A 144,179-nucleotide genomic window follows, 5' to 3' on the forward strand; every position below is an offset into this window, starting at 1 on the left:
CTGCTGGCAGCACAAGTACTCCGACAGGCGGCGCCGCTCACCTGCATGCGGCTAACGTCGGGAGATCAGCGGCTTGGCCCGCTGATCTCCGGAGGGCAAGTGTGAACGGAGGACCGGGGAGCTGCACCGCCGCTCGGGATGCTTCTGCTGCGAGCAGCCGGTCATCTCCCGGCTTCTCACAGCGGAAGTAGCCGCACAGGTAGCGCCGCTCCCCGGACCTCACTAATACGACGCTGATTGGTCGCGGTCGACACCCGCGACCAATCAGCGATATGGGCGGCAAATTTAAACCACGCTCTGCTGATTGGTCGCAGTCGCCGGCCGCGACCAATCAGCATTATTGGCGCCAAATTTAAACCACGCTCTGCTGATTGGTCGCGGTGGCCGGCCGCGACCAATCAGCGATTTTCGTGCCAAATTTAAACACCGCTCTGCTGATTGGTCGCGGTGGCCGGCCGCGACCAATCAGCAGTATTGGCGCCAAATTTAAACCCCACTCTGCTGATTGGTCGCGGCCGCCAGCCATGACCAATCAGCGAGATTTGCGCCAAATTTAAACAACGCTCTGATGATTGGTCGCGTTTGCAGGCAGCGACCAATCAGCATTATTGCCGCCAAATTTAAACACCGCTTTGCTGATTGGTCGCGGTCGCGACTAATCAGCAATTTTGGCGCCAAATTTAAACACGCTATCCAGTCCTCACTAACACGGTTCGCTGATTGGTCGCGGCCGCCGCCCGCGACCAATCACCGATATTGCCGCCAAATTTAAACACCGCTTTGCTGATTGGTCGCGGTTGCCGGCCGCGACCAATCAGCAATTTTGGCGCCAATTTTAAACACCGCTCTGCTAATGCACCCGGTCGGCCGCATACATATTCTAGAATACCCGATGCATTAGAATTGGGCCACCATCTAGTTTTGAATAAATCCCCAACAGTGTCACCAGCAAAGCACCCCCACACCATCACACCTCCTCCTCCATGCTTCACGGTGGGAACCAGGCATGTAGAGTCCATCCGTTCACCTTTTCTGCGTTGCACAAAGACACAGTGGTTGGAACCAAAGATCTCAAATTTGGACTCATCAGACCAAAGCACAGATTTCCACTGGTCTAATGTCCATTCCTTGTGTTCTTTAGCCCAAACAAGTCTCTTTTGCTTGTTGCCTGTCCTTAGCAGTGGTTTCCTAGCAGCTATTTTACCATGAAGGCCTGCTGCACAAAGTCTCCTCTTAACAGTTGTTGTAGAGATGTGTCTGCTGCTAGAACTCCGTGTGGCATTGACCTGGTCTCTAATCTGAGCTGCTGTTAACCTGCGATTTCTGAGGCTGGTGACTCGGATAAACTTATCCTCAGAAGCAGAGGTGACTCTTGGTCTTCCTTTCCTGGGGCGGTCCTCATGTGAGCCAGTTTCTTTGTAGCGCTTGATGGTTTTTGCAACTGCACTTGGACACTTTCAAAGTTTGCACAATTTTTCGGGCTGACTGACCTTCATTTCTTAAAGTAATGATGGCCACTCGTTTTTCTTTACTTAGCTGCTTTTTTCTTGCCATAATACAAATTCTAACAGTCTATTCAGTAGGACTATCAGCTGTGTATCCACCAGACTTCTGCACAACACAACTGATGGTCCCAACCCCATTTATAAGGCAAGAAATCCCACTTATTAAACCTAACAGGGCACACCTGTGAAGTGAAAACCATTTCCGGTGACTACCTCTTGAAGCTCATCAAGAGAATGCCAAGAGTGTGCAAAGCAGTCATCAAAGCAAAAGGTGGCTACTTTGAAGAACCTAGAATATAAGACATTTTTTCAGTTGTTTCACACTTTTTTGTTAAGTATATAATTCCACATGTGTTAATTCATAGTTTTGATGCCTTCAGTGTGAATGTACAATTGTCATAGTCATGAAAATACAGAAAAATCTTTAAATGAGGTGTGTCCAAACTTTTGGTCTGTACTGTATATACCAGGATGGGGGGTATATATATACCGGGATGGGGGGATATATATACCAGGATGGGGCCCAGGATAAGGTACATATATACCAGGATGGGGGGATATATATGTGGAACCCCAGGGGTCTGGTTTTCCACAGTAATGTAATGTTATGTCTGAGAGCAGGTGGGAGGTCCTTTGGTCAGGGATCCTGTGCATGCCACACCTCCTGCCCAGTCTTGGGAGGGGAAGAACTTCCCCTGTATAAACCCTGGGCTGAGGCAGGGTTAGTCAGTCAAGGAGAGTAGAGACAAGAAACAGTCATAGGAAGAAACAGCAGAAGCTCAGCAGAAGCAATACTACTACGAGTCAGGGGCTGGCAGCTGCAGAGCTCGCCCTGACTGAGAAGCTTTCTTACCGGACCCGGCGTCCGAGGCTGTGGGGACTAACTCTTACCCAGCAGCAGAAGCCGACCGGCAGGGGATTTCAGGTCCTCAGGCCCAGAAACCCGAAGGCACGGTCACACGCGTGGGACCAGCACCGCCATCGTGGAGCGGAAGCCATTAGAAGGCCCCGAGTCACCGGCCATACGGGTGAGCACCACACGGTACACTCAGGGACGTGGGCTACTTATATCCGCTTCTAGCAAGGTAGCCAGAAGAGTACAGTCAGTTTGGGAGGCCTACAACTCCGCCTGGCCAGGGGAGATCCCATCTGCTCAAGGACTGACCAGGCCCCGTTCACTAGCAAGTACTCCGGGAGGGTCTATCGTTGTTACCAGTAAAGACCCTGAATTACACCGCACCGTCTCTGAGTGGTTCCTGCTACCCCCATCATCCACATCTGCTGCCCTGAGGCCATACCCCTCCCGTTGGGGGTTATACCATCTACGCTGCACCATCCATCCACCGGCCTCAGCGGACTGTCCTGCAGCGGCAGCTCCATAGCTGCATTCAACGGGTGGCGTAGTCGTCCTGCATCTACCGCTGTTACATCGCCGCTCAGTTTGACTCCCTGGGCACGGACCGGGTCACCGCCACGAGACTACAACCCTCAAGAGATCCGGCTCCGGGTAAGCTCCCGCGTGCGCAACGCAGCGCGACACAGGCCCAGGGGCGCGTCAACTTTGGCGTAGTCGGCAGGATTTCGTGCCCGCAACCACCGGGTACTGCGTGCCTGAAAAAGAGACTTTTAAAACTTACCATCCGTGAAGTTTTCCCGCCATCGGTGAAGATTCCCGCCATCCGGCGCCATTTTCAGCTTTCTTCCCGCCATCTGTGAAGATTCCCGCCATCCGGCGCCATCTTCAGCCTTCTTCCCGCCATCCGTGGAGTTTCCCCGCCGTTGGACGCCATCTTGAGGACGCCGCGCGGGAAGAAGAGGGGCGTGGACTCCGAAAGCGCGCGAGAACTGAAGCCCCGCCTCACGTCCGGACGTTGCGTAAGGTCCTGGAAGGAGCCCAGCAGACGCCGACGTCACAGGAGCGCGACGGAAGGTCCTCAACCCTGACGATCCACTGCGGAGCCGCGGCCTACGGAACAGGATCATCGCAAGGTAGGCCACGGTCCACTAGGGGGGAGGAAGATGTCGGATACGGAGGAGAGCTTCACTGCCTCAACCCCCGCCAGCGCTACCGCTGCTGCAGTTATGCCCTTCACCATGCCCTATATCCCGGGAGCAGCTTGGCTACCCCAGTACTCAGGGGAGTCACATACCCTGCATGACTTTAGAGAAAAGCTGGATAGCCTCTTCCAGGTGTACCCCCTCACAGAAGAGCAAAAAGTGAGCATCCTGGTGGCCCAACTAACCGGGGCAGCCAAAAGGGAAGTAAAATCCTGGCCACCTGGGAGGAAGACTGTCGCAGGGATACTAACCCGGCTGAAGGACACCTTTGATACCCGCACCTCAGCCGAGATTAAGCTTAGATTCTACGGGTGCAAGCAGCGAGCGCATGAGAGTATAAGGGACTATGCACTAAACCTACAAGAGGCCCTGAGGGCCATTAAGCAGACCGACCCTGATGGAGTGGGAAACGAGGACAGGCTGTTGACCGAACAGTTTATAGAGGGACTGTATTGTAATACCCACCGAACCCAGTTGCGGGCAATGGCCTTACAGGATCCCCATCTGGGCTTTGCACAGTTCAAGGACAGAGCCATCCGGGTGCTCCGAGAACCGGCACCGGGTGGCGTTGTGACCCACAGGCGCCCAGCTAGCACTTACCACCAGGAGGCGGCGCCCTTGTCGGCAGGGCCTGTGGGAGCTGATGCGCAGGCTTTGGACAATGACCCGGCTCCAGACCTACACCAGCAGGTCCAAGAGCTAGCTAAGAGCGTTGCTGCGCTAACCCGAACTGTGCAGTCTTTACAGGTTTCCACCCCAGGGAAGATCCAGCTGGCATCCGGACCGGAGGACATCCCGTGGCGTCGACCAAGGAGGACCCCACCGGCCAGAGGAAGACCCAGTGACCGATACAGCGAGGACGGACGACCCATCTGCCGCCGCTGCAATCAACCTGGACATATGGCAAGGTACTGTTCTTTAAACGGGCACAACCTGGGGTAGAGGGCCAACCCCCAGGAAAAAGATCACCAGGCCCATCGAACTGGCGCGACAGATATGTGGGAGGACGTCCAGTCTTGCCTGTGGTACTGGATGGCATTCCCATGAGTGCCCTACTGGACACCGGGTCACAGGTCACCACCATCCCGTACGTGCTCTTTAAGCATTACTGGAATGACTCGGATATTACCCGCTACCCTGACGACGACCTGAGTATCATCGCCAGCAATGGCCAGCCCGTGCCACAGATCGGATTTAAAGAGGTGACCATCAAAATCGGTAGAGTCGAACTGGCAGCACAGGGACTGATCATTGTAGATATTGACAAACATGAGAGTCACCCAAAAATAACTCTAGGAACTAATGTAATTGAAAATTGTCTTGCAGAGGTGATTTTCCTTTTACAGCAGGTTGCCAAGAACGCCAGCTCCGGCGAGCAGCGGGTGCTCCAGAAAGAGATCCGGGCACTGATGCGACGGCAACAGGTGGAACTCTCCGGCGGTGAGATTGGTAGCGTAAGAATGTGTGACCCTTTTCCTATTGCCATGCCCCCAAAAAGTGAAATGATGATTTGGTGCCGGGCAGCTATTGGTCTGAGAGGTAGAGATTACCAGGCAATGGTAGAACCAGTTTACTCGGACAGTAGGCCCACCATTTTGACAGCACGGGGGGTGGTTGATGTACGCCATGGGAGGGTGCCCGTTCGCATAATAAATATCGGGGAGAGGGAAGTGTACCTGCCCCGGTATGCTACGCTAGCCAAATTATATACCATTAACCAAAATTCTATACAATCTGTGGAACCCTTGCCTCCATCTCACCCGGAGGAAGGTAACGGCTCTAAGAAAAACATGGAGGACTGGTGTCAGCAACTACATCTGGGTACTGACTCCACTCCCGCACACCAGAAACAAGGAGTCTATCGGGTGGTTCAGGAGTACGAGAGAGTGTTCAGTAAACACCCGTTAGACTTCGGGCGAGTCAAGGGGGTAGAACACCACATCCCCACGGGAGACCATCCTCCTATAAAAGAGAGGTATCGACCCGTACCCCCTGCCCACTACCAACACGCCAAGGGGATGCTTAGAGACATGAAGGAGGCTGGGGTGATCAGGGATAGCTGTAGCCCCTGGGCAGCTCCACTAGTCTTAGTCCGAAAGAAAGACAACACCATGAGGATGTGTGTAGATTACCGGAAAATCAATCGTATCACACACAAGGATGCGTACCCCTTACCAAGGATAGAGGAGTCATTGGCTGCTTTAAGATCTGCTAACTTCTTCTCTACCTTGGATCTCACTAGCGGGTACTGGCAGGTTCCTGTAGCAGAGGCGGACCGGGAGAAGACCGCATTCACCACCCCGATGGGACTTAGCGAGTTCACCTGCATGCCGTTCGGACTCTGCAACGCACCGGGAACCTTCCAACGACTAATGGAGTGTTGTCTGGGCCACAGAAACTTCGAGACGGTCCTGTTGTACCTGGACGATGTCATCGTATATTCCAAGACGTATGAGGACCACCTGAAACACCTGGCGGAAGTGTTCGAAGCTCTGGCAAGTTACGGCCTAAAGGTGAAACCCTCCAAGTGTCACCTCCTGAAACCAAAGGTGCAGTACCTGGGACACGTGGTGAGCGCTGACGGAGTGGCTCCCGACCCTGATAAGATCACCGCAATTAAGGAATGGCCAAGCCCCTCCAGCGTAAAAGAAGTGCGGCAGTTCCTCGGGTTGGTAGGCTACTACCGAAGGTTTATTCCCGGTTTCACCAAAAAGGCAGCACCTATGCAGGACCTCCTGATAGGCCAGTCCCGGAAGGCCAAGAACCAGAAGCCGCCCTTCAAATGGGAGGAGCTGGAAGAAGAGTCCTTCCGCCAGCTGAAGATGGCCCTCACGGGGGACGAAATCCTGGCGTACCCGGATTATAGCCAGCCCTTTATCCTCTACACCGACGCCAGTAACATCGGGCTAGGAGCCGTACTGTCCCAGATCCAGCAGGGGAAGGAACGAGTAATCGCCTACGCCAGCCGAAAACTGCGACCCACCGAAAGGAACCCCGAGAATTACAGCTCATTTAAGTTAGAGTTCCTGGCCGTAGTATGGGCAGTCACCGAGCGCTTTAAGCATTACCTCGCTTCTTCCCGGTTCACCGTGTACACGGATAACAACCCGTTGACACACCTGGACACGGCAAGACTCGGTGCCCTGGAGCAGAGGTGGATGGCCCGTCTGTCCAACTACGAGTTCACAATCAAATACCGGGCAGGACGCTCCAATACCAACACGGACGCCCTGTCCAGGATGCCCAACCTGCCGGACGGAGGAGAAGATCCGGAGGGACTGGAAGAAGTTGAACTCCCTGCGTTCCACCGTCATGGGACTATCCAGTATTCCCACCGGGTAAGGAGTAAGCAGGCTGCTACGTTGAACCCCTTACCCCACTACAACTGGGCGGAAACGCAAGACAGCGACCCTGCCGTCCGACTGGTGAAGGAGATGCTGACTCGGCCGGAGGCTCGCCTTGAACCAGACGCTCCGGAGGAAGCCAAACAACTATGGGCAGAGAAGAGTCGACTGTTCCTTTACAAAGGGAAGTTGTGCCGCAGAATGGTTAACTCCCGGACGCATGAATTACTCTGGCAAGTAGTGGTGCCACGAAGAGACGCAGCCATGGTGATGGAGGCATACCACGACGGAGCTGGACACTTCGGGTGGAAGAAGCTGGAGTTCCTGCTGCGCGAGCGGTTCCACTGGGTAGGCATGAGGGGAACCATCGAGAAGTGGTGCAGAGACTGTGGCCCGTGCAACCTGAGAAGGAAGGACCGTGCCAGCCAGAAGACTCCCCTGCAGTCCATCGTCACCCGGCAACCGTTGGAACTGGTAGCCTTGGATCATGTAAAACTGACCCCAAGCAGAAGTGGCTACGTCTACGCGTTAACCATCGTGGATCATTACTCCCGGTTTCTGGTTGTCGTCCCCGTCAAGGACTTAACGGCTCAAACAGCAGCTAGAGCCTTCCAGCAGCACTTTTGCCGTCCACACGGGTACCCGGACCAAGTGCTGACGGACCAGGGACCTGCCTTTGAAGCGGAGGTCTTCCAGGAATTCTGCAATCTGTATGGCTGCCGGAAGATAAGGACGACACCCTACCATCCGCAAACTAATGGACTTTGTGAGAAAATGAACCAGGTGGTAATGGATCTTCTAAAAACGTTGCCCCTGGAAGAACGCAGTCTGTGGCCTGAGAAGTTGCCCGATCTGGTGGACCTATACAACCACATCCCGGTAGGTTCCACCAACTGTACCCCGGCTTACCTAATGAGGGCAAGACCTGGTAAGTTACCTGTTGACCTGGAAATGGGAGTCCTGACACCCGAGGACACTTCACCAGAAACAGACTGGGACACAGAGAGGCAGCAGCAGTACCGGAGAGTACAGGAGAGCGTGGAGCGAAGTCTCTGTCAGGCTAGGGAAAGACAAGAGAAAACTTACAACCAGTATGCTCCCGCTGTTCCCCTGGTACCCGGAGAGCAGGTCTTGAAGAGGAAGAGACGGCTCCACAAGTTGGATGACCAGTGGGAGAAGGACCCGTACACCATACTGCCCTCAAGCCACGAGAACCCGAAGGTTTGTACCATCAGTAAAGACGGAGGGGAAACCACAGCCATTGTATCCCGGGACCACCTGAAGAAGTGTCCCGAACAACTGAGGAACCCTGAAGAGGAACAAGAAGACCATCGACCCGTAGAGGAAAGGGAAGATATGGTTAGTACTGTGCTCGGGGACTTCCCTCGGTCTTGGACTCAAGTCAATGGTGCAGTTGTGGTACCCGTACTCACCTTCCTCCAACCATCATCCCAAGCACCTACGGAGCAACAGGTAGAGCTGGAAGAACAGCCGGTCCAGGAGGCAGAAGACTCCACACAAGCAGAACAGGAGGATCAACCCTCTGCTTATAGTGAACCTGCCATGCCTCTAGTGAGACAAAGAGCCGGTAGACAGCTGCCCAGTTTACCCTTGACAGCTCCTACACCCTGTAGTTCAGGGCTAGACAGTCAGCTCCGTAGGTCCACTAGGGCCACTAGAGGCCAGTTACCCGCACGCTGGAGGATTTGAAGTGTATAAATTGTTTTATTTATGTTTATCTGTGTATTGTTGCTTGTGTATAATTTTGTGTTTCCAGTTATTTTTAGGAATCCTTGGTGGATTTACCGGGAATCCTTGTACATAGTTGGAGCGTAACCCAGGATGGACTAGAGACTGTTAAGGACTCGGGGTAGGACAGACCCCTACCTGGTTACGTCTCCCTGTTTTGGTGAAATGGACACCTTGCTTTCTTCAAAGACTGCACCCGGTTACGGACACGCCGTGACCAGCTTTATGTGTTTCCTTATTGTAATGTTATTGTTTATACTTTGTTATGTTACAAAAATATGTTTAGTCCCGGAGTACTAAATTTCACTAGGGGGGAATGTGGCACCCCAGGGGTCTGGTTTTCCACAGTAATGTAATGTTATGTCTGAGAGCAGGTCCTTTGGTCAGGGATCCTGTGCATGCCACACCTCCTGCCCAGTCTTGGGAGGGGAAGAACTTCCCCTGTATAAACCCTGGGCTGAGGCAGGGTTAGTCAGTCAAGGAGAGTAGAGACAAGAAACAGTCATAGGAAGAAACAGCAGAAGCTCAGCAGAAGCAATACTACTACGAGTCAGGGGCTGGCAGCTGCAGAGCTCGCCCTGACTGAGAAGCTTTCTTACCGGACCCGGCGTCCGAGGCTGTGGGGACTAACTCTTACCCAGCAGCAGAAGCCGACCGGCAGGGGATTTCAGGTCCTCAGGCCCAGAAACCCGAAGGCACGGTCACACGCGTGGGACCAGCACCGCCATCGTGGAGCGGAAGCCATTAGAAGGCCCCGAGTCACCGGCCATACGGGTGAGCACCACACGGTACACTCAGGGACGTGGGCTACTTATATCCGCTTCTAGCAAGGTAGCCAGAAGAGTACAGTCAGTTTGGGAGGCCTACAACTCCGCCTGGCCAGGGGAGATCCCATCTGCTCAAGGACTGACCAGGCCCCGTTCACTAGCAAGTACTCCGGGAGGGTCTATCGTTGTTACCAGTAAAGACCCTGAATTACACCGCACCGTCTCTGAGTGGTTCCTGCTACCCCCATCATCCACATCTGCTGCCCTGAGGCCATACCCCTCCCGTTGGGGGTTATACCATCTACGCTGCACCATCCATCCACCGGCCTCAGCGGACTGTCCTGCAGCGGCAGCTCCATAGCTGCATTCAACGGGTGGCGTAGTCGTCCTGCATCTACCGCTGTTACATCGCCGCTCAGTTTGACTCCCTGGGCACGGACCGGGTCACCGCCACGAGACTACAACCCTCAAGAGATCCGGCTCCGGGTAAGCTCCCGCGTGCGCAACGCAGCGCGACACAGGCCCAGGGGCGCGTCATATATACCAGGATGGGGGACATATATACCAGGATAGGAGACATATACACCAGGATTGGCCCACGATGAGAACATATATACTAGGAAGGGTCCAGGGATGGGGGACATAAAAACAAGGAAGGGTGACATATATACCAGGATGTGTCCAGGGTGCAGGACATTACTACATAATGGGAGGGGGGGGTCGACACGTAGGTGCTTATAAGATTTAGAACACTACAAGGGACCATACAGACATCTGAGGGTCGGATCGCACTCAGCCATGGGAGCAAAGAAAATAAATCGGACCACGCTCGGATGACATCACAGACTGTCAGAACGGAGAAGGTGGAGATTTTTTTAATTTCTCCACATAGGAGAAAATTGAATGATACTCGGATGGCACTGATCAGAATATGCCAAAAAAATCAGACGCCAGATCCATGTCTGACACACAGGAATGTTCGCTTCTTTTTGCTGACAAGTCATGTTGGGAGTTGTAGTCTCACAGATTAATGGCCACAGCTTTAGGATTTCTATCTGCAGAACTACAAGTCTCAGCAGTGCTCATAGCCAGCATTTTGCAGAGCAGCAGGGAGAGGAGAAGCGTGTGCAGCATGAATGAGGCTCCAGCTGACCCTCAGCCCAGATACCCGCCCCCTACTCTCCTCCTCCCCCCCAGGACCGTCGGGGGCGCGCACGTCAGCGTGTCTCACAGCGCGTCCCCGCACAGCCCATCGCGTGGTCTTCCTTGGCTTCCATATTGCAGCGGTAACCTCGGGATTCCGCCCGGTGATCAGGCGCCCGGTGTGCGGCCATCTCCTCCACTCATCCTTACGTGACCGGTGCGGAGCGATAACCCCGGCTGGTCCGATCTCTGATCCCCGCCCGGGTGGTGGTGGTAGGGGGCAAGGGACATGGCGACTCAGGTAGAAGCTCCACTCATGCCACCGCCGCCCCTGCAGCAGCAACCGCCGCCACCGGACACGGAGGTGGAGGAGAGACGATCGGAGGGGGGCAAACCGGAGCAGGACGGCGAGGATGGGCTGGGTCGCAAGGAGTTTGTGGAAGCTCCTCCGCCCAAGGTGAACCCCTGGATCAAAGGAAGTGGGGGCCCCGGGGGCCCGGTGAATGGCCAGATCTCCGCAGGTGGGTGCAGATCTGCTGTGCAGGGGCATGCTGTGTGTGTTGTGGGGTGAAGCTGTGCCATGCTGAGATCTCTGGGAGTGTCTGACCATGTGCTTGTCACGATCTGCTCGTTTTTTAGGGGGGGGGGGGGGCTGATCACTTTTTGTATTGATTATTGAGGTTCTTATAAGGTCACCTGCTCACCCACCCCCCTTACTAGTCGGCTTGTGACACGGGAGATATGGGGGGCGGTGACTTGGATTGGGGGAGGAGGTGGGGTGTCCATTACACCCTTTGATGACACTGCAGTCTGGCCTGGGTGGAGGATAGCTGGCTCTGTACCAGCACCCAGACATTCGGTGGGTCCCCAGTGATGCGGGGAGGAGATCGTGCCCTCCCCCAGCGATCGCTTTTGCAGTCGATCGTCCCGTGTTGGAGGATTCTTCACCTTTTCTACTGTTCCATTCAGAGCGTTCAGAGTCCAACGTTCCATTTTAGAACGTTCACGGTCCAACGTTCTAAAGGCCCCGCCTACCGCTGCTACCCAGCATTCCACTGCAGACAGGCAACGTGGGTCTCTCTCCCTAGGCCTGAGCGCCTGTCCGCACCGTGTGCACGGTTACAGGGCCTCATTTCCCGCATGATCGTGCTTTCTGCGTGTAACAGATCCACGTCCCCTCCCACTTTGCCTTTTCCTAACCGATGGCACAGGGGAAGGGGTGTGATTGCCTTCTAGGCATCTCTGTCTCCTATTTGGGGATCATGGTTGACTGACTGCGCCTTGGCGAGACTCCCTTGCTTCGCTGGCACTCTGCTCTGTGCTGGTATAAATAGCCCAGGCTATAAGTGGCAATTAGTGGGCATAAATCGTCAGCTACACGAGGGGCAGTGGGGAAGATCTGCTGCCTGTGGGGAGGAGGGAGCATGTGCTAATTAATATTGGCACCTCCTTGTCACAGCCTCCATGTGCAGCCTGACTGTACAGACATTACACTGTACCATAGACCTGCAAAACATGGCAGCTCTTAGGCTGCGTTCACACAGCCAGTAGTTATTGCTGTTTATTTGTGTCCATTCTGGAAATAAAATGTCCCGTCCTGGATCCATTCATTAGAATTGGAGCTGAAGGATCCACAAATGTAGCTTCTTTTTCTAGTTGGAACAAAAGTTGTGGGTAGAACTATTTTTGGGGGTGATTTACGTATTAAAGGGGTTGTCTGGGACTTTAACACAGATGGTCTAACCTTAGGATAGATCATCAATATCTGATCGGTGGGGTGCTGACGATCAGTTGTTTCTGTTTCTGGTGTCCGCAGCTGGCGGACCAGCACAGCTCCATCAACTGTATAGTGGCCGTGATCAGGTATTCCTTTTAAAATAAATGGTGGGTGGATGTGCAGTACCTGACCACGGCCACTACTCGGTTGACTGAGCTACTGCGGCTGCTACCGGGAACAGCTGATAAGCGGGTGTGAGGGTGTCACACCCCCACCGATCAGACATTGATGACCTGTCTTAAAGGAAGAGTCGGATGGGGATCGCAACGTAATGTTCGAACTGACCCGAGCTTGACAGCTGTGTAGAAATGCATGCTGTCACGCTCGGGTCAGGAGAGCATTTTGTTACCATCCCTGACAAGTTATACGGCCATCTGACTCTCCCCTAAGGATAGGCCATCAATGTTGACGTCCCGGACAACCCCTTTAAAATGTAACCTGTCAATAGGATCAACCCTCCTAAGCCGTCTATATGGGAATGTAGGTCACAGGAAGCTGAGTAACATGGTATCTTCATTTTGTTTTATTCCTGGGGAAATCCACATTTTTCTTATATGTAAATGAGCTGTTTAAGATCTATGGGCCGGACATAGATCTCTTGGGGAATCTGCCTCCTGAGCTTGTTTTAAAGGGAAACAGACAGGTTCCCACATGATCTCCAAGCCACCAGCACGTGTATATAAATATTAAGCCTAGCTACTATTTTTAAATTCCGTTTTCAATATGCAAATAAGTTTCAGACTAGTCGATGGGGCGTTGGTTTCCCAAAACTAGTCGTCCCACTCACTTTATCAAGCCCCTGTGGGCTCGATGCCAACTCTTTGCAAATCATGTTGTCATCGTCGTGTCTCTTCAAATCTCGCATGTGCGCGATTTCCTTTCTTACACTTCAGTGTGCCCCTAAAACTGGGTGTCCGCTTCCTGGGTTCAGAGGCGCGTAGCGGAGTTAAAAAAAAAAAAAAAAAAAAATTTTTCCACTAATGGTAATGAGATATACATGTAAAGCGCCATGGAATAAATGGCGCTGTAATAATAATATACAGGAGGCAGGGGATTTATATATGAATGTACACATGCTGGTGGTTTGGAGGTCACGGGTGACCTGTCAGGTTCCCTTTAAATGAATATGACATGTAACTAACACAGAACTTGGTCTGGTAACAAACTGCTATAGCTCTCACAGCTCTGCTGTATTGTACCAATAATGCTGCTCTGTGACACAAACACTGAAACATTGAGAGACATCTTCAGATGTGTCAGGTATAATAACACAACTCTGCAGTGAGATCAGGAGTCTCTGGACGGAGATTCTCAGGGGGGGATTTCTGTCCCGCCCATAGATCTTAACAGCTCATTTACATATTAAGAAAAACATGGATTTCTCTGGAATAAAACAATGGATTCCAGGTATCAAAGTATCATTTTATTCAGCTCCCTTTAGACTGCTTAGATTGTTTTAATCACAGTGTGCGCAACTTTTTTAGGTTTGGCCAAAAAAACTTATTCAAACCTGATCAGTTATTTCTGTTTATGACAAAGGTATCTGTTATGCAATCAGTTAATGGGTCTATTAATAAATATATATATATATATTTAGTGGGTACGCTTTTTGGTTCCTCACAAATTCTTAATTTAAAAAAAAAAAAAAAAAATCGGATCCATTTTTAACCACTAAAAACCAGATGTCGAAAGTGTCCATTTTTTTTTTTACAGATTCGGGTTAAAATAAAAGCAAATCAGTTTTTAAAAGGTGTCCGGTTTTCTTCTGTTTTAAACGGATGATTAATGGACATGTGAACTCTTAGGCCCTGTTCACACTGCATTTTTTTTGCAGCCTGTTCCCATACCCTCATAGACTTCAGTGAACTCCATTTGCATTTTTTTTTCTGAACATGCCCATTTGTTCAGATGGGTACAGAAAGGTAGTCCTCGGCGGGGGTCTGTCTCTATCCAAGTACCCATCCCCCCCCCCCTACAAACCAGATGCAATCACCCCAAACCACTGCAGAAAACAGTGTGAACAGGGCCCTGGGCATCATGTAGGCACTTTCTGTTCCATTTTTAGGATCCACTATATCAGGCAGAGTGCTTCAATGATGGGGTTTGTTTTTTTAGAGGGGGAGGGAAAGTCTTGCTTGACAAAGTTTTTTTGTTTTTCATTCTAAAATATGGTACCCAGACAAACCCTATAATCATTTTGGGGGCCCCTCTGCTTCAGTTTTAATTACTAGAAAAACTGGCCCAGCCAAATGCCGCCTTCGGTGGCTGGATGTGATGATCGGCTTCACTTGGCGCCTGGCAGACAGTATCTGAAAAGTGTCCGGTCAGCAGGATCCCAGCGGGTCGGACATTGATGGCATATTCTAGCAAAATGATGTTAATTTGACATTTTTGAAACCAGTGTTTTTACTTGGTTATAAGCAATTTTCTTTTTTTTTTGTTTTGGTGGAATTTTTTTTATTTTTTTTTCCCTAAAGGAGCTGCAAGAGTAGCCATTTTGGCTGTCACTTTTAAGTTTCGTTTCTTGATAAGTTGTCACTTTGTTATTGAACAAATGTGGTGACAAATTGACTTTTTGACAAGTGAAATAGAAAGTGACTACCGGATGTTCCTGTTTTTCTTGCAAACATGGCTGCCCATCAGCACAGAAAAATGCTATAATTTCTAGGAAAACGGTGGAAATTTAAGGGGTTGTCCACTACTCGGACAACCCTCTTCTGTCTGTTTTCCCCTTGTAAAATAACACCAGCATCGGTACTGTTCCAGCGGTGTTAACGCTTGCTGTCCCAGGGATCGCATGACATAATCTCACGCAATCCCGGTGACCGATCAGTGCTGGCTTTACTCTCCAGCAACAACTTTCACTTCCTCCGGATGTATGTGATTCATGTGAAGCCAGTGCTGATTGGCCACAGGGATTGCGTGACAGCAAGTGTCAGCACCGGAAGTGAAGTATCTGTGGCTTTATTTTACAAGGCGGAAACATAGGGTTTGAGAAGGGGACAGCAAGTGCCGGCACTAACTTGGACAACGCCCTTCTCAATCTCTATGTTTCCGCCTTTTAAAATAAGACCACCTATACTTCACGTCTGGTGTCAGCATTTGCTGTCCTGGGGATCACCTGACATGTCACACGATCCCTGTAGCCAATCGGCCACAAGCCGTGGACAACCCCCTTTAGGGTAGTCATAAAGAGGATAACCATTTATGGCTCCGTGTTCCGGGCAGAAACCATATGATGCATTTGTATGGCACTTTGTTCTTGCTGGGCCGTGCAATCACTGTGGTGGGAAAAAGTCACTTGCGCAAATTTGTCACTAAGTCCTTGTTCACTCTTAGCTTTTCATGCAGAAAAAAAAAAAAAGCGGTCTGTCGCTGGAAAACTACAACAAAAATTAATCTGCAGCAAGTCAATTCTTTCAGCATTTTTGCTGCAGATTTCACTCATTAATGCGTTTTTCCTGCCAAAAATTGCAAAAATTTCTGTACCAAATATTTAATGAGTGCATTTATCCAAAAACTTCTAATGTGGAAAAGCTGCAGTGTGAACAAGACCTTAGACAATGTTCACGTGTTGCTTTCCCAATGCCATTTTTTGCCATAATTAAAAAAAAAAAAAACGTAAAACTGCTTTTGCGCCAACTTTTGTATCGATATCTTATAATCCAGAGCTGTACTCCCAATTCTGCTGATCATTGCTAGAAACATAGAACACATTTGCAGGAGCCAAGTTCTCATATTACCATAAGTTTATAGTTTTAAAATGGAAAGTTTACTGTCCAGTGTCTGTGAAGGCAACACCTCTCAGAATGTGAGTCAGCAGAGAATCCTGGGAGACTTCCTGCTGAATTGTAAATACAGCTCTAAGGCAAGCAGTAAGTCAGGACTAGTACTGAATACATGCAGTGACTTCATTGGCACAATAGTGAGTGCAGCTCTGGAGTATAATACAGGATGTAACTCAGGATCAGTAATGTATGTACACAGTGACTGCACCAGCAGAATAGTAAGTGCAGCTCTGGAGTATAATACAGGATGTAGCTCAGGATCAGTACAAGATCAGTAATGTAATGTATATACACAGTGACTGCACCAGCAGAATGGTGAGTGCAGCTCTGGAGTATAATACAGGATGTAACTCGGGATCAGTAATGTATATACACAGTGACTGCACCAGCAGAATAGTGAGTGCAGCTCTGGAGTATAATACAGGATGTAACTCAGGATCAGTAATGTATATACACAGTGACTGCACCAGCAGAATAGTGAGTGCAGCTCTGGAGTATAATACAGGATGTAACTCAGGATCTGTAATGTATATACACAGTGACTGCACCAGCAGAATAGTGAGTGCAGCTCTGGAGTATAATACAGGATGTAACTCAGGATCTGTAATGTATATACACAGTGACTGCACCAGCAGAATAGTGAGTGCAGCTCTGGAGTATAATACAGGATGTAACTCAGGATCTGTAATGTATATACACAGTGACTGCACCAGGAGAATAGTTGTTTGCAATATTTTGTGATTGTCTGAGGTCAGATAAAGGGTTCCCCCACCCCTAGGAACCTTAGACGCAGAGAACTATTGGGTATTTTGGATTTAAGCAGGTCCTCTGGAGATAAGGCACTTTTTCTCCCTTTGGGGGCCTTTACTTTTATTGTAGTTGGGGTAGGGGGATTCTTTTATCTCTATGGCCTCAGTCAGTTTTGGGTCCTTAAGCCTCAGGCAATACTCCTCACTTGCCAAAGGAAATAGCGGGCCTGTGCAAGCAGCCATGCCTGAGGGGGCCTTTGTGTTTGCTCTGCAGGTGAGGTGAGCGTGTTTGCACATATATAGCATTTTATTTAGAGTTGCTGGTAACATTAACATTTTCACATGGGTCAAGGCTATTTGCATGCCTTCTTTTATGGCGTCGCCCCCACCCCCTTAAAAAAAAAAAAAGCCCAATTAATGGCTCAAACTCCTGAAAGCTTCTTCCTATTGTAAATCCGCTTTGCTGGTCAAATCTTTTTTTATTTTATTTTTTTTAGCATCACTCCCCCATCTTTAGGGTTTAAAAATACGCTCCAAACTAGGCACTTTCCAATTATAAGGCAGCAAAAACTCAGGAGGTGAAAAAAACTTCTCAAAGAAGGAGCTTTCCTCCTCCTCCTGCTCCGTATGCGCGTTCCCTTATATAATTAACATTGTATTACAAAGGAATTGTTACAAAGAGTCAATTGTATTTACTTTATCCTCCTTTTACACCTTTTTTGAATTCCCATACCAGCTCCATTCTCAGTGGGAGTCTTGATGCTGGCTCTATACAAAAGGTAAACCCATACCTCTATGCCCCCCATTCCTTTTTGGTGAGGCAGCATGCAGGTGGAGATCAATGGATGGGTGGTGTAGGTCTCGCTCCGTTCACTTCTATGTTAAAGAGCAAAAGTGTCCAGTTTTTGCTTTTGTGTTATTCCCGCTGTTCCCCTGAGTATTCCATTTTTTATTTTTCGAATATCCGCCATACGTTTGCAGAGATATGAGCCTTTTTGTTAAGTGCTGCTTCTTCGTGGTCTTTCCGCGGGGGCGGTGCTCCCACGGTAATTTATGCAGAACAAGCTAAAGATACGCCCCCAGAGAATTCTGCGGCAACGTCCTCTTGATCTATGCGGTAAAATTTAGGACTGAATAAAAAGGCTCATATCTCTGGGACCATATGGCGGATTTAAAAATAAATAAACGGAATACTCGGGAGCGGTGAGAATAAAATAATAGGAAAAACTGAGCACTTTTGAGCTAGTGACAAGTCCCCTTTAAGCCTACCATACACAACGAAAGCTTCACCGATTTTGGCGGGCTTGGCCGACCATATGTACAGTACAGACCAAAAGTTTGGACACACCTTCTCATTTAAAGATTTTTCTGTATTTTCACGACTATGAAAATTGTACATTCACACTGAAGGCATCAAAACTATGAATTAACACATGTGGAATTATATACTTAACAAAAAAGTGTGAAACAACTGAAAATATGTCTTATATTCTAGGTTCTTCAAAGTAGCCACCTTTTGCTTTGATGACTGCTTTGCACACTCTTGGCATTCTCTTGATGAGCTTCCGTTATCGGAAATGCTCTTCCAACAATCTTGAAGGAGTTCCCAGAGATGCTTAGCACTTGTTGGCCCTTTTGCCTTCACTCTGCGGTCCAGCTCACCCCAAACCATCTCGATTAGGTTCAGGTCTGGTGACTGTGGAGGCCAGGTCATCTGGCGTAGCACCCCATCACTCTCCTTCTTGGTCAAATAGCCCTTACACAGCCTCGAGGTGTGTTGTTGTAGAGATTGTCTGCTGCTAGAACTCTGTGTGGCATTGACCTGGTCTCTAATCTGAGCTGCTGTTAACCTGCGATTTCTGAGGCTGGTGACTCGGATAAACTTATCCTCAGAAGCAGAGGTGACTCTTGGTCTTCCTTTCCTGGGGCGGTCCTCATGTGAGCCAGTTTCTTTGTAGCGCTTGATGGTTTTTGCAACTGCACTTGCGGACACTTTCAAAGTTTGCCCAATTTTTCGCACTGACTGACCTTCATTTCTTAAAGTAATGATAGCCACTCGTTTTTCTTAACTTAGCTGCTTTTTTCTTGCAATAATACAAATTGTAATAGTCTATTCAGTAGGACTATCAGCTGTGTATCCACCTGACTTCTGCACAACACAACTGATGGTCCCAACCCCATTTATAAGACAAGAAATCCCACTTATTAAACCTGACAGGGCACACCTGTGAAGTGAAAACCATTTCCGGTGACTACCTCTTGAAGCTCATCAAGAGAATGCCAAAAGTGTGCAAAGCAGTCATCAAAGCAAAAGGTGGCTACTTTGAAGAACCTAGAATATAAGACATATTTTCAGTTGTTTCACACTTTTTGTTACATATATAATTCCACATGTGTTAATTCATAGTTTTGATGCCTTCAGTGTGAATGTACAATTTTCATAGTCATGAAAATACAGAAAAATCTTTAAATGAGAAGGTGTCCAAACTTTTTGTCTGTACTGTATTTGGGGGCCTTACAACTGCCCCCCCGCCAGGAGATAAGCCACTATTAGCGGTTCACAGAGGTCTCAGGAACAGTCTGCCAAAAATTTTTCTAGACTCAGACTGCAATACCTTATTGTTCCTATGAGACAAATAGTTCAGAGCAGGGATAGCAGCGGATAGTCGGGAAATTGGGGTCTGTATATGGACCATTAAATCTGGTCTAACTATACTACTTTCTTATATCCCCGTAGAACCCATCGGATGCCAGAAATGAACCTAGCTCCTCGACCCAATGAATGGGTCTGTCTGTGACTAAAACATTGAGTACCTGTCTTTACCTCTAAGTCGAATCCGTAAAGGTCCGACACCCCTGTCGATCATCTTGACCATAAGGGTGATGTCCACTCCATTGATGCGTCACTGTATACTTTTGGTTACACCAGTTCAGTCTCATTGACTTGAATAGGCTTGACCTATAGTTGGGTTAAGTAATGGGCACAGTCACTATCGAAACTACAGAGCTGTGTCTGGTTCACCGGAAAGTGGGCTTGGTCTTCATTCGACAAGAGACTTGTTACCTGTCGTTCCAGACGTTGATGGCCTATCTCAAAGCGATTATTCTGCGCCTCCCCTCACCGCAATACACATGTAGGCTCAGCCGCCGAGCTTAAAATGTTCTTGCTATTATTTTAATCCTGAGTATTCTGGATTTTGTTATTTTGGAGTCCACCAAACAGTTCCAGAGATATGGGCCTTGTTTTTATTTAGTGATAATTTTTCTGGTCTTAAGAAGATCGTTCTCGCAGGCTCCTCAGGGGCGTGTCTAAGGCGGCTCTGCCTCATGAGCAACGCCCCCTTGGAAAGAGCGCAAAATATTATCATTAACCCCTTCCCGACCCGTGTCACACCGTTTGTGACATGGAAAACAGTTCGTTCCCGACCCATGTCACAGCGTCTGTGACATGGAGGGAAAGAGCCCCTGCAGCGCCTGCGAGCGGGGTCACTCAGGTGTCACAGTTGCTGATGCAACTAGACAACCTGAAGTTGACCCCAGGGGGGGTGGATTAACCCCCCCCCCGTGCCTGGGACCCCTCCGATTGGTAGTTTCATTTTCACTTTTAGTGAAACTGCCAATCGGAATGAATGAAACATTTCACCAATGAAAATTGGTGAAATATTTCAATCTGGGCATAGCCTGATGCTTACAGCATCAGCCATTGGCTGGGGGGAGTGTCACCTCTGTCCCCCCCCCCCCCCCCCCCCAGATCTGATTGGGGCTAGTGTCCATGTGACGCTAGCCCTCCAATCAGATGTGGAGGAGGAAATTTAAATGGCTAACCAAATTCCTCAGCTTCTATCCTGTCCGTGGATGCTGAGGAGATTGGTTAGCCGCCGCCGACGTCGACCCCAGACCCGCCAGAGACCCGCCAGCGACCCCCGCTTCCTGCGATCCGCTGCCGCCCGCGATCCCCTGCCGCCCCACATTGCTGCCGCCGGTAATTGTTTCTCCCCTTGTCTCACTCCAGCCCCCACTTAGCCCACGACCCCCCCCCTCCATCCCCTACCACCCCCCACCCCTCCACCCCAGCCCAATTTCCTACCGCTCCCTCCGCTCTCTCCCACGTCTTCATCCACCGTCTGCTGCTCTCCTTCTGACAGCCGGTGGTCTCCTGCGCCTGTGATCACAACACCATCCCCCAGTCCCAGGGATCACAACACCATCCCCCAGTCCCAGGGATCTCCCCCCCCCCCCCCCCCAGGGATCTCACACCCCCCCCCCCCCCCAGGGATCTCACACACACCCCCCCCCCCCCAGGGATCTCACCCCCCCCCCCAGGGATCTCTCACCCCCCCCCCCCAGGGATCTCTCACCCCCCCCCGGGATCTCACCCCCCCCCAGTGATCTCACCCCCCCCAGTGATCTCACCCCCCCCCAGTGATCTCACCCCCCCAGTGATCTCACCCCCTCAGTGATCACCAGCCCCCCCCCCCGCCATCCGAGTGATCACCCCCCCTGCTGCCTGCCGGCTCCTACCCCCCTTTCTGCCCAGTGATCACTGCTGGCTCTTCCATCTCCTCAACCCCCTCCTGCGCCCCGTGCGCCTGAGCGCGCCCCCTCCTGCGCCCCGTGCGCCTGAGCGCGCCCCCTCCTGCGCCCCGTGCGCCTGAGCGCGCCCCCTCCTGCGCCCCGTGCGCCTGAGCGCGCCCCCTCCTGCGCCCCGTGCGCCTGAGCGCGCCCCCTCCTGCGCCCCGTGCGCCTGACTGCGCCCCCTCCTGCGCCCCGTGCGCCTGACTGCGCCCCCTCCTGCGCCCCGTGCGCCTGACTGCGCCCCCTCCTGCGCCCCGTGCGCCTGACTGCGCCCCCTCCTGCGCCCCGTGCGCCTGACTGCGCCCCCTCCTGCGCCCCGTGCGCCTGACTGCGCCCCCTCCTGCGCCCCGTGCGCCTGACTGCGCCCCCTCCTGCGCCCCGTGCGCCTGACTGCGCCCCCTCCTGCGCCCCGTGCGCCTGACTGCGCCCCCTCCTGCGCCCCGTGCGCCTGACTGCGCCCCCTCCTGCGCCCCGTGCGCCTGACTGCGCCCCCTCCTGCGCCCCGTGCGCCTGACTGCGCCCCCTCCTGCGCCCCGTGCGCCTGACTGCGCCCCCTCCTGCGCCCCGTGCGCCTGACTGCGCCCCCTCCTGCGCCCCGTGCGCCTGACTGCGCCCCCTCCTGCGCCCCGTGCGCCTGACTGCGCCCCCTCCTGCGCCTGACTGCGCCCCCTCCTGCGCCTGACTGCGCCCCCTCCTGCGCCTGACTGCGCCCCCTCCTGCGCCTGACTGCGCCCCCTCCTGCGCCTGACTGCGCCCCCTCCTGCGCCTGACTGCGCCCCCTCCTGCGCCTGACTGCGCCCCCTCCTGCGCCCCTGACTGCGCCCCCTCTTGCGCCCCCTCCTGCGCCTGACTGCGCCCCGTGCACCTGACTGCGCCCCCTGACTGCGCCCCCTGACTGCGCCCCCTGACTGCGCCCCGTGCGCCTGACCGCCCCCCCTCCTGCGCCCCGTGCGCCTGACCGCCCCCACACGTGATTTACACCAAGCACTCACACATACACACGTACACTCATACTAATAATAAAGTTTAGATTTTTTTTTTCCCCACAGCACACAAAATGTCCCGCCCTAGGGCGTACTCAGCTGAGGAGGCATATTCATTTATTGCCTCCGAAGCTGATAGTGAGGGAGAGGACCCCACGTTTCTCTATTCCTCTCATTCTTCCTCCTCCAGTGACACCGAGCCGGCACCAAGACTACGTCAGAGGTCAAGGCATCGTCCGGAGGCCGTGGAAGAAGACCCACAGCCATCTGTAAGTAACCCTCAACCTGGTGCTAGTCACGCCCAACCTAGCACCAGTGCCCCGGTGTGGACCCCCGTCCCTGAAAATTACGCTCCGCGGATTCCTGATTTTCCTTCCCCAATCAGGAATCCAGTTTGAGACCGCAAACCTCAGGGAAATAGACTTTTTCAAAGTCTATTTCTCTGAGGCCATTGTCAGTCTCATGGTGGAGCAGACTAACATTTACGCCCAACAATTTTTGTCTGCAAACCCAAATTCAATGTTTTCTACTTGGAGTCCCGTTGACTCAGTAGAAATGTTAAAATATTGGGGACTGGTACTTCACATGGGGATTGTGAAGAAACCAGAAATCCGTCAATACTGGAGTACCGATATTTTATATCAAACTCCAGTGTTCGGAATGGTGATGACCCGCAAAAGATTTGAGGTCATTCACAAATTTTTACATTTCAGGGATAACACGGACAGCCTTCCCCGCGATGACCCGAATTTTGACAGACTGTTCAAAATTCGTCCGGTCATAGAACACTTCAGCAAGAAGTTTGCTGAAGTGTACGTTCCCCAAAGGGAAATTTCTGTGGATGAATCCCTCATCCACTTCAAAGGGAGGCTTCAATTCCGACAATACCTGCCCTGTAAGAGGGCCAGGTACGGAATAAAGCTCTACAAGCTGTGCGAGAGTGCCTCAGGGTACACTCACAGCTTTAGAGTTTACGAAGGAAAGGATTCAGCCCCCAGAATGTCCACCTGCTCTGATGGTAAGTGGGAAAATAGGGTGGGATTTGATCCGCCCACTGCTTGATAAAGGTTACCATCTATACGTTGATAACTTTTATACAAGCATTCCCCTATTTCAGTCCCTCTCTGCCAGAGCTACCGCCGCTTGCGGTACTGTGCGCAGAACCCAGAGGGGTCTCCCTTTGACGCTAATTGAGCAGGTTTTCCCAAAGGATGAGAGCCGAGCTCAATGTAGCGGCAACATGGTTGTGGTGAAGTACAAAGACAAAAGGGACGTCTTTTTCTTGACCACAATCCATGGTCCCGGCACCACGGCCACCAACGTTAGAGGTACCCCAGCACCGGTCCGCAAACCGGACTGTGCCCTGGGGTACAACAAGCACATGGGGGGAGTTGATCTTTCTGATCAAGTCCTCCAGCCCTACAGTGCGATGAGGAAGGCGAAAGTCTGGTATAAAAAACTGGCCGTGCACATCGTTCAAATGGCACTGTATAACGCATACGTGCTGTCACGATGTGCAGGCCAGACCACCAACACCTTCCTCAACTTCCAGGAGGCGGTGATAAAGGCCCTGATTTTTAGAAGCGAAGAAGAAGTGGGCCCCAGCACCCCTGGAACTCGAGTCTCCCGTGTGGTACCAGGGCAACATTTTCCTGGTGAGGTCACGGTAAGAAAAAGGTGCTGGGTCTGCCATAAAATGGGGATAAGAAAGGTCACCCGTTTCCAATGTGAAACGTGTCCTGATAAACCGGGACTGTGTTTGAATGAATGTTTCAAAATTCATCACATGTCCCCGGACTAAACACATCCTGACCTTCCCTACAGAACTCACCCACACTAGCATGACATACAAAACATCACGCACACACACAACAACCTCACGTACACTACAACACACACCAACCTATGTCAGGTTGGTGTGTGTGTTGTAGTGTATGTGAGGTTGTTTGTGTGTGTGTGAGGTGTATACACCACACCACACACCAAACTCACATACACTACATCTAGATAAGTTCCCTGGGGAGTCTAGTTTCCAAAATAGGGTCACTTGTGGGGGAGCTTCAATGTTTACACACAGGGGCTCTCCAAACGCAACATGGTTCCAATTTGTTAGCGGACACCATGTCGTGTTTGGACAGCCCCTGTGTGCCGAAACATTGGAGCTCCCCCACAAGTCACCCCATTTTGGAAACTAGGTTCCTTGGGGGTTCTATCTAGATGCATAGTGAGCACTTGGAACCCCCAAGTGCTTCACAAATTGATTCGTAAAAATGAAAATGTATTTTTTTTCCACTTTTTCATTTTTACGAATCAATTTGTGAAGCACCTGGGGGTTCCAACTGCTCACTATGCATCTAGATAGGTGCCTTGGGGGATCTAGTTTCCAAAATGGGGTCACTTATGGGGGAGCTCCAATGTTTACACACACAGGGGCTCTCCAAACGCAACATGGTTCCAATTTGTTAGCGGACACATGTCGTGTTTGGACAGCCCCTGTGTGCCGAAACATTGGAGCTCCCCCACAAGTGACCCCATTTTGGAAACTAGACCCCCCAAGGCACCTATCTAGATGCATTGTGAGCACTTGGAACCCCCAGGTGCTACACAAATTAATCCGTAAAAATGAAAAAGTATTTTTTTTTTCCACTTTTTCATTTTTACGAATCAATTTGTGAAGCTCCTGGGGGTTCCAAGTGCTCACTATGCATCTAGATAGGTGCCTTGGGGGATCTAGTTTCCAAAATGGGGTCACTTATGGGGGAGCTCCAATGTTTAGGCACACAGGAGCTCTTTAAACGCAACATGGTGTACGCTAACAATTTTGGCTCAAATTGTTAGCGGACACCATGTTGCGTTTGGAGAGGCCCTGTGTGCCTAAACATTGGAGCTCCCCCACAAGTGACCCCATTTTGGAAACTAGACCCCCCAAGGCACCTATCTAGATGCATAGTGAGCACTTGGAACCCCCAGGTGCTTCACAAATTAATCCGTAAAAATTAAAAATACTTTTTTTTTTTTTTTTAATTTTCACATAGGTAACAGGATAAAATGCATCCTAAAATTTGTTGGGCAATTTCTCCTGAGTACAACGATACCTCATATGTGGTCATAAACCACTGTTTGGGCGCATGGCAGGGCTCAGAAGGGAAGGAGCGCAATTTGACTTTTGGAGCTAATTTTCCAATCAAAAAGTGAAATGGCGCTCCTTCCCTTCTGAGCCCTGTCGTGTGCCCAAACAGTGGTTTATGACCACATATGAGGTATTGGTTTACTCAGGAGAAAATGCCCAACAAATTTTAGGATGCAATTTACCCTGTTACCCATGTGAAAATTAAAAAATTTAGGCTAGAAAAAAAATTTTGTTCGAAAAATTAAAATGTTCATTTTTTTCTTCCATGTTGCTTTAGTTCCTGTGATGCACCTGAAGGGTTAATAATCTTCATGAATGTAGTTTTGAGTAGCTTGAGGGGTGCAGTTTTTGGAATGGTGTCACTTTTGGGTGTTTTCTGTCATGTACACCCCTCAAAGGCACTTCAAATGTGATGTGGTCACTAAAAAAAATGGCTTTGCAAATTTTGCTGGAAAAAAGAAAATTTGCTGATGAACTTTGAACCCTTCTAACTTCCTACCAAAAATTTTTTTTTTTCCAAAATTGTGCTGATGTAAAGTAGACATGTGGGAAATGTTATTTATTAACTATTTTGTGTCACATTACTCTCTAGTTTAGCAGAATAAAAATTCAAAATTTGAAAATTGCAAAATTTTCAAAATTTTTCCCATATTTTTGATTTTTTCACAAATAAACGCAAATATTATCTACCTAAATTTAATACTAACATGAAGCCCAATATGTCACGAAAAAACAATCTCAGAATCGCTAGGATCCGTTGAAGTGTTCCAGAGTTTTTACTTCGTAAAGGGACACTGGTCAGAATTGACAAAAATGCCAAGGTCTTTAGGGTCAAAATAGGCTGGGTCCTGAAGGGGTTAAATTAAAAAGGCCCATAGCTCTGGAACCATATGGCGGATTAGAAAAAAACGAAATACTCCTAAAAGCTTTGGGAATTTTAACTTGGTGTAAGGTTAACAATATGTCACAAATAAAATAGTATAAAAACAAGTCCACATGATTTACATAAGAGCAGGTTCTGTTCATTTTGCAAGTGTTGGCATTCCATCCTGACAGGTGCTTCACATAGAAGGAACCACGATTATGTGTATTTCGTTAATCACTTAATCTCCTCCATTCCAACTAAATACGTCTGCTGTATACCCGTGGCTCAGCACTGATCAGATGCCGTTGGCATATGTTAGTTTTGCCGTCATACTCGGGGGGGAAATCTGCTTTTTTTTTTTTTTTTTTCATGTCCAATTTAATTAAAATTGTGCAAAAAATGAATGAAAACTCCTTTCTTCTAACCTTTTATATAGTGTGTGGGGGTGAGCTTGTACATGCAAAATTTTCTGCCGTGGATCGTGAAAAACGCGTACTTTTTTATGCATTCAATTGGGTAAAAAACACAGAAAAAAACGTTGAAAAGTAACATGGTGCGGTTTAAATAACCCGCAACTATCAAAATCGTGTTTTATTTCGCTTTATTTTTCTTCCTGAGCGATTCTGTCCCAGGCAGGTCAACTGTCCCCCAACACCTTCTGTAATTTCAGTGTAGGGTGTACATAAAGGCATCTCTATCAGCGTCCACATTCCCTTTAATGTTTTTTTTTTTTTTTTTTTAGCTCTTTTTTAATTCCGAGCAGATCAGTGGGGGTCCAGATCCTGAGACTTCCACCGATCATTCAAAAGACCTCTTAGAGGGGCGCCCGGGCTCCTTCGCGGTTCGGATGCAATAAAGACTTTCTACTACATGCGTGCTCTGTTGTGAGTGTGCACACTCAGACAGGAGCTTTTTCTCTCCTTTCTTCTAAGCTGGGCAGTTCTAAGTGGTCTCTTGACCGATCATTAGGGGTCTCAGCACCTGAAACCTCACAGATAAGTTCAGAAGTAAAGGGCGCAAGGCATAAAAAAATTATTACGCACTGACCATTTTTAATCCCTGCTTATTCTTGGCTCAGAAGTCCAGTGGGTGGTCCTAATCAGTGATTTTCAGCTGTAGATGTATGCATGCTCACACAGGGCAGGCTGTCAGTCTTTCAAGGGAACGCCCACTGGATCTGTGCGCCAAGAGAAAAAAAAATACAGGTTATACTTCGCTCCCCTTGCTCTGGAACAGGAGATGAGATTGCTTCTTTAATGTGACAGGTTCCCTTAAAGCACATCACGGAAGATCTACTTATAATTTGCCTTACATTGCTGAAGGCAAGAATGGCAAGATTCCAGCAGTGACAGCACAGAAGTGAGGCCGTTAACAGTGGTGAAAATCCCTTTCAAATTAAAGGGTTTGTCTCCTTTCAAAGACTATTGCTCCAAAGGCTCAAGGAGGTAAAAAAAAAAAAAATTAAAAGCTCAAACTGAAATTTTATTTTCCCCTTCTGTGTCCAGCGCTGCCCTTCGCCTACCGCTGCTCTGTTCTTTGTTGATGGGCTGCAGCAGCTACATCGTGATGACAGCACTGCAGCCAATCACCGAGCTTTGCAGCCCCTCTGATGTTAACGGTATAAGTTTCTTCATTTAATGATTGGCTGCAACACTGTCGACTGGGTGACACCGCTGCAGCTGATCAACAAAGCGTCGCTGCGAGAGTTTTATGCTCCAGTCAGTGCTGTAGTAAGTCGCACCAAATTCATTAAGAAAAATACACCTCTTTAATGAATGTGGCGCATATTTCAGCTGTGGCGGGCCTCTGCCTGGGATGGGGGCCACTGCCTGGGATGGTGTAAATTTCAACGTAAATCAACGCCACCTTGTATCTTAAACTGATAAATTTGTAGGGTGCGCTTGGTCACGCCGCGTACCACTTATTTTACTAAAGTCAATGGAACTGGTCAGGACTGGTGTAAAAATTGCAAATCGTTGTGCAAAAATTTGGTGATATTTCAAGCCGTCTTTACTCCAGAATTCTTGATGTATCAAGCTCTAAGGATAGATTTTTAGATGGAGTCCATGTGTCCCTCTCCAACAACCCCATTGAGATGAAGCTTTTACGCGGACCAAGGATCATGAATGGTCTTTTGACCAAGAAGTGGTCCTTGTCATGCGGATTCCTTTCAGACTAGAGGACTTTACGTGTTTGTCAGAAATCTAGGTTTAATGGTTTTTTTTTTACCCCAGATGGTGACAAAGGGATTAAAGCAGCTTTCTCCAAATTTTAAAATACCGTAATAATCAAAAACTTGAGGTCCTTGCTTAAGAATTATAGATCTGTATTCTGTGCCGCCATATGGTGCCTTCACGAGACTCCATGCACTAATATTAGAAAAGAAGACTTTTTTTTTTTTTTAATACTGATTAGTGATAAATTTGTGAAAATAAAATCTAAAAATGGAGATGCATACTGGTATAGTATGGACCTATAGTTGCTGTATAGAAGAATTGTCGCTCTACCTCCCTGGGCCAGTGGGAAAGGCTGAACCTTCGGGTTTGTGTAGCACCTTGGTAACGACTGTCTGACTCCCATGTTTTGTTTATTGATCCCTATGACACCTCGTGTTGAGGATCCTGAGGGTTGTAGTAACGATAATCCTGTTTGTGTACCCAGCGGCCTCTATAGCTGCTGTTGGTGCCATATGAAGCAGTACATGTGCTGATGGATGTTGGCAGGGGTGTATGGTGGCTTTCACAATATGTATGTGCTCATTGTACAGGTGTGGAGTAGGGGAGACCTGTTTATCCAGCCCTGCTCAGAAAAAGGTCAGCATCATAGTGGTTTGTTTCATCTTAGCCCTTTCTCTAAAAAAAAAAAAAAAAAAAAAAAAAAAAAAAAAAATTCTCATTGAAGAACATGGCCGAAAATGTTTAGAATCTCGTGTGAGATGGTGATTTGGCAAAGCCTCTTCACGCGGCATCCAAGCCCAATGATTTACGGTCTTGTGGTAAACAGAGGAGCGGTTGTTCCTTACTCTTTCTGTATCGGAGCATAGGCCCATGTATATGATTTGGCAGAGACTGCCAACAAGTGGAGGCAAGTTTAGAAATGCCAGTGGTAGATGGTGAACAAGGGATTTACTATTGCTCTCCTCACATTGGATGTATGAATAGTGTGAAGGTACACGCTTGAGGCAAGAGGCCCTTGTGCGCGCTGGTGGGTTGAGGCGGCCACAGGTCTGGAGGCCCCCCCCTGCGCGTGTCGTTGAGGTGGGGCGAGGCGGCCACGGGTCGGGAGGCCCCCCCTGCGCGTGTCGTTGAGGTGGGGCGAGGCGGCCATGGGTCGGGTGGCCCCCCCCCCCCCCCCCCCTGCGCGTGTCGTTGAGGTGGGGCGAGGCGGCCACGGGTCGGGAGGGCCCCCCCCCCTGCGCGTGTCGTTGAGGTGGGGCGAGGCGGCCACGGGTCGGGAGGGCCCCCCCCCCTGCGCGTGTCGATGAGGTGGAGCGAGGCGGCCACGGGTCGGGAGGCCCCCCTGCGCGTGTCTATGAGGTGGAGCGAGGCGGCCACGGGTCGGGAGGCCCCCCCTGCGCGTGTCGTTGAGGTGGAGCGAGGCGGCCACGGGTCGGGAGGCCCCCCCTGCGCGTGTCGTTGAGGTGGAGCGAGGCGGCCACGGGTCGGGAGGCCCCCCCCCTGCGCGTGTCGTTGAGGTGGAGCGAGGCGGCCACGGGTCGGGAGGCCCCCCCCCTGCGCGTGTCGTTGAGGTGGAGCGAGGCGGCCACGGGTCGGGAGGCCCCCCCCTGCGCGTGTCGTTGAGGTGGAGCGAGGCGGCCACGGGTCGGGAGGCCCCCCCCCCCGGCCGTGTCGTTGAGGTGGAGCGAGGCGGCCATGGGTCGGGAGCCCCCCCCCTGCGCGTGTCGTTGAGGTGGGGCGAGGCGGCCATGGGTCGGGAGCCCCCCCCCCCTGCGCGTGTCGTTGAGGTGGGGCGAGGCGGCCACGGGTCGGGAGCCCCCCCCCCCTGCGCGTGTCGTTGAGGTGGAGCGAGGCGGCCACGGGTCGGGAGGCCCCCCCCCTGCGCGTGTCGTTGAGGTGGAGCGAGGCGGCCACGGGTCGGGAGGCCCCCCCCCCGGCCGTGTCGTTGAGGTGGAGCGAGGCGGCCACGGGTCGGGAGCCCCCCCCCCCCCCCCTGCGCGTGTCGATGAGGTGGAGCGAGGCGGCCACGGGTCGGGAGCCCCCCCCCCTGCGCGTGTCGTTGAGGTGGGGCGAGGCGGCCACGGGTCGGGAGCCCCCCCCCTGCGCGTGTCGTTGAGGTGGAGCGAGGCGGCCACGGGTCGGGAGGCCCCCCCCCCCTGCGCGTGTCGTTGAGGTGGAGCGAGGCGGCCACGGGTCGGGAGGCCCCCCCCCCTGCGCGTGTCGTTGAGGTGGAGCGAGGCGGCCACGGGTCGGGAGGCCCCCCCCCCGGCCGTGTCGTTGAGGTGGAGCGAGGCGGCCACGGGTCGGGAGCCCCCCCCCCCCCCCCTGCGCGTGTCGTTGAGGTGGGGCGAGGCGGCCACGGGTCGGGAGGCCCCCCCGCTGCGCGTGTCGTTGAGGTGGAGCGAGGCGGCCACGGGTCGGGAGGCCCCCCCCTGCGCGTGTCGTTGAGGTGGAGCGAGGCGGCCACGGGTCGGGAGGCCCCCCCCCCCCGGCCGTGTCGTTGAGGTGGAGCGAGGCGGCCACGGGTCGGGAGGCCCCCCCCCCCCCGGCCGTGTCGTTGAGGTGGGGCGAGGCGCGTATTGAGGGATGAGGCGGCAAGATTCTTGGCCTTGGAGAATATTAGTGGTATAATTAATGGTATGCAAAAAAAAAAAAGCCCTTGGCTACCACAAAAGGCAAGTGTGGCGGCCTAGCCATGATGGCATCGGGTTACAAGTCACACAATTACATGGTACGTTGCTATGGAGTACATGGCTAAAGCCATTTGTATGGTCCCATGACTGGTGGACATGGCCACCACCGTTCTGTATCTGCCCTTGATCGGGGCAGAATTTATTGCTTATTGTTATTTAGACGTTCAACCATTTTGTTGCTTCTCTAAAAAAAAAACATGTCCTCTAGAATAGGAGACTGAGACATAAGTGCTGTTGCTATGGTATGGGTATGCGAGAAGGGGGCTGCTTTATGAAACATAAAAGGTCCCCTAAGATCTGAGGGGGCGTCCGAGCTCATGGCCTCCATATCGATGGCCTATAATGGCTCATTATTGTAAGAGAAGTAATGGGGATTGGAGATCACCTCTTTATATAGCACCAGTCACTTTTGCCCTTTACGGTCTATGAAGAGCCAGAATATTAGAACTGTAGATGTAGATATAGATATATATATGTGTATATATATATGTATATATATATATATATATATATATATATATATATATATATATATATATATATATATATATATATATATATATATATATATATATATATATATATATATATATATATATATATTCGTCTTATCCCGTCTGTCTGTCCAGGAAATCCCGCTTCGCTCATTGGTCCGGCGGCGGCCGATCAGCGCCACAGGATTTCTGATGAAAGATGGCGGCCGTTAGCGGCTCATCTGCGGGACGGTGCTCAGCGGCGATGCAGCCGGGAGATGACCAGCGCGAGGCGCTCATCTCCCGACTGCTGCCGACGCTTACCTCCATGCGGCTAGGGTGTCAAGGGAGGACCGGGGAGCGGCGCTGCGGGTCGGGATACTTCAGCTGCGAACGCCCGCTCATGTCCCGGGTTCTCGCAGCGGAAGTAGCCGCACAGGCAGCGGCGCTCCCCGGTCCTCACCAATAAGATTCCGCTCCCCGGTCCTCACCAATACGATTCGATGATTGGTCGCGGCGAGTGATCGCGACCAATCGCTGATCTTGGCCCAAAAGTTAAACACCGCTGTGCTGATTGGTCGTGGGCAGCGGTTTGGGTGCCACATTTAAATAGCGCCCACGACCAATAATCGATCTTGCAGACACATTTAAACACTGCTGTGATTGGTCGCGGATGCTGCCCGCAACCAATCAACAATTTGGGCGCCACATTTAAACACCGCTGTGCTGATTGGTCGCGGACGCTATTTAAATGTGGCGCCCAAATCAGTGATTGGTCGCGGGCAGCGTCGGCGACCAATCAGCACAGCGGTGTTTAAATGTCTCTGCAAGATCGGTGATTGGTCGCGGCCGCTATTTAAATGTGGCGCACAAATCGGTGATTGGTCGCGGCCGAAGATCGCGACCAATCACTGATCTTGCCGCAAAAGTTAAACACCGCTGTGCTGATTGGTTGCGGACGCTGCCCGCGACCAATCACCGATTTGGGCGCCACATTTAAATAGCGCCCGCGACCAATCACCGATCTTGCAGACACATTTAAAACCGCTGTCCTGATTGGTCGCGGACGCTATTTAAATGTGGCGCCCAAATCGGTGATTGGTCGCGGGCAGCGCCCGCGACCAATCAGCGATTTTGAACACAAATGTCCGGACCTTAGTAACACCATGCGGCTACTGTCGGGAGATCAGCGGCTAGGGTGTGAAGGGAGGACCGGGGAGCGGCGCTGCGGGTCGGGATACTTCTGCTGCGATCAGTCGCTCATGTCCCGGCTTCTCGCAGCAGAAGTAGCCGCACAGGCAGCGGCGCTCCCCGGTCCTCACCAATACGATTCCGCTCCCCGGTCCTCACCAATACGATTCGCTGATTGGTCGGGTGCGGAGACTGCGATCTTGGCGCAAAATTTAAACACCGCTGTGCTGATTGGTCGCGGCCGCTATCCGCGACCAATCACCGATTTGGGCGCCACATTTAAATAGCGGCCGCGACCAATCAGCGATTTTGGCGCCACATTTAAACACTGCTGTGCTGATTGGTAGCGGACGCTGCCCGCGACCAATCAGCAGTATTGGCACCAAATTTAAACCTCGCTCTGCTGATTAGTCGCAACCACCGGCCTTGACCAATCAGCGATATTGGCGACAAATTTAAACACCGCTCTGCTGATTGGTCGCGGCCGCAACCAATCAGCATTATTGGCGCCAAATTTAAACACCGCTCTGCTGATTGCGCCCGGTCGGCCGCATACATATTCTAGAATACCCGATGCGTTAGAATCGGGCCACCATCTAGTCTATATATATATATATAATTGTCTTATCCTGTCTGTCTGGGAAATCCCGCATCGCTCATTGGTCCGGCCGAGGCCAATCAGCGATGTGGGATTTCAGAAAAAAGCTGGCGGCTATTAGCGGCTGATCTGCCGGACGGAGGTCAGCGGCGATGCAGCAGGGAGATGACCGGCGATACCCCAACAGGCGGCACCGCTCACCTCCATGCGGCTAACGTCGGGAGATCAGCGGCTTGGCCCGCTGATCTCCGGAGGGAAAGTGTGAACGGAGGACCAGGGAGTAGCTCTGCCGGTCAGGATGCTACTGCGGTGAGTAGCCGCTCATCTCCCGGCTTCTCGCAGCGGAAGTAGCCGCACAAGCAGCGCTTCTCCCCGGTCCTCACTAATACGACGCTGATTGGTCGCGGTCGATGCCCGCAATCAATCAGCGAGATTGGCGCCAAATTTAAACAACGCTCTGCTGATTGGTCGCGGCCGCCAGCCGACCGTGACCAATCAGCGAGATTGGCGCCAAATTTAAACAGCGATCCGCTGATTGGTCGCAGCTGGCGGCCGGGAACAATCAGCGAGATTGGCACCAAATTTAAACAACGCTCTGCTGACTGTTCGTGGCCGCAACTAATCTGCATTATTGGCACCAAATTTAAACCCCGCTCTGCTGATTGGTCGCGGCCTGCGCCAAATTTAAACACCGTTTTGCTGATCGGTCGCGACTAATCAGCTATTTTATCGCCAAATTTAAACAAGCACTCCCGTCCTCACTAACACAGTTCGCTGATTGGTCGCGGCCGCCACCCGCGACCAATCACCGATATTGCCGCCAAATTTAAACACCGTTTTGTTGCTTGGTCACGGTTGCCGGCCGCGAGCAATCAGCGATTTTGGCGGCAAATTTAAACAACGTTCTGCTGATTGCGCCTGGTCCTCCGCATACATATTCTAGAATACCCGATGCGTTGGGCCACCATCTAGTTGTATATAACCATCTTAATTTAGTTTTTTTGGCTGTTCCATATGCCTCATTTTTGCGCCATTTATGGCATGGGTATCCATAAAATTGGTGGTCAAACTTGTACGTCCACGTGCCAGCTATTCTGCTCGTCCGTGCTTCTTCCACCTCATTCTACTTTACAGATGCTGCAGTATAAGGGCGGTAGAAATTTCAATAATTTCAAGGTTTTGCTGCAATTTTTCAATGCAATTTTTGTAATTTTAATAGTGAAACTCGTAAAATAATATCTGTTAAAGAAAAAAAAAATGCAACTCCTTCGAAAATGCAGCAAAGACACATGCGGTTTTATCCATACAGTATATTTAAGGCTTGTTCAAACATCGCATTTTTTGGGTGCATTAATTCAGTACAGGGGAAAAAAAAATGTTTACAGTAACGGCAAAATGAATGTGACTTTAAAATCTCATTCACACTGTACGGGTTTTTTCCTTGTATTTTTAGACCTGTTAAATGCAGCATGTCAATTCTGAGTTTTTTTTTCTGCAGTTTTTTCTCCCACTGCAAAATAAAACCCGTCAAAGCAACAAAAACACGTATTTTTTTTTTCCCTGGCCAAGCCTGCAATTTTCGTGCATTAAAAAAAAAAAAAAAAAAGCTAGGTGTGAACATACTTTTCAGGCTATAGGGTGGCACATGTCACTGTTTTAGACCTAGGAGCCCTTTGGTTTTGGTGACCTCATGGTTGGACTAGTGCCAGACTTCCTGGTCGGGAGGTGGAACAGTAGAATGGCATTGTGAAATCTGCGATAACCAAAGCTGCAGGGCAGAATTATAGAGCGCTGCTGGGGCTGGATTAACCAGTCGTGCACCAGAGTGCAGAAATACTGATGCAACAGTTAGAGCGGAGAAGTTAGAGCTCTCAAAGGCTGGCCCGGTCTGCCAAGTATTTAGCAAACTGTGATACTGCCTCGTTTCTGTGTTCAGCTGTATATGTGAATTTTTTTTTCCAAGAAGTCGGAGTACATGGCAGCGTAACCAATGGGTGGGGGTAATGGAGGGGTGGAGCGAACCCTTCCCAGCTGCTGGATACAGTCTCTTCTATCTAGGGTTGAGCTGAGCTGGAGATCCCGGTGTTGGGGCATTGATGATCTTGTGCTGTTGGTCATGGTAGGGTGGGGTACGTAGAGGTGGGGCTTTAATCTCCTGAAGGAGAGGGGCTACAGTAGATATTATTTTTTGTTGCGTCTAAAAATAACCCGAAACTGTGAATGTTGGCTTCGCTATCAGATACTGTTACGATGTTCTGCATGTTTTTTTGCTTTTTCTCTAACGTATTATTTGCATGCTCGAAGTAGCGTTGGTAATTAACGTGGGTATAAAAAATATCCTTACGGAACAGATGTGATAATTAAACCAATATTTTGTATCCCGGAGGGGTGACCTCACTAGTTCCTGTCCCAGAGAGTTCGGGGTCCTCCTCCATATTTGATTGTGATACAACGTCAATTTTAAGTCTTCTCACTCGGACACATATGGATTGTGATGGTTCTTCTGGAACGATGTTGTGCCATTGCTTTGTTATGGGTGTACTCAAGAATGTCGCAGTTTTCGTGGCTTTGTATATGTATACTTTTATGTTTGCTTTTCTGCCTCATGACTATTGGTAACCCTTTAGTGAGTTACTCAAGGCTGGCATTGTGCTGCTTGTATCTGAAGGACCTGAAGATCATGGAAGATATAATAGAAGTGCGTAGTTTCCATTGCGCTCGTTCCCAGGAGTCCAGTAATTTTCACTGCAGAGTCCAGTGGGCTTTATACCTTTTTTTATGCAATCAGTGGGACCATATGGGAATACCGATGCCAGCCTTCAATGTGTTTAAAGGGGTATTTCCATTTTAGGCCGGGTTCAGACAGCTACATTGAAGATCGGACCAGGCGGTACCGCAAATTGTGGACCTGATTGGCTCCATATGCTCATCCGCACTGCGACCTTTCATTACATGCTTTATTCTGGTCCGTAAAATGGACCAAAGTAGTTCATGCTGCAATTTTAATTAAAAAAAAAAAAAATTTAAATGTAAAAAAAAAACTTTCCACCATGCAAGACCATTGGTCCTCGTGAACGATCAGCCATTTGCACTGGCACGCTGGCTATCTGACGTGCTCTCTGTGGTTCACACGGATCGATTAGACGCTTGTCTGAACAAGCATTAGTGAAGTCCAACTGCTATCCTGAGGATGAAGGGACCACATCTTTGTGCCCTCTTCACTGGTTTTTCCTCGATAGATGTTGGGGGACAGAATGAATCCATCATGTCCGATTTCGGACTGACTATTCTTTTTTTCTTTAAGACGTAAGCTGCCACCAAAGGGGTCTGTGAACGGCTCTCTCATGGAGAACACCGGTGCCCTCCTCTGTATGGAGAAGTCGGGCGATATGGCTGTCAGGTGAAGGATTGTTGAGCAGACGTCTAAGGGTTTTGGGGGGACACAGGACTAGATCAATGGGGGCACCAAGGTTGGATCCACCAGAAAAATGTTTTGCTCATTCATCGGTTCTTGGAGGCGCATGGTCCTGTGTTAACAAGACTCGCGCTACCAAGAACTATGGCTGCCTATGCTCTCTGAACGTTCTAGTATAGATCTCTGTGCTCTTCGTTTGCTTTGGTCAGACAGTCAAATGACCATTCATGACTAAATCAGTGGGGCCACCAAGTTTGGATCCCACCAGGAAAAAAAAAAAAAACTTTTTGCTCGTTCATCGGTTCTTGGCGGTACATGGTTCTGTGTTAGCAGGATTCGTGCTACTGAGAACTATGGCAGCCTATATGCTCACTGAACAATCTAGTATAAATCTGTGCTCGTAGTTTGCTTTGGTCAGGCATTCAAATGACGGTTGGAAAGTTTACCGATCGGCGGTCATGTTCTGGCACCGGTTGGTTTGACTAAACTTTTGATTCTCATGCACTGTATAATGGGGGTTGAGCAACCCAGCATAGTCACCATTTACATAGTGCAGTAGGGTTTTCACAGAATATCTGCGACTTATTTATACTGGGGCCACGTAGACCAGTCCACAAGCCAAATTGACTTCTCAAGTTGCCAGGGCATAGAAGCCTTCACGAATAGTGGGACAAAATGATGTAAGAAGTTTGGTCACAGCAAACTTTTAGATGTTCTGTAGCACACACACTATACAGATGAAGCCATACGGTGTGACGTTAAGGTTCCTAAAGGTTGTGACTGGTCATTGACCCTCGCTATGGAATGGTTGGGATGGCTTGAACCACGTCCATACTATTGCCATGCTTGCTTGTGTTGATGCTGTTCTACTGCAATCTCGCGAGCAAGGACTAAGCTTATCGGATGTGAGTGCAGAGTATGAGCTGTCTCGGAGCGATTGGCTTGGCAATCTGCGAGCAGGCTGTACCTCCCATCCTATAGGGATTTGCTGTTCCTCCCAGAGGTCGTCATGTGGAGCCTCCAGCAGAAGTAAATATATGGCTTTGTGTGATTCATATCCTTTATATTTGGGTTATGCAAATACTCAGATTTGCCGCTCAAAGTGAAGAATATCATAGAATTTTTATTTAACAGATTCTGGAAATTTTATATATATATTTTATAGCAAACGTCCAGGAAATTGATGATCCAGCAATTTAGACAGGTATGCTGTCACAGATAAGTATTTTATTTGATATTCTGGCGTTTGAGCTCTTCGGGGGCTGGATTCGTTCTAACTGATGATTACTGGACATGTGAACATAGCTTAAGAGGAGGCATATGTGCGTTGAGATGTCACACGTGCAAGTTTTACTCATGGCCATACTGTTTGTTTATTGCCTACAGCTTTGGACACCACTTTCAGGAAGCAGAACTTTGCTTTCAAAACTTTAAGATAGTTTGGGCACAGCTTTTCATCGGTCAGAAATGGTGACCTTTTCAGTGTTGAATAATCAAGCTACCACCAAAACTTTTGAAAAAATCAGCGATGCACTATTCATGGTCTAGGAAAAAATTGTTGGTTTTGGACCTTGGTGGTCGTCTTCGATATTGTCCTAAAATTCAGTCACCTCATGCAGAGATTAGTGTTCTCATAAAAACAATGGAAGCTTTGGTGGAGGAACTAGATGGACACTTACGGAGGAGCCAAATCTTAAAGGGTTGACCACTTTCTCTCGTTAATTCAGCTTTCCTCACAAACAAGAGAACGTGGCCAACGTCTTTAAGACTACTCAACAGTTGACCAAAAATCGCCAATTTTGTAAGCTGCCAGGACATACAGTTCACAAGAAATCGAAACCTGCTTGATTTCTTCCAACTTGTCTGTTGTGGTCGCACCATCTTGTCGGTTGCGATGTTATACTGAGTCTTTAGCCGCGTGTTGCCGAAGCCTAAAGCTGGTAGTTTGCATTAGATAATGGTCAAATGACTATTTCTCGCGAATCCCCCATACGGAAGAAAGCTCCGCTCGCCCTAACATTGTTAAGTTTTGTGTGAGAGTGTTTCTGGTGGTTGAATTCCAGCTGTCCGATCCTGATTTCTGGCTATCATTTGCTGGAGGACAATTGGGAGGTCTCCCATACACATCAGGTGGTCACCCGATCTCGTCAAAATGCTAAGGTTCAGCCAACGTTTATCTAATGTGTATATGGGCCAACTAATGCTGCCATATTTTGTCTGTATTATGACCGCAATTCTCTTTCGGCCAGGCGCCCCTGTGTTCTCTACGAGAAAGCCGCCAATTGGCACATTGGTCGGTGGCTCGTCTCCGGGAGAACGATGCAGTTACCAATCCAGAATCTGATATACTTCATCAACATCTCCCTCGACCATCATTCGGCCGGCACCCCCATACAGATGAGACAGTTGACCAAACTTTTCGATATCGGCGGGTTTGGCGCACACAAGTCTACCGTGTATGATCAGCCTTGGGGGTATTTCCAACAGAAAAATTTGCTGCTAATACTGATGTGTTGGCGAGCACATTTTTAATGTGTTTTTTTTCGGATTTATTAAAATGGGTGAAAAATGCTAAAAGAATCAACATGTTCCGAATTTGAAACTGCTCCACATCTGCAATTAAAAAAATAAGCAGCATGTGCACTGTAGGAGATTTCCGAAATCTCATTCACTTTGCTGCTGTAAAACGCTGCATTATTTTTTTTTTCATGCAACATGTGAACATACCCTAAGGAGGTTTTGAAAAATACCGGGGAGGGGAGGGAGTGCATGTCACTTCTTGGATCTTTGTGGAATCCACTCCAAACTAAACTGTCAGATCCAAAGAAATACTTTAAGGCAAAACCGCATCAAAAAATAAAAAAAACTTCAAAAAAATGAACATTTCCTGAAGCAATTTCCACTTGAAAAATTTCTCGTTTTTGAGCGCTCCAAAAGATTTCCAAGTGGAGACAGTTTCAGGAAACGCTCCTCTTTTAAAGGGTTTTTGGAGGAGTTTTTCCTTCCTTGAAGTTCGATTTTCCTCCCTCACTTCAAAACCTTTTGGGGGGGTAAGAAAAAAAAAAATGGTCAAGACCTCACATGAACAGCAAAGTGTTTTTAGAACAGATCTGCTCCAAAAATAATTCCTTAAAGAAAAAATTGTGTGAACATGGTCTTTCCTTTTCTAACGGGAGATGAGCGGACGTCACATATTTCTACTGCTGCTGATCTCCCTCTACACAAATTCTGTGCAGTAAAGTGGAGATCACTTAATTGCGGTTCTCTGTCGGCTTCTGATAAATCGGGCGCTTGCTACTTATCAGATGTACGTAGCGTGCGCCCGGTCCTCGGAGAGTCCTGCTGCCTTGTGGCGCTGGGATGTCGCATCTCTCCAAGGTTTCAGTTGCTGTTTATAAGTAACCTGCTTTCTCAGGAGAAGCTGCGAGTGTTGGGGGCAGGGCGGCATCTGTACCATGAAATTCCATTAATCTCTTCTTAAATATAGCTTAGACCTTGGCCAAAGTCGCCTCAAGAACGCGTTCACTTAATAAAACCTAATCCATTTTTTTCCTCCTCTTCTGTTCCTAAAGCTGAGGGGATCTCGTATTGACTCAGGTGCCTGTTCTCATGGCCGCTGTCACTTTTCCATCTTAAAATAGCTTTCCCCTTGAAACGCGTTTCGGTCTGCGCTGCGTCCAATGTGTGTGAGACACGTCTCCCTTGATATCGGTGACTCATGCCTGTTTCTGGCCGGTCAGGTGTAAACTCCGATGAAAGGACACATTACGGCTTGTTAATATTTTATCTCTTAATTATGGAGTCATGATAAGCCTCTGCGCCGCGGGTAAACAAAATGGAGTTATTACAACTTCCTCACTACATGTGAGGAGGATTGGAGATCTGCTCAAAGATTTTGGTTGCCTTTTGGAGAGGTTCTGGCAGCCATTTTTGAAACCCTTAAAGTGGACATTGCTATCCTCTCGTAGGAGCAAATGAGTGAAGGAGATTATCTATCTCAAGGAAAAATATGACCGGACATGACAAGTTGTAGGTTATTGTATTGGCCATGTTGGTTGTCCCTCTGCTCTCCAGACGCGTTTTGGTGTAAAAGCTGAAGAGAATTTTTACCAATTTGACAAAATAAGGACACCCTGAGGGCCTGACGAGACTGTCCCCAAAATCCTTCATAACTTATATGGATAAGGGATGACCGAACTGGGGTGTCTTATTTTGAGGCGATCAAAAATGAATTTTTAAAGCAGAAACCACCTCAGGAAACACTTTTTTTTTCTGTTGGTTAAGTTAAATTGTTTTCTGTAATCGTTTTGTAAACGTTTTTTACGCATTTGTTTTATTTTTGTAAGTGATTTTCTCATATTTTTCTAATCCTTAAGCAACGACTAAAACACCTAACGTTTTATGAGCCGAAAACGCCTCAAAAAAGACACCTAGACATCTTTTGTGGTGTTCTTGTAGCCTTCCAGTTGACTTTTCTTAGGGTATGTTGACAGTGCGTCTTTCTCCGCCAGGTTAAAAAAAAATAAAATAGAAAACACTCCAAAGAACGGTCCAGTTATTTTAAATGGAAAAAAAAATGACTTTTTGGAAGGTTTTAAATTTTTTCAGGCTTTCAAAAACACTGAGAAGTGACGGCCATTCTTCTGGCGTTTTCCAATAGAAAGACGCTCAGTACTCAGCGTTTTCTTAGCGCTCTTTCAGGAATTTTTCAGGGCATATCTGCTCCAAAAACGCTTGAATAAAAAAAAAAAAAATTGAACATTCAATGCTTGTATATAAAATGGATTAAATAAGCGTGTATTATATAGGCCGAAAGACGAGCGACAGTCTGATCCGCGTTCACTTTGTGCGATCTTGTTCTGTCAGGCTCTCTCCACCTCCATGTTTTAGCTGCGGGGCATAGAAGAAGCGAGCGTGTAGGAGATCACATGGGCGCTGAGAGCGTGTAGGAGATCACATGGGCGCTGAGAGCGTGTAGGAGATCACATGGGCGCTGATCCTGCTTTGCTCATCCCCCTCCCCGGCTGGATTTTTTCCTTATGTAAATGGACAATCTTTACTTCGTCTTAGGAGAGGGAACACTTGATCCTTAACCGCTTGTGTTCTGTGTGAGCGTGGCTTGTTTGTGTATGGGGTTAATCCTGTGGCGCTCGCAGCAGTACGGTGCCCGGCAGCCATGTGTGCTCCAGACACGCCCTGGGCACTGTCGCGGTGTCTGCGGGCCACGTCACTCTTAAGTACTTGTTCCATATGTTTTCTGAAGGACACCTTATCGCTCATTGAATGCCTGTGGTTATGGTGTGGCCCCTGATACTGACCAGGCCGTAAGCTCGAGAAAAGGCGAGATAAATGTACGGATCTACCCTACTTGTCCATATCTAGACCAAGAACATGAGAAGAATATGGCCAGCCGCAACGATAGATCATTTACGCTATTACCCAAAGTTGTCCGAAAGTCCTGAATGCCAAATATGCCTGGTAGCAGACGCAACATTTATATGGCTTTTTTTTTCCCCTGATGATTTTCAATACTGCTTTGGTACCGAACATGTCACTTTTTTAAAGCGGAATTTTCCTAAAAACCGCGAGGGCTGTGTGGAGGATTAACGGTGCGTTGATGAGCCCCATTGACCTGCTGTAGATATCTGAGGAAATAGCTCAGATTTCGAACATTTAAGATTTTTCTGATGTGTATTTACTCCATTTTTTTTCTTTTTTTGTAGCTTTTCCGTTTGTTTTTTTCCCCATTGAAGTCGAATGTAGTTTTTTTTTAAAAAAAAAAACTTTTTTTTTAAAAAAAAAAACTTTTTTTTTTTCTTGTTTTCCTCTTACAAATTACCACTGTTTTGTTTTTTGTTGCATATGATATTCCAAATCATGTGATTCCAAGAGGAATCGTGAAGTCCCATGATCTATGAATCAGATAGACAGCATGGTGGCTCAGTGGTTAGCACTGTTGCTTTGCTGGGGTCCTGGGTTCAAATCCCACCAAGGGCAATATCTGCAAGGAGTTTGTATGTTCTCCCCGTGTTTGAGTGGGTTTCCTCCAGGTTCTCCGGTTTCCTCCCGCACTCCAAAGACATACTGATAGGGGATGTAGATTGTGAGCCCCAATGGGGACAGCCATGATAATGTCTGTAAAATGCTGCAGAATATGATGTTTTCTGCCATTATTTTCTCATAGACTTCTATTGTGGAGTTTTTTTCTGTTTTTCCTTTTGCTTGTTTTTTTTTCTTTCTAATTTTATTTTTTTTTAATGTTGGGTGATTCTAAGAGGAATCATAAAATAATTTTTTATATAAAAATAAATAAAATTACAGTAGCTTTCTCCCAAAGAATATATTAACGAAGACATGTAGAACTTATATATGTTGGGATATTCTTAGGTATCTATATCATAGTCAGGATTTGGCTGCTTTCCTGTTTCTTTACTATGTTTTGGGCTGAAGTTGGCTGGTTTTGGCCAACTCTGGTTCATCTTTGCTGTCCCCGTGTTGTTAACCGCCATTCTTCACACTTTTTGCTCGATGACACTTGCTGAAAAAATTTTTTTTTTACAGGCCTAGGAAAAAAAAATGTCTGCTTTCTCCCCAAAACTGTCCTTGGGTTGTTGGTATCGGCACGTCCCGGACTTGCTTAAATTCATTTTAGCTTGCCTGCAATGCCAGACACAACCTATGGGCAGGAGTGGCGCTATTTCCAGAAGAAAGCAGCCATGTTTTTTTTTTTTTTTTTTTTTTACCCTGAGCTACCTATTTAAAGTGACAGGCGCACCAGGACAGTTATACCATAATGTTAGTTAGCAATGCTGTTCTGCCGACTTTTATAGTCGAGGCATTCCTGATTTTAAAGGGAGAGGATACATAGTAGTGGCTTGATTTTTTTTTTTTTTTTTTTTTTTGCGAATTGAGTACTGCTCAGTTATTGCTGTCAGCGCTTGTCCTAATAACTTGTCGTTCTTTTTGCAGATCCTCCGGTGCCAGCCAAGGTGGTGAAAGCGGGTGCCAATCGGCCGAGGCGAGGCAGCAAGGTAACAGGATTTTTTTTGCTGCTGATTGTTTATTGTGAGTGCCGTCAGACTGTGCGCAGACAAACCCATGTGCTGCTTTTACTGACAGCTACCACGGAGGAGTAGTTGTCGGTAATAAAGTCAGAGCTGTCAATCAAGGAAGAAGTAATTCAGAGAACTTTTCCCTCCCCCGACAGTTAAAATGTTTTACTCCTGATTCTTCTGTTTCCAGCGGAGGCGCAAAATGATTGTGTCGTGAAGTCTCGCAACTCGGACCCCCCAACAGGACTGTTATATAGTGTGTGCCCCTTTAAAGGGGTGATATCATTTGTCAAATCGAGAATGACTCTACTGCGTGACCCAAACCTTTTTAGTCCCAACTTTTTGAGTACTTTTTCCTTTTATCCATGGCGGTTCTAATAGTTCGGCCTCTAAAAAATAGTTTCTCAAATATTCCGAGCCTACAGTTTTTGCCTAGTAAGGAAGTCGCGCCTGCATGTTTTCAGCAACGTTCAGGCTGTGTGCCCACGTAGCATTTTTCAAGCGTATATGCTGCGGAATTTCCGCAGCGTAAACGCTTGAAAAACGCATGTATATCCGCACCCCATGGTCCCCAATGGGATTCCGCAAGTTCTATGCACATGCTGCGGATATTTCCGCAGCGTTTATGCCGCGTTCAAAAATCCGCAGCATGTCATTTAATTTTGCGTTTCCGCAAGCGGAATTGCCTTTGTCCAATGCATAAAAAACGCACGGCAATTCCACATGTGGAAAACGCGCGAAAAATGCGCGATAAACGCGTGCGGAATTCCGCATGCGTTTTTCCAGCAGAGGACTTGCATTTATGCAGCAGAAATTTTCTGCTTCATAAATGCAACGTGGGCACATAGCCTTACTGGTCCGTTTCTTGTAGGAAAAGGTCACTATGTTGTCATGGTGCGCAAACATCTAAAAATGGTGCCACACTGTGCTACTCGAGCTCTTAGCTGTCCACCTGCTGCCTCGTAACTTCTGCACTTTGACCCCCTCAGTGCTGCTGTGGCGAGTTCTGTCCGCTCCACTTGTTTTTCTTGAGGGGGCTGTGACTTTAAGACTGGGGCAACAAGGCGACCGCATGTCCACCACTAGCCGCTGTAAAAAAAAAAAAAGATTTTTCATCACCTTTGCATCACAACACATGTAGTCATTACACAATCCGATCAAAGTCACCGTCTTGCCTTAATCTTAATTTGTGTCTGTTAGCACAAAATGACTTTTCAAACCAAGCACAAGTGCTCGGTGTACACCAGGTGTGACCAAACAGTTCAGTTCTTATTTTTTATCCATCTCCAACCTTAGTAAGGCCAAAGCTGTCAAACAAAGAAGAAGACTGCAGCGAATGTGGATAACAAGTAGGTGGGAAGGTGCATTGAAGTGTTTGGCCACACCAAGGGTGCACCAAGTGCATGTGCTTGGTTTGAACAGTTAGACTGCAGGTTCAAATGGACGTTTTTCGTATTTTATATACGCCCAGCAATGCCCGACATTGGTCAATATGCAAGTACCTAAAATTACTTCTTTTTTTCCCCATTTTTTGCAGGTTGGAGACTTTGGTGATGCCACCAATTGGCCGACGCCTGGAGAGATTGCCCATAAGAGCACACCGGTAAGAAGCTGCCGTATGTGCCACCTCGCAACATGCATCTTTGCTTGGTGGTTTTACAATTGGGTTGGAGCTATGTTGCAGATGAATACTAACTTGTTTGGTGGCAAATTTTTTTTCTGGAAGAAGTTTATTGCAGTATGTTAAGCTGGTCTGACTTGCATAAAAAGCCAAAAACTTATAGTAAGTGTAGGCCTCCCCGGTGGTTTCTGATGGGAAGAGATGGCCATCCTTTTTAGGCACCTGACTGCAGAGACCTGTATCTTGATTGATGCGGCAGGTGACCGAATAATAGAATGTCATTACTTCTTCATCCAGCAGAGACCACCAGGGGGTGACAAGAACACATATTAAAGGGAATCTATCAGCAGGTTTTTGCCATTTAATCTGAAAGCAGCATAATGTAGGGGTTGAGATCCTGATTCCAGCAATTTGTCGCTTGCTATTGTTTCAATGCAATCAGTGTTTTATCAGCAGGAGATTATCACTGCAGGACTAGGTGCACAGCAGACCAGCTAATCTGTGTAACCTGACCCCCACCTCTGATTGGCAGCTTGCTGACAACATACAGAGGAGGCTGCGAATCAGGAGTGTGGGCGGGGTTGTACACTGCTGGGCATTCTGAGCACTGCTACAGCAGAGAAAACAGGGATTTTATCAAAACTGCACCAAGCAGCCCAGTAAGTGATATATCGCTGGAATCAGGGTCTCAGCCCCTACATCATGCTGTTCTCAGAATACATAGTAACACCTGCTGAAAGATTCCCTTTAAAGAAATCCTACATTGTCAGGATAGAGACATGGCGACCAAAATGTGACTGCAAATGCGTCGACTTCTATGATGAGCCAAGATGAGTTGCAGAACAATAAGCAGTACCTTTTTAAATGTGAGTTTCTCAGTGCACGGAGCCCCACATGACACTGGAGGTCCGTTCAGTAGGAGGGTTTTTCTGACACCGTATCGTGTGACAGTGCAGCGCTATTCGTCGTCCATCACCCCCCCCTACTTTGATGTGGAATGTGTGTTGAATGGCAGCGATCGCCCCCCTGTCCAGCAGTTGCATTACAAGCGAGGAGCTTGGACGTGGCCGTGCCACACCAGGAATAGCACACACCGGTCCCCCCGAGCACGATTTCCATTTAGGGGGATGCCCTCCTTCCAAGTCCTCCCACCAGGTCCGCCGCTGGCCGTCTCTATTCTGGGACTGGAAGCCTCCGGTGCAGTATGCACCGCTCTTTGGGTGAAGGCTTCAATCCCAAATATATTTTTAGGATCCGGGGTAGAGTAACTTGGCTTGGGAGCATGTGGAGGTTTCGGGTTTCATTAGCTCTTTGAGGACACAGGTAAGGGACATCTGCGGTCACTTGTTTGGGAAGAGAAAATGTTTTTTTTTATATTGCCGGGAGGACGATTAGATTGGGTTTAGAATAGAAATGTCGCAGCTTCGTGCGGTAACGATGCCAACAATTTGGGCTCTGCTACAACTAGACACCGCATTGCATTACTTAATCTATTGTCATCTCTTACTTAAGCGGTCATAACCTAAAGCTTTGATGACACTGCCTTTTTTATCCCCTGGTTAATCTGCAGATTATGCCTCCTCTCACCTCCCTGGCTGGAGGATTACTGGCCTAGGCTGCACTCCGGATTCTTGTACTTTTAGGAAAGAGTTAATCTGTGTCGGTATGCCCAGCGCCTAATGTTTTGTTAGTCCTGCGCCCCTAGTGGGCACGTACGGCTTCAATCGGTTTGCAAGCTTATGGCTTTTTGTCTGTGAGAGTGAGGCTCTGAAGCTTCTTGAGGGGCTCTGAAGCTTCTTGAGGGGCTCTGTGGCTTCTTGAGGGGTTCTGGAGCTCTTGAGGAAAAGCAAACCTAGGCCCCTTAAGGTCCAAAGAGTATCCTTTTGGCCTCAGTCTGGCTGGTACAGTTACGTGACTGTATAGGAAAGTGCCTGTTGCCAGATCAATTTATATTGATGGTGGACAGAGTCCAAGGCATCCATTGAGACTGTGCCCACTGTCGGAGGTGTACCTCATGAACATATATGCCCGACTATAGGTGCAAATGCAACGTGCACTTGGCCTGAGGACACTTTCACGTGTCTGACTTCCATGGTCTAATTCGAGACCGCCCGCGGGTTTCCTAACCTGAACCCCTCTTTATATATGAAGCTGTGGAGTTCAGGTCAGTAGACCCCCTTCTGGTCTGTACTCTTGACTGTGAATGTCGGACTTGAGAGACCAATCTAAGGCCTGGATTTTCTATCCTTCATGGTCCTTTTTTATATGCAAGCAGTGTGACAACCCATTTTATAAGCCGTGTAATGATGGGTGACAGACTAGGATAATTTGGGACCTTCTCTTTGCTGATTTCTCTGCATCATGAGTTTTCATAGCTGGAGACAATCAGCAATTGTGAGTGTGTCCAATATAAAATAAGGGTGACTGGTCAGATGATTGGACATTGGCATCACCTGATGCAAAGTCTGATAACCAATTCCTGGTATTAATGGTTAAATAAGCAAGTGTTATCCATTTCTGCAGATAAAGGGGTTTCAGAAGTTTTTCCTTTAGTAGATTAAAAAAAAAAAACTTCTTTACTCACCCTCCCTGGGTCCAGCACAGAGTCTCTCCTACTTCTCCCTTTGATCTCCAGTTGACGACATGAGCCGGCTGAGCTCACTGTTTGGCTGCAGCGCTGTTGATTTAGCGTCAACTCTGCAAACAGACACCAGGAGCAGCAGTGGAGATTCATTGCTGGACCTGAGGAGAGTGAGTAAAGTATTTTTTTACTAGTAGAGTTTATAGGAAAAACTTCTGCCTTTGATTTACTACCTGCATTGACTCCGATATATGCAAGATCCATGAAAGGAGTATTATCTGGCGGTGTGGTGCGGAGCCATCCCTAGGACGGACCTTACAATATCGAGATCGCATGGGCGTTTTGATGACCGGCTCATTTGGACCTTTCCCCAAGAGCCAATAGAAGAGCTTGGCCAGTAAAGAAAATTGGGGTGTACCACCTAAAACAACAAGTTATGAAGGTTGCCTACACTACTTTATATTATGATGTGTAAGAGTTATGAATTTTTTTTTTTTTATCTTTCTTATAGCCTCCTCAGAAACTACAGCCGGCCCGGAAGTCATTTGGTAAGAAGGAGATGAAAGAAGAGAGTGCAGACGGGAAGGAGAACCAAAGAGTGAAATCCGATGAGTCCAGTGAGGAGAAGAATGGAGATGACGATGGTCAAAGATCATCTCAGAAAAAGAAAGGTGCCCTTATATTGTCTCAATGTTTTTTGGACCCTCCCCCAATCTGTGTGACAGTCGCTCAACCCCTTCTATGAGCTGGATATTGTAAAGAGGGGGGTTCTCATCTTGGACTTATGACCCTACAGGGGAAATGTCTAGCAGATCTTGCTTTTGTAAGAAAAAGTCTGATTCTAATAAGATTTGCTGTTTTCATCTTTGTGAGATTGCGGGTTTTTTTTACTTTGTATGTGGCGTTTTTTATTTTTTAATATAATTTATACTTAACAGGAAATAAGCACAAGTGGGTCCCCCTGCAGATCGAAATGAAACCCGAGGGACCTCGAGAGAAAACTGCTTCGAGGAACAATCGTCAAAATGAGCAGCCGCGTCCTGCCCTCAACAGGAGCGACCCAAAAGGTACCATTGCCTACCCCTCCTATACCTGGCATTATTGACACCGCAACAGGTTACAGTTTTATGGGTGGTGACTTCAGACAGGATAAGCCACTGTCACATTCACCATTTATATTGTTTTAATTGCTTCACCAAATATTGATTTGCTTTCCTTTTTTTTTTTTTTATTTCCCCTCAAGATATGTACGGTTAATAGGATGTGGCTTCTTTCCCAGGTGTCATTAAAATGCTTTGAAATTTTAATGTAGCTAATGCCAGTCTATGTGAAGGTTAAAATATCCAAAATGATCAACTACTCATTTGGTTTAATGAGGGATGAGTTGACACCTAAACTCATTGAAATCCATAAGTGGATTTATTTTTTGGTATCAGTTTCACATTTGGTGGCAGATGCGGGCACAGTCATAACTGGAGATACTTTTTATCTTTTTTTTATCACAATAAATGGGCACTGAATCATATCCTTTTAAAGTGCATGAGCGTCAACAAGATATAGGGGCTTCCAAAATATAAAAAAAATTTGAAATAAGGCACATAAAGGGAAGCGTAAATGGATGCTACAAGCAGATAACTGATTGCATTTCTATTTAAAGGCTAATTGGAGCCATAGCAAAGGGAGTGTTACTATTATGCGTTGCCCAAGGAGTCCCGACACGTCCAAACCTGTCTACAGGATCTGAGGTTTTTTCTTTCCATAGACAGCGCTACTCTGTGGGCGGCTTCTGCTATTGCGGCACGTCCACTTTCAAGTGATTGAGGCTAAACTGCAGTAGCAAATGCATTACATGAACACAGGGGACAAGTTTCCGAAATAGTTTTTTTTGCCGATGATCGGCCGAACCAGCCTTCATTCTCGCTCATTGCACCATTTAAACATCAAATCATTGGCAGCCCATCCCTTCTTGTAAACTGGGATTGTGCTGCCAATAATATGGGAACGAACAATCATTTGGCTGCACAAAGAGAAGTTGACTGTATCTTTGCATTGTGTGTGCTACACTAAGCATGGAGAACAGAAAGAGGAGAAGAGCACTGTCTGAGGACTTGAGAACCAAAATTGTTGAACAATATCAAGGTTACAAGTCCATCTAATTGCAATAATTTTCTGGCAGAAATACTTCATCTTCTGGAACAATTTCAAGGGTGTCAACACTTTCAGCTAAGACTGTAAGAGACAGTTATTGGGGGCTCCTTTCTGATGGCCACTGGACATCTCAACCGATCAGTTCATTTTATTGTCAAATTTTCCGGCGTAAATCTGCCTTCACACTGTGATTCTTCTTTCAAGACGTTTTCACGCTTTGAAGTGGAATATTTCTTAAAGTTGTGACTTCATTATTTTCTCAAATTTTTCAGGGCTGAAAATTTATATGGTTTAAAAATGAGATTATAGTCTTGTAATCAGTTTTTTTTTTTTCCCTCCTCCCCTTCCTATAGCTTGGTATCCTGATAACAAGCAGGAGAGGGACTGGCCTGATTATGACGACTCTTCCAGTGTGAAAAGTGAAGGTACAGTCCGAGGTGGCTTCAGAGGAAGGGGCCGTGGACGGGGAAGAGGGAGAGGACGTGGTGGACGTGGGGGCACTCGGTGTAAGTCCTATTTTCATGTTTTGACTTACCACCAAAAGATTGTATACTGACCCTACAAGCATGTACAAGTCCCTGTAACTTATTGGTATTGTGTGCACTCTAATGGTGATGGCTGCTCTTTTAAAGACCCCCTTTTCTCTCCACAGCTCATTTTGACTACCAGTATGGGTACAGGAAATTTGAAGGTACCGACGGGCCCCGTGGTCCGAAATATTCCAGTAATATCACTTACTACTATGACAATATGAGCAGTTCAGAGCTGTACAGTGTCGACCAAGAGTTGCTGAAGGATTACATCAAGCGACAGATGTAAGTCGAATCTTCGGATAAATTTCTTCTTGGTTGAGCCTATATCAGTCTCTTTAATACAGGCGTTTTTTGGCACGATGCTACATATGTCTGACTTCGGTGCATTTGGTGGGGAGAGGGCGGTTGTTTACGAGGCAGGTGCCAGCCCTGTTATACAGCTAGCATCTGCCTCTGACCGTAACAATCGGAGCTAGCTACGAACGCCACTGCTTAGTCATTTACATGCTGCTGTCAGTCTGAGAATTTATTTAAGTCACTAAAATATTGAAAAAAAAAAACTATAAAAGTTTGACACAGCCGTCATCGTACTGATCTGAAGAATCGTGATGCCAAATGAATGGTGTCAAAACTGCAACACATTTTGCAAAAAAGTCCTCAATACAGCTCTGTTTACTGAAAAATAAGTGTTCTTTGGAAAACAATTTGATATATCCTTTCTGCGCTTTCTGTTTTTTAGAGAATATTACTTCAGTGTGGACAATCTACAGCGAGATTTCTTCCTGCGCAGAAAGATGGATTCTGAAGGGTTCTTGCCTATTGGGTTAATAGCGAGCTTTCATAGGGTGCAGGCTCTCACCACAGACATTGGGCTCATAATGAAGGTAGGACAGTTACTTTTCCTGTCGCCTGTGCGTGCCCCTCCCTCTTTCTCCCCGCTGTCGCCTGTGCGTGCCCCTCCCTCTTTCTCCCCGCTGTCGCCTGTGCGTGCCCCTCCCTCTTTCTCCCCGCTGTCGCCTGTGCGTGCCCCTCCCTCTTTCTCCCCGCTGTCGCCTGTGCGTGCCCCTCCCTCTTTCTCCCCGCTGTCGCCTGTGCGAGCCCCTCCCTCTTTCTCCCCGCTGTCGCCTGTGCGAGCCCCTCCCTCTTTCTCCCCGCTGTCGCCTGTGCGTGCCCCTCCCTCTTTCTCCCCGCTGTCGCCTGTGCGTGCCCCTCCCTCTTTCTCCCCGCTGTCGCCTGTGCGAGCCCCTCCCTCTTTCTCCCCGCTGTCGCCTGTGCGTGCCCCTCCCTCTTTCTCCCCGCTGTCGCCTGTGCGTGCCCCTCCCTCTTTCTCCCCGCTGTCGCCTGTGCGTGCCCCTCCCTCTTTCTCCCCGCTGTCGCCTGTGCGTGCCCCTCCCTCTTTCTCCCTGCTGTCGCCTGTGCGTGCCCCTCCCTCTTTCTCCCCGCTGTCGCCTGTGCGAGCCCCTCCCTCTTTCTCCCCGCTGTCGCCTGTGCGAGCCCCTCCCTCTTTCTCCCCGCTGTCGCCTGTGCGTGCCCCTCCCTCTTTCTCCCCGCTGTCGCCTGTGCGTGCCCCTCCCTCTTTCTCCCCGCTGTCGCCTGTGCGTGCCCCTCCCTCTTTCCCCCCCGCTGTCGCCTGTGTGCGCCCCTCTTTCCCCCCCGCTGTCGCCTGTGTGCGCCCCTCTTTCCCCCCCGCTGTCGCCTGTGTGCGCGCCCCTCTTCCCCCCCCCGCTGTCGCCTGTGTGCGCCCCTCTTCCCCCCCCCCCGCTGTCGCCTGTGTGCGCCCCTCTTCCCCCCCCCCCGCTGTCGCCTGTGTGCGCCCCTCTTCCCCCCCCCCGCTGTCGCCTGTGTGCGCCCCTCTTTCCCCCTCTTCCCCCCCCCCGCTGTCGCCTGTGTGCGCCCCTCTTCCCCCCCCCCCGCTGTCGCCTGTGCGCGCCCCTCTTTCTCTCCCCTCCGCTGTCGCCTGTGCGCGACCTTTCCGACCTTTGTCATGCATATCTTGATTGTTTTTTTAGGCGCTCAAAGACAGTAAAATCGTCGAAATAATTGACGAGAAAATCAGGCGAAAAGAGGATCCCATTGCTTGGCCTCTGCCTGGTCCTTCCCCGGCCGATGCTTCACAGACGGACTTCACCCAGCTCATCAACTGCCCGGAGTTTGTCCCCAGGCAGGGATACCAGAAGGAGACTGGTGAGCGGCCCTGAGTGCACATTAGGCCTCATCTATCTCATCTCATCTTTGTTGCCCATAGAAACCAATCAGCATTCAGCTTTCATTTCTAAAACTGCTCTGGAAGGATAAAAGCTGCACCGTGATTGGTTGCTATAGGCAACGAAGCCGCCTTAGACCGGTACGATAAATGAGGCCTGTATTAAATTATGAAGGTGCATCTCTATGAATTAAAGCTCTACATGACCCCATTTCTGTTTGCAGAATCTGCACCTGGCTCTCCCCGCACCTCCAGCCCCACTATGGCTACCAAAACCGAGGAAGTAAGTAACTTAAAGACTATGCCAAAGGGGCTTTCTGCCAGTTTACCAGACCTGGACTCTGAGAGCTGGATAGAGGTGAAGAAGAGGCCTCGGCCATCACCCGCCAGAGCAAAGGTTAGAAATTCAGGGGGAAAAAAAAACAAAAAAACGTCCCCTGGTACTGTAGATCATCACATTGATGTTTAGGTTGGTGGTACTACAACTCCAAGCATGCCCTAAAATGGTTGTGGACTACGGCTTTTAGGGATCTGTTCACACCCGCACTGATATTTTTGTTGAACCGCTTCGTTATAGAAAATGGTGGCGCTGGATCAGACTTGTGACTGATACCGGGTGGGAATCCCGTTAACTTTAATGGGGTCAATCATTTTACCAGACCGGCAGGTTTTGGGGCCTCGGTTTATCAAATCCCCTGCTAGTCCCTACTGTTCTGTTTACTGTAGCAGCTACATTCTGAACATCAATGTGACCGCTGCAGACGATCACACACAATTTATTATTTATGCCCGACACATTCCTTGTCTGTGGGGTTGTGTTCTTTCTGTTACCCAATTCTTTTTTCTCATTGACCCAGAAGCCAGAGGACGTGAAGCAGTCCCCCGCACCGCAGACGTCTCCCGCCCCAGTGACCACCCCAAAACCACCCAAAGAGCAAGACGAGCCCGAAGAGCTGGACTTCATGTTTGACGAGGAGATGGAACAGATGGACGGCAGGAAGAACACCTTCACCGACTGGTCGGACGAGGACTCTGATTATGAGATCGACGATCGGGATGTGAACAAAATCCTAATAGTAACCCAGACCCCACCGTCATTGCGCAAACATCCCGGGGGAGACCGCACCGGCAACCACACGTCCCGGGCAAAGATGAGCTCCGAATGGGCGAAGGTGATCAACGACGGTCTGTTCTACTACGAGCAGGACCTGTGGACGGAACAGTTCGAGCCGGAGTATTCACAGATCAAGGTGAGTGAGGGGGGCACCATCCAAATACCGAGGGTCTCCTTGAAGATTATTTAGTACAAAGCTTGCCATATTATAGTGTTTTTTTTTTTTGTTCATTCAGAAGACACTAAAAAAACTAAAAAGGTTGTGCAAGGCTTCTTCTACATTGGTTTGTTCCACACATAGCCTATACTTACGTGCATGTTATCTGGCGGCTATCTAATGGTTCCCTTTGCATCCGTCCAATCTAGGACATTTATGGCAAATATACAGCACCCACATCTGTCTTGAGAAAAGGGACCCCGTCTTGCTCTACCAGCAATGAAGCCAAGGCTGCCCCTTGCAAGTAAATGGAAAGGGCCCTAGGTCTAAAGGGGTATTCCCATCTACACAATCCTATCCCAATGTTTAGTATGTGTAAATAGTAATAATATTAGCAAATACCTGCAATTAGAAATGTAGTATAGTTCTCCTGATTCGCTATGTCACTTACCTCATGTGCAGGGCATTTCAGTAGGTTAGGTATCCTTGGTTACGATCACGCCATATAGTATTTTATTTATTTTACTCCCTTATATAGCGCCACAGCTCTTTACAGACATAATCTAGTTGTGATAGTTAGTTGCTAGTGGTCGTAACCATGGATATCTAACCTACTGCAATGCCCTGCACATGAGGTAAGTGACGTAGCGAATCAGAAGAACTATACTACATTTCTAATGGGAAGTATTTGCTAATATTATTATTACATATTGGGAATAGGGTCTTGGAGATGGGGAAAACCCCTTTTAAGTAGCAATCGCATAACCTGTCGCCAGACATAGTGTGTAGCAGAACAAGACTTCTAATTCCCCACAGAGCAGTCGTCGAACTACTGGAATTAGTATTTAAGCAATTTTCTATTCCGTTTTTGGGTACCTGCTCCAGGGTTGGAGTTTTACTTTCAAAGCCCAGGGCTAGTAGCTATTTGCTATGGCCAGTAAGCGGTGTAGCAGAGCTGTGATCGCTGTGTGAAGCGTTCTTGTCGTCGGTCACATGCGCTCAGCACTTTCTAGCTCCGTGGCCGTGTGACTTGTCAATGGGCACATTCTAGTCCTATTCAGCAGGATGTGACTAGTGGGCATGATCAGTTGGCACACGCTACATGGTCCTCGGTTCAGGAAGACTTTCCGGGGCACTTTTCACATATAATGTGTCCGGGCTTCAGTGGAAATCCTCTTAGCGGTGTTGGTCTCGTCACTAGATCTCGGACATCCTGAAGGTACTGCTAGATTTCTCCCACTTCTTATTAATGACGTGCTCCACTCCTTTTTTCTTTTGCCTTATGTTCCCATCTAATGTTCCTTTTGGAGAATGGCTGACGTTTTAGCGGTTCGGAAGTTAGGACCACCCTTCATTTGGGCTCGAAAAATGCTGCAATATATTTTCCTATACTATGGAATAGTCACAGCTCGTGCGTTGGGATGAATGGGAGCGATGTAGACCTGAAAGTCATGGCTCCTGTAGGTTATATAAGACCTCGGAAATTTAATTGGGGCCGGCCGCGGTCCGCTTGTGGGGATCCCTACAAAGTGCAATCTCCTTGATACAGTACACCCCACTCTGTGCCCCCAGTATAAACCTACATCTTTTCTCATTGCAGCAAGAGGTGGAGAACTTCAAAAAGGTGAATATGATCAGTCGGGAGCAGTTCGACACGTTAACCCCAGAACCCCCTGTCGATCCAAATCAGGAAGTTCCACCTGGCCCTCCAAGATTCCAGCAAGGTATTCATTAACCCATTGCTAAAAGTATGAAGTGTTTTTTGTCCCTTATTTATGGACCCCTTACAACTTATTTAGCTAAAACTTCATGTAGTGCATTTCTCTATCGTCTCCACTAGAGGGCATCAGACTTATATAATTTTGTCCTGCAATGCTGGTAATGGCCAGTAGGTGGGGTGGGGGCTATATATATTTTTTTTTTTTACTTTTAAATAGTAAAGTGAATTATTTAAAGGGGAACGTCGACATTTTATTTTTTTTTGCTTTTGTTATTAACCTACAGTTCCCACAGATGCCTTGGCTAACAAGCTGTTTGGTGTACCCGAACCCTCCACAATTGCCCGTTCCCTACCGACCACAGTCCCTGAATCTCCGAATTACCGCAACGCCCGGACGCCACGCACCCCACGGACGCCCCGGTTGAAAGATCCCACACTTACTCCTCGGTTTTACCCGGTTGTGAAGGAGGGCAGGACGATCGATGCCAAGGTGAGATTTTAGGAACTTTGAATCATTGCTGTGTTTTTCCTAGACTGAACTTTCCCCTTTTATTAAGAGTGAATCCCATTTATCACCTATCCGTAGGTAATAAATGTAAAATTGCTGGGATCCCAAGAACAGGAATCCTGTGTTTCCTATGTGAATTAAGTGGTCATGTGCATCTGTGGGGGGGGTCCCAACAGTTCATCCTGAGAGATCACACATTTATCACCCATCTATAGATGATAAATGTTCATGGATCATTCCTTTAAGGGCCACGTTCACTTTTCTCCTTGCGCCATTTAATTTTTCACAGTAAGTAGTTGAAGGCACCCTGCAACAGCTAGAGACCTCTGTGGTCACTTGAAACCTAGTGGCATGGGGCAGAGGAGATTTTAAAGGGGGGGTCTTCCTTATGGGAGTCATGATAAATGGTGATCATATTCTAGCATAAGTGGGGGACACCCTAATATGACGATTGTCCGTTAATACTTCTGAAAATGTTTTTAGACGCCACGGAAGAGAAAAACGCGCCACAGCTCTAACCCACCCATGGAATGCCATGTTGGGTGGGTGATGGATTCAAGGGAACATCGACCACGAACTGCCTCTGTCAGGTAAGCTACGATCTTATAGGAGACCCCAGCAGGTGCTTGGGGTGGGGGGCTGCCATGTTTGGAGGTCTGTCTATACATTAATCTCACATGTGACTTCTTTTTTTGTTCTTTCCCTCCTGTAGCTCCAACGCCAGTCCCTCTGAGGTTGCTCCAGCTTTGGGCAACTACGGATGTACACCTCAGTCTTTGCCAAAGTTCCAGCATCCTTCTCACGAGCTGTTGAAAGAGAACGGCTTCACACAACACGTTTACCACAAGTACCGCCGACGTTGCCTTAATGGTGAGGAGGGAGCCATCAAAATTGAGATGTCTCTATTAGGGATGAGCGGAACAGTGGAAGTTTGGGTTCAGTCGAACTTTAGTCCAAAAATCTGCTCGGGTACCAGAACTTAACCCCAAACTCCCTTTAAGTCAATGGGAACCCAAACTTTGGTGTTGTAAAATGGTCGTAGTAATGGCTAGGGGGCTGCAAAAGGAAGCAACATGAGGGTAACAGCAGTACATTTGCCCTGCAAACAAATGTGGATAGGGAAATGACTTAAAATAACAGAGAATAAAAAAAAATATATTAATTTTGAACCAGGAGGCGGAGGTCCAAGTGGAGCAGTTTGTTGCGTGCGTAGTTTACTGTACTTGTTAATAAATTAAAAAAATGACATGGAGTCCCCTCTACTTTTAATAGCCAGCCAAGGGAAAGCAGACAGCTGTGAGGGAGCCTTGTGATGCTGGGAAGGGGCCAATATCCATGGCCCTTCCCAGCCTTTTATTATCAGCCCATTTGCCTTAGCTGGTTATTAAAAATAGGGGGAGACCAACATAATTTTTTTTTCCAGGTCCACCCATTTTTAATAAACCAAACAGCTAGGGCCTGATATTAATAGGCTGGAAGGTCCATGGATATAAGCCCAGCTCACAACTGTCTGCTTTCCCTTGGCTGGTTATTTGAAATATGAGGGAATCCACTTTATTTTTTATTTATTGTATACTGTCCCTACGCTAATCACAGCACAATGGCGGCACAACCCGTGATCCGGCGTTTATGCAAGCCGGGTCACGTGTTGCGCTGGGCAATCACAGCCATGCCAATACTTGGCATGGTTGTGATGGCTCCTGAAGTGCCCACAGCTTAAAAGCTTGTTGATTGGCTGTGCTGTAGCCTTTCAACAAACTTTATTCGGCATTGAACATTAAAAGGGTCCTGTACAAACCCCGAGCTTTACCATTCTGGTATGCTCATGCTTAATCTCTATAAATTTTTGGATTGTGAACTTCTGGGGACAATTTTTATTTATTTATTTTTTTTTAACTTAAGTGCATGTATTTGAGGCTAAAAATCATTTTTGCAATTGGGTTTCTTTAAAAATTTTGCACCATTTGACTTTCCCTGCAAAGCAATCAACTGAGACAGATAAAAGATCTCCCAACTCTCCCACAAAACGGAATGAGCTCGCTGATGGATTCTCGGTTAACTCATTCTTCAGCCAACAATAACTGTACAAAATTTTTATTGAAACCCATGTACAAAAATTATTTTTTTAGTACATGCATTTAAGTGAAAAATAAAGAAAATTGTCCTGAAGGACATACTTTATAACCATCTGCCATTTTAGAATTTTTTTTTTTTTATTTTATTTTTTTCCTCATTTTTTTTTTTAACTTTTTCTCCCAGAGAGGAAACGGCTAGGCATTGGCCAGTCCCAAGAGATGAACACGCTCTTCCGTTTCTGGTCTTTCTTCCTTCGGGATCACTTCAACAAGAAGATGTATGAAGAATTCCGGCAGCTTGCTGTGGAGGATGGAAAGGAAGGCTACAGGTCAGAGGCGGCTTCTTGGGCGCAGTTTTCGCAGTTTTTTGGGCTGTGGGCCATTCCCGCATTAACCTTTTTTTTTTCTCTGCGTTCAGGTATGGCTTGGAGTGCCTTTTCCGATATTATAGCTATGGCCTGGAGAAGAAGTTCCGAGTGGACATATTCCGGGACTTCCAGGAAGAGACCAGGAGGGACTATGAGACCGGTGCGTAATATGATGTATACTGCTGCTGTCACCTTTATCTTGGTCCTGGGGTAATCTGTTGTTTTTTTTTTTCCTCTTTAAAGGTCAACTGTATGGACTTGAGAAATTTTGGGCCTTTTTGAAATATTCCAAAGCCAAAAACCTGGATATCGATCCAAAGTTGCAGGAATACCTGAGCAAATTCCGCCGGCTAGAGGATTTCCGAGTAGATGTAAGTCATTCTGGCTGTAAGACTAGATTGATTTTTAAGGGTATAGTAGAACAGAGCCGGCAGTAGAACAGAGCCGGCAGTAACCAGAGCTAGCTTTGATTTCTGCTGTTTAACGACTTAAATAGTGCTGTTCATCTCTTAACTGCAACATAAAGTGGAGCTATTGCGTTACGTGACTGTTATGGTGCCTACCAGGACACAATGGTGGGGTGCGGATGGCAACCAAAATCTTTGTCCTCCCTTAAAAAGCAAAACATTTTACGTACCCTTAAATTGTATCGCTAAAAGCTGCAAATCCCAACACAAAAAACAAGCCCCCACACAGGTCCAAAAAAAGGAGAATAAAAAATGTACCGCTCTTAGTAAATGGCAACACAGGTTGGTAAGTTGCTTTTGTTTTTCAGTCATTAAAGTAATAAAAAAAAAAAACAAGTTTGGTATCGCCGTAATCGTACGTCCTTTTACCACATGAGGAATGCTGAAAATATGTAACCCAAAAACAATGGCGGAAATACAATCTTTCTATATTCATCATTTCACCACACTTGGATTTTTTTTCCCTTTTTTCAGAACATTATATGTAGTAAAGTGAATGGTGTCAATTAAACTACAACTTGTCTTGTAAAAATTAAAGAAAATATGTCAGCAGGTTTTATGTAATCTGAGATTATGTAGGGGAAGAGAGCCTGATTCCAGCAGTGTCGCTTAGTAAGCTGTGTGTTTTTGTTTCATTAACATCAGTGTTTTATCAGCAGAAGATTATCACTACAGGACTAGGTGGCTCATGCCTCCTAGTCAGCTGCTCTGTGTAACCCCACCTCCCCCTTTGATTGGCACTTTTTTGTCAATGTACAGTGTACGCAGCCAATCGGTGATGTGGACGGGTTTATACATGACTCTGTTAGTTCTGCATTAGAAAAACTCTATCAAAATGACAGCAAGCTGTGATACATCGCTGGAATCGGGGTCTCTGCTACTACAACATGCTGCTCTTAGATTACATATCAAAAACTTGCTGGCAGATTCCCTTTTTAAGCTCTCATATTACATAGCAAAAACTTGCTGGCAGATTCCCTTTTAAGCTCTCATATTACATAGCAAAAACTTGCTGGCAGATTCCCTTTTAAGCTCTCATATTACATAGCAAAAACTTGCTGGCAGATTCCCTTTTAAGCTCTCATATTACTTAGCAAAAACTTGCTGGCAGATTCCCTTTTAAGCTCTCATATTACTTAGCAAAAACTTGCTGGCAGATTCCCTTTTAAGCTCTCATATTACATAGCAAAAACTTGCTGGCAGATTCCCTTTTAAGCTTTCATATTACATAGCAAAAACTTGCTGGCAGATTCCCTTTTAAGCTCTCATATTACATAGCAAAAACTTGCTGGCAGATTCCCTTTTAAGCTCTCATATTACTTAGCAAAAACTTGCTGGCAGATTCCCTTTTAAGCTTTCGTATTAAAAAAAAAAATAGTTCTTAGAAGAAGGGGAGAATAAAACGAAAATTGGTTGTAAGGGGTTACATTTTATCATAATCCTTGTCTAATGTGATTTTTCACCCATTTATTTTCAGCCACCAATGGGAGAGGATGCGGGCTCCAGGAGACGCCCCTCGCTGTCAGCAGGTGAAGGTAGGAGAAGGTATCCCTCACAGTCTTCCAGCAAAGGATCAGGTCACCAGTCATCCAATAACACAACCCGGGAGGACGCCAAAGGCCAAAGCCAACCCTCATCCGCCACCATGGATTCCGGCACGTCAGGAGGAGGAAATTAGGAAAGAAGCTCGGAAAGAATGATGGGTTTTTTTGAGGGGTGGGGTTGAACATGTGGGAGATTCCCTGGCGGTGGGTGGGAATGTATGGGCCTCCACTTCCTACAATAATCAGAGACTCCATGTTTTGGAGAAAACAGACTGATAACCGTGGCTTTCCTGCAAGGGTGGCGGATGCTTATCCCAAAAGAAGAAAATTTTTAGTTTGCTTAGGGATATAAAATTTTTAGTTTTTTTTTTTTCTTTTCTTTTTCTTTAAAAAGCAGGAACCTGGAAGAAGGGGCTTGTGTTGGGAGGGAAAGAATTTTTTTTTTTTTTCTTCTAAATTATTGAAACGCTGCCCTCCCTCTGAACAGGGGACTGCCTGGGTGGCAAAACAAGTGCAGGCCTCATCTCTGCTCTTGATTGCTAAATGGGCTACCAGAAGTTTGCTGTTACGGGCTTCAAAAAGGACAAGAGAAAAAAAAAACGTTGCTTTGAAGCCCACCTATTGACGCGGAGGATCTAACATACATCCTCCAGGTGATGCTGTATCTCTTGGCTTCATTTCATCCTACAGCAAAAATCATCAAAAAAATATATATATATGAAAAATCATCTGCACACAGCTCATCGCTTTCACGACAGCCCTGCTTTTTCTTTTTTTTTTTTTCTTTTCAAAGATATATATATATTTTTATTTGTTCTTTTTTGTTTTTGTTTTATTGTTACTTCAGACTGTGAAAGAGAAAAAAAAAACTACAAAAAACTTTACTAGCAAATGGCTGCATAAGAAAAAAAGGAAAAAAAAACTTAAAAAAAACTTTACAAAACAAAAAAAAAAAACTGCCTTCACTTTTCCCTTTTAAAAAAAATAATTTTAAGCGATTTGATTAAACGGAGTAAAAAAAAAAAAAAAAGTTGCCTTATTGTAACCTTGAAACTGGCAGTGAGCTGCCTTTTTTTTTTTTGGTCCCACCACCACCTCCTCCTCCTCCGCAAGATTGGTCCCACCACCTCCTCCTCCTCCGCAAGAATTGAAGCAAAGACTGCAGAGTGGTTTGACGACGCGTGGCAACTATTTCACCCCATCTTCTCATCACTGCCGCCTGTCCACCCTAAACGTACCCACAGAATTGTTAGTGGGTATTTTTTACGGGACTGTTTGTCACTCAGTGCAGAGAATGACTGTCGCCCCTTCCTCCCCTTCCTGGCAAGTATTGTATTATGGTAATTGGCGTGTGTACATACGTGTGTATATCATTTCCTATATACCCATGTATACATGCATACGCACTACGAGGGCTGGCTGTTGTGCATCTGCTGTGTCTTTTAGGCTTATGATTCTACCAAATGTTGGGAAAAAAGTCCTGGTCCTCCAGGTCTACGATGATCCTTAAGCAAAAAAAAAAATAATAATTTTTTTTTACCATATCACTGCCGCATCGTCATCATCTTGGCTTTCTTAGATTTCTTGGTTCCTCAAATTTGACGGCTGCTTCTCGAAAAAAGGGGTTGTCGTAGCGCAGCCCCAAAATGGTGCAGAATCTCCTTTTTGTATATTTTAGGCTCGGGCCGAAAACTGCCGTTCCAAACAATGTGAACTGACATTTCATGCAATATGGGGTCCGGTGGGGGGTCGGTCGTGGCAAGCAATCAGGGCAACCTTAAGAAAAAGGCCACCTGACAAAAGGCGACAACGTGGTCCTCGCATTACTGTATCCGCATGTGGCACATCACTCAATGGTCCTGTGCATTTATCTTTGATCCCGATCAGGATGGGGGGTGGGTGGTAAGCAATTTTTTGTGGGTTTAATCGTTGACCCGACCTTGGTGGTTTTTTTGGGGTATTCATTGCTGCTCATTTATGGATTTCGGCCCGCCGTCCCCCTTCCACTTCCTTTCCAATTCAGTATCGCATTGAGAGGTCATCATTTCCTTAACTTAATTTTTTTTTTGGTACTCCCCACCGAGTTTCTCGCTGCACACTGTCTATAATTATGCAATAGGGTTTCATTGCATAAAATAATTTTAGGGCTGGATCCTTAAGGAAATATGTAATTGCTGGTGACTTAAAAGGAAGTGAATGGTTCCCATTGTATAACCTGGAAAAAAAATAACCTTTGCTGGTGTCTGGGTACCAGCATTTCCCTACTTTTCTAGTAGAGTGGTCTTCTCTTTTCTTTTGTAGAGTATGGGTGACCCCCTTGAAGACATCTTGATGGTGCTTTAAGACAACTTCTCAATACCTCCTCCTCCTTTTCATATTTATGCTACGGATAGGGGAAATTGTAGCCCAATTTCTTTTTTTTTTTTGGGAGGGTGGAGGGGTTACAGAGGAGGGGGTATTTGTGTGCTAAAAAAAAAAACCTATATCTTCTATTATGTATAGATATATTATATACAATTATCAGTCATGACTACATGGTTACATCCTTACCTGACCTACAGTTTTATAGTTGACTAGATGTCCAGGTTTTGTTTTTTTTCCGGGATGGTGAGGGGGTTGTTAAGTTTGTTTTTTTTCCTGTTGTTAAAATTATTTACTATTCAAGAAACTTAAAAGAAAACACAATTTCCAAATTTGTCGCACCTTATGCAAGTTAATTGATTATTCTAGTACCGGTTGAAGTTTACCGGTAGCGAGCTACCTAGTGCCAGCACAGGGAAGTCTTTTATAACCATGGCCCACTTTTGAGCTGCTTCCACAAAGCACCAATTGGTGCATTATTAGTATTCTTGTGGCATTTTTGGCTTCACCCCCCCCCCCCCCCCCCCCCCCCAATTTAGGTTTTTTTTTAGGGAGCACACACTACTGTGTTCTAGATTTCACAACTTTTCCTTAAGGCATCAATCACTTGACTTTCCAGAACCTATAATCAGGTTAAGGCATGGTCATAATCTCCCAATTACCTTTTCCTCCATCCACCCCACCCCTGTGCAATCATATGCCCACCTCCCAAAATTCCAGAACACATTTTGCAAAGATTTGACTTAACTCCATGCAAGCTGCTTTCCCCTCAACATGGAATGCTACAAGTACATAATCTTGCCCTCCCCTCCCCCACCCACCCGTTATACTCCAATAAATCATTAAAGAACAGACAAATTAAAACTAAAAAATACACACAAAGTAAAAAAAAATTGTAAAATACTTGAATGAGCGCTTGTATTATAACATTAATATTATTCAGAGTATCCATTCTTATTGCGTTTATGATTTGCTTATAGCTGTGCTTTAGTCATGGTAATTTGTGGTAATTCTTTTTCCTTTTTAATACAAAAAAAAATGTATAAAAATAAAAACCTTTAAAAGACCAAATAATGAGTGTTAATTATTTTTGCCTTTTTGGTATTCATACACCAGCGATGGACCATAATGTTACAACCATGGCGGGCACAGAATTGCTTACCTTGTTCGTCTGATTCCCCCTGCAACTGTCCCTAGCAGAGCTTAGATTTTTACAGCTCTAGTTGAGTATAAAGTATATTATCAATACTTCCCCATATATACATATGTGTGTGTACAGTGGGGAAAATAGGTATTTGATACACTGCTGATTTTGCACGTTTTCCCACCTACAAAGAATAGAGGTCTGTAATTTTTATCATAGGTACACTTCATCCTTGAGAGACAGAATCGAAAAATAAAAAACAGAATCACATTGTATGATTTTTAAATAAATTGCATTTTATTGTTTGAAATAAGTATTTGATCACCTACCAACCACCAACCAGCAAGAATTCTGTCTCTCACAGACATGTTAGTTTTTCTTTAAGAAAACCTCCTACTCTGCACTCATTACCTGTATTTAATTGCACCTTTTTGAACTCGTTGCCTGTATAAAAGACACCTGTCCACACACACTCAATGAATCACACTCCAACCTCTCCACCATGGCCAAGACCAAAGAGCTTTCGAAGGACCAGGCAAAAAATTGTAGACATGCACGAGGCTGGGATGGGCTACAGGACGGTAGGCAAAAAGCTTGGTGAGATGGCAACAACTGTTGGCACAATTATTAGAAAATGGACGCTGTCAGTCTTCCTCGGTCTGAGGCTCCATGCAAGATCTCGCCTCGTGGGGTAAGGATTGTTCTCAGAAAGGTCAGGAATCATCCCAGAACTACATGGGAGGACCTGGTCGATGATCTGAAGAGAGCTGGGACCACAGTCTCAAACATTACCGTTAGTAACACACTATGCCATCATGGATTAAAATCCTGCAAGGCACGCAAGGTCCCCCTGCTCACATCAGCACATGTCCAGGCCCGTTTGAAGTTCACCAATAACAATCTGGATGGTCCAGAGGAGAAGGTCATGTGGTCAGTTGAGACCGAAATAGAACGTTTTGGTAACAATTCCACTCGCCATGTTTGGAGGAAGAAGGATGAGTACAACCCCAAGAACACCATCCCAACCGTGAAGCATGGTGGGGGAAACCTCATACTTTGGGGGTGCTTTTCTGCAAAGGGGACAGGAAGACTGCACTGTATTGAAGGGAGGATGGAAGGGGTCATGTATCGTCAGATTTTGGCCAATAACCTCCTTCCCTCCGTAAGAGGGAAGATCGGTTGTGGCTGGGTTTTCCAGCATGACAATGACCTGAAACAGACAGGGCAACTAAGGAGTGGCTCTGTAAGAAGTATTTCAAGGTCTTGGAGTAGCCTAGCCAGTCTCCAGACCTGAACCCGATAGAAAATCTTTGGAGGGAGCTGAAACTCAATGTTGCCCAGCGACAGCCCCCAAATCTGAAAGATCTGTATGGAGGACCGGCCAAAATCCCTGCTTCAGTGTGTGCAAACTTGGTCAAGAACTACTGGAAACGTCTGATCTCTGTAATTACAAAGGTTTCTGTACCAAATAATAACTTCTGTTTTTCTATTGTATCAAATACTTATTTTCTCTACTGTATATACACTGCTCAAAAAATAAAGGGAATACTCAACACATCCTAGATCGGAATGAATGAAATATTCTCATTGAATACTTTGTTCTGTACAAAGTTGAATGTGCTGACAACAAAATCACACAAAAATCATCAATGGAAATCAAATTTATTAACCAATGGAGGCCTGGATTTGGAGTCACCCCCAAAATTAAAGTGGAAAAACCACACTACAGGCTGATCCAACTTTGATGTAGTGTCCTTAAAACAAGTCAAAATGAGGCTCAGTATTGTGTGTGGCCTCCACGTGCCTGTATGACCTCCCTACAACGCCTGGGCATGCTCCTGATGAGGTTGCGGATGGTCTCCTGTGGGATCTCCTCCCAGACCTGGACTAAAGCATCCGCCAACTCCTGGACAATCTGTGGTGCAACATGACGGTGGATGGAGCGAGACATGATGTCCCAGTTGTGCTCAATTGGATTCAGGTCTGGGGAATGGGCGGGCCAGTCCATAGCTTCAATGCCTTCACCTTGCAGGAACTGCTGACACACTCCAGCCACATGAGGTCTGGCATTGTCCTGCATTAGGAGGAATCCAGGGCCAACTGCACCAGCATATGGTCTCACAAGGGATCTGAGGATCTCATCTCGGTACCTAATGGCAGTCAGGCTACCTCTGGCGAGCACATGGAGGGCTGTGCGGCCCTCCAAAGAAATGCCACCCCACACCATTACTGACCCACTGCCAAACCAGTCATGCTGAAGGATGTTGCAGGCAGCAGATCGCTCTCCACGGCGTCTCCAGACTCTGTCACGTCTGTCACATGTGCTCAGTGTGAACCTGCTTTCATCTGTGAAGAGCACAGGGCGCCAGTGGCGACTTTGCCAATCCTGGTGTTCTGTGGCAAATGCCAAGTGTCCTGCACGGTGTTGGGCTGTGAGCACAACCCACATCTGTGGATGTCGGGCCCTCATACCACCCTCATGGAGTCGGTTTCTAACCGTTTGTGCAGACACATGCACATTTGTGGCCTGCTGGAGGTCATTTTGCAGGGCTCTGGCAGTGCTCCTCCTGTTCCTCCTTGCACAAAGGCGGAGGTAGCGGTCCTGCTGCTGGGTTGTTGCCCTCCTACGGCCCACTCCACGTCTGTCTCATGCTACCACGAGTGTGAAAGCACAACCAAGATTCAAAAGTGACCAAAACATCAGCCAGAAAGCATTGGTACTGAGATGTGGTCTGTGGTCCCCACCTGCAGAACCACTCCTTTATTGAGGGTGTCTTGATAATTGCCAATAATTTCCATCTATTGTCTACTCCATTTGCACAACAGCATGTGAAATTGATTGTCAATCAGTGTTGCTTCCTAAGTGGACAGTTTGATTTCACAGAAGTTTGATCTACTTGGAGTTATATTCTGTTGTTTAAGTGTTCCCTTTATTTTTTTGAGCAGTGTATATGGGTGACCAGCAACCCAATGGCTTGATACTGTCAAGATTTATTGAAATTTATTGAATGGGAAAATTTTGCCAAGCCGCTTGTAAAAACAAGCAAGTTTGGAATTTGGCTCTTATTTAACACTAGATTGTGGCCCGATTCTAACGCATCGGGTATTCTAGAATAGGTATGCGGCCGCCCGCGACCAATCAGCAGAGCGTTGTTTAAATTTGGCGCCAATCTCGCTGATTGGTCACGGTCAGCCGGCGGCCGCAACCAATTAGCAGAGCGGTGTTTAAATTTGGCTGGCGGCTGGCGGTCGTGACCTATCAGCAGAGCGTTGTTTAAATTTTGTGCCAAAATCGCTGATTGGTCGCGGCAGGAGGCTACGACCAATCAGCATCGTATTAGTGAGGACCGGGGCTGCCTGTGTGGCTACTTCCGCTGCGAGAAGCCGGGAGATGAGCGGCTGCTCGCAGCAGAAGTATCCCAACCGGCGGCGCTGCTCCCCGTTCCTCCGTTGACACTTGCTGTCGGGAGATCAGCGGGCCAAGCCGCTGATCTCCCGACGTTAGCCGCATGGAGGTCAGCGGCGCCGCCTGTCGGGGTACTTGTGCTGCCAGCAGCGGGGAGATGAGCGGCTAGCCCCGGTCATCTCCCTGCTGCATCGCCGCTGACCTTCGTCCGGCAGATGAGCCGCTAACGGCCGCCATCTTTTTCTGAAATCCCGCGTTGCTGATTAGCCGCGGCCGGACCAATCAGCGACGCGGGATTTCTTGGACAGACAGACAGAAAGACAGACAGACGGGATAAGACGATTTTATATATATATAGATACTCTTCGTTCTCAAGAATGGGTTGTTAATGCTGTTGTGCACAACTCTGTGCCTGGGTTACCGACCACCCCTACAGTGTTCAAGACATGGCCCGTTTCCTAGGCAAAGCGGAAGCACTGGATCCGGTCAGCTTTGGTGTCCTTGAGCTCCTCTGATTCTACAGAGGCAAAGCTTCTTTTGCTTGCAGCATTGGAAAGCCCATAAATCGGGAGCGCAGCCCTCTCCCTTCCTTGCTAACCAGAGAGGCTGGAGAGCAGTGCGCTCCTGAAGACCACCCCTTTTAAAAAAATTACAAAAAGAAAAAGTGCCATTTGGCTTGCAGACCATAATATAGTTGGAACATATCATTACCTAAATAAGTGCCTGGTTCTCTCCAACCCAGAGGAGTGGGGGTGATACCACTAGAATTTAAAGAAATCGGACTCAGGGATTCCTGTAGATGCATGATCAGGAGTGGCAAATAGCACCTCATGTCTACACTGTGTTCCAAATTATTATGCAAATAATATTTTCTCAGATTTTCCCAAATTACCTATATGAATTGCAGTCATTGTAATTTTCCAGTCAAATAACTATTAGAGTACAATTGAAAGGTTTTTGTACAAACTGCCTATGATAACAGTATATTTTTTAAAAAATAAAAACCTCAAGCTGCACTCAAAATGCATGTCCCAAATTATTATGCACAGCAGAGTTTTCAACCTTTTCATTTTAATAAAGAACAAAACAATGGTCATTTTTGAAATTATAAGCATTAGCAGGTTATTACAAGCTGAAATCAAACAGTTTTCAACTCAAAACTTTATTCTAGGTGATGTTACATTTGCACATAGGACCCCTTGTTCGAAAGGAGCTTCTGAACTCTCTCGTCCATTGAATTTGTCAGGTTTTGGATGGTTTCTGCTTCAATTGTTTTGCATGAGGACAGAATACCCTCCCAGAGCTGTTGCTTAGATGTGAAATGCCTCCCGCCATCATAGACACTCCTTTTGATGATGCTCCAGAGGTTCTCAATGGGGTTGAGGTCAGGGGAGCATGGGGGCCACACCATAAGTTTGTCCCCTTTTATGCCCATAGCAGCCAGAGATGCAGATGTGTTATGTGCAGCATGAGACGGGGCATTATCATGCATGAAAATGATCTTGCTGCGGAATGCACGGTTCTTCTTGAACCATGGAAGGAAGTGCTGTTTGAGAAACTCAACATACATTATGGAGTTCATCTTTACCCCTTCAGGGATCCTAAAAGGGCCGACAATCTCTCTTCCCATGATTCCAGCCCAAAACATTACTCCACCTCCTCCTTGTTAGCGCCGTAGCGGTTTTTGCATGGGGTGTCCATCAACCAGCCATCCTCCACTCCATCCATCTGGACCATCGAGATCATTTCATGCATGATAATGCCCCGTCTTATGCTGCACATAACACATCTGCATCTCTGGCTGCTATGGGCATAAAAGGGGACAAACTTATGGTGTGGCCCCCATGCTCCCCTGACCTCAACCCCATTGAGAACCTCTGGAGCATCATCAAAAGGAGTGTCTATGATGGCGGGAGGCAGTTCACATCTAAGCAACAGCTCTGGGAGGGTATTCTGTCCTCATGCAAAACAATTGAAGCAGAAACCATCCAAAACCTGACAAATTCAATGGACGAGAGAGTTCAGAAGCTCCTTTCGAACAAGGGGTCCTATGTGCAAATGTAACATCACCTAGAATAAAGTTTTGAGTTGAAAACTGTTTGATTTCAGTTTGTAATAACCTGCTAATGCTTATAATTTCAAAAATGACCATTTTTTTGTTCTTTATTAAAATGAAAAGGTTGAAAACTCTGCTGTGCATAATAATTTGGAACATGCATTTTGAGTGCAGCTTGAGTGTTTTTTATTTTTTAAAAAATATACTGTTATCATAGGCAGTTTATACAAAAACCTTTCAATTGTACTCTAATAGTTATTTGACTGGAAAATTACAATGACTGCAATTCATATAGGTAATTTGGGAAAATCTGAGAAAATATTATTTGCATAATAATTTGGAACACTGTAATGGAAGTGTCCAGAGGGTAGTTTAGCACGTGCATAGTTTGAAGGGCGAGACAAAGATATTCGGACATGTCAGAGGTGAGTGATTCCAGTTGTGGTTCTGATACACTAGAGATTTGAGAGTCTGGCCAGACGGCCAATTCCCAGTGCTGTGTGATGTCAGGTCCAAAATCTTACCCAAGAAGGGTAGAGAACTAGTCTAGAGGTGTCTTTAAATTGTACGCACATTCTTTTTAATGGTACCAGTTTACCCAACTATGCTGTAGACAACAAATGATTGGGGAGAAAAGACTTCCATGGTCACATATTACTTCTCAACACCTTAGAAGAAAAGGAGATTGTCCATAAAAGCTACCACTACACTTCCCAAGGGAACTCCTACTGGAAATTTCTTGTCCCTGACACAAAAAGGGTTCCTGGCAAAATGAGGTTGGGGACAACCCTGTCATTTGCCATGCAAAAAAAAATAAACTTGGAAGAGAAATAGCCATTTGCTTCCACCATGGCTGATGGTGGGGGGTGTGTGAAGGCTTCTTTACCACCTCTTTATGTTGCTAACAAGTTTAATTTGCTGAAATGTTTAAAAAATGAGATCACAATTGACAGATTTCTCTTCATATTTTGGAAATGGAATATGAGTCGGGCTGAGGTAGTTGCATGATAGAATTAATTCCTATTCATGAGCCTTACATAGGGGCTGGAAGACCATCTGATTTCAATGGATGTATTGTAGAAATGGTATTTGTCTAGAGGAGTCAATTTTTGAGTATAGTTTAAGATCAGAATTTAACAAGGATGTGCGGTGAAAACTTCATCCTTCCCTTCTCTAAGGCTGGTTTCACAACCAAAGTACAGACCGATATGTACTGACAAACCACGGGTCTCCTGACCAGACCTTTACTTTGCCTAGAAGGCTGTTGAGGTCGGGTTAGGACACTCCTGACCAGTTTGTACTCACTAACCATTAAGCCTATTGGGGTTGGAGGGATATCTCCATTTTTAACTTATGCTATTCTTCCACTCTCTGCAGTGATTCTGCAGCTCTGGATTTGCCAGCTTGAATTGTGAGTGCTAATTTTTTAAGAACTATAAACAAACCCAATTTTGGAGGCCTTGTCCCTTTCTTCTCCCTGAACCTAAACCCTGGACACTGGGGCCGAGTCTGATGATACATCTTACTGCGGCCGTGCACAGAAAACCTTTTAGGTAGTGCTGCTTTCACGACTCGGTGAAGAATGGCCATATTGTTCAGGTGCAGGTTGGGGGGGGGTTCATACCGGACAGTTTGTACCCGATGCTAATCGCCTAACACGGCCCACTCCCGAAAATCTTGTGCAATGGTCAGAGTTCCCGGGGGAAGTCCGGGAGAGGAGAAAGAAATTTTTCAGCTCAACAATAAGGGAACCGCACTATGGAATAAAGTTCGGGTTGGGTACCAGAACCCAAACTTCCACTGGTCTGTTCATCTCTATTCAGGAGGTTTACCCCTTTTTTTTTTTTCTGGGAACCTTTAGACATTTACAGCTCGCGGGGCAAACAGATTTTTGGACCCTGGAATAGTGTCAGTGTTGTAAACCAGATGAGGGCAGTGAGAACTTCCTTGGCCATCCATCAAATATTGGCACTATGGATGTTTCTTGTGAATATTAAGCCTTTATGATGTTGCGGCACGATACGTATAATGACATTGAGAGGGCTAGTAACCACAAGAGGTAGCAATGATGTCAAAATTTAGGTGCCTGCCTAGAAAATTCCCACAAGCCTGGAAGCGAAGTTCCAAGATGTATACGGGACTAAGGTCCTGCTAATCTTTTTTGCTCGACTCTAGTTCCAGGTCCATCTGCAAGTATGGTTTACATGGTGTGGAGTATTTTTTAAAAAAAAAATTTCTTGCCCAGGGTGTGCTTTTACTTTTAGAAATTAGTGGAAACCCAACAAAGAGAAATTTATCAGATGTAGTCGAGGGGTTGGACATGATGACTCTAACATTCTATGAATTCATAGTCACCTCTGATAGGGAATGACTTCTGCTGGAGGGTCATGGGACAATCTCACCATGGTGGATGATAATATTCGGAAGATGGACAGATATGGAAACCACACTGTGGTTTGTCCTGCTGAAACTTTGAACTTCGAATCGCGTTGACAAACCGCATTTTTGGTCGCCAATTATCTTCCATCCTTGGTCTACGGGCGGTGCAGAATTGGCCCTTTCGTTCCATTTTAGATCTGGAAATAGCAGACAACTGGCTATAGACAGTATATTAAGGCTGTGGCGATTTTAACCTGGCCAAAGATTGCTAGGTGGCACTGCTACAAGTACATGGGGCCCCAGTGCGACCCCTTGGGTTCTGCAGTTTGCGAGCAAGTTGACAAAAAAATACAACTTTTGTATGATTTTTGTAAACTCTGCTTTTTTCAGTTGCAGTATTTTTGGGGTCACAATGCAACTCCATTCACTAGTATTGAGATGTAAGCAATCTTTGGTCACCACATGGGTTGCATGGCCGTATAACCATAGCCCAAGTGATTTAATATGTCTCCATAGATTCCAAAATGTCTGACTGTGATTGATAACATCTGGAAACTTATATAGGAGTTATGTGGCTCTGGAGCAGAAATATGAATCAGACGAAGAGAGGAACAACATTTATGAGCAAATTTGGGCACGTCGATGTCTCCATCAATGGCCGTAACAAGAACGGACTCTTCACATGTTTTATAAATGATAAAGTTTACTTCTCTAATCTGGGATAATGCTCGGCATCCAGTCATACTGCAAAAACATATTCTGATAATTTAATATCTGTACATTGGTTAGCAGTTAAATTAAAAGAAAATAAAAAATGATTGCGCACAATACATTCAATTATAAGCAAGATTTCGGAAGTAGTCTACCAGGAGAGCCGTCTTTGGCCAACTTTGGGCTACATTCACCAACTTTGACACGAATAATGTTAGATACTTGGGTCAAAATAGACTTTCTAGAACAGTGGTCGCCTACCCGTGGGAGTTGTAGTTTTACAATAGCTGGAGAGACACCGGTTGGAGTTTTTAGCACTGGCAATAAAGCTCAAATGCTTATTTGAATGGACCTATGTCCACAGCCGGGTTTTTCTTTGGATCCCATCCTGGCTACAGTTGGAAAGAGGTCCCAATAATATCACAATCCCAATGTGTGACCCAAGCCAAACTCCCCAATTAAATTAAAACACTTCGGTATTTATTTTGGACACTTTTGCCTACAGAACAATAATACATTTCCAAAGTTGGTAAAAGACAGTCCATGAGGATGTCACTCTGATTTCTTGGGCAGATCAGGAATGCTTTGGGTCAGAGGAGTAAAATTCAGTAGTAAAATGTGCCTGTCGTAGGCCTTAGTTTGCTTGAATATCAGATCTGTGCCGTGTAGTCTGTCGAAAACTCCTAGTACTCCATAGCACTGGTTAAATCTAAAGGATAAAGAGACGAAAATATACAAAATTATTAGTCTTAAACTTCACGTAAAGTCTTGCTGGTTTATAAGTTAAAGGGGCTGTACCTGGCACCAAGTTTGGAAGTTATTACCCTATCTACGTATCGGATAAAGTAACGTCCCGATTCCTGGGAGTCGAGAACCGAGGCTCTGAAAAGCCTCGTGAAAGGAGCGATGGTCGATCTATTCATCCTTAGGGTGCAGTCAGACGGTCGTATAAATCGGACAGAGATTGGACTGGCCGGCGGCGGGTCTCCTGACCCAAATGTAACAGCTTGATATATTTCTATGCGACTGTCACGCTCGGGTCGGGAGAGCCGCCGGCCAGTCCGAGCATTACGGTCCAATATATACGCCCGTTTGACGGGCACCCTTAATGGGAGTGCAAAAATGGCTGAATGCTTGGTTATCTCTGGAGGTCCCATAAGTAAATTTAGGCTGAAAGTGCTCTGGGCGGAACGGAGCACTTTCACTGCCTCGGCTCCATTCTTATCCTAATTCCGCACTTCACTAGGTGATTGACATGCTGTAGCAATGCAGAATAACTGTCAATCACCTAGAGGAGGGCGGAGCTGGGAGCAGCTCCTCCCTCCTTTAGGCTAGAGCACTTCCAGTATCCTTAGCATATTACTTCTAAAGTAAACGCCTCTACAACAGAGAATAATTATTTTTAATGCAGGTATGGATTAACTTGTGTTCTTACATCGAATTGGTTTGGGTGGTGGAAATTGCTGAAAGATTCTATGGATACCTTTGACATAGAAGAAGTATTACTATGTTAGTGCAATTTTATGTTTCAGTCTCGCAATCTTCATTCATTTTCAGACTCCTGATATGTCATCTGCAACCTGATCCAAGTTCAGATTTTTTTACCTGGAGCATCTCTCTCAGTAATGTAGGCTGGCTGTGAGGTTTGTGTATATCATGTGTGCTGCTGCTTTCACTGCTCATATATCAGCACAGCTTCTATCCTGCACTTGTTTCCTCTTTCTTCCTTTTCTATAGGTAATTTTCTCTGTCCTCCAGGACTATACATGCTTTCTCCCCTTTCTATAGGTCTGTGTAAAACACCCTTTCTCTCCCTCCTGTTATTTCTAACACTGCAAGAAGGGAGAGGGGGAGCAGAGAGCCATCAAGAGCAGGAGCGCTGAAGCATTTGGTTCAGGTTTGCAAAAGCTTGATAAATGACTTAGACACTGTAGCAGCAAAATTATGGAATTTTTTTTTTAAGGATGACTAATTAAAAACTTTGCATTTAGGAAGGAAATGAATTATAAAATGGTTCATTGCTTTGATTTTCAACTTACTTGAGATGATGAAAGTCATGGAACTCAGGGGAAGGCAGGAAGGGTAGATGGTAGCCGCAATGTGATATGGTGGTGGTAATCAGGGCAAGACAAAACCATAGCATGATGGTAGCTACATGGGATCCCATCATCATCGGTCCGGCCATGGATGGTAACATGTTGGAAAACTGCAGTTTTAAAAAAGAATATTTAATTTGGAGAGCACAAGAGAAGTGATGACTGTTAGGCTACGTGCACATCTCATTTTTCTCTACATCTGATATGTCCATAGGCACCATGTCCCCAGTGTACGCCGTAAGTAGGTCCATTTGGCAAATGCTGGGCTGCCGTTGGCATTCCTTTTTTTATTGTATAGGAAAGTAGTCATTTATTTTTTTGCAGTGGCAGTCTATAGGTATCATCTTTTTTTTTTTGCAGTAGGAGCCTATAGGTGTAGTAATTTTTTTGCTGCATAACTCTATAGGTATCATTTTTTTTGCAGTGGGATCCTAAAGGTGTAGTCATGTTTTGCAGAGGGAGCATACAGGTGCAGTAATGTTTTTTGCTGTTAGTCTATAGGGGTAATCATTTTTTTTTTGCAGGGGGAGCCTATACGTATAGTCATTTTTTAATTTTTTTTTTGCAGTGGGATTCTACAGGTTTACTAATTTTTTGCAGTGGGAGCCTACAGGTGTAGTAATTTTTTTGCTGAGTTAGTCTATAGGTATCCTCTTTTTTTGCAGTGGGAGCCTAAGGCTATGTGCCCATGATGCAGAATTGAAGCGGAAATTTTCCACAGCGTTTCTGAATGTCTTTGCCAGTAAAATCGCATGCGGATTTTACACGCGTTTTTACATGCAGATTTGACTTGCGTTTTTCAAATGTATTGTGACCTCAAATCCACATGTGGAAACGCACAAATAATGGACATGCTGCGGATTTTCCCGCAAGGAAAATCCGCTGCGGAAAATTCCGCAGCATGTGCACAGAACATGCAGATTATCATTGGGGAACATGGGGCACGTATTACCAAGTGTTTTTAAAGTGTTTCTGCTGCAGAAATTCCGCATCAAAAACGCTTGAAAAACGCAGAGTGGGCACGCAGCCTTCAGGCGTAGTAATTTTTTCCCAGTAAGAGCCTATAGGTAGTCTTTTTTTTTTTTTCCTTTTTTGCTGTGGAAGCCTATAAATGCTGTCATATTTGTTTTACTGGGAGCATATAGATATCTATCATATAGAAAAAAAACATGTACAGAAGAACCACATAAATGAAGTGATCATATCAATTCTTTATTTAGTAAAAAAAATTACATAACACAGTTAAAATCATGTAAAAAAACACAAACAATTAAGTAGCCACTAGGTGGCACCACAACCTCACATAGCATAATTGGCAAATGATTGCACTTGTGCTCTGTATATACCCCATCACCATTCTGGTATTACTCACACATCCATTGCCAAATGGAACCCATAACCAAATATGGACCAAACAATGTAGAGATAAAGTATAGTACCTGTGGAGGAATGTGGTGCCAATTCCAGATCCCAAAAAAAACCGACGTACGTTTCAGCGTCTGCCTTCTTCTGGGATCCTATAGGTGTAGTCATTTTTTTGCAGTGGGATCCTATAGGTGTAGTCATTTTTTGCAGTGGGATCCTATAGCTGTAGTCATTTTTTGCAGTGGGATCCTATAGGTGTAGTCATTTTTTGCAGTGGGATCCTATAGGTGTAGTCATTTTTTGCAGTGGGATCCTATAGGTGTAGTCATTTTTTGCAGTGGGATCCTATAGGTGTAGTCATTTTTTGCAGTGGGATCCTATAGGTGTAGTCATTTTTTGCAGTGGGATCCTATAGGTGTAGTCATTTTTTGCAGTGGGATCCTATAGCTGTAGTCATTTTTTGCAGTGGGATCCTATAGCTGTAGTCATTTTTTTGCAGTGGGATCCTATAGGTGTAGTCATTTTTTGCAGTGGGATCCTATAGGTGTAGTCATTTTTTGCAGTGGGATCCTATAGCTGTAGTCATTTTTTGCAGTGGGATCCTATAGCTGTAGTCATTTTTTGCAGTGGGATCCTATAGCTGTAGTCATTTTTTGCAGTGGGATCCTATAGGTGTAGTCATTTTTTGCAGTGGGATCCTATAGGTGTAGTCATTTTTTGCAGTGGGATCCTATAGGTGTAGTCATTTTTTGCAGTGGGATCCTATAGCTGTAGTCATTTTTTGCAGTGGGATCCTATAGCTGTAGTCATTTTTTTGCAGTGGGATCCTATAGGTGTAGTCATTTTTTGCAGTGGGATCCTATAGGTGTAGTCATTTTTTGCAGTGGGATCCTATAGCTGTAGTCATTTTTTGCAGTGGGATCCTATAGCTGTAGTCATTTTTTGCAGTGGGATCCTATAGCTGTAGTCATTTTTTGCAGTGGGATCCTATAGGTGTAGTCATGTTTTGCAGTGGGATCCTATAGCTGTAGTCATGTTTTGCAGTGGGATCCTATCGGAGTGATTTTTCCGCAGTAGGTGCCTATAGGTGTAGTTTTTTTTCCCAGTAAGAGCTTATAGGTATAGTCATTTTTTTTTTTTTTTTACAATGAGAGCCTATAGACAACATATCCCAGGCGCAGGCTCAAGACAAGTTAGGAATACCACTTTATATAGATATGAGGATGCACGATCTACTAAGTATTGACATTGAGAGCTGATGTGGGTTAAAATCAACATCAATGTTCCTGCAAACATACGGACAGGACTGCCAGTATTTAATGCAGGGCCGGTAGGACGTCAAAGCTGATTTTATCCCACACAAGGTTATATCTGTTACATTAGGACTAAATGACATCTCCTGTAAATCAGATTTAAAAAAGAAATGCCAGGATTTCTCAGTAGTGCAGCCTCAGGCTTTGGGCCTTTAGATACACCGATCAGTCTTTTTTTAAAGTATTCTCTTACATAGACCACTTTAGAGGACATTACTACTATATGGGATATTATTATTGTGTTAAGGCACATAGGGGGAATTATTACATGTGGAGGCACAAAGGGGCCATAACTATAATACAGAGTGTTCATGTGTTTTCTATAAAGTCAGGGAAGACCCTTCTGGTAGCGGCTTTTCTCTCCTGAAAACAAAAAGATCTAGAGCAATAGAAATTTCCACTGCCTGATCTTTTATCATATTTATGATCTGAATGGCCACCATGTTTTATTTTATTCTCACCGCTCCCCTGAGTATTCCGTTTTTTTATTCTTTTAAATCCGCCATACGGTTCCAGAGATATGGACATTTTTACTTAATGCAACTGTTTAATGGTCTTTACAGGGGGTGTGGCTCACAGGGTAATTATGCAGACAAGCCTAAAGACACGCCCCCAAGGATCCTGAGAGCCACGCCCCCTTTGATAGAAACCGTAAAAATTAGCACTAAATATAAAGACTCATATCTCTGGAACCATATGGCGGATTTAAAAAAAACTAAAAGTGTTATACTCGGAGGAAAAGCGAGAATAAAATAGGTGATAAAACTAACCACTTTTGATCTGGTGACAGTTCCTCTTTAAAGTTAAAATTTTGACTTGAAGATGATTATACAATACTTACAATGTGCTCCAATGGATGAGCATACAGAGCCACCACTCCTACAGGGGCAGTCCACTCATGGTGCTGTTTGTGAACACGTTTGTAAATGCTTGGGTGATGGAACAATCTGTAGAAGAAAAAAAAAAAGTAGCTCCATAAAATACATATCTGCCTTCCAGAAAACTCCATTTAACATACATATGCCCAGAGAGCAGAACATTTTCCTCCCCCTTTCCCATCTCCCCTCCCCCAAAAAAAGAGAGAAAAAGTCTACAGATCCATAATAGGACCTTAAAGGGATTGTCCATCCACACTTCTGAGCTCATATGTGGTTTTTCTCATAAGCTAATGTGGCACCCCAGGGTTCTGGTTACCACAGTAATAGCAATATTACGTCTGAGAGCAGGTGGGAGGTCTCCTGGTCAGGAACCCTAAGCATGCCACACCTCCTGCCCAGTCCTGGGAGGGGAAGAACTTCCCCTATATAAACTGGGGCTGAGGTGGGGTTAGGAAGAAAAAAAAGAACACAGACAGAGAGAGAGACACAGTCTGGTCTGGAGTGGAGCAGATGCAGGGAGAGCAAGATCAGGAGCTCTGTGGGAGCAGTGATAAAAGGGGTCCAGGACTGGAAGCTGTAGAGCTCGTCCTGACTGAAGAGATCTCACCGGACACGGAGTCCGAGGCTGTGGGGACTGTTCCATACCCAGCAGCAGAAACCGTCCGGCAGGGGATTTCAGGTCCTCTGGCCAAGAAACCCGAAGGCACGGTCACACGCAAGGGACCAGCACCGCCGTCGTGGAGCGGAGGCTACCAGAAGGCCCCGAGTCACCGGCCATACGGGTGAGCACCACACGGTACACTCAGGGACGTGGGCTACTTTTACCCGCTTCTAGCAAGGTAGCCAGGAAGAGTACAATTAGTTGGGGAGGCCTACAACTCCGCCTGGCCGGGGGAGATCCTATCTGCTCACGGACTGACCAGGCCCCGATCGCTAGCCAGTACTCCCGGGAGGGTCTACCTTTGCCACCAGTAAAGACCCTGAACTACACCGCACCGTCTCTGAGTGGTTCCTGGTGCCTGCGTGCAATTCTGCTATCCCCATCATCCACGTCTGCTGCCCTGAGGCCATACCCCTCCCGTTGGGGGTTATACTACCCACGCTGCACAACTGTACCACCGGCCTCAGCGGTCTGCCCTGCAGCGGCGGCTTCATAACCGCATTCAACGGGTGGCGTAGTCGAACACTATAACATCTTCTGCTAAATTCCGCCACTTAGTTTGACACCCTGGGCACGGACCGGGTCACCGCCACGAGGACTACTAACCCCGACAGATCCGGCTCCGGGTATTCCCCGCGTGCGCAACGCTACACAACACAGGCCCAGGGGGCGCGTCAACTTTTGGCGTAGTCGGCAGGATATCGTGCCCGCAACCACCGGGTACTGCGTGCCTGAAAAAGACTGTTAAACTTACCTGTGGTGAAGATTCCCGCCATCCGACGCCATCTTTTGCCTTCTTCCCGCCATCCGTGGAGTTTTCTCGCCATCCGACGCCATCTTTTGCCTTCTTCCCGCCATCCGTGGAGTTTTCCCGCCATCCGACGCCATCTTTTGCCTTCTTCCCGCCATCCGTGGAGTTTTCTCGCCATCCGACGCCATCTTTTGCCTTCTTCCCGCCATCCGTGGAGTTTTCCCGCCATCCGACGCCATCTTTTGCCTTCTTCCCGCCATCCGTGGAGTTTTCCCGCCGTTGGACGCCATCTCGAGGACGCCGCGCGGGAAGAAGAGGGGCGTGGACTCCGAAAGCGCGCGAGAACTGAAGCCCCGCCTCACGTCCGGACGTTGCGTAAGGTCCTGGAAGGAGCCCAGCAGACGCCGACGTCACAGGAGCGCGACGGAAGGTCCTCAACCCTGACGATCCACTGCGGAGCCGCGGCCTACGGAAGAGGATCATCGCAAGGTAGGCCACGGTCCACTAGGGGGGAGGAGGATGTCGGATACGGAGGAGAGCTTCACTGCTACAGCCACCGCCAGTACCACCGCTGCTGCGGTCATGCCTTTCACCATGCCCTACATCCCGGGGGCAGCCTGGCTACCCCAGTACTCAGGGGAGTCCCATACCCTAAATGACTTCAGAGAAAGGCTGGATAGCCTCTTCCAGGTGTACCCCCTCACAGAAGAGCAAAAAGTGAGCATCCTGGTGGCTCAATTAACAGGGGCAGCCCAAAGGGAGGTAAAGTCCTGGCCACTTGGGAGGAGGAGGACTGTCGCAGAGATACTAGCCCGGCTGAAGGACACCTTTGATACCCGTACCTCAGCCGAGATCAAGCTTAGATTCTACGGGTGCAAGCAGCGAGCACATGAGAATATAAGGGACTATGCACTAAACCTACAAGAGGCCCTGAGAGCCATTAAGCAGGCCGACCCTGACGGCGTAGGGAACGAAGACAAGCTGTTGACTGAACAATTTATAGAGGGTCTACATTGCAATGCCCACCGAACCCAGTTGCGAGCAATGGCCTTACAGGACCCTCATCTGGACTTTGCACAGTTCAAGGACAGAGCCATCTGGGTGCTCCGAGAACCGGCACCAGGTGGCGCTGTGACCCACAAACGCCCTGCTACCATTTACCACCAGGAGATGGCGCCCTTGTCGGCAGGGCCTGTGGGAGCTGATGCGCAGGCTTTAAACAATGACCCGGCTACAGACCTGCACCGTCAGGTCCAAGAGCTAACTAAAAGCGTTGCCGCGCTAACCCGAACTGTGCAGTCTTTACAGGTTTCTACTCCAGGGAAGATCCAGCTGGCATCCGGACCGGAGGATATCCCGTGGCGCCGACCAAGGAGGACCCCACCGGCCAGAGGAAGACCCAGCGACCGATACAACGAGGACGGACAACCCATCTGCCGCCGCTGCAATCAACCCGGACATATGGCAAGGTACTGTCCTTTAAAACTGGCACAACCTGGGGTAGAGGGCCAACCCCTAGGAATAAGATCACCAGGCCCATCGAACTGGCGTGACAAATACGTGGGAGGACGTCCAGTCTTGCCTGTAGTACTGGATGGCATTCCTATGAGTGCCCTACTTGACACCGGGTCACAGGTCACCACCATCCCGTACGCGCTCTTCAAGCAGTACTGGAATGACTCGGATATAACCCGCTACCCAGACGACGACTTGAGTATCATCGCCAGCAATGGTCAACCCGTGCCACAGATCGGATTTAAAGAGATGACCATTAAAATCGGTAAAGTCGAACTGGCAGCACAGGGACTGATCATTGTAGACATTGACAAGCGCGAGAGTCACCCAAAGATAACTCTAGGAACTAATGTGATTGAAAATTGTCTTGCAGAGGTGATTCTCATTTTACAGCAGGTTGCCAAGAACGCCAGCTCCGGCCAGCAGCGAGTGCTCCAGAAAGAGATCCGGGCACTGATGCGACGGCAACAGGTGGAACTCTCCGGTGGTGAGATTGGTAGCGTGAGAATGTGTGACCCTTTCCCTATTGCCATGCCCCCGAAAAGTGAAATGATGATTTGGTGCCGGGCAGCTATTGGTCTGAGAGGTAGAGATTACCAGGCAATGGTAGAACCAGTCTACTCAGATAGTAGGCCCACCATTTTGACGGCACGGGGGGTGGTTGATGTACGCCATGGGAGGGTGCCCGTTCGCATAATAAATATCGGGAAGAGGGAAGTGTACCTGCCCCAGTATGGTACGCTAGCCAAATTGTATACCATCAACCAAAATTCTGTACAGTCCGTGGAACCCTTGCCTCCATCTCATCCAAACGAAGGTAACGGCTCTAAGCAACAAATGGAGGACTGGTGTCAGCAACTGCATTTGGGTACTGACTCCACACCTGCTCACCAAAAGCAGGGAGTCTACCGGGTGATCCAGGAATACGAGAGAGTGTTCAGTAAACACCCGCTGGACTTCGGGCGAGTAAAGGGAGTGGAACATCACATCCCCACGGGAGATCATCCTCCCATAAAGGAAAGGTATCGTCCCGTACCCCCCTGCACACTACCAACACGCCAAGGGGATGCTTAGAGACATGAAGGAGGCTGGGGTAATCAGGGATAGCTGTAGCCCCTGGGCAGCTCCACTAGTCTTGGTTAAAAAAAAAGACAACACCATGAGAATGTGTGTAGATTACCGGAAAATCAACCGTATCACACACAAAGATGCGTACCCCTTACCAAGGATAGAGGAGTCTTTGGCTTCTTTAAAATCTGCTAACTTCTTCTCCACTTTGGATCTCACTAGCGGGTACTGGCAGGTTCCTGTCGCAGAGGCGGACCGGGAGAAGACCGCATTCACCACCCCGATGGGACTTAGCGAGTTTACCTGCATGCCGTTCGGACTCTGCAACGCACCAGGAACCTTCCAACGATTGATGGAATGCTGTCTGGGACACCGGAACTTTGAGACGGTCCTGCTGTACCTGGACGATGTTATAGTTTATTCCAAAACCTACGAGGACCACCTGAAACACCTGGCGGAAGTGTTCGAAGCCCTGGCAAACTACGGTCTGAAGGTGAAACCGTCGAAGTGTCACCTGCTAAAACCAAAAGTGCAGTACCTGGGACACGTGGTGAGTGCTGACGGAGTGGCTCCCGACCCTGATAAGATCACCGCGATTAAGGAATGTCCAAGACCCTCCAGCGTAAAGGAAGTGCGGCAGTTCCTCGGGTTGGTAGGCTACTACCGAAGATTCATTCCCGGTTTCACCAAAAAGGCAGCTCCTATGCAGGACCTCCTGATAGGCCAGTCCAGGAAGGCCAAGAACCAGAAGCCGCCCTTCAGATGGGAGAAGCTGGAAGAAGAGTCCTTCCGCCAGCTGAAGATGGCCCTCACGGGGGATGAAATCCTGGCGTACCCTGATTACAGCCAGCCCTTTATCCTCTACACCGACGCAAGTAACATCGGGCTAGGAGCCGTACTGTCCCAGATCCAGCAGGGGAGAGAACGGGTAATTGCTTACGCCAGCCGAAAACTGCGACCCACCGAAAGAAACCCTGAGAATTACAGCTCATTTAAGCTAGAGTTCCTGGCAGTGGTGTGGGCAGTCACCGAACGCTTTAAGCACTACCTCGCCTCTTCGCGGTTCACCGTGTACACGGATAACAACCCGTTGACACACCTGGACACTGCAAGACTCGGTGCCCTGGAGCAGAGATGGATGGCCCGCCTGTCCAACTATGAGTTCACGATCAAATACCGGGCAGGACGCTCCAATACCAACGCGGATGCCTTGTCCAGAATGCCAAACCTACCGGACGTAGGGGAAGATCCAGAGGAACTGGAAGAAGTTGAACTCCCCGCGTTTCACCGTCATGGGACTACCCAGTATTCCCACCGTGTAAGGGGTAAGCAATCCGCTACGTTCAACCCCTTACCTCATTACAACTGGGCGGAAACACAAGACAGTGACCCCGCCGTCCGACTAGTGAAGGAGATGCTGACTCGGCCAGATGCCCGCCTTGACCCAGACGCTTCGGAGGAGACCAAGCAACTGTGGGCTGAGAAGAGTCGACTGTTTCTTTACAAGGGGAAGTTGTGCCGCAGAATGGTTAACTCCCGGACGCATGAACTGATCTGGCAAGTAGTGGTGCCAAGAAGAGACGCGGCTATGGTACTGGAGGCATACCACGACGGAGCTGGGCACTTCGGATGGAAGAAGCTGGAGTTCCTGCTGCGCAGGCGGTTCCACTGGGTAGGCATGAGAGGGACCATCGAGAGGTGGTGCAGAGACTGTGGCCCATGCAACCTAAGAAGGAAGGACCGTGCCAGCCAGAAGACTCCCCTGCAGTCCATCGTCACCAGGCAGCCGTTGGAACTGGTAGCCTTGGACCATGTAAAACTGACCCCCAGCAGAAGTGGCTACGTCTATGCGTTAACCATCGTGGATCACTACTCCCGGTTCTTGGTTGTAGTCCCCGTCAAGGACTTAACGGCTCAAACAGCAGCTAGAGCCTTCCAGCAGCACTTCTGTCGTCCACACGGATACCCAGAGCAGGTGCTGACGGACCAAGGACCTGCCTTTGAAGCGGAAGTCTTCCAGGAGTTCTGCACTCTGTATGGCTGCCGGAAGATAAGAACAACACCCTATCATCCGCAAACCAATGGACTTTGCGAGAAGATGAACCAGGTGGTGATAGACCTTCTGAAAACATTGCCCCTGGAAGAACGCAGTCTGTGGCCTGAGAAACTGCCTGATCTGGTGGACCTATACAACCACATCCCTGTAGGTTCTACCAACTGTACCCCGGCTTACCTAATGAGAGCAAGACCTGGTAAGCTGCCTGTTGATCTGGATATGGGAGTCCTGACACCCGAGGACACTTCACCAGAAGCAGACTGGGACACAGAGAGGCAGCAGCAGTACCGGACAGTACAGGAGAGCGTTGAGCGAAGTCTCCGTCAAGCAAGAGAAAGACAGGAGAAGACTTACAACCAGTGTGCTCCCGCTGTTCCCCTGGTACCTGGAGAGCAGGTCTTGAAGAGGAAAAGACGGCTCCACAAGTTGGACGACCAGTGGGAGAAGGACCCGTACACCGTACTGCCATCAAGCCATGAAAACCCAAAAATCTGCACAATCAGTAAGGATGGAGGAGAAACCACAGCCATTGTCTCCCGAGATCACCTGAAGAAGTGTCCCGAGCAGCTACGAAACCCTGAAGAAGATCAAGAAAACCCTCGACCCGCAGAGGAAAGGGAAGAGATGGTCAGTACTGTACTCGGAGACTTCCCTCGGTCTTGGACACAGGTAAATGGCGCTGTTGTGGTACCCGTCCTCACCTTCCTCCAGCCAGCATCCCAAGTGCCTACGGAAAAACAGGTAGAGCTGGAAGAGCAGCCGGTCCAGGAGGCAGAAGACCCCACACAAGCAGACCAGGAGAATCGACCCTCTGCTTATAGTGAGCCTGCCGTGCCCCTAGTGAGCCAAAGAGTCCGTAGACAGCTGCCCAGCTTACCTTTGACAGCTCCTACACCCTGTAGCTCAGGACCGGTCAGTAAGCTCCGTAGGTCTACTAGGGCCAATAGAGGCCAGTTGCCCGTACGTTGGAGGATCTAAAGTGTTCAGACTGTCTTATTGGTATTTACCTGTTTACTGTTGCTTGTAAATAATTATGTTTTTCCAGTTATTTTATAGGTGTTTTTGTGGATTAACCGGAACTCTGTTGTATATATGTTTGGAGCGTAACCCAGGAACGGACTATAGACTGTTAAAGACTCGGGGCAGGACAGACCCCTACCTGGTTACGGCTCCCTGTTCTTTGGTGAAATGGACACCCTTTTTGCTTCAAAAATTGCACCCGGTTGCGGACACTCCGTGACCACCCTAACGTGTTTTTCCTTATTGTATTGTTCCTGTTTATACCCTGTTATGTTTTCAAAAATATGTTTAGTCCCGGAGTACTAAATTTTACTAGGGGGGAATGTGGCACCCCAGGGTTCTGGTTACCACAGTAATAGCAATATTACGTCTGTGAGCAGGTGGGAGGTCTCCTGGTCAGGAACCCTAAGCATGCCACACCTCCTGCCCAGTCCTGGGAGGGGAAGGACTTCCCCTATATAAACTGGGGCTGAGGTGGGGTTAGGAAGAAAAAAAAGAACACAGACAGAGAGAGAGACACAGTCTGGTCTGGAGTGGAGCAGATGCAGGGAGAGCAAGATCAGGAGCTCTGTGGGAGCAGTGATAAAAGGGGTCCAGGACTGGAAGCTGTAGAGCTCGTCCTAACTGAAGAGATCTCACCGGACACGGTGTCCGAGGCTGTGGGGACTGTTCCATACCCAGCAGCAGAAACCGTCCGGCAGGGGATTTCAGGTCCTCTGGCCAAGAAACCCGAAGGCACGGTCACACGCAAGGGACCAGCACCGCCGTCGTGGAGCGGAGGCTACCAGAAGGCCCCGAGTCACCGGCCATACGGGTGAGCACCACACGGTACACTCAGGGACGTGGGCTACTTTTACCCGCTTCTAGCAAGGTAGCCAGGAAGAGTACAATTAGTTGGGGAGGCCTACAACTCCGCCTGGCCGGGGGAGATCCTATCTGCTCACGGACTGACCAGGCCCCGATCGCTAGCCAGTACTCCCGGGAGGGTCTACCTTTGCCACCAGTAAAGACCCTGAACTACACCGCACCGTCTCTGAGTGGTTCCTGGTGCCTGCGTGCAATTCTGCTATCCCCATCATCCACGTCTGCTGCCCTGAGGCCATACCCCTCCCGTTGGGGGTTATACTACCCACGCTGCACAACTGTACCACCGGCCTCAGCGGTCTGCCCTGCAGCGGCGGCTTCATAACCGCATTCAACGGGTGGCGTAGTCGAACACTATAACATCTTCTGCTAAATTCCGCCACTTAGTTTGACACCCTGGGCACGGACCGGGTCACCGCCACGAGGACTACTAACCCCGACAGATCCGGCTCCGGGTATTCCCCGCGTGCGCAACGCTACACAACACAGGCCCAGGGGGCGCGTCACTTCCACTAGCCGTGCCCGAATGTTATCTTCTAAGTCTATTCGGGACTATTAATCAGCACAGACTTAAAAATGTAATGGTGTAAAAAAGTAGATACTCAAGGATACTGAATTATTGTGCAACCATTATTTTATAAAACCACCCTCAAATTCACCAGATGGTTCTCACCGTCGTAGTACCTGTGTGAGTAATAGAAAAGAATTTCTTCAACTAGCACAAAAATGGAGAGCTCCAGTAAAACCCAGTGAAAGGTGGGCAACTCTGTACCACAAGGGTTGCCCCGCCACTTCATGAATGGATACATGAGGAGAACCATGGGAAAGGAGAGTAAAATCTGGTTAAAGACGACAACCTTGACTGCATGCTTGAGCTTTGCTGGATCCACCTGGAAACATCAAACAGAAAACAGTCGTATTAGAGGCATTATATCTCAGACTTATTACATTTAAAGGGAATCTGTCAGAAGTTTTTTTTCTTCTATGTAATCTGAGAGCAGCATGATGTAGGGGCTGAGAGTCCGATTCCAGTGTTGTATCACTTACTAGGCTGTGTGTCTCCGTTTCAATAATATCAGTGTTTTATCAGCAGGAGATTATCACTACAGGCTAGGTGACTCCTAATCCAACCACGCCCCCACCATTGATTGGCAGCTTTCTGTCAATATACAGTGGCCAATCAGTGGTGGGGGCGGGGTAATACACCGCTCGGTATTCAGAGCTCTGCTTGATCTGCAGGGATTGTATTAAAATGACAGCATGAAGAGCAGCAAGTGGCACATCGCTGGAATCAAGGTCTCAGCCGCTACATTATGCTGCTCTCGGATTACATATAAAAACCTGCTGACATATTCTATTCAAGGGAATGTGTAACCGGAAAATGACCTATTGTTTAAATCAGTTTTTTTGTGTGTTAAAAGTATTTTTTTCAGAAATGTTGGCAATGTTTTTTTTTTCCATTTCATGATTTGTATTAAAAATAAAAATTAGAAAGTTTGGAATTTTCACATTGGTCACTGGGATTATTTTAGACTCTAACTTCCTGTCATTTCAGGAAATGCACATGTACATTTGCCACAATGAATAGACTCTGACCCTATGTTTTGTATTGAAGCATCTAATGAGCGGGTGAAAATGTCATTGTGAAGTTACATTGTGTTCTCAGTGAGCGTTGTTACCTGGCATTGTAATCCTGCCTCTGCTGATAAGGAGCCTGCTGAAAAGTCTTCATGAATGAACAGGGAGCATTGGTGTAAAATAGCAGTAATCATCCTGCCTCTGCTGATAAGGAGCCTGCTGAAAAGTCTTCATGAATGAACAGGGAGCATTGGTGTAAAATAGCAGTAATCATCCTGCCTCTGCTGATAAGGAGCCTGCTGAAAAGTCTTCATGAATGAACAGGAAGTATTGGTCTAAAATAGCCACAGTGACCAGTGTGAAAATTACAAGATTACTAATTATTTTTAAAACAGATTGTGATATAAAAAAATACACATAACACAAAAACCTGATTTAAACCATAAGTCATTTTCTGATGACCAATCCCTGTACCATATGCTAGCGCAGCCATGGATAAAGTGTTTCGATGGCACGATGATAGGTGTAGGTACCCAGCACTTTCTTTAGTTTTGTCTAAAATCTCTGGTCTCCCTAGATGAAGTTTATCATAGGAAACTATGAAATTGTCACTAGTACGTCAGACTAAGGGACTGATTGGTTCTTTATACTTACTGGGTCATTCTTCCCAAGCTGGATTTTATACCGAGTTATAAAGTTTGGTTTTCCAGTAAGGTCAACAAGCATTAAGACTGCATTGTACAACCAGAAGGAAAGACTGGGAATTATCATGGCCCCTAGATAAAAATGTAAAAAAAATAAATGTCAATTTGAATAAATGATTTACAATGAAACTGCAGAACGGTGCAAACAGAGGATCAAGACAATCTTGGTAAAAAACTTTCTTGACATTTGTCACCCGAGAATTGGTAGATAGAGGATTTAAAGTAAAGGTACATTTACCTAATCCTAAAGTATGTAATCTCCCCTATATAAAGCGACCAGTTTTAAGAATAAACACATTAAAACAGGAAAATACCTCAATATCTTATCTCTTAGTTTTCATGGTGCTTGCATATATTAGGCTTATACCCACAATATATCCGATTTATTTGTATGCCTTTTTTGTGTATTTATGGTCTCTAATCATGTTTGGATTAAATCATTTTTATGAATAAAGTTAATGATTTATGATTGTCAATCCCACATATTATTTATTTGAGGTGTTAGTAAACTGTACATGTCGCCTAAATGGGCAGAGTCGTGTAAGACGCTGCCAGAAACATCTGTCGGCAACTTATCTTTCCTAAGAAAAAAAAGGATTAGTCATTTTAAAATCCATCAGGTGAACTTCATTTGACAAATACCATAGGGGCTGAATCAGAAGGCCTCTTTACACATTAGGGGGTTGGCCAGTGATGCCGAAATTGGTGGGTTCAGTACACGTTAATCTAATGTACGATATATGGCTGTTTTTCTACTTTCTGGTAAATCTTTCATATGACGGATCAGAATCTTTTTTTTTTACTATTTTCGTCCCGAATAGGTTTTCGCAACCGCATAGCGACACACTGGGACTATGGTGGCAGCTGGAGCTTCACTGGAGTTGTGGGTTCTGGGCACCAAGAAGGGCAAAGCCAAAAAGTCTACGATCAGGAAACAGGTAGAGGAGGACAGCAAGGAGGGCGACAATTGCTTCTCACTTCTGGACCTAGGGTGCAGGAAGATCGCTGGGTCAGCTTCATCAGACAGCAGAGTCTCAGCACCGAGGATGCGCCCAAACTTCTGCTGGACTCCTTGCAAGTAACCTGGGGGCACTGAGAACTTACCATGAATATGATGTATCCTATGGGTTTGTACTGTACAGACAGCTGCCCCATAACTTCCCAATGATCAGTCATTCATTTCTATTAAGAGTATAAAATAGCTGCTTCAAGGAAAACACAGATAATCTGGATTAAAATTCCGGCCTGCCTAACTCTGCCTGGAATGTATGTTAGCAGACATCAGAGGGATATTACAAGAAGTCACATGGGAGAATGAGATTTTCCACTTCTGAAGTCATTATATATACATCTCTATCGTTTATATAAGATTTATTATATGGGATACATCTATCATAGAAAATATCAACCATCTAGAAGATAACACAGGAACTAGCGCATGCGCAGAGCTGCGCAGTGCTGTTCTAAGGAGGCCGCTAATTGATGCTCCTCCATCAGCGTACATGTTTTGGACCAGAGCACCGTACTCATATGAGGACATTAATTAAATTACATCAATAAAATGGATTAAATAGATGTTTCCTGCACATTTGTAAAAAATATTTTTTTATTTCACTAAAACAAGTGTCATACAATTAATTACACGAGACACAATATTACATAGAAGACAGATACTGACTCACACTCACCCAAACAGAATAAAGACAGTTCATTGCCCCCATAGTAGTCGTGCAGCTTGCCCCACAGCGATTGCCAGAAATCACCAGACGCACCCCAAAAATGCTGTAGGTGCCTAGGAGAGTAACACAACAAAGAGTTAATAAAAAAAACTCACTTGTAAAATATGTATATGTAGGCATCTAGAATATGTCCCACCTAGTGAGTTTATCAGCATAAAATGACTGTCCAAAGCAAGCACAAATGCTCGGTGCACCCTTGGTGTGGCCAAGCAGTTCATCTTCCCACCTGCTTGTTTTCCATCTATCACTGCCCTTCCCCGGCTCTTGTAAAGCTACAGCTGTCAATCAAGAAAGAAGAGGGTGGAGAAATATGGAAAACGTAGGTGGTAACTGAATTTGACCATGCCAAGGGTGCACTGAGCGTCTGCCTGTGCTTGGTTTCAGCAGTAATTTTGTGATGACAGACTCCATTTAACTAGTGAAGGCTAGGACATTAAAGGAACCCTATGGGGGAAAAAAAAGCACGAGAGTAGCAAGACTTCTGACATGGTCTGAAATTCTGTGATTACTCCTGGCCATTACTATCAATTATGAGGAAACATGGAGCTACAGTCACAATAAAAAGAATTTATCTAAGATTAAGAATCATGTTCTGTGCTTGAAACACTTAAAGGGATTGTCACTGATATACCGCGACAGAGTGTGGTCAGACGATCGCAGCGTTTGGTGACACATACACCTGCGGTACTTAGAACGGCTTCACCATCCTATTAGGAGTTCTGGCTTTCTTTTCTTTGTTTAAACTGCTTAGTTGGACTTCTGGAGGTCTATTATTGTATCAGCTGTTCTGAGTTTGTTACTCCCAGCAGGTATAAGAACCCACCTCCTTGCTTCTTTCTTTGCCAGTGATAGCTTGTATACTGCAAACGCAGCTGTACAATTAGTGGTCAGCGTCGCTGTGAAACCCCGGATACTGGGTGTTACACAGCGTGTGTGATGGCACACATGCGCTGGGTTGGTCCTGGGTTGGTCCTGACCACTAATTGTACAGCTGTGTTTGCAGTATATAAGAAACACAAGCCTCCTCCCACACCAGGTCACTTTCCCCTTGAAAAAGGTGCTATATGCACCGAAATGTGCGTAGGGGCACGGGGTACTGATCCAGCAGTGCAGAAAATCAGGGTAGGTACTTATCACATGGAGAGATTTTCTTTACATGTTTATTAACTTTTACAGCCCTGGTTTAATGAGAGATTTGGACGCTTATACTATGTCTAATGAAGCTTGTTTGCTTCATGTACAAATAACCCTTTTTTCCATGAGTTAAACTTACATACAACATGCACAAATGTGATTTATGACTCATGGTAAGGGATTTAGTGTTCTGTGACCAGTGGTACTTTCTGGTCTTATTCCCTCTTCTCGTATGCACAAACATGTGAGCTGCACTGCAATATCTCTTTTGAAGGCTATATCTGGACCTCGTCTTAACTGTATGAGGCATTGTCCTCTTGTTCTGGTGTTCATTTGAACCCAGCTCTTTTATTGTATTTTTATGAATTTTGTCTAATAAAACTGTGTCTATTTTTTCAAAATGATTGACTTTTTGGATCTTTTTATGACTCTTATTTGGTGCGTTGTAGGTTAGTTATATATTATGAGTCTTGATCCACAATGAATATTGTTGCCCTGACCTTTTTTAGGTGCTGTATTTGTATGATAGTAGTTTTCTTTTATTCCGGTCTGTCTGGTTTGTGTTTTTTTCATACGCTTCTGTCCCATAGCTCCCTGGGTGGGGGAGGAAACAGATAAGCTTTCATATAGGAGCATAGCAAGGTACGAGACCCAAGCATCCCCACCATCAGGGGTAATCTGGGGAACAGGGATAGTCTAGGGTTCCCCTAGCTTGAGGGACAAGGTAGGAGCCCATTGTCCCTTGAAATCCTACTGCTATATCGTGACAGTTGTCCAGTTAAAACAAGTTATTACCTATTCGCAGGATAGGTGATAACTTGCTGATCTGTGTGGGGCTGACTGCTGGGAGCTGCACTGATTGGCAAATTGGGGAATTTTTATCTGATTTACAAAATGGAGTGGCAGGTTGGACGCTATTCCCTATGTGGCTTCCGTAAAAAGCCGAGAGCTGCGGTCAGCAGCCCCACAAGGGATACACGGAGTGGAGGTCGAGCATGTACACTGACACTCCATTTTAATGGGGATAAAAGTTCTCCAATCTACCGATCGGTGCAGGTGCCAGAAGTCGGACCCCGACCATCAACAAGTCATCACCTCTCCTGCGGATGGGTGATAGATAACTTGTTTTAGACGGACAACCCTTTTCGGCGATTATCTCCATTTTCTTGCAAATTCAGTTGTTCAAGCAATCTCTAAAGATTTATTGCTTTATATGTGGCATCTTACAATTAAACACAATGTTATAACCCTCTTCTCTTTAGAAGAACCTCAAAGGGGTTACACTGCCAGTGGAATTTATCAAATAGGAAGGGAAGTCCTAAACTTAATCTAGTAGGTAAAAGAGTATAAAACCCAAATAGTAATGCTAGAAAGGCTAAAAAAAAATCCTTATATTACGATATTTTATAACTCTTTCAATTCCTGTTTACATGTTTCATTTTTTTTTACGGCAGTTCGGTCATCATTCTGTGGTTGCTGAAGAGCTGCAGTAGAGTCATACGATTGGATCTAGACTTAGACTAGACTAGACTTCCATCATGGCCGTCAAAGCTTGCCATTAACTCAAAATGCACAGTACAAGCTGATGTTTTATCAAAGGATATGTTGTATGCAATAATAAAATAGATTAAAAACTTAATAATCTTGGGAGTGTTATCGATATTTCCTCCTGTCCTCATAGTGCTGAATCCATCTGTTGTTACTGTGATGTTCTTCTCTTTTGGTATCTGCCAGCTTGTCTTCCCCGTTTTATGAGTTACGACATGAGGCTGCCACCAAAATCTTTCTATGACACTAGGAGTCAGGAGAAGAGGTTTCCTGGTTCCAAGTCTGGAGGAGGAGATCAGCATAAGCGGGGGCGGCACTGAGGCGATGCCATGAGGAGGAGCAAGGAAGAGGTAAAATTAAGAGGCGGTAGCAGGATGATGAGTCTGACTCTCACCACCAACCACCACGTCACCGTGTAAGGTCAACGTAAGTGCTGGATCTAAAGCCACAGTGAATCTTCATAAGGTAATAAAAAGGGCACCCGGTGTACGGATTACTTTAATAAAAAGGGCACCCGGTGTACTTGCAACCTTGGACACAGAGAACATTTGTCTTGGAGGACTGGCTATAAAGCTAAGGTTCTGAGAAGAACCACAAAGCAATTATGCTGGTGAAGTAGCAGGAAACTACCCCAAATCATTCCTTCTCCTTCTTTTGACAACGCAGTTGTTCTAATGGATGCAGACACGTACATACTATATACTATACACTATACATACTGAATATAGCTTTGCTCCTCACCATGTGACTGTATTCCTGAAAGCAGCAAAGGTAAGAAGCCCAGTACCCAACACAAATGCTGTTTTCTTCACCGAGTCCCAAACCTGATCATCCTATGGAGCGAAACAAAGAATATTCATTAGTGGTTTATTGGACACTATATGTACACCATTTTTATAAATATTATAGTGTATTATAAATCTTACCTGGGCCCTACGTTCTGGGAGGGCAGAAGTTTCACTTTCGCCCATCTGTAATGACACAAAAACCCACAAAATTAAAAGTGCAGAACTGTGTTTAACTGATCAATCTACTGGAAGACCCGTTGGCCAATGTAGGATCCATAACAGGTCCTCCATCAACCAAGTTACATTTATGATACTGGTGTCTTCTCGGCCAACAGGGCCCGGGTGTAGCTACTACCTCTACACCGCCTCCTGACTCTTGATCCACTCTTTAACACTTATGCACCCACTAGGTTTTATCTTCTATACAGCACCTTGTAGTTTAAAGGCATATGTCTGATTTACTTGGACTAAAACCCCATTTAGACAGGTCAATAATCAGCGATGTGTAAACATGCTGCCGATCACCAGATAAGCAAGCCAAAAGCTCAGCTGACGAGTGATTGGATCATTTATGCTGGCATAACAATAATTGCTGTAAGCGGCACATCACCCCGTGTAAACCTGGGATGTGCGGCTGACAAGATGATTCTGTATTGGAATAGAATGGCCATAATATGAGAGTTGTCCACTACTGGAAACCAGTGAGCAACAAAGCCGTGTGTGGGGAGGAGTAGTGCCGGGAGGTACACCAAGATGGAAGCGAAGGGGGCCTTCAGCAGGCTCATGACTTCCATTGTTACCTATTGGTCTTCTGCGATTGTGGAGGGCCGATGGGAACCGATGCCTTTGAGCAACAAGTTGGTCCATTTAAATGGTTAACAGCAACATCTAAATGGTTAACAGCAGCAATTGTAACTCATCTGCAACTTTGGCTGTTGGGAGATAAATGCCGACCAGCCTCAGCCACAAGTGGATGTAGCTCAGCTCCAGAGCCCTCTGCACAAATATGGACCATTTCCCAGGATGTTAATTCATACCCTTATGCGCGAATAGGTTAATGATCGTTTTTCCCCATACAGTTTTTATCAGCATGTGTAAACAAGGGCCGATCATCTCATATAAGTCAACTACCTCTCATTAATGAGACAAAAATTGACCCATCTAAATGAGCCTTTAGTGTACCTATCTATGTAAAAAAAAAGAGTATGTGCCCAGAATGAACAAGGCCATATCCTGGAATAATCTTAGCTTTATCACACTTATACCTAGGCTACTTATCTAATTGTACAGAAAAACACCATAAACAAGGACAAATAGGGTGTCAGTGCATTTCTTATCATGTTGTGACAACAGTTGTGTCATATGACCTTGAGCTAAAAGTGTATAATTTACACATTTGTGACCTGCAACTAATAATGATAATTACACCTAACATCTATATGAATTACACCATCTTTACTATTAGACTATGTGCCCACGAGGCAGAAATGCTCCAGATTTTTTCTTGAGCGTTTCTGCATCTCCCTGGCAGAAAAAACGCATGCGGATTGTACATGCGGATTGTACATGCGGATTGTACATGCGTTTTTCCTGCCAGGGACATGCGGAAGTGAAGCGTTCTTCACATGCATTTCTGCATGCGGGTTGACAAGCGCTTTCCAAGCGATTTTAGCATCACTTGGAAAGTGCTTGACAAGTTGGTCACACTATATAAATCCATGCAAACGGCATGGATTTATATAGTGTGACCTGAGAGAATGGTAAAAAATAAAAAATAAATCTATACTTACCTTCCGATGGCCCCCGGAGTCTTTATTCGATGCGTCTCGGCTTGCCGGCAGCTCGCGGTACACTGAAGGACCTGCCGACGTCAGCGGTCGCATGACCAGTCACATGACTAAATGACGTCAGCGCAGGTCCTTGACTCCACCGCGAGCTGCCGGCAAGCCAAGACAAGCACACCGGGGGCCATCAGAAGGTAAGTATAATATTTATTTTTTATTTTATTCTTTTATTTACAGGTTCTATGGTACCCGGGTCCGGAGGAGTCTCCTCTTCTCCAAACCCGGGTACCATCTGCACATTGAAACGCATGAAATCCGCATGTACAGATCCAGTGATGCGGAATCCAAGCGTTCCAATGCAAGTCAATGGTCGCGAAAACTCAGCGCTTCCGCAAAATAATTGGTAGTGCTGTGTTTTTTTCCGCACATGCGGATTATCATTGGGGAACATGGCAGACCTTCTACCAAGCGTTTTTTAAGCGTTTCTGCAGCGGAATTGCCGCTGCGGAAACGCTTAAAAAATGCATCGTGGGCGCACAGCCTTAGAGACATTTATGAGTGAGTATACCATGAAAGTTGGAAACCAAACACATGGTCCACATCAATCCAGACAATGGAGGTGCCAGTCTCTGTTCCCGGCAAAGAAGTGACTCTGCATGTCTTCCCTAAAGGGTAGTCCCGTAAACAACATTTATCACTAATCCAGACTGTTATGGCATACAGTGCCTTGAAAAAGTATTCATATCATACCCCTTAACTTTTTTTTTACATTTTTCCATGTTACACCCACAAACTTAAATGTATTCTATTGGAATTTTATTATTTTTGTGAAGTATAAAGGAAATGCTACAAGTTTTTCTAAATATTCATAAAATATAAATCTGAAAATTGTGATGTGTATTTGTAATCAGCCCCCTCTGACCACCTTTCACTGCAGCTAATTCTGGAAGTCTTTTGGGGTCTGTTTCTGTCTCTACCAGCTTTGCATATCTGGAGGTGACATTTTTGCACCTTCTTCTTTGCACACTCGCTCCCGCCCAGTGAGATTGGATAGAGGCGTCTATGATCAGCAATTTTCAAGTCTTGTCACAGATGCTTAATGAGATTTCGATATGAACTGTAAATGGGCCGTTCACAGACATGAATAAGATTTGATCTAAACCATCCATTGTAGCTCTGGGAGGATGTTTAAGGTCGTTGTCTTGCTGGAAGGTGAACCTATGCCCCAGTCTCAAGTCTTTTGTAGCCTCTAACAGGTTTTCCTCCAGGATTGCCCTGTATTTAGCTCCATCCATCTTCCCATCAACTCTGACCAGCTTCCCCGTCCCTGCTGAAGAAAAGCATCCCCACAACATGAAGCTGCCATCACCATGTTTGACGGTTGGAATGGTGTTTTCAGAGTGATGTGCAGTGTTAGTTTTCCACCACACACACAGTGCATTGCATTTAGCCAAAAAAGTTCTACTTTGGTCTCATCTGACCAGGGCACCTTCTTCCACATGTTCGCTGTGTCTCCTACATGGCTTTTTGCAAACTGCAATAGGGACTTCTTATGGCTTGTTTTCAAGCATGGCTTTATTCTTGCCACTCTTCCATAAAGGCCAGATTTGTGGAGTATATGACTAATAGTTCTCCTCTAGACAGATTCTCCCACCTGAACTGTAGATCTGTGCGGCTCCTCCAGAGGACTCTTGGCAACTTCTCTAATTAATCCTCTCCTTGCTTGCGATGTCAGTTTAGGTGGTTGGCCATGTCTTGATAGGTTTACAGTTGTGTCATACTTCCATTTTTGAATGATGGATTGAACAGTGCTCTGTGAGATGTTCAGAGGTTGGGGTATTTTTTTTTATAACCTAACCCTGCTTTACTTTTCTCCACAACTTTATCCCTGACCTGTCTGGTGTGTTCCTTGGTTTTCATGATGCTGTTTGCTCCCTAATGTTCTCATACAAACCTCTGAGGCCTTCACAGAACAGCTGTAGTTATACTGAGGATAAATTACACACAGGTGGACTCAATTTACTAATTATGTGACTTCTGAAGGCAACTAATAACTCAGAATTTTATTTAGGGATATCAGACTACAAGGGGCTGAAAACAAATGCACCTCACAATTTTAAGATTTATATTTTTTAAATAATTATAAAATAGTGTTGAGCCAGATTGTATTGTTAACCCTTTATTTATATGTATTTGCCGCATGCTCTGCATCTATGTTAGTGCTGCTGCGGCTGCATGTGTCACGGCTGTTAGACAGCTGTGACACATGCAGGGATTATCTAACAAATAGGCAATCTCTGCATGTGTCACCGCTGTGTAACAGCCATGACACATGCAGTCGCAGCAGCACTAACATAGATGCAGAGCACGCCGTAAATATTCAGCGAGCACCTGAGCATGCTCGCCGAAAGGGTTAACAATACATGCTGGCTCAACACTTTTATAAAACCATGTATCATTTTCTTTACACTCACAAATACTTGATACTTTGTGTTGGTGTCACATAAAAGTCCAATAAAATACATTTAAGTTTGTGGGTGTTACGTGAAAAAAAATGGAAAAGGTGATGGGCATGAATACATTTTCAAGGCTCTGTACCTACCTCGGACATGCCAGTTTCTGTGGGATTGGTGGACCATCTAATGTGTATGGGGGCCTACCGACTCTCTAAAAAACTCTGTGCCGAGTGGGACATACCTGTCAGCCAAATTATCGTTCGTCTGACATTTCACACTTTCAAAGTTTAAAGACTGAAATCAGTGGTGAGAGACATCTGAGACAATTATGACATATGTACAGGATATGCTAAAAATGTCTGATAGACGCGGGTCTGCAATCTTGCGCTCCTATGAACAGAAGTGGCAATGCATGTGCATCTCTCTCCATTAATTTCTTAAGAGTTTTGAAAAAAAGCAGAAGTGTGGGAGGCAGTAGGGGCATTATTCTGTGTGTGAGGGGGCCAGGGGGCTGTGGGACATAATATTGAGTGTGGATGGCTGTGGTAGGCATCATACTGGATGTGGGAGGCAGTGGGGGCATTATTCTGTATGGGGGGGGCTGTGGGGCATAATATTGTGTGGGGATGGTTGTAGAGGCACCATACTGCGTGAAGAGATGTGTAGTGGCATTATACAGTGTGGATGGCAGTGGGGGACATCATACTATGTTTTGATGGCTGTGGGGGAATCATACTGTGTGTGGAGGCTGTGGGGCATAATACTATGTGGGGATAATTGTATAGGCACCATATTGTGTGTGGAGAGGTGTAGTGGCATTATACAGTGGGTATGGAAAGTATTCGGACCCTTTTAAAATTTTCACTCTTTGTTTCATTGCATCCATTTGGTAATTTTTCTCATTAAAGTACACTCTGCACCCCATCTTGACTGAAAAATAACAGAAATGTAGAATTTTTTGCAAATTTATTAAAAAAGAAAAACTGAAATATCACATGGTCATAAGTATTCAGACCCTTTGCTCAGTATGGAGTAGACGCACCCTTTTGAGCTAGTACAGCCATGAGTCTTCTTGGGAATGATGCAACAAGTTTTTCACACCTGGATTTGGGGATCCTCTGCCATTCTTCCTTGCAGATCCTCTCCAGTTCCGTCAGGTTGGATGGTGAACGTCTCTCCAGAGATGCTTAATTGGGTTTAGGTCAGGGCTCTGGCTGGGCCAGTCAAGAATGGTCACAGAGTTGTTCTGAAGCCATTCCTTTGTTATTTTAGCTGTGTGCTTAGGGTCATTGTCTTGTTGGAAGGTGAACCTTCGGCCAAGTCTGAGGTCCAGAGCACTCTGGAAGAGGTTTTCATCCAGGAGATCTCTGTACTTGGCCGCATTCATGTTTCCTTCAATTGCAACCAGTCGTCCTGTCCCTGCAGCTGAAAAACACCCCCATAGCATGATGCTGCCCCCACCATGTTTCACTGTTGGGATTGTGTTGGGCAGGTGATGAGCAGTGCCTGGTTTTCTCCACACATACCGCTTAGAATTATCACCAAAAAGTTCTATCTTCGTCTCATCAGACCAGACAATCTTATTTCTCATAGTCTGGGAGTCCTTCGTGTGTTTTTGAGCAAACTCTATGCAGGCTTTCATATGTATTGCACTGAAGAGAGGCTTCCGTCGGGCCACTCTGCCATAAAGGCCTGACTGGTGGAGGGCTGCAGTGATAGTTGACTTTGTGGAACTTTCTCCCATCTCCCTACTGCATCTCTGGAGCTCAGCCACAGTGATCTTGGGGTTCTTCTTTACCTCTGTCACCAAGGCTCTTCTCCCACGATTGCTCAGTTTGGCTGGATGGCCAGGTCTAGGAAGACTTCTGATGGTCCCAAACGTCTTCCATTTAAGGATTATGGAGGCCACTGTGCTCTTAGGAACCTTGAGTAACACAGAAATTCTTTTGTAACCTTGGCCAGATCTGTGCCTTGCCACAATTCTGTCTCTGAGCTCCTTGGGCAGTTCCTTTGAGCTCGTGATTCTCATTTGGTCTGACATGCACTGTGAGCTGTGAGGTCTTATATAGACAGGTGGGTTCCTTTCCAAATCAAGTCCTATCAGTTTAATTAAACACAGCTGGACTCCAATGAAGGAGTAGAACCATCTCAAGGAGGATCACAAGGAAATGGACAGCATGTGACTTAAATATGAGTGTCTGAGCAAAGGGTCTGAATACTTATGACCATGTAATATTTCAGTTTTTCTTTTTTAATAAATTTGCAAAAATTTCTACATTTATGTTGTTTTTTCAGTCAACATGGGGTGCAGAGTGTACTTTAATAAGAAAAAAATGAGCTTTTTAGAATTTACCAAATGGCCGCAATGAAACAAAGAGTGAAAAATTTAAAGGGGTCTGAATACTTTCCATACCCACTGTACATTGTGGGTGACAGTGGGGGGGCATCATACTGTGTTTGGGTGGCTGTGGGGGGCATCATACTGCGTGTAGGTAGCTTTGGGGTTTCACACTGTGTTCGGAAAGCTGTAGGGGCATCATATAGTTTGGGGTGTGCTGTGAGGTTATCATACTATGTGTGGTGGGCTGTGGAGGTATCATATAGTTTGGGGTGGGCTGTGAGGGCATTATACTGTGTGGGGGGCTGTGGGGTAATGTACTGTGGGGACATCATACTTTATGGGGGCCAAGTGGGAACATTATACTTTGTTTTGGGGGGCATCATACTATATAGGGGGCATGAAAGGGGTACCAAAGTATATAGGAATATTAGGAACATTAATGGGCTTTACTAGGACTCAGAGCTGGAATCTGGAATTTGATTGGCTACAATACTGAACACACACACACATGCGGCCTAGTATGAGATAAACTATAAACTACATACAGTGGGGGAAATAAGTATTTGATCCCTTGCTGTTTTTGTAAGTTTGCCCACTGACAAAGACATGAACAGTCTATAATTTTATGGGTAGGTTAATTTTAACATTGAGAGATAGAATATCCAAAAAAAAATAAAGAAAATCACATTGTATAAATTAGATACATTTATTTGCATTTTGCAGTGAGAAATAAGTATTTGATCCCCTACAAACCATTATGAGTTCTGGCTCCTACAGACCAGTTACACTCTCCTAATCAACTCGTTAACTGCATTAAAGACAGCTGTCTTACATAGTCACCTGTATTAAAGACTCCTGACCACAGACTCAATTAATCAATCAGACTCTAACCTCTACAACATGGGCAAGACCAAAGAGCTTTCTAAGGATGTCAGGGACAAGATCATAGACATGCACAAAGCTGGAATGGGCTACAAAACCATAAGTAAGACGATGGGTGAGAAGGAGACAACTGTTGGTGCAATAGTAAGAAAATGAAAGAAATACAAAATGACTGTCAATCGACATCGATCTGGGGCACCATGCAAAATCTCACTTCTTGGGGTATCCTTGATCATGAGGAAGGTGAGAGATCAGCCTAAAACTACAAGGGGGAACTTGTTAATGATCAGGCAGCTGGGACCACAGTCACCAAGAAAACCATTGGTAACACATTATGCCTTAAAGGTTTAAATTCCTGCAGTGCCTGCAAGGTCCCCCTGCTCAAGAAGGCACATGTGCAGGCCCGTCTGAAGTTTGCCCATGAACACCTGGATGATTCTGTCAGTTATTGGGAGAAGGTTATGTGGTCAGATGAGACAAAAATTTAGCTCTTTGGCATTAACTCAACTCGCCATGTTTGGAGGAAGAAGAAGGATGAGTACAACCTTAAGAACATCGTCCCAATCGTGAAGCATGGTGGGGGAAACATTATACTTTGGGGGTGCTTTTCTGCAAAGGGGACATGATGACAGCACCGTACTGAAGGGAAGATGGATGGGGTCATGTATCGTGAGATTTTGGCCAACAACCTCCTTCCCTCAGTAAGAGAATTGAAGATGGGTCATGGCAAAAAGAAGCACAGTAAAGTCATGGAGTGGCATAGCCAGTCTCCAGACCTTAATCTCATAGAAAAATTATGGAGGGAGTTGAAGCTCCGAGTTGCCAAGCGAAAGCCTCAAAATCTTGATGATTTAGAGATGATCTGCAAAGAGGAGTGGACCAAAACTCCTCCTGACATGTGCGCAAACCTCATCATCAACTACAAATAACGCCTGACTGCTGTGCTTGCCAACAAGGGTTTTGCCACCAAGTATTATGTGTTTGCCAGAGGGACTAAATACTTATTTCTCACTACAAAATGCAAAAAAAATTATCTAATTTATACAATGTGATTTTCTTGATTTTTTGGGGGATATTCTATCTCTCAATGTTAAAATTATAGACTGTCCATGTCTTTGTCAGTGGGCAAACTTACAAAAACAGCAAGGGATCAAATACTTATTTTCCCCACTGTATTAATGCAGCAGGTTATAAATAATTAATCTTTTCACTGTACATGTCATCCACTAAGAATTTTAATCTTATCAATATGCCTCAATACAAACAGGGTCAATGTACAGTGCAGGAACAGCAGAACATGTCTGTCATAAAGCCCTTAGGGGTAAATAGAGCGAAAGTGGAAAGTGTACAACAAGACAGTGTTTGGATTTTGCCAAGAAAGTCAGAGCTTTGTGTACTGGGGCCTACAGGGGAGGTCTCAATTAGGGCATTCAGACATCATAGTAAAGGGTCTCCCACTAGGTCTCGCTCTATAGACCCCATGTGTCTTTGCAGTACATAAACTTTCTGCATGTAATGTTACAAACAGGTAGCCAGCCGCCTGTGGATGCCCAAAGCTATAATAGCTGATATCCGCATTTTAAACATTTATAGCATAAAAGGCCACTCTGTTCCAACCCACCTAAGATAAAAAATGAAGCAATTTTGCTAAAAGACTTGATTAAAAATCTACTATTTTATGTCTAAAGCTCTTACGCAGACCTATGTGTTGCAGTCTACAAACAAATCTAGTCTGATGCTACAGTCATACTCCCTGCCATCTGCTCCCTATTTCCTGCTAATATGACTATACCCTGATGAAGCTTCAAGCGAAACACGTGTCAGATGCAGACGGCTACCTGGGTATCTTTCTGGTATTTTTACTTCAATTACTATTTGCCATATTTGGGCTAACATTTTGTTAGCTGACATACATTTTTTATTATTGCCATTACATACACTGTGCTTCATTATTTTATTTTCAACCCTTCTTACTTATATCCTATTGGCCTTGATGTTCATGTAGTTTTGGTATTTTTCCTTTCTTCACTTCCTGCTTGGGCCCAGGTAGTCTCCTCCTTGCTATCCACAATTATGTTTTTTACAATATATATATATATATATATATATATATATATATATATATATATATATATATATATATATCTCAAGTATATGTATAGTTTTTTTTATTATGATAATGATGAAATAACAATTATTTATTTTAATTACATTTTTGTGTTCTAATGCAAATACACTATATGGAGAGAAATATTGGGAGACACATTTTATTGAATTCTGAATTTTCAATCAGTTCAATTTTCGAAGTGTATAACATCCGGCCCCTCACCCCCAGTGTATAACATCCGGCCCCTCGCCCCTGGTGTATAACATCCAGCCCCTCACCCCCAGTGTATAACATCCGGCTGTTACGCTCACGCCCGGACTGACTGGCGTGAGCGTGATTAGTGATCCCTCTGTACCATGAACCGAGGAATGCCTGGAGGGGCGTAACTAAGTATCAACCCGATCCGACCAAGGTTGCACGGTGGCTTAGTCGACTCCGTGGACCAAGGAGGAACCGAGCAGAGGGACCAGGTGCGACTCCAGGTCAGACCCCGGTCACAGTTGTTGACCCACACCGGGGAATGCAGGAACAGGAAGGTTAGACTGGCATATAGGCAGGTGGGTATTGTCAAGTACGGCTGGTATGCAGACAGGTGGGTACTGGCAAGTACGGCTGGTATGCAGACAGGTGGGTACTGGCAAGTACGGCTGGTATGCAGACAGGTGGGCACTGGCAAGCACGGCTGGTATGCAGACAGGTGGGCACTGGCAAGCACGGCTGGTATGCAGACAGGTGGGCACTGGCAAGCACGGCTGGTATGCAGACAGGGAGATACTGGCAAGCACGGCTGGAGTGCAGACAGGGAGGTACTAGCAGGTTGGAGCGCAGGCTGGATAGGGTCCAGTACAGACTGGGAGACAGGTACAGAGCCGCAGATGCGGTAGACAAGCAGAGTAAAGTGAAACCGCAGAAGCGGAGGACAAGGCAGAGCAGAGAGGAACTGCTGGTGCGGTGAGCAAGCAGAGCGTAGCGAAAACCGCAGGTGTGGTGGGCAAGGCAGAGCAGAGCAGAACCGCCGGAGCGGTGGACAAGGCAGAGCAGAGAGAAACCGCAGGTGCGGTGGACAAGGCAGAGCAGAGCGGAACCGCCGGAGCGGTGCGCAAGGCAGAGCAGAGAGAAGCCACCGGAGCGGTGGGCAAGGCAGAGCAGAGAGAAGCCGCCGGAGCGGTGGGCGAGTCAGAGCAGAGAGAAGCCACTGGAGCGGTGGGTAAGGCAGAGCAGAGGGAAGCCGCCAGAGCGGTGGGCAAGTCAGAGAAGAGAGAAACTGCCGGAGCGGTGGGTAAGGCAGAGCAGAGGGAAGCCGCCGGAGCGGTGGGCAAGTCAGAGCAGAGAGAAACCGCCGGAGCGGTGGGCAAGACAGAGCAGAGCGAAACCGCAGGTGCGGTGGACATGGCAGAGAGGACAGGGCTCTGTTCACATGGAACAGACTGGAAAATACAGGAAGATGGCTAGAACACAGGAGGAAGATACGGAGGAAGGGAAAAGGGACAAGCAGAACCAGATACACACAAAGTACTTCCTATGAAGCAGCGAGTGGACACAAAACTCACAAACAGAAGTACAGAGATAACGAGTTGGAGTTAGGTGCAGGTTCAGATACTGCAGGAAAAGGGAAGGTACGGACATAGAGACAAACAGGTAACAGGCTAGGATACAGTTCAGACAGGAACTGCTACTGCAATGAGATACAAGAAGGAGCCTGGGTATACAGCCCCCAGAGTGGCGGAAACAGACTAGAAGTCACAGGTAACAGGCCTGGGTATACAGCCCCCAGAGTGGCGGAAACAGACTAGAAACAGGACAGGACCTGTCAATTCAGTAGCAAAGACTAACCGAGTGAAGGTGTTGCTCAGGCCCCTCCTTCTGGGTGGAGGGGGTTTAAATATCCAGTGACTCACAGCAATAGGCTGGAGACGCATTAGGGGTGCGCCCACAGCAGCTATACGAATCAGGAAGTAACCGGGCCGCCGCCCTAAGCAGTCAGTCAAGAGACATGCACACAGCATGAACTGGAGCAAGGTTTGTAGGCTGAACTGACAGGTAAGATTGCGGTGTTGCATAGTGGGAGGTAGTGCACTATGCAAGCACGCCGCCAGGGATGTTACACCGACCCCTCATCCCCGGTGTATAACATCCGGTCCCTCATCCCCGGTGTATAACATCCGGCCCCTCATCCCCGGTGTATAACATCCGGCCCCTCATCCCCGGTGTATAACATCCGGCCCCTCATCCCCGGTGTATAACATCCGGCCCCTCATCCCCGGTGTATAACATCCGGATCCTCATCCCCGGTGTATAACATCCGGCCCCTCATCCCCGGTGTATAACATCCGGACCCTCATCCCCGGTGTATAACATCCGGACCCTCATCCCCGGTGTATAACATCCGGACCCTCATCCCCGGTGTATAACATCCGGCCCCTCATCCCCGGTGTATAACATCCGGACCCTCATCCCCGGTGTATAACATCCGGACCCTCATCCCCGGTGTATAACATCTGGCCCTTCGATCTCCCCCCATCCCCAGTGTATAACATTTGGCCCCACACCCCCCGCTTGTTTTTCAGGGGTCGGCCTTGGCCCTTAGTTTCAGTGAAGGAAAATTTTAATGCTTCAGCATACAAGACGTTTTTGACAATTATAGGAACCTTATGGGAATAGTTTGGGGAAAGCCCTTTTCAGTTCCCCATGACTGTGCCCAGAAGGTCCATAAAGACATAGTTGGGTGAGCTTGGTGGAAGAACATGACCGGCCACACTGAGCTCTGATCTCAACCTTATCCAACACCTTTGGGATGAACTAGAACGGAGATTGTGAGTCCGGCCTCTCCTCCAACATCAGTGTGTGACGCTGAGTCACTTTTCAAGGCCAGGCCGTCAAGACGGGATAGTCAAGGAGTCCGAAGTCAAAGCCAGGAGGGTAAGTCATAAACAGAGGGAAAAGGCAAAAGTGTAGTCAGGTAACGTTTCGTAGATCAGAATACCAGGAGGAAAGCAGATCAAAGCAGAAGGGGTTAAACAGAAGGATAGTCAGAACAAGGTCCAAGGTCAGGCAACAGAAGATCAATAAACAGAACTCAAGGCACAGAGAACAAACCACACACTAGCTGAATGTACGTCTGGCAGAGACCTGGGGGAAACAGCTCAGTTAAGTAGCCAGGCATTCACCTGGGATAATGAACATCTGAAGATGGCCAGTGCCTCCCAGTCTCAGATTGGACAGCCGAGCTGTCAATCACCACACTGACAGCTATTGCACGCCCCTGTACAAGATTGGACGGCTGAGCTGTCAGTAACTGCATCCCAGACACAGTGAGGGGTGGAACCGTGACACAGTGTCTGACCTCACAAATGCTCTTCTGGAAGAAAGGGCAACAATTCCAATGGACATTACAAAATCTTGTAGAAATCCTTCCAAGAATGTCAAATGTTATAGCTACAAACAGAAAACCAACCCCATATTAAAGTCTATGGATGTAGAATGGGAGGTCGTAAAATCTCCTGTAGGTGTAATGTGGAGGGGGCACATATTTTTGTGCATATAGGTGTGTAAGATACAGGAGACAGATGGAAGAAAAGAGAAGCCAGTGACTGATTACACTGATCAGTTTAGTCGAGCGCAGCATGGGCACAAGACTGTAAACTCTGGACCGGCAAGAAAAAAGAGTGCTATTGAGTAAATGGTAAATCAGAACTGAGAATATGAAATTCTCATTTTCTGCAGTTTCCATGAATATTCATCTGTTTATATATATAAATATATACAGACATAGATATTTATATATACATATATATCAGAGGTAGAAGAATCAATTTGCAGGACCCTGGACCAGTGGTCACTCAGGTCATTACTCAGTGGCGCTGCACGGGAGCCTTGAGAGCCGCCTCCTACCTCCCGTTATTGCGGCTCTTCTTTTGATTAGTCAGCCTGATCATTGTCAAGTTTGTGATGAGACGATCCTGGTTGTTGGTGCATGCCTTTTTCATATGTTGTCCTTGATTACAAGGACATTGTGTGTGTGCAAATTGCCTCTTCAGAGAGGAAGATAGCTTGAACTCTAGCGCCACCTATTGGAAGTAGCAATCCTAAAAGTCATTACTGACCCTTTAACGAGCTTTGAAATATGACTTGGGATAAAAGCCAAATCAGAATCTCAATTTGTAGACACGGTGTTTCGGGGAGATTGCCCCTCGTCAGTGCAAAGTATAAGAACTGATTTGGTTCTGGTGAGAGACTAAGACTGGGATCTAAGGGGTAAGATTTCTCCTTGTGGAGCGTGACATGACAGGTCTGGCATGCCAGTATGAGGAGACTTAAACTCCTTGCATGCTCCTCTGGGAAATTAAATATGCAAATTGTCTCTTCAGAGAAGAAGAAGACTAGAACTCTAGTGCCACCTATTGGAAGTAGCAATCCTAAAAGTCAAGATCGACCATTTAACGAGCCTTGAAATATGACTTAGGATAAAAGTAATGATGTCTTGTCAGGCTGGTTAAACAAAAGAGGAGATGGGGATGCCGGCAGGTCGGAGGCTGTTTTCAGTTTTCAGGACTCCCGTCAAGGGTACACCGCCCGACCGCTGATATATACTCATTAGAGAAAAGATCGGTCCACAACTTTTTCAGTTTTAGTATCTGCACCCATTAAGTAAAATAGGTTACTTGCATTTTTTTTCTCGAAAATACACAGCATAAAAAAAAAATCATCTTGGGAACGTAGCCTTAGGCTCTGTTCACACATCATGTTTTTTTCAGTGTTTTTTGATGCAGTTTTTTATGAAAATTTTCAGCTGCCTTTTGCAGTACCAGCAAAGTCTATTAGAAACCAGAATTCTCTGTTCACACATCATGGTTTTTTTTTGTTCAGGATTTTGTGTCTTGCATGTTTTTTTGGAAAATAGAGCATCTCACTTCTTTCAGCGTGTTTTCAGTGTTTTTACAGCGTTTTTTCACCCATAGGAAGTAATGGGGTGGTGAAAAAAACGCACCAAAATTTGTTTTAGCGTTTTTGATGTCAAAATAGAATTTTTTTTTTTTTTCACAGAACTTTATGTACATGCATAAAAAGAGACAGACGGACAGTGGAAAAAAAGCTGAAAAAACGCACCAAAAACACATAAAAAAGCACCAAAACTGCAAGAAAAATCCTGAACAAAATGCCCTTGAATATCAGGTTTTGCTGCACAAAATTGACGTAAAAAAAACAAACAAACATGATGTGTGAACATAGCCTTAGGCACTAAAGACTTCGATCATAAGATGGTTAAATAGTGTAATAAAACATCACATAATTTCATTAACGCAATACAATTCCCTAGAGATATTAGACGCCACATGAATTGCACCAGACAAAGCCGTTCCCCTGCTCACAACCAATCCAGTGTTCATAGAAAAATACAGATCACTCCGGCAGTAAGAAAAACAACCCTTTGTATTTTGTCCGCTGCATTTCCTGCATTTTAAGTCACAAGTTCTGATTTTTTTTGGAAAAACTTGAGTAAACACTTTCCCCTTCTCTTTCGGCGCCCTTACCCCTGCTTTCTCTGGCCGACCTTCCTCTATGGCTCAATGCTTTCTGGGACTAGCAGCCTGGCTTCTCTGCAGATCTTTATTGTTATTTCTCGTCCTAGTCCCACCTACCCGTGATGCTGAGCCAAAGTGCATTGACTTAGGATAGAACTGGAGAACACCTCTTAAAGGGACAGTGTTTAAATGCACCATGTCATAATTCGTACATGATAGTCATTTCTTCTCACCGCTGTCGTAATTTATCATTAATCATTCTGTCCTTGCTACAATCGAAATCAGGTCTCCACGCACCAATCTGTTGAAAAATATGGTTGGAGCAATAGAGCTATGGTGAGACGGGGGTGTTTTGCTCACTTGGTCGACAGATAGTTCTCATAAATGTGTACGCTAGGCTTGGAAACCTTCCATGCGTTTCCTACAGCGAGCTGCTGCCAGACATTTCTGGTGGTGGCTTATCTCCATCCCGAAGCATCAGGAGAGGTGATCCCTTGCTCATCACTAAGGATCTCGGTGATCACTAAGGATCCCACCGATCACTGAGGATCCCACTGATCTCTGAGGATTCTGACGCGCCCCCTGGGCCGTGGGGGATACCCGGAGCCGGGCCTTGTAGATGCTGGGAGTTGTAGTCACCATTGCGGTGACCCGGTCCGTGACCCAGGGCGGTCAAACCAGGGTAGTCTATGTGTGTCTGTTAGGTATAGTCCGACTACGCCACCTGTGGGATGCGCTTATTGGGAACCGCCGCTGCGGAGCAGTCCGCTGAAGCTGGTGGTATGTGCAGCAAGGTGATGTGACTCCCCACAGAAAGAGTGGAGCTTCAGGGCAGCGCGTATGGATGATGGTGGTGATGGTGCAAGGTGTCGCGGTGCAAGAATAATCACAGAGTCCAAACGATGCAGTCCCAGATCCATTACTCATGGTTTAAGCAGTTCCAGTTACAGGGCCAGTGTAAGAGCCCACGTCTTCCTGTGCTCACGCAGTGAGGGGCTCGGACGACTCCCAGATACCTCCAGAGTATTTATCGGGACCCCCTTTTGTGTGTCCTTTCTGGCCTTCTCCCTGCACCTCACACCTAGTAGCACTCCTGTCCGGTGTCCTCGGGCCTTGGTGGGCGACGTGTGTTCCGTCCCCTGGGTCCTATGCGGCCACCTTCCTAGCACACTGGTATGGACTTATGGTCTGCGGTATTTGAAATGCTGCAGCCTCCGGTTCTCTAGTTAGGCTTTGTAGCTCTTGGCTAGTTAAGGGACCGGTTCCCTTTCTATGGCCTGACCCCCCTACCTCCTGGCAGCGGCGGGTGTACGGGTGGCTTGCTCCACGGCCCGTACCCCTGGGGTCCCTTCTCTTCTCGTCCTGGAGCCTCTCCTGCTCCCCTTATCTCTCCCTTCTCCTTCAGGCTCAGGCCTCCTGACTTGGCCCGTCTGTGGAGCAGAGCTCGTGCAGAGCCTCTGCTCCTGTCGCTTCTCCTCACAGCTCCAACTTCCCACTGTGACTCCCCGAACCAAGATGGTTCCTTCCTTTTATACCTCCTACTCCAGTGCTCCCAGGATCTACATCCTCCACCCATCCACTACTTAGTTCCCCCTCTCTAAGTGGTTCCTCCCCACTCCAGCCAGGGATCAGGGACTGTGCTCTCCTGTAGGATGTAGTGTTAGGGTCCTGAGCTGTACTCCTTCTTTACCTGAGAGTGAGAAACCACACCTCTGGATGAGATGCAATACCTCTGTGGCGACCGAACCCTCAGGGGCGCCACAATTCCACTGATCACTAAGGATTCCGCCGATCGCTGAGGATTCCGCCGATCACTGAGGATTCCACCGATCACTGAGGATTCCACTGATCCCGAGAATATGACTCTGAACTGCTCAGTCTCAATGGAGCAAAGGTTGTGCATTCATTGTCAATGGAGCTGACAAAGATTGCTAAACTGTGCCCAACCTAGCATTGCCTGCTGACAAAGGGTTAATCATTAGATGGTTGTCAAGACCTGACAAAATCAACTTACAGTTGTCTATTGTGCATGGACATTTGTCCCAACAAAGCATGTGGTATTGCAGCTCATCCCCATTCACTTCAATGTAGCAATACCAGACTCAACCTATTGGTCGGGGTGGCGCTATTTATAGAAGAAAGAAGCCTTTTTTTTTTAAATCCTCTACAGCCTCTTCCACTGACTATAGATGTGCATAATACATCAGAGCAGACAAGCTGCCATCAAGGAAGGTGATAAATAGTGGATAAGCAATACCAAGGCTGAGAATTATATATACTTTTAAGACTACAGGACCTTAAAGGGAATCTGTCACCAGGATTCTGCCACCTAATCTGAGAGCAGCATAATGTAGAGACAAACCCTGATTCCAGCGATGTGTCCCTTACTGGGCTGCTTGCTGTAGTTTTGATGATATCACGGTTTTATCAGCAGGAGATTATCACTAGAGGACTAGTAAACCTGCTGCTATGGAGTCCGCCATATTCATGAGTTCTGTATAGCCCTGCCCTCCAACACTGATTGGCAGCTTTCTGCCTATGTACACAGAAAGCTACCAATCAGTGATGTGGGCGGGGTTATACAGAGCTCAGCATTCCGAGAACTGCAGCAGTGATTTTATAAAAAACGGCAGCAAGCAGCCCAATAAGTGACTCATCACTAGAATCAGGGTTTCTGCCCCTATGCTGCTCTCATATAGCAAAAACTTGGTGACCAATTCCCTGTAAACAAGGTGAAATATTGGCAAGAGTTGAGAGCAGCTCTCGTTCCTGGCTACAACCGCCTTTGCTAAATGCCAAGATCTCATGATAATCCTTCCAGGCACGAGTATCCCCCAGAACACAATGAATGCAGGGAAAAGGTCACTGAATGAAACTCAAGAATTGTGATTTTTCTTCTTCTTTTGAATAGAAGAACAAAGCTAAATTGGGGATTAAATATGAAACTGCAGAGAGAGCAAAAAAAAATATAGTGAGTTCCATTCATCTGAGAGGTTTACAAAGCAAAAGTTTCATCAACCCAAATAGGGAATTAAGAGATCTTCGTCTCTTGGTCAGAGTTAAAAAGTTTTGTAGGACCTGCCCTATCCTGCATTTCACAGACATCCTATTAATTTTAAAGGACACTATGTAATATTCAATGTCACCTGTGGTGGCGCTGCCAGAAAATTACACACTTCCAGTAAGATTCTCGATAGATAACAGCTGATTGATGATGATCCCAGCAGAGGGATACTTTACGATCAGCCAGTTGTTTCGAAAGCAGAGAACTCTTTTAGGGAAGAATCAGGCGACCGTATAACTTGGACGAGGATTGCAATGCACTGCTAGGACTGGCCAGCAGCTTTACTGACCCAAGTGTCGCAGTGGGACGCTTGGGTCAGGAGAGCCGCCAGTGTGGCACCCCAGGGGTCTGGTTTCCACAGTAATGTAATGTTATGTCTGAGAGCAGGTGGGAGGTCCTTTGGTCAGGGATCCTGTGCATGCCACACCTCCTGCCCAGTCTTGGGAGGGGAAGAACTTCCCCAATATGAACCCGGGGCTGAAGCAGGGTTAGTCAAGTCAAGGAGAGTAGAGACAAGAAACAGTCATAGGAAGAAACAGCAGAAGCTCAGTGGGAGCAATACTACTACGAGTCAGGGGCTGGCAGCTGCAGAGCTCGCCCTGACTGAGAAGCTTTCTTACCAGACCCGGCGTCCGAGGCTGTGGGGACTAACTCTTACCCAGCAGCAGAAGCCGACCGGCAGGGGATTTCAGGTCCTCAGGCCCAGAAACCCGAAGGCACGGTCACACGCGTGGGACCAGCACCGCCATCGTGGAGCGGAAGCCATTAGAAGGCCCCGAGTCACCGGCCATACGGGTGAGCACCACACGGTACACTCAGGGACGTGGGCTACTTATATCCGCTTCTAGCAAGGTAGCCAGAAGAGTACAGTCAGTTTGGGAGGCCTACAACTCCGCCTGGCCAGGGGAGATCCCATCTGCTCAAGGACTGACCAGGCCCCGTTCGCTAGCAAGTACTCCGGGAGGGTCTATCGTTGTTACCAGTAAAGACCCTGAATTACACCGCACCGTCTCTGAGTGGTTCCTGCTACCCCCATCTTCCACGTCGGCTGCCCTGAGGCCATACCCCTCCCGTTGGGGGTTATACTATCACGCTGCACAATTCTACACCGGCCTCAGCGGTCTGCCCTGCAGCGGCAGCTCCATAGCTGCAAATCAACGGGTGGCGTAGTCGACACTCAAATAACATCTATCAAGACTGCCACACACTGAGTTTGACTCCCTGGGCACGGTCCGGGTCCCCGCCACTCGGAGACTACAACCCTCATCTGATCCGGTTCCGGGTAAGCCCCGTGCGCGAGACGCTGCGCGACACAGCAGGCCCAGGGGCGCGTCACCAGCCTGTCTGAGCATTGCGCTGAGATCCTCGTCCGAATTATATGAGGCTTGGGTCGGGAGAGCTGCCAGCCAGTCTGAGCATTGCGTTGTGATTCTCGTCAGAGTTATACGATGCTTGGGTCAGGAGAGGCGCTGGCCAGTCCGGGCATTGTGTTGTGATCCTCGTCAGAGTTATACGATGCTTTGGTCGGGAGAACTGCCAGCCAGTCTGAGCATTGCGTTGTGATTCTCGTCAGAGTTATACAATGCTTGGGTCAGGAGAGCCGCTGGCCAGTCCGGGCATTGTGTTGTGATCCTCGTCAGAGTTATACGATGCTTGGGTCGGGAGAGCCGCCAGCCAGTCTGAGCATTGCGTTGTGATCCTCGGCCGAGTTATATGATGCTTGGGTCGGGAGAACCGCCAGCCAGTCTGAGCATTGCGTTGTGATCCTCGTCAGAGTTATAAGATGCTTGGGTCAGGAGAGCCGCTGGCCAGTCTGAGCATTGTGTTGTGATCCTCGTCAGAGTTATACGATGCTTGCGTCAGGAGAGCCGTCAGCCAGTCCAAGCATTGTGTTGCAATTCTCGTCCAAGTTATACGATGCTTGGATTGGGAGAGCCACCAGCCAGTCTGAGCATTGCCCTGTGATCCTCGCCCGAGTTATACAATGCTTGGGTCAGGAGAGTAGCTGGCCAGTCTGAGCATTGCATTGAAATCCTCATCCAAGTTATACGATGCTTGGGTCAGGAGAGACGCCGGCCAGCCCGAGCATTGCATTGTCATCTTGGTCCGAGTTATACGATGCTTGGGTCAGGAGAGCCGCTGCCCATTCCGAACATTGCATTGCGATCTTCATCCCAGTTATACAATGCTTGGGTCAGGAGAGCCCCTGGCCAGTTCAAGCATTGCGTTGTGATCCTCGTCCAAGTTATATGATGCTTGGGACAGGAGAGCCGCCGGTCAGTCTGAGCATTGCTTTGTGGATCGCAAGGATCTTGTCCAAGTTATACGATGCTTGGGTCGGGAGAGCTGTCGGTCAGTCTGAGCATTGCGTTACGATCCTTGTCCGAGGTATATGGCCGTCTGACTCTTCCCTTAAAGCGAATTATTATCCATACTGGCAATTAAGCCAGTGTTCTCCAAAAACAATTGTAAACATTTCTGAAATGCCCATATTAGACATGTGTGAATTCAGCCTAATCCTGTACTCACTGACCACGATTCATCATTGTCTTTGCAACTTTTATCAAGAGAAAATATTGTAATTGTGACTTTTATTTGCACCTTATTTATTATTCAGTTTGCTCTTTTTTTTTTAAGGGAATATGTCAGCAGGTTTTTGAGGACAGCATATTGTAGGGTTTAAAACACTGACTTTAATGAGGTGTCACTTATCAGGCTGTGTGTTGTTGTTTATTTACAATGAAAGTTTTATCACTAGGACATTATTGCTGTGGCTAGCTGCCCCATATAAAGGCATCTGACTCCGCCCTCTCCTGTGATAAGCAGCTCACTGTCAATAGACTATGTACATAGAGAGCATGGTGTGGGCGGGATTAGCTTTCTCAGCTGTGCTGCATTCTACATCTAAAGACTCTGATTCTATCACCACTGCTGCACCCAGTAAACTAAGTGATACATGGTTGGAATCAGGGTCTCTGTCCCTACATTATGCTGTTGTCAGATTACATAACAAAACCTGGTGACAGATTCCCTTTAAGTTAACTTTACTAGGTTTGTCTGCATTTTTTATGTTTTAAAATGTGTCCATTGTTTTCCTTATCCGGAAATGTTTTAGCCTAATTCATCCTTTACAACTTTTTGAAATGGTGCAAGTTTTTTTGCACCATCAAATTTGTCCAATTTCCTTTTTCTTTTGCGCAGTTGAAGACATTTTAAAGGACGATGCGACTTTTTGCTCTAAAAAGGTGCAAAAAAAAGGTAAAAAGCAAGAAAAATATAAAGGCATCTGTGATTTTACATAAAATTCATCAAATCTTGTGGGTCAATTTGAAGAATTTGGAGCAAATAATGGCAACGAATATCAGAAGGCAAAAAAAAAGAAAAATCGCCTACAACAAAAATGCAAATGGTGAATCGGGGGCCATTGTCTCCTCTGTAAGTCCCCTACTTTTTCTAAACTCATGGACAAAACTCACATAAAATTGGAAAGAGACAAAGAAGTTAATGATTTCAAGATCAGACTACACAGGGTTTGTTTGTTGTCTGTTACCATGGAGATACATTGGTCTGCATTTTGGTTCTGTAAGTGGACATTACCTTTAAATACTTTGAGGCATGAGACAGGTTGGCAACACTGTGGAACAAAAACGAAAAGAAATTAGTGATACTGGACATGTACACGTGTAAATGTAAGAATTTTTGGGTACTTTATGGAGGACCTGTCACCAGAAGTAGTGTCCAGTTTATGCTCTTATTTTGTTCCCGCTACTCCCCTAATTAATATGTATTTTATTTTTTTTTAATCCGTTATGCGGTTCCAGAGGTATGCCCATTTTTATTTAGTGAAAAATGTTATGGTCCGTGCAAGTATTATTTTTGTGGCATTTACTAGGGGGCGTGGCTCACAGGATCCTCGGGGGCGTGTCTTTATGGGATGGAGTATTTATACCCTGTGAGACACCCCCCCGAAGATCCGCGAGCCACACCTCTTAGTAAATACCACAAAATAATACTAATTAAAAAGGTCCATATCTCGGGAACCGTATGGCGGATTAAAAAGAAGCTAAAATATTGACTCTGTGTGCCTCGTTCAACACCATTTTTAGGGCTCAAATTTAGGCCAGTTTTGAGCCAAATTTATTTTTGACTTGTGCCAGGTTTTTGGGGCAAATAAATGGTGTAACCCTCTCGCTGAAAGTACTGCCACCCCTGCCATACTTCCTTTAACTAAATGTTACATTCTTCTGGAATCTTAGGGCATGTTCACATGTGGCATAATTGCAGCATTTTTGCTTCTCTAGTATGTAAAATATGTAGTGTTTTACGGTACCAGCAAAAGCAATGAGATTTTGTTTTTTTACTTGCATTTTTGCCATAGCGCAACATGTCAATTCTTTCAAAGTTTTTGCAAAATTTTTCACCCCTTCAAATGAATAAGAAAAGAAAACACAAGTAAAAATGCTGCAAAAATTTATGTATAAAAGCACGTAAAAACGTAACATGCAAAAAAAAAAATGCACTCATTGTATGCAGAATTTTTCCAAGGCTTCCATTGCTACAATTACGCCACATGTGAACATACTCTCATTATTCACTTTGTTTTTTCTTGTACTTTTACAATATTACAGCATTTTTAACTTATTTACACACTTTAATATGGATGCAAAATATGTACCGTAATACACAAAAATTCATTTATTAAGTCAGTCATTTTAAGGGACCCAAAAAACGAATAAAATAGTATAAAAAATTATACAAAAAATACTCAAATATATATTTAAATACAATATATAAAAAACGAATAAAATAGTATAAATAATTATACAAAAAATACTCAAATATATATTTAAATACAATATATAAAAAAAACAAATAAAGTAGTATAAAAAATTATGTTAAAAAAATACTCCAATATATATTTAAATACAATATATAAAAAAATAATAAAATAGTATAAAAAATTATATAAAAAATACTCAAATATACATTTAAATATAATATATAAAAAACTAATAAAATAGTATAAAAAATTATACAAAAATACTCAAATATATATTTAAATACAATATATAAAAAACAACTAAAATAGTATAAAAAATTATACAAAAAATACTCAAATATATATTTAATACAATATATAAAAAATGAATAAAATAGTATAAAAAATTATACAAAAAATACTCAAATATATATTTAAATACAATATATAAAAAACAAATAAAATAGTATAAAAAATTATATAAAAAATTACTCAAATATATTTAAATACAATATATAAAAAACTAATAAAATAGTATAAAAAAATTATATAAAAAATACTCAAATGTATATTTAATACAATATATAAAATACTAATAAAACAGTATAAAAAATTATATAAAAAATACTCAAATATATATTTACAAACAATATATTTTGTAAAAAAAATGACATACACTATATCACCTACACAAGTTTGGTATCATTATAACTATAATAACGTGCGTAAATAAAAACTGCAAGAATAAGAAATGCAAAAATAATAACATTTATTACATTTTGTCCTGAAGTGATAGAAGTGAGATTATGCAGACATTATACTCTACTATCCTGTGCCATAGTGCAAAAACTGAAATCTATCTCAGAGTAAGGTCAGAGGAAAAAAAAATCGAACCGCAATGAACGTCCTTGAGGAAAGTCCAATGGAGACAGATAGGAAATATTTTCTGAAGTAAAATTCAGTCATTGTGAAACGCAGTCACTGAATATTTCACATGTCCTGTACAACAGAGATAATAAGTGCAGGATCAGCTATCTGTGGAGATAAGTCCCTGCTAGTTACACAATAAGATAATGAACAAAACATGGTTCAGCTCCCATTATTAATTCATGGCATCAGAGCTTCAGTGCACGGCACAGAGAAATGAGGAGGCGATGGACAAATGTGAGGCAAAACAATGTGAGATAAAAATGTACGGTAAAAATATGGAGGCAACAAATGTGAGGCAAAAATGTGAGGAAGAATTCTGGAGGCAAAAAACATGAGGTATAAAATGTGAAATAGAAATGTGAGGCAAAAATCTGGAAGAAAAAATGTGAAGTGAAAAGTGAGGCGAAAAATATGATGGAAAAATGTGAGGTAAAAACGAGAGGCAAAAATATGGAGGTAAAAAAAGTGAGATAAAAATGTGAGGCAAAATTGTGAGGTAACAATGTGGAGGGGAAAAAATGTGAGGTAAAATGTGAGGACAAAAAATATGAGGTAAAAATGAGAGGCAAGAATACGGAGGCAAAAAAATGCGAGATAAAAATATGAGGAAAAATATGGAGGTAAAAAATGTGAGGTAAAAATGTGATGTAACAATGTGGAGGCAAAAAAATGTGAGGTAAAAATATGAGGAAAGATATGGAGGTAAAAATGTTAGAAAACATATGAGGTAAAAAAATATGGAGACATAAAATGTGAGGTAACAATGTGGAGCAAAAAAATATGAAGCAAATTACAAAGGCCCCCATATACATTAGACTAATGATGGCCGAACCTGACGATATCGATGTACAGTAAAAATTACCTGTAAACATTATTCTACAGGTTAGTCCCTGCGATTTTGTCGTGTGGGAGCTGATGGGCACCCAAACTAACATCTGGGCGCTTAAATGCCTCTTCCAGTGATTAACAGCAGCATTTAAGAGGATAACATGAGCGATTGACGGGGGGCACAGATCGCCGCTATTAGAGGCTATATAATATATGTAGCGCCGGCGTCCCTGCCCTCTGCTAGGCAGGGACGCTGTTCCCCTCACCTCTCTGCTCCGTGCCCGGCTTCCTCCTGCCGCTCTGCTGGCAGCGCGCGCTCCTTCCCAGCCACTGTGCTTAGGGCGCGCGCGCGCTCCCTCCCTCTTAAAGGGGCCGCGCGCGCCGTCCTAAGGAGTCCCCGGCCAATGGCCGGAGGACTTCACCATATATAAGGCACCTCCTCCAAAATGGAGGTGCCCGAGCAATGTTGTTGCACTGTTCACTACTCTGCTTCAGCCCTCAGGTCCCGTTGCCAGTTACCTGCCAGATTCCTGCCAGTTGCTGTCTGATTCCTGCCTGATATTCCGCTTACCTGCCTGCTAGCCTACCTGGAGGCTCCGCCGTCACGTGCTGTGACCACCTGCCATTCCAGAGACTCCTGCCTGCTCACCTGGGAGCGCACACCTGCTACCTGCCTGCTAGCCTACCTGGAGGCTCCGCCGTCACGTGCTGTGACCACCTGCCATTCCAGAGACTCCTGCCCGCTCACCTGAGAGCGCACACCTGTTACCTGCCTGCTAGCCTACCTGGAGGCTCCGCCGTCACGTGCTGTGACCACCTGCCATTCCAGAGACTCTCGCTTGCTCACCTGGGAGCACACATCTACCATCTGCCTGCTAGCCTACCTGGAGGCTCTGCCATCACAGGTCGTACCTACCCTTTACCCAGAGACTGCCCCGGTCACTTGCCGTGACCTCCTGCCCGTTCATCCAGAGACTGCCCCGGTCACTTGCCGTGACCTCCTGCCCGTTCATCCAGAGACTGCCCCGGTCACTTGCCGTGACCTCCAGCCCGTTCACTCAGAGACTGTCCCGATCACCTGCTGTGACTGCCTGCCCGTCTTCCCTGGTCGCCATCCGCTCCCTTACAAGGACCGCCCCCTTGTATAGTAGCTCAGAGGTTCCGCCTCCCAGACCCGTTACAATATAAGAGACATGATATAGTCTGTGAGTCTGTCTCTCTGCATTAGCTGTGAGTGTTGCCTGCAGAGTCTCCGATGTGTCCTACGTGACGCGTAGCTTCAGCCTGTCTCCCTGCCTCCTGCTTGTAAGAGCTGACAGGGAGACACCTATCACCAGCAGGAGGCAGGGAAACACAGGCTAAAAAGCATTACTTGTGAAATGTGAGTCTGGGAATTGCAATTCTATAAATACATTCAGAAATAAAAAAGAAAAACAGAAATTTGTCATATATTTGTGACGCGCCCCTGGGCCTGCTGTGTCGCGCAGCGTCTCGCGCACGGGGGCTTACCCGGAACCGGATCAGATGAGGGTTGTAGTCTCCGAGTGGCGGGGACCCGGTCCGTGCCCAGGGAGTCAACTCAGTGTGTGGCAGTCTTGATAGATGTTATTTGAGTGTCGACTACGCCACCCGTTGATTTGCAGCTATGGAGCTGCCGCTGCAGGGCAGACCGCTGAGGCCGGTGTAGAATTGTGCAGCGTGATAGTATAACCCCCAACGGGAGGGGTATGGCCTCAGGGCAGCCGACGTGGAAGATGAGGGTAGCAGGAACCACTCAGAGACGGTGCGGTGTAATTCAGGGTCTTTACTGGTAACAACGATAGACCCTCCCGGAGTACTTGCTAGCGAACGGGGCCTGGTCAGTCCTTGAGCAGATGGGATCTCCCCTGGCCAGGCGGAGTTGTAGGCCTCCCAAACTGACTGTACTCTTCTGGCTACCTTGCTAGAAGCGGATATAAGTAGCCCACGTCCCTGAGTGTACCGTGTGGTGCTCACCCGTATGGCCGGTGACTTGGGGCCTTCTAATGGCTTCCGCTCCACGATGGCGGCGCTGGTCCCACGCGTGTGACCGTGCCTTCGGGTTTCTGGGCCTGAGGACCTGAAATCCCCTGCCGGTCGGCTTCTGCTGCTGGGTAAGAGTTAGTCCCCACAGCCTCGGACGCCGGGTCCGGTAAGAAAGCTTCTCAGTCAGGGCGAGCTCTGCAGCTGCCAGCCCCTGACTTGTAGTAGTATTGCTCCCACTGAGCTTCTGCTGTTTCTTCCTGTGACTGTTTCTTGTCTCTACTCTCCTTGACTGACTAACCCTGCTTCAGCCCCGGGTTTATATAGGGGAAGGTCTTCCCCTCCCAAGACTGGGCAGGAGGTGTGGCATGCACAGGATCCCTGACCAAAGGACCTCCCACCTGCTCTCAGACATAACATTACATTACTGTGGGAAACCAGACCCCTGGGGTGCCACATTCCCCCCTAGTGAAATTTAGTACTCCGGGACTAAACATATTTTAGAAAAACATAACAAGATATAACAACAATAATAGTACAATAAGAAGAAACACATAAAGGTGGTCACGGCATGTCCGTAACCGGGTGTAGTCTTTGAAGAAAAGCAAGGTGTCCATTTCACCAAAACAGGGAGACGTAACCAGGTAGGGGTCTGTCCTACCCCGAGTCCTTAACAGTCTCTAGTCCATCCTGGGTTACGCTCCAACTAATTGTACAAGGATTCCCGGTAGATCCACCAAGGATTCCTAAAAATAACTAGAAACACAAAATTATACACAAGCAACAATACACAGGTAAACATAAATAAAACAATTTATACACTTTAAATCCTCCAGCGTGCGGGTAACTGGCCTCTAGTGGCCCTAGTGGACCTACGGAGCTGACTGTCTAGCCCTGAACTACAGGGTGTAGGAGCTGTCAAGGGTAAACTGGGCAGCTGTCTACCGGCTCTTTGGCTCACTAGGGATATGGCAGGCTCACTGCAAGCAGAGGGTTGATCCTCCTGGTCTGCGGGTGTGGGGTCTTCTGCCTCCTGGACCGGCTGTTCTTCCAGCTCTACCTGTTGCTCCGTAGGTGCTTGGGATGCTGGTTGGAGGAAGGTGAGTACGGGTACCACACCTGCACCATTGACTTGAGTCCAAGACCGAGGGAAGTCCCCGAGCACAGTACTAACCATATCTTCCCTTTCCTCTACGGGTCGATGGTCTTCTTGTTCCTCTTCAGGGTTCCTCAGTTGTTCGGGACACTTCTTCAGGTGGTCCCGGGATACAATGGCTGTAGTTTCCCCTCCGTCTTTACTGATGGTACAAACCTTCGGGTTCTCGTGGCTTGAGGGCAGTACGGTGTACGGGTCCTTCTCCCACTGGTCGTCCAACTTGTGGAGCCGTCTCTTCCTCTTCAAGACCTGCTCTCCGGGTACCAGGGGAACAGCGGGAGCATACTGGTTGTAAGTTTTCTCTTGTCTTTCCCTAGCCTGACAGAGACTTCGCTCCACGCTCTCCTGTACTCTCCGGTACTGCTGCTGCCTCTCTGTGTCCCAGTCTGCTTCTGGTGAAGTGTCCTCGGGTGTCAGGACTCCCATTTCCAGGTCAACAGGTAACTTACCAGGTCTTGCCCTCATTAGGTAAGCCGGGGTACAGTTGGTGGAACCTACCGGGATGTGGTTATATAGGTCCACCAGATCGGGCAGCTTCTCAGGCCACAGACTGCGTTCTTCCAGGGGCAACGTTTTCAGAAGATCCATTACCACCTGGTTCATTTTCTCACAAAGTCCATTAGTTTGCGGATGATAGGGTGTCGTCCTTATCTTCCGGCAGCCATACAGAGTGCAGAATTCTTGGAAGACCTCCGCTTCAAAGGCAGGTCCCTGGTCTGTCAACACTTGGTCCGGGTACCCGTGTGGACGGCAGAAATGCTGCTGGAAGGCTCTCGCTGCTGTTCGAGCTGTTAAGTCCTTGACGGGGACGACAACCAAGAACCGGGAGTAGTGATCCACGATGGTTAGTGCGTAGACGTAGCCACTTCTGCTTGGGGTCAGTTTTACATGATCCAAGGCTACCAGTTCCAACGGCTGCCGGGTGACGATGGACTGCAGGGGAGTCTTCTGGCTGGCACGGTCCTTCCTTCTTAGGTTGCACGGGCCACAGTCTCTGCACCACTTCTCAATGGTTCCCCTCATGCCTACCCAGTGGAATCGCTCGCGCAGCAGGAACTCCAGCTTCTTCCACCCGAAGTGTCCAGCTCCGTCGTGGTATGCCTCCATCACCATGGCTGCGTCTCTTCGTGGCACCACTACTTGCCAGAGTAGTTCATGCGTCCGGGAGTTAACCATTCTGCGGCACAACTTCCCCTTGTAAAGGAACAGTCGACTCCTCTCTGCCCATAGTTGTTTGGCTTCCTCCGGAGCGTCTGGTTCAAGGCAAGCCTCCGGGCGAGTCAGCATCTCCTTCACCAGTCGGACGGCAGGGTCGCTGTCTTGCGTTTCCGCCCAGTTGTAGTGAGGTAAGGGGTTCAACGTAGCAGCCTGCTTACTCCTTACCCGGTGGGAGTACTGGATAGTCCCATGACGGTGGAACGCAGGGAGTTCAACTTCTTCCAGTCCCTCCGGATCGTCTCCTTCGTCCGGCAGGTTGGGCATCCTGGACAGGGCGTCCGCGTTGGTATTGGAGCGTCCGGCCCGGTATTTGATTGTGAACTCGTAGTTGGACAGACGGGCCATCCACCTCTGCTCCAGGGCACCGAGTCTTGCCGTGTCCAGGTGTGTCAACGGGTTGTTATCCGTGTACACGGTGAACCGGGAAGAAGCGAGGTAATGCTTAAAGCGCTCGGTGACTGCCCATACTACGGCCAGGAACTCTAGCTTAAATGAGCTGTAATTCTCGGGATTCCTTTCGGTGGGTCGCAGCTTTCGGCTGGCGTAGGCGATTACTCGTTCCTTCCCCTGCTGGATCTGGGACAGTACGGCTCCTAGCCCGATGTTACTGGCGTCGGTGTAGAGAATAAAGGGCTGGCTATAATCCGGGTACGCCAGGATTTCGTCCCCCGTGAGGGCCATCTTCAGCTGGCGGAAGGACTCTTCTTCCAGCTCCTCCCATTTGAAGGGCGGCTTCTGGTTCTTGGCCTTCCGGGACTGGCCTATCAGGAGGTCCTGCATAGGTGCTGCCTTTTTGGTGAAACCGGGAATAAACCTTCGGTAGTAGCCTACCAACCCGAGGAACTGCCGCACTTCTTTTACGCTGGAGGGGCTTGGCCATTCCTTAATTGCGGTGATCTTATCAGGGTCGGGAGCCACTCCGTCAGCGCTCACCACGTGTCCCAGGTACTGCACCTTTGGTTTCAGGAGGTGACACTTGGAGGGTTTCACCTTTAGGCCGTAACTCGCCAGAGCTTCGAACACTTCCGCCAGGTGTTTCAGGTGGTCCTCATACGTCTTGGAATATACGATGACATCGTCCAGGTACAACAGGACCGTCTCGAAGTTTCTGTGGCCCAGACAACACTCCATTAGTCGTTGGAAGGTTCCTGGTGCGTTGCAGAGTCCGAACGGCATGCAGGTGAACTCGCTAAGTCCCATCGGGGTGGTGAATGCGGTCTTCTCCCGGTCCGCCTCTGCTACAGGAACCTGCCAGTACCCGCTAGTGAGATCCAAGGTAGAGAAGAAGTTAGCAGATCTTAAAGCAGCCAATGACTCCTCTATCCTTGGTAAGGGGTACGCATCCTTGTGTGTGATACGGTTGATTTTCCGGTAATCTACACACATCCTCATGGTGTTGTCTTTTTTTCTGACTAAGACTAGTGGAGCTGCCCAGGGGCTACAGCTATCCCTGATCACCCCAGCCTCCTTCATGTCTCTAAGCATCCCCTTGGCGTGTTGGTAGTGTGCAGGGGGTACGGGTCGATACCTCTCTTTTATGGGAGGATGGTCTCCCGTGGGGATGTGGTGTTCTACCCCCTTGACTCGCCCGAAGTCTAACGGGTGTTTACTAAACACTCTCTCGTACTCTTGAACCACCCGATAGACTCCCTGTTTCTGATGTGAGGGAGTGGAGTCAGTACCCAAATGTAGTTGCTGACACCAGTCCTCCTTTGTTTTCTTAGAGCCGTTACCTTCCTCCGGGTGAGATGGAGGCAAGGGTTCCACAGATTGTATAGCATTTTGGTTAATGGTATATAATTTGGCTAGCGTGGCATACCGGGGCAGGTACACTTCCCTCTTCCCGATATTGATTATGCGAACGGGCACCCTCCCATGGCGTACATTAACCACCCCCCGTGCTGTCAAGATGGTGGGCCTACTGTCTGAGTAAACTGGTTCTACCATTGCCTGGTAATCTCTACCTCTCAGACCAATAGCTGCCCGGCACCAAATCATCATTTCACTTTTTGGGGGCATGGCAATAGGAAAAGGGTCACACATTCTTACGCTACCAATCTCACCGCCGGAGAGTTCCACCTGTTGCCGTCGCATCAGTGCCCGGATCTCTTTCTGGAGCACCCGCTGCTCGCCGGAGCTGGCGTTCTTGGCAACCTGCTGTAAAAGGAAAATCACCTCTGCAAGACAATTTTCAATTACATTAGTTCCTAGAGTTATTTTTGGGTGACTCTCATGTTTGTCAATATCTACAATGATCAGTCCCTGTGCTGCCAGTTCGACTCTACCGATTTTGATGGTCACCTCTTTAAATCCGATCTGTGGCACGGGCTGGCCATTGCTGGCGATGATACTCAAGTCGTCGTCAGGGTAGCGGGTAATATCAGAGTCATTCCAGTACTGCTTGAAGAGCACGTACGGGATGGTGGTGACCTGTGACCCGGTGTCCAGTAGGGCACTCATGGGAATGCCATCCAGTACCACAGGCAAGACTGGACGTCCTCCCACATATCTGTCGCGCCAGTTCGATGGGCCTGGTGATCTTTTTCCTGGGGGTTGGCCCTCTACCCCAGGTTGTGCCCGTTTAAAGAACAGTACCTTGCCATATGTCCGGGTTGATTGCAGCGGCGGCAGATGGGTCGTCCGTCTTCGCTGTATCGGTCACTGGGTCTTCCTCTGGCCGGTGGGGTCCTCCTTGGTCGACGCCACGGGATGTCCTCCGGTCCGGATGCCAGCTGGATCTTCCCTGGGGTGGAAACCTGTAAAGACTGCACAGTTCGGGTTAGCGCAGCAACGCTCTTAGCTAGCTCTTGGACCTGATGGTGTAGGTCTGGAGCCGGGTCATTGTCCAAAGCCTGCGCATCAGCTCCCACAGGCCCTGCCAACAAGGGCGCCGCCTCCTGGTGGTAAGTGATAGCTGGGCGCCTGTGGGTCACAACGCCACCCGGTGCCGGTTCTCGGAGCACCCGGATGGCTCTGTCCTTGAACTGTGCAAAGCCCAGATGGGGATCCTGTAAGGCCATCGCCCGCAACTGGGTTCGGTGGGCATTACAATATAGTCCCTCTATAAATTGTTCGGTCAACAGCCTGTCCTCGTTTCCCACTCCATCAGGGTCGGTCTGCTTAATGGCCCTCAGGGCCTCTTGTAGGTTTAGTGCATAGTCCCTTATACTCTCATGCGCTCGCTGCTTGCACCCGTAGAATCTAAGCTTAATCTCGGCTGAGGTGCGGGTATCAAAGGTATCCTTCAGCCGGGTTAGTATCCCTGCGACAGTCCTCCTCCCAGGTGGCCAGGATTTTACTTCCCTTTTGGCTGCCCCGGTTAGTTGGGCCACCAGGATGCTCACTTTTTGCTCTTCTGTGAGGGGGTACACCTGGAAGAGGCTATCCAGCTTTTCTCTAAAGTCATGCAGGGTATGTGACTCCCCTGAGTACTGGGGTAGCCAAGCTGCTCCCGGGATATAGGGCATGGTGAAGGGCATAACTGCAGCAGCGGTGGCGCTGGCGGGGGTTGAGGCAATGAAGCTCTCCTCCGCATCCGACATCTTCCTCCCCCCTAGTGGACCGTGGCCTACCTTGCGATGATCCTGTTCCGTAGGCCGCGGCTCCGCAGTAGATCGTCAGGGTTGAGGACCTTCCGTCGCGCTCCGGTGACGTCGGCGTCTGCTGGGCTCCTTCCAGGACCTTACGCAACGTCCGGACGTGAGGCGGGGCTTCAGTTCTCGCGCGCTTTCGGAGTCCACGCCCCTCTTCTTCTCGCGCGGCGTCCTCAAGATGGCGTCCAACGGCGGGAAAACTCCACGGATGGCGGGAAGAAGGCTGAAGATGGCGCTGGATGGCGGGAATCTTCACAGATGGCGGGAAGAAGGCTGAAAATGGCGCCGGATGGCGGGAATCTTCACCGATGGCGGGAAAACTTCACGGATGGTAAGTTTTAAAAGTCTCTTTTTCAGGCACGCAGTACCCGGTGGTTGCGGGCACGAAATCCTGCCGACTACGCCAAAGTTGACGCGCCCCTGGGCCTGCTGTGTCGCGCAGCGTCTCGCGCACGGGGGCTTACCCGGAACCGGATCAGATGAGGGTTGTAGTCTCCGAGTGGCGGGGACCCGGTCCGTGCCCAGGGAGTCAACTCAGTGTGTGGCAGTCTTGATAGATGTTATTTGAGTGTCGACTACGCCACCCGTTGATTTGCAGCTATGGAGCTGCCGCTGCAGGGCAGACCGCTGAGGCCGGTGTAGAATTGTGCAGCGTGATAGTATAACCCCCAACGGGAGGGGTATGGCCTCAGGGCAGCCGACGTGGAAGATGAGGGTAGCAGGAACCACTCAGAGACGGTGCAGTGTAATTCAGGGTCTTTACTGGTAACAACGATAGACCCTCCCGGAGTACTTGCTAGCGAACGGGGCCTGGTCAGTCCTTGAGCAGATGGGATCTCCCCTGGCCAGGCCGAGTTGTAGGCCTCCCAAACTGACTGTACTCTTCTGGCTACCTTGCTAGAAGCGGATATAAGTAGCCCACGTCCCTGAGTGTACCGTGTGGTGCTCACCCGTATGGCCGGTGACTTGGGGCCTTCTAATGGCTTCCGCTCCACGATGGCGGCGCTGGTCCCACGCGTGTGACCGTGCCTTCGGGTTTCTGGGCCTGAGGACCTGAAATCCCCTGCCGGTCGGCTTCTGCTGCTGGGTAAGAGTTAGTCCCCACAGCCTCGGACGCCGGGTCCGGTAAGAAAGCTTCTCAGTCAGGGCGAGCTCTGCAGCTGCCAGCCCCTGACTTGTAGTAGTATTGCTCCCACTGAGCTTCTGCTGTTTCTTCCTGTGACTGTTTCTTGTCTCTACTCTCCTTGACTGACTAACCCTGCTTCAGCCCCGGGTTTATATAGGGGAAGGTCTTCCCCTCCCAAGACTGGGCAGGAGGTGTGGCATGCACAGGATCCCTGACCAAAGGACCTCCCACCTGCTCTCAGACATAACATTACATTACTGTGGGAAACCAGACCCCTGGGGTGCCACATTTGCATCTGATGAATGGGGTCTAGTTTTATTTGTGGTCATTTTTTATATTTTTCTGCATTGTTTGTGTGTAATTTTGTGTATCCTGTAAGATAATGCTCAATAACAAGACACGTGGACCAGTAAACAAGTTATTAAAGGGAAAGTAATGAAGTGTTGGGCTCATCGTGTCCCACATCAGATACTTAGAAAAGTCTTATCAGCTGCTAAGTGTCCTTGGACGGTACAGAAATATACTGGTAAATAAGCTGACGGAAACATGATGGAGTCACATGTGCTACATTGGCAGATCACTGATAATTACATAAGACTGTTTTCATGTCTGAGCAAACATTTTATTACATTTCATTATCAGGAAAAAAAACACCTGACTAGTATGGCCGTCAGGGTGCGGTCACACGCTGCGACTGGTCATTCGTCAGAAGCTCTGCTCACAAAATCGTGCGCCCATGGGCTCCCCGCAGGTGGCCAGATCTTAGGTCTACGTACAAGAATAATCAGTCCGATTTTCTCGTACGTAAACAAATCCTACGTCTGAATGAGGCCTTACTCAGCGCTAAATCTCCGCTGCCTGTCTGCAGCACTGATGCCACATCAACAGCGCTGCAGCCAATCGTTGAGCCCTACTTTTAAAGGGGGTTTCTAGTTTTGGAAAACCCCTGTGCTCTGGCTAACAAACTGTATTTTACTCATCCTCCCCAGGCCCAGTCTCCAGTGTCTGTAATTGTCTGCAGCGCTGACATCACAACAACAGCATAGCGGCCAAACAATGAGCTCAGCAGCTCTGCCTGAGATAATGGCATAAGCCACTCAGAGCTGATTGGCTGCAGTGCTGTCGATGTGATGTCAGCACTGCAGAATACACCGGGAGCAGCGGAGGAGACTTAGTGACGAACCTGGGGAGGGTGAATAAATCACAGTTTTTTAAATTACTTTATATATATATAAAAAGTAATTTTTGAAAAACTGTGATTTACTCACCCTCCCCAGGCCCATTTCTTTAAAAGTGGGTCCAGAATGGTGTAAATAATAATAAAAAAACTAAATTGACCTCCCACTTGGGCGCCAAACCTTTAGAATCAATATTGTGGCCCTTTCTTGGCATTAGCATCCAGCTGGGACCACTGCAGCCAATAAGCACCCAACTCTCCACTGATTGGCTGCAGAGGCCATGTGACAACTCCCACCAGTGGCGGCCGGGGGGTGTATAAGCTTTTACTTTTTTTTTACTTCTTACACCACCCAGACCCACTATAGGAGTGTACAATGCCTTTAAGGCCTAATTAAATCGTATGACATATATGGCATGGACTATTTCGGTGGCATTATTTTGGCATGCTATGGTACTGTATTTGGGTACTAGACTATGGGAGCATTATATTTTTGAACACCAGGTGGCGATATAAATTCAGGCTTTTGATAATGCGCATGCCCAGCAGCGCACACAATTCTATACGCATGCGCAGTGTAATTGAGTCCTCACAGGTAAAGAACTGCGCCTGCGCCGTTAATCGGGACGCGCTCTCTGCTGTACGCATGCGCACGGCTTTGATCACGGCTGTGTGTGTGTCTCGCTGTACGGTACGCGGCTGTCTGCTGCTCTTTCATCCTCCTGCACCATAGAGACGACGAGCTGGAGCAGCCGGGCAGTTAGCAGCGGGCGGAACCATAGAGAGGTCGTTAGACAAACGTCTGCGCGGCGGTTCAGGACAGAGCTCGGGAGGTGAGGCGGGTGTGTAGGCCTGTGTGTGACTGCACCGGCTGTAGGGGGCTCGGGCTCCATGTTAGGGGCCTATAGGCTATCTGTATACACAGTATGTATGCTCCTGTGTTATATACCACCATGTACATCATTCTTATGATGTCACCTTCACAATGACATCATAGCGATATATGGCCTGTAGCCGTGTCCTATAGGGCTGAGCGGTGGCAGTAAATGTACTGATTGTGCCCATGTAGACATCAATGATTGGCTGCAGTGGTCACATAGTCTGTATTCAGTGATGGATGGCCAGCACAGGACCAGGGGACCATGACTATTACTAAAGTTTATAATAACGATGGTGTTAAAGTCTCTGTTTGTGGAAAACCCCTTTAAGAGGGTTTCCCGCCATAAGCGTTAATTGCCTATTTAAAGGGATTTTTTAACTTTACAGAAAGGGGACCCCAAACGCTGTTGTATACCTCCCTGAATCCAATGCTGGTTCCCCCCATCACTGATCAAGGTGTTTGTGTTTTGGCTGCAGCCTCACATATGCCTCTGAGGTTGTTAAATGGGTTTCATGCTACAAGTCCTCACAGTGCGTCCTGGGAGCGGGCGGTCATGTAACCACAAGTATAAGATTCGCATATTAGAAACTTAGAAAGGGTTAGAGTTGGAAGGGACCGCTAAGGTCCTATTCCTGGCCACATTCTGACTAGACGTGTCCGGCCCTGCTCAATTCACTTGTATTGCGTGAGGCTGTGCACGTCTAGTCTGCATGTATGCAAATCACAGACTTGCGGTCATGTGCCCCTGGCGCCGGCACTGGAGAATCCTTAGAGTGACTGCAGACTTGTAGCGTAAGGTCAGACAACCCTTTTAAGTCTGGGTCAGGAGACCTGCGGCCAGTTCAGACTTTGTGGTCCATACACAAACCTAGCTGTAACGGTGATGTATTATGTCACTGCTCCCATCGCTCCTCTGGTCCATGCCTACTGGCGGCAGTGGTAACGTCATGTCAATAGTATTGTTACAGCTAATTGTTGAGCCTGTGAACTCGGTGATTGGCTGCAGCGGTGATGTGCACTGTTTATGTAACGTCACTGCTGAGCCAGTACACAGAGACTGGTGCAGCTGCATGGGACTGCCACTGGATTGGGGGATGGGGAATACCTGCTGTGTCTGTTATTTTAGGTATAAGAGCGTTTGGGGCTACATTCTGTCAAATGGACAACCCCCTTTACATTCTCCACAAAACATGGTCACTCCTGAGTCTGTTGTTCTGAGTACGGGCCTCAATGTCCGGACCAACGTTGTGTCTCCTGATCCGCCATCAACAGCCTGAGCTTGTTGAATTAGGAGACCCGCGGGCGGTCCTGACACGGTGCCTTTTTTTTTTTTTTTGGGCTGATGAGTAGAGCCATAAGACGGCTCATGTACAGGTAAGCACATTTGTGTTTTTATTATTTGCAGTTTTTTCCTAGGACGGAAGGGGGGTTATTAATCAAGACTGGTGTTATCTTTCATCAAAAGCCCCCCTCGGAGTAAGATATTCATTATAGGTGTCCACCATATTCATTTAAAGGCAGACACCTCTTCATAGCGCGTTTGTGAAGCAAAATCAGGAATCTGGCAAAGTGTGGGTGGTCCTGCCAACTCCCAAAATCTTTTATCTTTTTAATCGCGGCACGCTGTTAAGTAATTTCTCTGTTCTAAATAGGTGCTACCCTAAATACCAGTCATTTTTATTGCCGATGGAAAGATGTTACAGGAACCAACTTCCTTTTTTGAATGCCGTCCACTCCGTGGTGCAGAAGTCCCATGCAGGAGACTTTTCTAATGTTGTTTACCTGCATGCCGAGTCATCAGTGTCACCTATACAGACCTCCGATTCCCATCTTAGATGGGTGTGGTTAGGTAGTCAGTTCACAAATAAGCAACTTTGCAATTTGTTTTCTGTTTAGTGCTAGATCACGTAAGCTAAAAAAACTGATCCGTTACAAATGAAAGAAAAACTTATGGCTAATTTCCATAGACTTCAATGTTAAAAAAACGGATTCAGCAGAGATCGGTTAGTTAAAGGCGGAATAAAAAGTTGACTGCATAACTGTTTTGCCTATGGCTGGCTACTGGATCCGTTCTAACAGATCATTACTGGATATGTGAACTCAGCCTTAGCTTGCCAAGGACGGGGTCACATGAACGTATATACTCACTGCGAGAGAATCGGATCGATTACTCTGTTTTGAGTTTGAGCATCCTCACGGCCCCCCACAGGTCATGTTTTCAGGATCTCCTTAGTATTACACAGGTGATTGAAGTATCATCAAGGCATCAGGAATTTTCTCACCTGTGCAATACTAAGGAGATCCTGAAAACATGACCTGTGGGGGGCCGTGAGGATGGGGTTTGGGAAACACTGGCTTAGTGTGATCTGATTCTCGCACAGGTGTGGAGAAGACTGAGAACTGAGTTTCTCCATTGTCTGAGCCTGCGGATGTCAGACTGCACTTGGATGTCATGTGAGTGCATTCTAATGTTTTATACTCACCCATAGACTTGTATGGATGCGTGGGGTCCGATTCACAGCATGCTGCAATTTCCGAATCGGCATGAGATAAAAAAAAACAAAACACAGATCTGCACTACCCCATAGTATAACATTGTGTTAAGTGCTATTCAATAGAACATCGAATAGCACTCATCTGATGTATAAGCTCATGTAAGTGAGCCCTTATACTGAGGCTGGCCGGAGTCTCGGGAGTTAACTCCTAATCTCTGCCACCTCTTTCCAGCCATCAGTAATTGTAATTAATCAGTAAGATTACCAGACAAGCAGTCATCTGACTCAGTGAGTATTGGGAAGGAAAGGACCAATGTGGTAGGATTGAAAAAGGCCATTTGTAGCTGTACCGTTGAGGCATGATGGCAGTTGGGCCATGAGACGGATATTTTAGTTGACTATTAGAAGAAAAGTTCAATCTGCCATGGAAAAGTATATGGTTTTCAGGGCTTCCAGATTTTGTAATAAATCTTTTAGGTTCCCTGCATTAATACTTTTTATTCACTGTGAATATTCATCCTTTTCTCTGTTTTCCACCCAAATCATAATTCTGCCAGAGGGGAGCCAGGCTGTTAACACAATAAAACAAGCAATGCATTTTTAACATTTTTAATAAAATAATGCAAATTTTTATATATATATATATATCTACTATATAATTGTCTTATCCCGTCTGTCTGTCTGTCCAGGAAATCCCGCGTCGCTCATTGGTCCGGCGATCAGCGCCGCGGGATTTCAGAAAAAAGATGGCGGCTGTTAGCGGCTCATCTGTGGGACGGAGCTCAGCGGCGTTGCAGCCGGGAGATGAGCGGCGCGAGGCGCTCATGTCCCGGCCGGTAGCGGAAGGACCGCTAGCGTCGCTGACATCCATGCGGAAGGGAGGACCGTGGAGCGGCGCTGCGGGTCGGGATACTTCTGCTGCCCGCGACCAATCACCGATTTGGGCGCCAAATTTAAATATCGGCTGCGACCAATCAGCACAGTAGTGGTTAACTTTAGCCGCAAGATCAGTGATTGGTCGCGGGCCAAGACAGCGACCAATCACCGATTTGTGCGGCACATTTAAATAGCGGCCGCGACCAATTGGATGTCAGCGCCGCTCCCCGGTCCTCCCTTCACACCCTAGCCGCATGGATGTCAGCGGCGCTGCCTGTGCGGATACTTCCGCTGCGAGAACCCGGGACATGAGCGGGCGCTCGCAGCAGAAGTATCCCGACCCGCAGCGCCGCTACCCGGTCCTCCCTTCACACCCTAGCCGCTGATGTCCCCATAGTATCCGCATGGTGTTACAAAGATCCGGACATTTGTGTTAAAAATCGCTGATTGGTCGCTGGCGGTGCCCGCGACCAATCACCGATTTGGGCGCCAAATTTAAATATCGGCCGCGACCAATCACCGATCTTGGCTCCACATTTAATCACCGCTGTACTGATTGGTCGCGGACGCTATTTAAATGTGGCGCCAAAATCGGTGATTGGTCGCGCCCAGCGTCGGCGACCAATCAGCACAGCGGTGATTAAATGTGGAGCCAAGATCGATGATTGGTCGCGGCTGATATTTAAATTTGGCGCCCAAATCGGTGATTGGTCGCGGGCAGCGCCAGCGACCAATCAGCGATTTTTAACATAAATGTCCGGACCTTTGTAACACCATGCGGATACTGTGGGGACATCAGCGGCTAGGGTGTGAAGGGAGGACCGGGGAGCGGCGCTGCGGGTCGGGATACTTCTGCTGCGAGCAGTCGCTCATGTCCCGGGTTCTCGCAGCGGAAGTAGCCGCACAGGCAGCGGCGCTCCCCGGTCCTCACTAATACGATTCCGCTCCCCGCTCCTCACCAATACGATTCGCTGATTGGTTGCGCTCTCCGCACGCGACCAATCACCGATTTGGGCGCCACATTTAAATAGCGGCCGCGACCAATCACCGATCTTGCCGCCACACTTAAACACTGCTGTGCTAATTGGTCGCGGACGCCAGCTGCGACCAATCAGCGAGCTTGGCGCCAAATTTAAACAACGGTCTGCTGATTGGACGCGGACGCCAGACGCGTCCAATCAGCAGTATTGGCGCAAAATTTAAACAATGCTCTGCTGATTGGTCGCGGCTGACGGTCCTCCACGCCGAATAACGGGCCCCGCATGGTCCTCCACGCCGAATAACGGGCCCCACATGGTCCTCCACGCCGAATAACGGGCCCCACATGATCCTCCACGCCGAATAACGGGCCCCACATGGTCCTCCACGCCGAATAATGGGCCCCACATAGGGATGGTGGTTCTGGTGGTGTGGGCAAAAGAAAACCACCCTGAGGACCAGATTTGGCCCACTGGCCAGAGTTTGACGTGTGCTTTAGAGTAACGTTCTTTATTAGACACTAGATGGTGGCCCGATTCTAATGCATCGGGTATTCTAGAATAGGTATGCGGCCGACCGGGCTCAATCAGCAGAGCGGTGTTTACATTTGGCGCCAAAACCGCCGATTGCTCGAGGCCAGCAACCGCGACCAATCAGCAAAGCGGTGTTGAAATTTGGCGACTATATCGCTGATTGGTCACGGCCGGCGGTCGCGACTAATCAGCAGAGCGGGGTTTAAATTTTGCGCCAATAATTCTGATTGGTTATGTTCGCTGGCCACGACCAATCAGCGGAGCGGGGTTTAAATTTGGCGCCAATACGGCTGATTGGTCGCGGACGGCGACCGCGACTAATCAGCAGAGCGGAGTTTAAATTTGGCGCCAATACTGCTGATTGGTTGCGATTGCCCGCCGAGATCAATCAGCAGTGTTGGCGCCAAATTTAAACATCGCTCTGCTGATTAGTCGCGGTTGCCGACCGCGACTAATCAGCAGAGCGTGGTTTAAATTTGGCGTCAATACTGCTGATTGGTCACGTTCGCTGGCCGCGACTAATCAGCGGAGCTGGGTTTAAATTTTGCTGCAATAATGCTGATTAGTCGCGGCCGGCATCTGCGACCAATTAGCCGAGCGTTGTTTAAATTTGGCGCCAATCTCGCTGATTGGTCGCGGACGCCAGCTGCGTCCAATCATCACAGTAGTGTTTAAATGTGGTGGCAAGATCGGTGATTGGTCGCGGCCGCTGCCCGATCAGCAGAGCGGTGTTTAACTTTAGCGCCAAAATCACTGGTCGCGTGCGGAGAGCAACAAATGATTAGATTCCTAGAACTTTGTGTATTTATCCTCTCCATGTTAGCTGGGGGAACATCAAGGAGGCGCCAACCCTATAGCAAAATGCCCCTGTGCGGAGCTATATGTAGGAAGAACAGTTTGGGAATTTAGGAGGAGGCTGATACTCTACTCTCTCGCCATATTAGTGGGGTTCTTGCCACAGAACCTTTAGATTTGGAATTTTGGGGTATTGGTAAAATTCATTTGGACCCAAGAAAGAGGAATCTATACAAAATCGTATTACAGGAAGAAGCTACATGGATTTATAAGTTGGATTCCCGCAGCCCCTTTGGACTGAATGAAAGATTGTGTTCTAATGCATTTTTGTAATCCATATACTGTTAATGAAATAATGGGAGAAGATGTAGGTCTTCAGAACCCTTTCATATGTACATTTATAGCTTAATAATCTTTCCAGCATTATGACTTTAAAAGAATTTACTAATAAGTCTTACTATGACCTATATTTAACTGATATCTATATGAAAAATATACCGTATATCATCTTTGACTTGCCCATATGTATGCAATGTAATCCCCTTTCTCCCTCCCCCCCCCTTCTTTTGTTTCTTTAAATAATTATATTTATACTTATCTAATATTCATAATATATTTAAATGCATATTCTATGCCTGAAACAGAAGAAAAAAAAAAAAGAGGGGAATTGCCCTCATCAATTGAGTAACTTTTGTTCGGGACTAAGTCCCTTATGATACGTACCGTGACTTAGTTTGCGAGTCATAAATTTAATCTACTATATAATTGTCTGTCTGTCTGTCAAATCCCGCGTTGCTCATTGGTCCGGCAGCGGCCAATCAGCGCCGTGGGATTTCTGAAAAAAGATGGCGGCCGTTAGTGGCTCATCTGCCGGACGGAGGTCAGCGGCGATGCAGCCGGTAGATGAGCGGCGCTAGCAGCACCACTACCCCGACCGGCGCCGCTGACCTCCATGCGGCTAACGTCGGAAGATCAGCGGCTTGGCCCGCTGATCTTCCGACAGCAAGTGTGAACGGAAGACCGGGGAGCGGCGCCGCCAGTCGGGATGCTTCTGCTGCGAGCAGCCGCTCATCTCCCGGCTTCTCGCAGCAGAAGGAGCCGCACAGGCAGCGCCGCTCCTGGGCCTACACTAATACGACGCTGATTGGTCGCGGTGGCCGGCCGCGACCAATCAGCGAGATGGGCGTCAAATTTAAACGCCGCTCTGCTGATTGGTTGCCGGCGACCGCTACCAATCAGCAGAGCGGCTTTTAAATTTAAACAACGCTCTGCTGATTGGTCGCGGCCGGTGGTTGCGACTAATCAGCGATTTTGGCGCCAAATTTAAATACCGCTCTGCTGATTGCGCCCTTTCAGCTTCATACCTATTCTAGAATACCTGATGCGTTAGAATCGGGCCACCTTCTAGTACATCAATAAGCATATATATAGACTTAGTTGGATAAATATTATAACTCCTTTTGGGACGGAGTCCATAGTCGGGCGCACTGATATACTGTGATTTGTAGACTGTCAGGTGACATGCGAGAGTTTTCAGACTAAGTTCGATGACTTGCGCATTGAAGTGAAGCGACACTGCGCAGATGCGACTACGTCACAGGCCTGTACTGATTGGTTGGCGGCCGTAACCAATGGGTGGGGGATTCCTTGATTACGCATATATGATGACGCTTGCAAGGGCTATGTCTATTGGTCACCTAAAACCTAGCCTTCACATTGGTCCATGAGAACAGTGATGTCACAGCAGAAGCTTTAAAAGGTCCGGTTTACTGTATGAGGGCTCTTTATAGTTTGTCCCCTGATGACACCTATCTAGGTGAAACATGTTGGAGAGGCTATGAGCTCTTGAACTATTTTAACTCCTTGTTCGTCCCTATATCACTGAATATCTTTACCCTCATAATTTTATGCTAACTTGTGGACTGCAGCTATGAATATGATAATGTAATCTAGCTATTTAAAGTCAATGGCAGGTCGGATGGGTGTCCTTAAATAGGGCACTATCTGAGATTTAAATGCATTAATATAGGACCGCATTTGTATTTTTAACAATTAGATTTATTAAATATTAACTGGAATAAATAAGTCATGTGTTAATTCTCAATCCCTTATAGAGTTATCTACCCCTCTGGGTAATTTGTTCAAAAGTTTTCATTCATCCCCACAGGGTCTGTGTAACATAGTTGTCTATTAATCTCTCCATTAAACACACAGGTGTAAAACCCTCCCTCTGTCCAGGACGAGCCTCTTCCTGCCTCGGTCTTTCCAAGTCATCGCCCAAAAATTGCTCCACATCCGATCACGATGCCGGCGGCCGTGGTGGACAACAGTCAAGTGATCTGTGAGGTTTGGGCAGTGAACCTGGAGGAGGAGATGCGCAAGATCAGAGAGCTTGTCCGCACCTATGGATACATTGCAATGGTGAGTGCCCATCTGTCTGCTGTAAGATCATTTCTCCTGACACGGAGGATCTGGTGGTCTCCACCTATGGGGATCAAGTGATGGCTCCTATAGGCACTGTGATCGCTTAATAAGTGGCAACTAATTCTATAGATGTCTGTTTGAATTAAAAAAAACATGTACCTTCTCGACTAATGTTTAGTTATTATAGGTGTTCTTCTCTTCTGGACCCTAATTCCGTGGCAAGAGTGTTAACAGAGCTTATCTCACTCTGGAGGACCGATCCTTGTTGATCTGAATGGACATTTAACATTTTTCCATATCCCCTGTGGAGGCGCTGCAGGAAAATGGATCGCCAGGTTTCTAGTCATACAAGAGAAAATCTGTAATTTTTCTTTTTTTCTCCCAAGATCCTTCTGACAAGTAGAAATTTTCCAAGGTCAAGAACAGAACCACTTTTTAATAACTAGTGCAGGTATCCTCAGGACAAACAATTTAGCCACATTTACTAAGCAGTTTAACAGTTTTTTTGGGCATAAACTGTGCAAGAAAAAAAAAATTGACCATTATAATAAGACAAATTAGCAGAAATGGTGTATTGAGTCCAAATAAGGTCTTATTTTTTGATGCTCATTTCTGCCTCCTCAAACATATATTTTATTTTGTAACATTTAAAGGCTTTGACATGGGAGGGGCAAAAATATTTTTACATGTATTGGTGGTCAATAAAATAAGTTTTAGTCTGCAATCTTCACGCTTTTTATTCATTTTCAGACCTCCTGATATACAGTTTGCTGCCTGATCCATGTTTCATATTTTTCTTTTGTGGGATTGTCCCTCTCAGTAAAACAGGCTGGATATGAGCATATACGTATATCCAGGGTACTGCTTTCTTCATTGGCTCATATCGGCACAGTTTCTATTCTTTACTGATATCATGTGCTTTCCTCCTGAAGCTTGTTTTCTCTGCCCTTGGCGAGACTATACTTACTTTCTCCCCTATCCACACTGTGGAGCTCAGTGTATATCTCTTCTCCGTTCTTGCTACTTTCTTTAACACTGAGAGAATGGAGGGGGAGGGCAGAGAGGACAGTCAGGAGCAGGAATTCTGCACTGGATGAAGGACACCACAGCAGCAGATGTGTAGAAAACCTTAATTGAAGACCATTTAGAAAGTTACCTAAACCGAACTTTTTGTCACCTTATTATTGATCAACTTTTGTAACACTATGTATATTTGTAATATACTCCATTACCTTATTTGTTTTTCCTTCTCTATTATCCCTTGCCTCTAACAGCCACGTATGGAGTGGAGCTCTGCGCGCGGCTATTAACCTATTAACCGGTTCCCGACCGCCCACTGTAGATAAACGTCGGCGCTTGCTGGGCTCTGTGCAGCTCCGACGTTTAAAAACGGTGGGTCGTCTTACTTACCTCTCCGACGACCCCTGATACCTTCCAGGACCTGGGGTTGCTATGGCAGCTGGAGGTCACATGACCGCCTCCAGATCTGCCATATATGGTGTCCTCCCTGGCTCAGTCTGCAGCTGAAGCCAGGCTGGAGACTGACTGTGAAACAGTCAGCGAAGATCTCATGTAATGTAATACATGTCTATTACATTACATGAGATCAATGATCAGAAAAATAAAAATTAATGTCCCATACGGGGACTAAGTAAAAATGTAAAAAAAAATGTTTTTAAACTGTTTAAAAAAAAATCACAAAATAAATAAAAATAAATAAAATATTAAACCAATAAATCTGTATATTTTTACAAAACCAAAAAAAGTACACATTTGGTATCGCCGCGTCGGAAACAACCCGAGCTATAAAACTGTCACACTAATTAACTCCTTCTGTGCACAACGTAATAAAAATAAATAAAAAACGGAGCAAAAAAATATGCTTTTTCATCATATCGCCAAACAAAAAGTGGAAAAAAATGCGATCAAAAAGCAAAATAGAAATAAAAATGGTACCGCTGAAAACGTCATCTTGTTCCGCAAAAAAAAAGCTGCCATGCTGCTCCATAAGCCGAAAAATAAAAAAGTTATAGCTCTCAGAATAAAACAATGCAAAATAAATATTTTTTTCTATAAAATTGTTTTATTGTGTAAAAGCGCCAAAACATAAAAAAATACAGTAAGTGTAGTATCGCTGTAAACGTACTGACCCGAAGAATAACGCTGCCTGATCACTTTTACAACACGCAGAACGGCATAAAAAAAACCCTCAAAAAACAATTCCTGAATTGTTGGTTTTTGTTAATTTTACCTTCCAAAAAACGGAATAGAAAGCGATCAAAAAATGTCACGTACCCAAAAATGAGTACCAATAAAAATGTCAACTCGTCCCGCAAAAAACAAGCTATCACATGACTGTCGGCCGAAATATGGAAAAATTATAGCTCTCAAAATATGGTGATGCAAAAAACTAGATTTTGCAAAAAAAAAGCGTCTTTTAGTGTGTGACAGCTGTCAGTCATAAAAACCCGATATAAATCTGGTATCTCTGTAATCGCACCGACCCGAAGAATAAAGTAATCTCATCACTTATACCGCACGGGGAACTGATTTGTTTATTATGCCTCCCAAAGATCGCAGTAAGGCTCTGCTCACATTTATTCTGCGCTGAGCACTTACACCAGAGTTTCCGTGTAAATCTCTGAAATACGTGATTCAGCCAGAACCCATGACGGAAGATTCCCTGTAATGAGGCAGATATAGGCCACTGTGGATGTTGTCTGGCCTGTGATCCCACGGTGTCATTTGTTTTAGGCGTGCATAAAAGTGCGGTTGGCCACAGTTTTGTGCACTTCTGAAAAAAAGGACACCGCTAAACAGAGGCCAGATGGAGTCCAGAGTAACTCTGCTGCCTCATTACAGTGAATGGATCCCGCAGGGGTTTCATCTGAATTACATCACTTGGAAATTTAGATGGAAACCCCGATGTAAGTGCTCAGCCTAGAGCGCCGGATAAATGTTACGTAAAATGTTCCCAATAAAAGCTTCAACTCAGTCCTCAAAGAAAGCTAGTCCCCACTCAGGTCCGTCATCTGTTAAAAATATAAGGGACTTCCAAGTTACTGGTAGCAGAAAGGCTCTGGAAAAGCGAAATGGCCTTTGCCCCTCAAAAGAAATTCAGAAAATGTTGTGCTCCCAAATCCAAATGCCTATTCTACAATAATTTGTTCTCCAATTGTCAAATAGCGCTCCGTCGCTCCCAGATCTCACCGTATGGCTAAGCGGTACGATACAGCCACATATGGGGTATTGCCACTTTTAGAAGAAATTGTGTGACACATTTCGGCACCATTTTTACCCATTGCCCTGTGTGAAAATGTAAAATCTGAGGGTAAAACATTTTTTTGTGGTAAAAATATAATTATGCTTTTTTCACTGCCCAATGGTATAAATTTAAAAATTAAATACTCACTACTTCCCTAGATGAATTTCTTGAGAGGTGTAGTTTACAAAATGGGGTCACTTGTGGGGGTTTCTGCTGTTTCGGCATGTCAGCGACTCTTCAAATGTGACATGGTGTCTGCAACCTATCCCAGCCAACATAGCGCTCCTTTCTCTTCCGAACCCTGCCGTACACCAAAGCAGTGGTTTTCCCCCACATATGGGGTATCGGCGTACTCAGGAGAAATTGTACAACAAATTTCATGGTGCAATTTCTCCTGTTATCCTTATGATAATGCAAAATTAGGGAATGAAAAACATTTTTTGTGGGAAAAATGTGAAAATTTTATTTTTACGGCTCAATATTCTAAACGTCTGTGAAGCAGCTGGGGGTGCAAGGTGCTCACCACACATCTAGATAAGTTCCCTAAGGGAAAAACCTGAAGGTCTGAACTGAAACGTAAGTTGATGTACATGCAAAATGTAAATGCATGTTCACACAAGGCCATTAAACAGAGAGAAACCAAGAACAAGAAAAATACCCAAATAACTGAAAGTAGATGTATAAATAGCACAGTGCAAAAATAATAATAAATAACTAAATACCCTTTATTAACATAATTTTGATCAAAATAATGTGAAAGCCATCCCGCCACTTCACGGCAACCCTTATGGGACAGTCCTAACTCTAATATTAAAAACCTTACCATTTGTCAAGTGACATACATATGGACAAGACCCTAAGGGGTCTAGTTTCCAAAATGGTGTCACTTGTGGGGGGTTTCCACTGTTTAGGCACATTAGGGGCTCCCCAAATCGACATGGCTTCCTCTAATTAGTCAAACAAATTTTACATTCAAATAGTCAAATGGCGCTCCTTCCCTTTCAAACCCTGCCGTGCGCCCAAACAGTAATTTGCCTCCACATATGGGGTATCAGCGTGTTCAGGAGAAATTGCACAACAAATTTCATGGTGCAATTTCTCCTGTTATCCTTATGATAATGCAAAATTAGGGAATGAAAAACATTTTTTGAGGGAAAAATGTGAAAATTTCATTTTTACGGCTCAATATTATAAACTTCTGTGAAGCACCTGGGGGTGCAAGGTGCTCACCACACATCTAGATAAGTTCCCTAAGGGGTCTAGTTTCCAAAATGGTGTCACTTGTGGGGGGTTTCCACTGTTTAGGCACATCAGGAGCTCTCCAAACGCAACATGGCGTCTGCTAATTATTCAGACAAATTTTACATTCAAAAAGTATAATGGTGCTCCTTCCTTTCCGAACCCTTTAGTGCGCCCAAACAGTGGTTTTCCCTCACATATGGGGTATCAGCACGCTCAAGAGAAATTGCACAAAAAAAATTTGGGGTCCATTTTTTCCTGTTACCCCTGTGAAAATAAAAAAAAATTGGGTCTAAAGTAACATTTTTGTGAAAAAAGTTAAATGTTAATTTTTTTCTTCCACAGTCCAAAAATTCCTGTGAAGCACCTGAAGGGTTAATAAAGTTCTTGAATGGGGTTTTGAGCACCTTGAGGGGTGCAGTTTTTAGAATGGTGTCACTTTTGGGTATTTTCTGTCATAAAGACCTCTCAAAGTGACTTCAAATGTGATGTGGTCCCTAAAAAAAAAAAATGTTTTTGTAAATTTTGTTGGAAAAATTAGAAATCGCTGGTCAACTTTTAACCCTTATAGTTCCCTAACAAAAAAAAAATTTTGGTTCCAAAATTGTGCTGATGTGAAGTAGACATGTGGGAAATGTTATTTATTAACTATTTTGTGTGACATATCTCTCTGATTTAAGGGCATGAAAATTCAACGTTTGAAAATTGCAAAATTTTCAAAATTTTCACCAAATTTCCGATTTTTTTCACAAATAAACGCAAGTGATATCGAAGAAATTTTATCATGAAGTACAATATGTCACAAAAAAACAATCTCAGAATCAGGGGAATCTGTTGAAGCGTTCCAGAGTAATTACCTCATAAAGTGACAGTGGTCAGATTTGAAAAAATTGGCCCGGTCACGAAGGCAAAAACAGGCTCTGGTGCGAAGTGGTTAAATACCTTTGTTAACATGACAGCTGCATTTTCATTGCTCGTTCCGGTGGTTGAGCTGTGCTAACCGCCCATCGGTGAGCTCGTGAGGCGCCATTGGGTTGCCATGACAGCCGGGGATCTGCTGAAAATGAATCTGTCAGCAGGTTTTTGCTATTTTATCAGAGGACAGCAAGAGATGGAGGCTGAAACACAGAATTCAGGGATGTGTCACTTGTCAAAGTGCATCCTGTTGTTCAACTGTGAAGGATTTACAGATAAGAGGTTACAATGCAGGAATAGACCGGCTACGCCCCCTCCTGTGATAAGCAGCTCACTGTCTATGGACTTAGTACACAGAGAGCCTGTTGGGGGCGGGGTTAGCTTTCTCAGCTCTGCTGCATTTCTAAATCTAAAAGCCCTGATTGTGTGAGAACAGTTGCACCCAGTAATCTAAGTGATACATCGTTGGATTCAGCTTCTCTTTGCCTACATCAGGCTGCTGATTAACCCCTTCATGATCGGGTTATTGTCCATAGTTTTTTTTTTTTTTTTTTCTTTTTCTTCAGTTTTTTTTTTTACTCAACTTACAAGAGCCATAACTTTTATTTTTTTTCTTCGCTTCCACATAA

The 144,179-nt window shown here is 46.8% G+C and overlaps 3 protein-coding genes across 11 annotated transcripts in view; 2 read left to right on the plus strand and 1 right to left on the minus strand.

The window, feature by feature from the left end:
* Nucleotides 1-10,609: 10,609 nt before the first annotated feature.
* LARP1 (La ribonucleoprotein 1, translational regulator) lies at nucleotides 10,610-64,506 on the plus strand. 9 transcript variants are annotated; one of them, XM_073649854.1, is made up of 19 exons: nucleotides 10,610-11,087; nucleotides 43,950-44,011; nucleotides 45,570-45,635; nucleotides 48,746-48,905; nucleotides 49,173-49,301; nucleotides 50,736-50,888; nucleotides 51,035-51,197; nucleotides 51,655-51,799; nucleotides 52,925-53,099; nucleotides 53,343-53,515; nucleotides 53,976-54,368; nucleotides 55,990-56,113; nucleotides 56,394-56,599; nucleotides 57,101-57,207; nucleotides 57,330-57,487; nucleotides 58,877-59,021; nucleotides 59,111-59,220; nucleotides 59,304-59,431; nucleotides 61,005-64,506. In XM_073649854.1, the coding sequence occupies exons 1-19, from the start codon at nucleotides 10,856-10,858 to the stop codon at nucleotides 61,203-61,205; spliced, it is 3,030 nt and encodes a 1,009-aa protein (XP_073505955.1). In that variant the 5' UTR covers nucleotides 10,610-10,855; the 3' UTR covers nucleotides 61,206-64,506. The 9 variants fall into 9 exon arrangements, with proteins under 9 accessions (XP_073505955.1, XP_073505958.1, XP_073505957.1 ...); XM_073649857.1 differs by having other exon boundaries at nucleotides 56,403-56,599; XM_073649856.1 differs by having other exon boundaries at nucleotides 53,979-54,368.
* Nucleotides 64,507-73,102: 8,596 nt separating this feature from the next.
* Nucleotides 73,103-109,431, minus strand: FAXDC2 (fatty acid hydroxylase domain containing 2). The gene is made up of 9 exons (XM_073649864.1): nucleotides 109,308-109,431; nucleotides 94,345-94,389; nucleotides 94,160-94,251; nucleotides 90,686-90,789; nucleotides 88,948-89,069; nucleotides 87,400-87,605; nucleotides 78,744-78,849; nucleotides 75,168-75,334; nucleotides 73,103-73,837 (listed from the first exon to the last, which is right to left on the minus strand). The coding sequence occupies exons 2-9, from the start codon at nucleotides 94,387-94,389 to the stop codon at nucleotides 73,681-73,683; spliced, it is 999 nt and encodes a 332-aa protein (XP_073505965.1). The 5' UTR covers nucleotides 109,308-109,431; the 3' UTR covers nucleotides 73,103-73,680.
* Nucleotides 109,432-129,751: 20,320 nt separating this feature from the next.
* The window catches only part of CNOT8 (CCR4-NOT transcription complex subunit 8), a 20,817-nt gene continuing 6,389 nt past the window's right edge, over nucleotides 129,752-144,179 (plus strand). Inside the window, exons 1-2 of the mRNA XM_073649865.1 lie at nucleotides 129,752-129,983; nucleotides 137,922-138,128. Of these exons, the coding sequence (XP_073505966.1) occupies nucleotides 138,012-138,128 (117 nt within the window). The 5' untranslated portion in view covers nucleotides 129,752-129,983; nucleotides 137,922-138,011. The remainder of the gene's footprint in view (nucleotides 129,984-137,921; nucleotides 138,129-144,179) is intronic.

This window comes from Phyllobates terribilis, unplaced genomic scaffold, assembly GCF_046119375.1.
Source record: "Phyllobates terribilis strain yellow unplaced genomic scaffold, ASM4611937v1 Scaffold_10__3_contigs__length_209671492, whole genome shotgun sequence".
Classification (NCBI taxonomy): Eukaryota; Metazoa; Chordata; class Amphibia; order Anura; family Dendrobatidae; genus Phyllobates; species Phyllobates terribilis.

Bases quoted from the DNA above. Each gene is read 5' to 3' on its own strand.
- FAXDC2 (XM_073649864.1), bottom strand. From the start codon at position 94,389: ATGGGCGAAAGTGAAACTTCTGCCCTCCCAGAACGTAGGGCCCAG. The intron at 90,790-94,159 runs GTGAGGAGCAAA...TTACTCTCCTAG, and splicing joins TTCAGGAATACAGTCACATG to GCACCTACAGCATTTTTGGG. The intron at 87,606-88,947 runs GTAAGTATAAAG...TGATGTTTCCAG, and splicing joins AGCTTGGGAAGAATGACCCA to GTGGATCCAGCAAAGCTCAA.
- LARP1 (XM_073649854.1), top strand. From the start codon at position 10,856: ATGGCGACTCAGGTAGAAGCTCCACTCATGCCACCGCCGCCCCTGCAG. The intron at 45,636-48,745 runs GTAAGAAGCTGC...TCTTTCTTATAG, and splicing joins TTGCCCATAAGAGCACACCG to CCTCCTCAGAAACTACAGCC. The intron at 59,221-59,303 runs GTGCGTAATATG...TCCTCTTTAAAG, and splicing joins CAGGAGGGACTATGAGACCG to GTCAACTGTATGGACTTGAG.